This window comes from Crinia signifera, chromosome 1 (assembly GCF_055691185.1).
Source record: "Crinia signifera chromosome 1, ASM5569118v1, whole genome shotgun sequence".
Lineage (NCBI taxonomy): Eukaryota > Metazoa > Chordata > Amphibia > Anura > Myobatrachidae > Crinia > Crinia signifera.
The window spans coordinates 253,723,793-253,854,497 of NC_139217.1; the positions used below are offsets into that span (position 1 = coordinate 253,723,793).

The 130,705-nt window shown below is 44.0% G+C and overlaps 2 protein-coding genes across 2 annotated transcripts; both read left to right on the forward strand.

Moving 5' to 3' along the window:
• Positions 1-3,762: 3,762 nt before the first annotated feature.
• On the forward strand, positions 3,763-60,544 carry SUGP1 (SURP and G-patch domain containing 1). The gene is made up of 14 exons (XM_083180284.1): positions 3,763-3,917; positions 19,073-19,238; positions 31,496-31,593; positions 34,289-34,507; positions 39,334-39,457; positions 41,341-41,444; positions 42,695-42,812; positions 46,586-46,899; positions 48,290-48,396; positions 48,662-48,839; positions 49,849-49,955; positions 50,249-50,394; positions 54,895-55,024; positions 60,286-60,544. Exons 1-14 carry the CDS (start codon positions 3,896-3,898, stop codon positions 60,310-60,312), a joined length of 1,860 nt encoding a protein of 619 aa, XP_083036410.1. The 5' UTR covers positions 3,763-3,895; the 3' UTR covers positions 60,313-60,544.
• A 23,574-nt stretch (positions 60,545-84,118) lies between these two features.
• TM6SF2 (transmembrane 6 superfamily member 2) lies at positions 84,119-107,381 on the forward strand. Its single transcript, XM_083180295.1, has 10 exons — positions 84,119-84,436; positions 90,599-90,702; positions 95,559-95,656; positions 98,526-98,629; positions 98,993-99,075; positions 101,339-101,463; positions 101,554-101,655; positions 104,930-105,022; positions 105,433-105,552; positions 106,909-107,381. Exons 1-10 carry the CDS (start codon positions 84,345-84,347, stop codon positions 107,113-107,115), a joined length of 1,128 nt encoding a protein of 375 aa, XP_083036421.1. The 5' UTR covers positions 84,119-84,344; the 3' UTR covers positions 107,116-107,381.
• Positions 107,382-130,705: the final 23,324 nt, after the last annotated feature.

Consider the following 130,705-nt stretch of genomic DNA (forward strand, 5'->3'; position numbering starts at 1 on the left):
CATTCCATATTATGCCACATTGCTACATGTAATCAACCCAGTAGTCCTGCCTATAAACTTATTGTCACCATTAGTGCACCTGACGTTACACAATGCCCCCAAAAGAGCCACTGACACTTACATTTTTGCTGCTGTGTTGTTGGGGATCCGGGGGGGAGGGGGAGCGCTTCCCCGCTCCACGCTGCTGCCAGTAAGGCACCTTCTTCTCTCGGCTGAGGGGGGGGGGGGGGTGTAGTGGTGGTCTGTGTGACCGTTTCCTAGCGCTGGCAGGTCGGCGAAGGGCGGGATGGGGAGGAGAGACAGCTAGCTTCCGCCTCGAGAGTGAGGGGGTAGGCCCAGCTGCCCACTAGTAAGAGTTCCCTCCTGCCTGGCCGCCGCAGCATGTGTCCGCACACAGTCAGTGCAGCGGCAGCGGCTCCCTCCTGTCCGACCGCCCACAGGTCGGATCACTCCAGCCTGGCCGCCGCAGCATGTGGGCTGCAAAATTCGGCCCACTAGGCCATCGGCTCTTCTGGCATTTGCCAGAAGTGCCAGATGGCCAGTCCATCCCTGCCTACAGTGAAGGACAAGAGGCAACCCCAAGGGTACAAGCAGCCCTCCAATCATTACAGTTTGTTATAGCTTTAAAAGAGTTTAAAAAGGACTGCATTGGTTGATTTAACTTACTACTGAGAAGTATTATAGACAATATTATGAGTGAGGCATCAGTAATGCCCCCCACCACCACAAACACAATTTTATTATTTTATTTTCATGGACTGGTTATAAACCCTCATATGAGCTAGACAACAACAAAACTTATGATGCAACCCTATTCGTGCTCAAAACAATACAAACGTGTGGAAATAATTACGTATTCTTACGCAAGTGTACATTCATAATAGTAGTGGTAAACATATCAATAAAAAAATATTCCAACGCGTTTCAACAGTGTCTGTCTTTCTCAAAGATCGACACTGTTGAAACGCATTGGAGTTTTTTTAATTCAAGAGAAGGCTATATGGACTGTACTTGTAAACATATATGCCTCTTCTTTTAGTATTCATTTTACCATGTTTACCACTGCTATTATGAATGTAAGCTTATTGTAAGCACCGTTTATTATTGCCGCACGAAGGGTGAACCTATTAGGAATAGAACCACTATTCTATACAAGAAGACCATACATATTATCCATGGGAAGATAGTTCCCATAAGAACTTTTTGTTGAAATACTACACTATGAATTTGTTGATCACTTGTTTTTTATGTATGGACTATCCACGAGAAACTTGATGCAGGGCCGGTGCAAGTTTTTTCCACAGGTACCACCCCCCCTCCCCCCGGCACCGGGGCGCCCCCACCCCGACTCGTCTGGGGCGCTCCGGTGCCGGGGGGAGGGGGGGTGGTACCTGTGGAAAAAACTTGCGCCCCGGCGTCCCTGCAGTGCTGGGGCGGTCAGGGGTGTCCGTGCCGTAGGGGTACCTGCGGCGCCTTCATGTGTATAAAGCTGGCTGCGGCCGGCGGGGTCCCTGCAGTGAATAGAAAATAACTAGCGCTTCCCGCGCCGCCGCGCGCATAGCGCTAGTTATTTTCTATTCACTACAGGGACCCCGCCGGCCGCCGCCAGCTTTATACACATGACGGCGCCGCAGGTACCCCTACGGCACGGACACCCCTGACCGCCCCAGCACTGCAGGGACGCCGGCGCCGCAAGTTTTTTACACAGTTCGCTGGGGGTGAGGGGCGAACTGCCGCCCTCCAGGTGCTGGCGCCCTAGGCAAATGCCTAGAGCTGCCTAGTGGTGGCGCTGGCCCTGACTTGATGTGATACACTCTTGGACCACATACAACAGAGGATACGTAATTATTTCCACACGTTTGTATTGTTTTGAGCGCGAATAGGATTGCATCATAAGTTTTGTTGTTGTCTAGAGTTTATGTGGAGGGGCTGAACTACCCCTCATTTGTTGTGATCCCAATTGCTGCTCAAGGCGCAGTGAATACAGTAGAAAGAAACCCCTTTTTTCGTTGCCTCATATGTGCTAATTTAATATAATAATAAAAAAAAACACTAACTGTGACATTGTTTTATTTTTAAATATGCATATACAATTACTAAGTAGAACGGTTTACAATGGCAGTATATGCTCCCTCTCTCTGTGCTCCCTCTCTTTCACTGCACTACCGATCTCCCCTCTCCTTTACTCTCTCCCTCTACTTTTCTCTCCCTCCCATTCTCTACCATTTCTCCCTCCCTCCCTTTATCTGTCTCTCACTCCCTCTCCCTATCTCTCTCTTTCTCTCCCTCCTTTTCTCTCACTGGGCGGGATGTTCTAACATCCGCCGGCTACCGCATTCATACGCATATGTACTAACATATGCAATTAGTAACACAAAGGACAGCTGTGGATCGCAAAGGATGCCTCGGACCGCGCTGCGGAGAGAAGCTGGCAATTCCCTCCACAGCAGTGCTCCGACGGAGGGGCTTTACTGTTTACAAAAATGCGATAAATACTCAGATAATGGGGTTTTTACCACATTTTTTGTTTACAGCTCTCTCTCCCTGTGCGGGATTCTCTAAACGAAAAATGCAGTAATAACCCCGATAACACATAAGTTAAGGGCAACTTAGGTCTTTTAATGTAATATTGTGTTTTGTTTTTAAATCCATAGACAAAAATGTGGTGTCTAGGGGCGGCCTGACACATAATTCCAGCACTGATGGTAGCTGCAGTAGTGATGACCAGTAAAGGTCCATACACACTGGGCGACTATGCCCAGCGTGTATGGACAGCAATGATCACGTTCATCGCTGGAGTAACTTTCCCCCTGCCCAGCACCATCAGCAGGGGGGGGGGGGGGGGGGGGGGGGGGGAGGACAGCTTTGCATAGCGGAGCGCTATGCAAAGCCATCCTCAAAGCTGCTCATCTGCTGGTATTACCAGCAGATGAACGGCTATCCCGGAGAAGATAATCGGGACAGACCTTCCTTCTGTCCAGGACCTGTACCTGTCCAGAGCAAAAAAAGCGGGCAAAGAAGATAGCCAAGGACCAACTACATCCTGGCCATGGCTTGGTTAACCTGCTGCCATCAGGCAGACGCTACAGGGCTATTCCCACCAGATCCACCAGAAGCCTAAAAAGTTTCTTCCCTCAAGCGGTTCACCTGTTGACACGTGTACTCATGAACACCTCACTTTCTAGTCGCGCCAAAACCCTTTGCACATAATCTAACATGGTGTCCACCCGGAATATCTTTCTATATGACTGTACATGTTCCCCCACCTGTTTATATTGTTTATACTGTATGCTGTTTACTTGTTACCCACCTGGCTGCTGCACAGCAAAGCGAAAACACCTGGCCAATAAAGCTGATTATGATTCTGATGATGCCAGAGCACGCAGCAGCGCTCACCGTTCATCACTGGGGCATACACTCTGGGCGGCTTTGAGCTGAAAGACGCACATACATGCTGTTTTCAGCGGCTTTCAGCTCAAATTTGCCCAGTGTTTATGGGCCTTAAGATGGAGGTTTTCTGGGTGACACAAGGCAGTTCTTAACACTGTTTGTATATTGATAAGAATGGTAATTATGTAATAGTAAATACAAGTCACTTTTACAACATAGAACTTTCTTAATGAAGGAACCCTTCATTATTAGGAACAGAGTGCGTGTTTCTGTGTAAGCAGGCAGTGCTGCTTATCCATAGCACATGCACACACAAACACAATGTACCAGAGTCAGACAATGACACACCGTCAGCGTGAGAGCAGAAAGTGTCCTCATAGCAGAGACTACACTTCCCAGCCTGCCCGGCGCCGGAACAGGCTTAGCAGCTGCTGGTGGGGCAACGTGAAAGGCTGCGGAGAGAGAGAGAGGGAGGGAGGGGCAGCTACCGGGGAGAGAGCGCAAGATGGAGAGCTGGAAGTCTGCAGGTACCATAGGCTGCTCGACCCGCCACCAGCCCCGCTGTGTAAACAGGAAAGCGGCGGCCCCGGCCTGGCTCTGTGTGTGACCCCTGTAATGACCCGCAGCGCGCATAGGCTGCGTAGTATGCGTGTTGGGTACACGCATAATAAGGCAGCTCAGTGTGACCGGGATGGGGCAGTACGTTATCTTGTTGGGGTCTGTGCTTGAATATGTATGTCTGCACATAGCCTATGGCGGAGTGCTTACAGAGAGTTACTATCAGTGCAATACACTACACATAGCACACTGGCCACAGGTGCCCATGTATGTGGGTAGTGGCCCTTATAGCACTTTGACTAGTTATGACTTGTTTTTTACACTTTAGGCTACCATGGGGTCCATGTACTAAGCTGTGGAATGCTCCTAACTGCCCCATACCGGCTGTTGGATATATGTATGACCTGGTTATATGAGGTGGTGGAATTGGCGCACATTAGCTCCCACCCCCATGTATTATAATTGCAGTGTGTGGTGCTACAATCTTTAAGATTGTGCTCTGATCTGCAGTGTATAAATGGGCCATTTCAACGGGTGCCGGACGGCTCCCCGACAGTCGGGATTCCGACAGTCATTACGCCGACGTCAGAATCCCGACTGCTCCCTCGTGGGGGTCCACGACCCCCATAGAGGAAGAATTAAATAGGTGGCGAGCGCAGCGAGCCCGTAAGGGGCTTCATTGCGCTCCCCCGCTGTGCAGTCGGGATTCCGACGTCGGAGAAATGACTGTTGGAATCCGGACTGTCGGTGTATCATACCACAGCCATTTCAACATCTGCAGAAATCAATTTTGACAGCTGCAGATGTTGCACCACCACCACCACAGCAGGAACAGGACTGACCCTTACTGCTTCAGTTGCTGGGTCTTGGCTGCATAGGAGATCTTGTGATAAAGGCAAGGTCTCCTACTTGCCCAGTGGAGCCGGAGGTGAGAGATAGCGCTCCAGCCCTGAGCTGATGCACTGAGAGGCTGTGACGGATCACCAGAGGGGGGAGTTTTCACTCTCCCACATTGGCATCCTAGATGCATTTTTAATTTTATGGTGCCCATATGGAGCGAAGTGGCCCATGCATTTTGGACTAGATTGTATTGCATCTAGTTCAGAACACATGCAATGTGCTAAAACAGCATGCGTTTCTAGTCCAAAAAGTATGTGCAGCATCAGGGGCAAACGCAATTTTATTGGGGGTTTCAGTTATATATACTGGTTTGTAGGCGGTCCGGCACTCTCCCCTATGTGCAATTACCTTGGTGCCTTCCACGGGAATTTGGTAGATCACTGAGAAGAACAGGCGGCACTCGATTTAAAAAAAAAAGTATATTCCAATGTGAACAGGACACCAACATTTCGGGGCCCGAACGCCCCTTTGTCAAGGTGAAATACTGGAGTGCCGCCTGTTCTTCTCAGTGATATATATATTTTGCCCAGCAAAGTAAATACTTTAATTAGGCGTCTCACCAGCTACCTGTCTGACCACTCCATCCTAGATCCCCTTCAATCTGGCTTTCGCCCACTTCATTCCACTGAGACTGCCCTAGTGAAAGTCACCAATGACCTGCTGTCAGCCAAATCCAAGGGTCACTTCTCCCTGCTTATCCTTTTGGACCTATCTGCTGCCTTTGACACTGTGGATCACCCTCTCCTCCACACACTCCAAAACATTGGCCTCTCTGGCACAGTCTTCAACTGGTTTTCCTCTTACCTCTTCAACCGTTCCTTCTCAGTCTCTGCCTCTGGCTCTACCTCACCACCTTCTATCCTTCCTGTCGGGGTCCCTCAGGGTTCCGTCCTTGGCCCCATTCTGTTCTCTCTGTACACCTCCTCTGGGTGCACTCATTAACTCCTTTGGCTTCCAATATCACCTCTATGCAGATGACACCCAAATCTACCTCTCCTCTCCTGATCTGTCCCCCACTGTTTTCTGTCAAGTTTCCAACTGCCTCGCTGCCATCTCTACCTGGATGTCTGAGCGATTTCTGAAGCTGAATATGGACAAAACCGAACTTATTATCTTTCCCCCACCCAGAGCTATGCCCCCTACTAATATCTCTATCACTGTTAACAACACCATCATCTCCCCTGTTCCCCAACTCCGCTGCCTGGGTGTCACTCTTGACTCCTCCCTCTCCTTTGCACCCCACATCCAAGCCCTGGCCCATTCTTGCCGGTTCCAGTTACGCAACATTGCTCGCATCAGGCCCTTTCTCTCACAGAGTGCAACTAAGCTGATCATCCACTCATTAGTCATCTCACGGCTTGACTACTGTAATGCTCTTCACACCGACCTCGCTCAATCCCAACTAGCTCCTCTCCAATCTGTCCTCAATGCTGCAGCCAGGCTTATCTTCCTCTCCGGCCGCTCTAATTCTGCTACTCCCCTTCAACAAAATCTGCACTGGCTTCCATTCCCCTACAGCAGTGATTTTCAACCTTTTTACCTTGCGGCACACTAAATAAGACTTTAAAATTGCCAAGGCACACCCTAAGATCCCCACAGGGCAAAACACATTGCCCCCCACAGGGAAAAAAAAACCTATTGGCCCCCACATTAAAAACAATCACACTGGTCCCCACAGGTAACAAAAATAAAATACATTGGCCCTTTACATGAAAAGAAGAGACCAGTAAATAACATTTGAACTGGTGGTGGCTGTAAATGGGTTTGGGCATTTCTTGATGTGGGGGCACACTTGAGAACAGCTCAAGGCACACTAGTGTGCCACGGCACACTGGTTGAAAAACACTGCCCTACAGAATCCTCTTCAAACACCTCACACTCACATACAGGGCCATCTCTAATTCCATTGCTCCATATATCTCTAACCTCATCTCCATTCATACACCCTCCCGCCCTCTACGGTCAGCTGACGACTGTCATCTCTCCTCCACCCTGATCACTGCTTCCCATGCTAGAGTACAGGACTTTGCCCGTGCTGCACCCCTTCAGTGGAACGCACTCCCTCGCTCCATTAGACTCTCCCCGACCTTGCAAAGCTTCAAATGGGCACTGAAAACTCACCTATTCATCAAAGCGTACCCTTCCACTGCATAAACCAGCTGGTTCTCCGACCCCTTGCCTGTTTACATCCTGCTATCTAACCCCCCCCCCCCCCCCCGCTTGCACCTCTTGTAATCTGTCTGTTCTCCCCTTCCTACTAGATTGTAAGCTCCTCCGAGTAGGGCCCTCTTCCCTCTTGTTGTCAAAGCCCACTTCTCTTCACATTTCACTCACAGCTCTCCTTTACTCCAACACTCAGTGACCATCTTCATACTCATCTCCATCATTGGCCTCAAGCCTCTAGTTGTATGTTGATTGGGTCCTCACTACTTACATTTAAGCTGTAAAGTGTATTGAACTGTGGTGCTCCTTTATTTGTACTGTATTTTTGTTATTTATTCAATGTTATGCCAAGTTTTGTCTCCCTGTATTGTTCCTTTGTACGGCGCTGCGAAACACTTGTGGCGCCTTATAAATAAAATTATAATAATAATAATAATAATAATTATAGATTTTTACCTGGATGGCAGCTTCTTTATTTGCTGTGTCCTACAGCCGCGCTGAGGCGGCTCTCATCTTCCACGGCACAGTGCAGGAAGAAGGCAGCTGGAGGGCAATGAGACCTATTGATCTTATAGTGCGCCACTGGTAAGCTGCAGACATGCAGCGCTGACCCACTTCACAGGACGCACGGTCCCCTCCCTAACTATAGGCGGCACTTCCTGCTACTTCCTGTACTGCTGCCAGCGCTACTCATCAGGTGATATTGTAACCACCTGATGCGGAATCGGCAGTGGATGGATGGGCAGCCGGGACCTGCGGCCTTTGATGAGAGAAGTCTCTCTCAGCAGTGGGGTTTCTGAATACTCGGACCCCCCCCCCCCCCTCCTGCGTGCGCTACTGAGCATATACATTTTGTGCTATGTGATGTGCGAGGAAGCGTGAATTGCGTCAGATCGCATGGAGGACGTCTGTGGGCATGTACATGGCAGTTTATTATATTGGCCCCCGATATAATCATACATGTTAAGCATGTTTCCCCTTAAACGTCTCTTTTCTAGCATAAACAATCCCAAATTGTCCAATCTGTCTTCATAATTCAATTTCTTGGGACTTTTTCCAGTTCTATGATGTCTTCTTTTGTAGTGAGGAGACCAGAATTGTACTCTGTATTCTAGGTGCGGTCTGACCAATGCTTTATAAAGCTGCATAATTACCTTTGCGTCCCTAGACACCATACCTCTTTTTATACAGGTTAGTATCCTGTTAGCCTTTTTAGTAGCTATGTGACACTGAGCACTACACCCCAGTTTTCTATTCCAAATAGATCCTTTCCAACCAGTTACCAATGCCACTCCGTTTATTTTAGAACTAGTACACTTATTCTGCCACAGATGCACGTGAAGTCTCTGATAGTTGTGAGTGGCAACCCTTATGCAAACAATGGAAGATAGTGAACTCGCTATGCTCATTCCCTTAGCAACAACAGTTGCATGTAAAGATCCAGTGAGGAAGATAAAATGGAAATGCTTGAGGTAGTTTATTGCTGTACCTTGAGATAATGCACAGATATACCTTGGGAGATGACACATAGAAGTCAAAGCAAAAGCCTTTTTGCAGCTCGGGAACTTGTCTGCTACACAGGATAGACACAGGAACTGGAAGTGAGCTCACAGAAAATAATACCGGTAATTCACTTTCTTTAATGTATGGTTTTCAGGATCATTTGGACATTGGATACTCAACCTGTACCAAAGCAAGCTGAGAAATTAGCCTGCAGAGTAATATAAAGAATTAATTGCATGGATAAAAGAAGCTTATGCTACTAATGAAGTATTTTGTGTTTGACAAGGGATTAAAAGAACAAGATCTCTTACAAGTTTGGAATCAGGCAGTACTGTTTTACGTTTAGAAAGGGATATCCTTAGGGATATTAGAAGATGCTGAACCTAGTGAAATTTAAGAGACTTTGTCTGTTGTTCAGAAAGATATACTCATTTAAGCTGAGTGAAATGCCTGAATTAATATAATGCACATTAGCATTAAGATCTCTTTTGGATCAGATCAGTACATAATTAGAGTGTTCTAGCACATCAGGCTGTAATGGGGCCTACACACATACTGATTTAGGGGTATTTTCTAAGCGATCTGGTTATCCCCTGGCATTATATATCCAGCATGCTGGATATTATTCCTTCAGGGCCAGTGTTCTCACCAGATTGCAAAACATTTCATTCAAAAATACTGGGAATGTACGCCGTGGACAAGTCAACCAGAATTAGGCCATCTGTCCCATCATTAAAAAACTAAGCATCGGAGGGGCGTGGCCTGGCAGGCAATGGTGGAAGACGCACTTGCTGCGAGCTCCCAACTCCCACAGCCTTGCACCTACAAAAGCCACTAAATATCCCCAACAATCCTCTCCCCACTACATCGGGGGAGCCCCAGGCACATTCCGTCCCCACACAGGGCAGAGCCGGCGGAATCGGGGGAGACATTAGGTCTCCCTGCGGGTTGCGGCCTGTCCCTGACTACAAGCCGGGACCTGGATTAGCGGCCCCGGCCTCACAGCGGCGCGGTACCTTCCGAGTCGCGGCACGACTGGCACTCTGCCCCGGCGGCTTCCCACTGGGGGGGGGGGCGTCTGTAGCGCTTCCGAGCGGCAGCTCGGCGCTGGAGGACGGACTACCCGGTCGCCGGTCAGTCAGCGGCGCCCGCCATCTTGCCTCCTCCGGGGTCCTGGAGAAAAACTGCAGCATTGGAGCCAGCGGGGAGACTGGAGCCAGCCGATGCGCACGGAAAACCCTGTAAGTACCTCCGCACACCAGACACAGGGTTCCCCCGGCCACAGTGTCTCCCCCCCTGAGTAGCCTGGAACCTGCTGGGTATCGTGTGAGCCCTTGGGGAGAGCTGAGTGGACTGCCTGCGTGCTGCACTGTCTCATCACAGAGGGTGCACAGCTTTAACAGCCCTCTAAAGATTTACTGCTCTCAGTGGACTTGCCTCAGCTACTTGGATCTCTGAGGCAGCCATAATATTAGTGGAACTATCTTATCTAATAAATACCAGCCAGGCTGCCCTACAGCTGACTATCCAGGGCTGTTGTGAATTTGAAACTATATTTCCAGCCCCCTGTTACTCACTACTACATCAGACCAGACTCAAAGTAGTCTTACATGCCTATAAACCATTACTGTGCCTGTGGCGCCATCTTGTGGTCTCTAACCATATAACCTCTCCATATATCTGCAAATGCTAAAGGAGGTGATCTGACACACTCCACGCTATTCACCTGGACATGTAACCAGCGCAGACTGACACTTATCAAAAAAAAAAAAGTACCCTCATTTGTTTCAGCCGCATAATTATTTACCTGCACTTAGATATTGGCGAGGCTCCTGTCCGAATTATGCCTACTAAACGCACCAAAACTCCCAAACCTGTCCCCCAGGTATCCTTTTTTAAACCTTCCCCGGCAAGATCCAAACCATTGGACGAGGTTGGTGAACAGCCACCCAAGAAAAACCTGCCTAACCCCTCGAGGATGGATGCATCGCCATCTAACAGCTCTGCACAAGCCGCCAATATGTTGGAGGATAGTCAAGCTCTTACTGTAGGCTCTATGAAACTACTTCTGTCTCAATTTAAACAGGATGTTTCCGAAGAGTTTAAAGCAACACTTAGAGACTGCCAGAAGTCAATTGATGATCTAGGCGAGCGAACCGTCCATATTGAATCCAAGATGGGGGAGGTTGTATCCTCCCAAAACTATCTAATCTCCAGACCTGGAGGACAGATCGAGGCGGAACAACATTAAAATGCGGGGAATTCCAGAATCGGTCTCAAATAGTAGCCTAAACGATTTTGCTGTGAATATCTTCCAAAAGCTTCTTCCTAACAGACCCTCTGCAGACTTCCTGATAGACAGGATCCATAGATTGCCCAAGGCTAAAGGTGCCCCCACGGATGCCCCGCGAGATGTACTAATGCGGATACATTTCTTCCATGTGAAAGAGGCGATCCTCAAAGCTGCCAGACCGTCCGAAGATACATCAAGAATTTTAGATCAGCTCCAAATATACAGTGACCTATCTCAAGCTACCTTGGCCAAGAGACGCTCCTTTTACCCTATAACTGCGGCCCTACGTAAAGAAAATATTCTGTACAGATGGGGGTTCCCCACAAAGTTGTTAATCAATCGAGAGGGTTCTACGATTGTTGTGTCTTCAGTCGACGAAGGAAAACGCTTCCTATCCACACTAACTCCAGCGAGCTCTTCAACTGCTCCGTCACCTGAGCGCGGACTCCAGCTGGACTGGTCTGCATCAGGGTCGAACCAGTGATCCGGTTACGCTTAGAAAACTTTTATTTCTCTTCACACTGCTTGTCTACAGTTTAAATGATATTGTTTAGATTTAAATCGACATATTTAGCGGTCTAGAGAACCGTTTCTATTGCCTTCACTATTGAAGTTGCTCAATTGCTCTACTTTTGTTGTTATCTATAGGAATATATCCCTAATAGGTTGCTATCCTAAAATTTTGTCAGTCTTGCTAATGTTCGTTCAGTGGGTATGTTATCTTTGTATGTACTCTCGGGCCTAGAAAATTTATCTTCAGCTTTCTGGGTTCTGTCCCCCCGGGCTAGCGTGGGGGTTGATAGGACAAACTATTGGGAGTAATGGCCATCGATAATATTTACCCAGAGTTTTAGTTAAGTTTGGTTACTGTTCCGGGTGTGAGTAAGTTACCACTACCCCCACGCCGCCTTCGTGTGCCGTCATGGTACGGCGCCCAACTTTACCCCCATACGGGGGTCCACTCATTTCCTCCTTCGCCCCTTCCCCTCCTTTCCCCTTCTCATTTTCTTGTTTTTCCCCCAGATCCTAATTGGATACTCACACGCACTGTCTCTAATACAATTTTTTTTTGTCTGTCTCTGATGTGTCAAGCTGTCTTTCAAATAGACGATAATGGTTAATGTCATTTCCATAAACGCCAAAGGTCTCAACTCTCCCAACAAGAGGAGGTTGGCCCTTAGATATTTCCATAAACATAAAATTCAAATTGCTGCTGTTCAAGAAACACACTTTTTAGACTCAGCTCCCCCGTTATTCTCTGATAGGAACTACCCGCACTGCTACATGGCTAACGGTCCATCTAAAAAAGCCGGAGTAGCGATTCTCATATCACGGCACTGCGCTTTCTCTCTCTCATCCCAATACTCAGACCCTGAAGGTAGATACCTGGTTTTAACTGGGTCTCTTGAAAATCGAGAAGTGACAATAGTGTCGTGCTATGCCCCTAATACTAAGCAACTCCAATTTTGTAGAAAACTTTGTGCCAAAATTCAGCAATTAGCCAGGAGCCCTGCTGCTCTTAGGTGACTTCAACTTGGTCCCAGACCCATCTTTGGACAGCTCACGCAAATTGTCTCGGTCTTCCAGTCAGCCCTGTGGCCCCTCTAAAGGTCTTCGCCAGCTCCTAGCGGAATATGACCTTTTTGATGTATGGCGGGTCAGACACCCTTCAGTACGGGATTATACCTTTTACTCCCATGTGCACGGCACTTACTCAAGAATCGATCTAGCCTTGTCCGATAGATGGTCCCTGGATTCCTTTAAGAAAATCAGTATTCTTCCCAGATCATGGTCAGATCACTCCCCTATTTATATTAAGTGGGAAATAATGGGTAGGACAACTGCCCCGGGGCGCCTGGGTCGTCAGTGTCTCGTTCAGCCGGAGGCTCGACAGGCTATATGCTCGTCAATAGATTACTATTTACAGGAGAACTCCCCCGAGGACACTACAACCTTCACTCACTGGTGTGCCCTTAAGGCGGTAGCTAGAGGCTCTGCCATACAAATAGCAGCCAAGCTGAAAAGAGAGTATGCAAAATCCTTAGCACAAGCCGAATCTGAGCTTTTCACTCTAGAGGCCGCGCACAAGTCCAACCCAGCAGATAAAGCCCTATGTAAGCTATTGAATGCAGCAAGAGATAAGGTGAACAGCTTTTATCTGGCAGAAGTCCAGCGCAATGTAAACAAACTTAACCAGAAATTCTACCAACTTGGAAATAGGGCAGGTAGGCTATTGGCGAGGAAACTGAGAGGAAAGAGAGCTAAGGAAAAAATCCACATGATCCATTCGGATCGGGGATTAAAAATATATGATCCAAAACGAGATAGCCAACACCTTTTCTGAATACTATTCTAAACTCTATAACTTGAAAGATGACCCATACACCTGCCAGCCCCAACATGAGAAGATAGTTAACTTTCTGGATAAAATCAACCTTCCTAGCTTATCCCCAGAGTCCTATCTGTCCCTTAACGCCCCCTGGACGCTGAAAGAGGTCCAATCCAGTATCGATACCCTCCCATCTGATAAAGACCCTGGGCCAGATGGGTTCCCCTCCAACTTCTATAAGACCTTCAAAGCCCAATTATCTCCGGTGCTACTCCAAGTCTTTAACGAGGCCTCTTTAGCCAAAAGCTTCCCCCCTGAAATGTTAGAATCCCGTATCATTACTATCCCTAAACCGGGAAAACCTCCAACTTCAGTTCAGAATTACAGACCTATTGCACTTCTTAACTCTGACCTGAAACTATACGCCAAATTAGTATGACCAGGTTGGCTTTGTCATGGATAGACAAGCCCCAGATAATACTCGCAGAGAGCTGGGGGTGATTGAATACTGCTCCTCAAAGAACATTCCCCTCTTAGTCCTATCGTTGGATGCCGAAAAGGCATTCAATAGACTCCACTGGGGGTACATGAAAGCTACCTTGGAAAAATTTGGCTTTTATGGCCGGATACTTGTCTCCATCCTGGCCCTCCTATTCCTCCCCATCAGCTAGGGTGTTTGCAAATGGTTGTTCTTCTGCAGGGTTCAAGATATCTAACGGTACCCGACAAGGATGCCCGCTTTCTCCTTTAATCTTTGCACTGGCGGTCGAGCCTCTGGCTGAACATATTAGGCGCAATGAAGGTATCAGGGGCCCGATAATAGGCAACTCATCTCATAAAATCAGCCTCTTCGCTGATGATATTCTTGTGAATATTTTAGATCCTGACGTTTCCCTGCCAGCTCTTCATTGAGTGCTACAGGAATATTCTGAAATTTCATTTTATAAGTTAAATACCAGTAAGACAGAAGCCCTCCCTCTGGGTTTTTCCTCTGAGGCCATTGACAGATTAAAAGCAGAATACAACTACTCTTGGCAAACTCGGTCACTTAAGTATCTGGGCATAAACTTAGCAACAGAACGACACCTGTTTGATTGTAACTACGGCCCCCTGTTGAGGGCATTCGCAGGGCTGACTGGAGACTGGAGGATGCAGGATGTGTCTTGGCTGGGGAGAGTTGCTGCGGCCAAGATGGTCCTCTTGCCGAAATTAATGTATTTATTTCGCATCCCGAGAGCCCCCCCCAAAACAGTGGTTTAATAAATTCAATCAACTCTTAGCAAAATATATTTGGAGAGGGACTAAACCTAGAATAGCAAAGAAAATATTAGCTCGGTCTAAAACAGAAGGGGGTGTGGCGTATCCAGGCATTGAACTTTATTACGCCTCATGTGTGTTAAACCAGGCTAGGGATTGGTTCAATCTTAAAGAGCCCAAACCCTGGGTTCTTCTGGAGAGCACACTCGCCCACCCTACCCCTGTTGCGGAAATAATATGGCTCCCACCAAGTGAGTCTAGGAAACCCTCAGGCTTATGGAAATCCATCAAAGCAACCTTAGATGTTTGGTATAAAATGACAGCCTCCATAGCTAATATAGCCCTTCCTGCTCCCTTTTCTATTTTTTAAAGCTCTGAAATCCCTAATTCCCAATCTACCGCTACAGAGGTGGATTAACCAAGGAGTTAAATCAGTGGGAGACCTGTATGTCGAGGATAATCTCGTTCCCTTTAGTTACCTACAACAGAAATTTAATATCCCCAAACAGGATTTTTTCCATTATCTTCAAATCCGAAGCTGGTTACACTCACACCTAGGTACACCTTCCAGGAAGCCAAACTTTCCAGCCTTTCTTAAAACAAAGACCTGTGACTACTCACATAAAGGTGGCATATCATGGTGGTACTCATACTTAATCTCCTTGGATAGTAAGACCAAATTGAAACCTCAATCCCTATGGGAGAGCGATTTGAACAAATCTTTTAATGAAGAGGACTGGGAGAATATTTTCAGAACCTGTTTTAAGATCTCCCGCTGCATTAACCACTCCGAAATGTTCTTTAAACTCATTCATAGGGCTTACTTTACCCCAGCCAGACTACACAAGATCTGGCCTACGTCCTCTAACCTATGCTGGAGAAAATGCGGTAATATTGGGGACATTTTCCACATATTTTGGGCATGCCCACTGCTGAGGTCTCTCTGGGGGGAAGTATTCCATCTTATGAGCTCAATCTCGAACCGACCCATTCTTCCTGACCCATCCATAGCGCTTCTTCATGTTTTCCCAGTACAACTCTCTGTTGCAGACAGATATATCCTGGGACACGTCCTAATAGCCACCAAGGCCTGTATAGCTAAAGGGTGGAAATCAGAGGCTGTACCATCCATAGAATGTATACAAAACAAGGTGCACAAACATTTTATTTGTGAAACTACCAACGCCAAATACTCCTCATCTACAAACTCGCTATGCATGAAGTGGCTCGGATGGTCTGTCTTCTTGGAAAGGACGGATCACCCGAACATACACAGCAGCACCCCAGACCTATCAGCACTAAACCCCCAGTAGCTCCCTGTTATCTTGTCTAGTGATGTTTCCCAACCATAATAGATGCAGACTATAACATTGGTGTAGTATTCTGACTTGCTGATCTAAATGAGACAATGACATTTACTATGTATTACCTCTTTTGTGCCCCCCCCCTTTCTTTTGTTTTGTTTCTTTCTGTACCCCCCTGCTATATTGTATATGTTTCTGAAAAATTTACAATAAAAACTTAATATAAAAAAAAAAAACTAAGCATCTAATGTGCTGGCAAGATTTAAGATGGGTACACACAGATTTATCTGTCCTATCTGTCTGGTGGAATCTGGCAATATATGGGAGAAAATTACAATTGAACAATTGCTCCCAATTACTGGTAAATGGGGGGGAAAAGGGATTGTTTTGTTTAAGTTGATAAAAAAAAAAACTTTAACCAATTTATCTGTATTTCTATTGTTTGTTTTCCAGCATTTGGGAGCAAATGGTTGAGTTTCATATGTTCCCATACATTGTCAGATTTTTGTTACCACCAGATAGATTGGACAGATAAATCTATAGTGTACCCAGCATTAGCATTGCAGATCCAGGGCACGTTCCTCTCAAACCTAAAATTGATAATACTGATGGCAGATTCTAGTGCTACAGGCTGAGGAGCTCACCTTTCCCAAAAGTTAATACAGTGGACTTATTCTCAAAACTAAATGAGACTCCATCGGCCAAATGTAATAGCCTCAGAATTCGTCGGCTGTGTGGAATGCCGGCTGAATGCAGACTTTTATTTTTTAAAGTAACAATCGTTTATAAAGCATGGTTTTGTGTTGTGTAAGTGAGTGCCACGTTAAAAAAACCTCAAAGTTCGTCCAGCATCCTACACAGCCACCGAACGCGAGGGCTATTACAGTTGGCCTCATATGTACAGTACTGGAGGTATCCTCTCTTTTTTTTTTTTTCTTGTGTGTGTGTGGAGGAAAAATTTAAATTTTCGCCCGAAAATACACAGAATCCACTTAGTCACATACCTTTGTATTTATTTTGAAAAAATACATAGTTTTTGCCTTGGTTTCGCCTGTTTGAGGCAGATTAAAAAAACCCTAATAAGTGCTGGCTTTGGGGGCTAATAGGATATCACCTGGCGAACCCATTAACCACAGTAAAATTACTGCTTTAATTGGAGATCCCCTGAAGTTGGAGCTACATCAATAGAAGTTTTAGTAGTTTGAACAATAATATGTGTGGAAGTAACTCCTATATTATTCTCCGATAAGGAGACAATGCTTTTTGAACAAATAAAATATATTTGTGTGGTTGATGTGTTTATTCAACATAAATGCAAGATACATAATTGAAATATTAAAATATTCCGAAAATAAAGAATTATCCGTTATCCAAACTTCTCCTGGTACTGAGCATTTTGGATAAGGGATACTCAACCTGTAACACTAATAATGTGGGCAGAATGGAACTTAGTCACTTTAAACCTTGTATGTTCAATATAGTGCTGGATGCTCCATGTGAACAGATTCCTATTGTGATGGATGACCCTGAAGATATTAATTTTAACAGAAATTCGTTTTGAAAGATAAGCTGGTGCCTATATATATATATATATATATATATATATATATATATATATATATATATATATATATATATATATATATATATATATATATATATATATATTATAATAGATGGTACCACACGACATCCAATAGTGGGCCGTCCACTGCCCCTCCTGAAAAGCTTCCACAGTGGCCATAAAAGCTTCTCAGTGGTGGCGGTCTCCGACCCACATTGTGCGATCTCGCATGCTGGTCAACCGCATGATGGAGTTAATGCTGGACGATATTTAGCGCTCTCCTCCTGTGCAAATATTTGCGTCGAGATCTATCGCTCTATGCCAAGAATTGCACCCTCCTCTTCCAACTCTGCAGTATATAGCATGGCATCAGAAGCTGCACCATGCTCTCTGTCGCATGATAATACAGCAGAAAGGTGAAACTTGTAAGGAACTCTGGGATAGACACAGCAACTTCGTTGGCCATCATTGCTGCAATGCTTGATGCAATGAAGTCCCAAGCAGCCCCACCCCCTCATCCTTTTCAGCCCTTAAAAAGGGCCATTTCTAATGACATCCATAGGAAAAAGGAGGGCATACCTGGGTTCAGTGTTATGGCAATATCCCAGGTCAAAGTGCAGTGGTAAGAGGGGGACCTTGGGCCTGTCTGGCTGGACCACTCCAGGGCATCGCTACTTTACACATAGACTCACATAAACATATCATCGTTTTTCTGTGTATGTATTTTTTTCACAATTTGTTTTCTTACTTTTGACACACCCTTCATCACTATTAGTTGCTTACACATACCCTACATTCTATGACACTTTACACGCTACTACACTACATGGCTATATTTTATTTATGTGATGCCCTGGGGTGGTTTTGCTGGACTTGTTTGGGGCATGGCATGAACCCCATAGTGCTAGGGACCTGCTCTAAAGAGGTGACCTTAACGTGGTGGGCAGGTACATATCTTTGGCCAAATGTATGCTAACAACCTCATAAATGTATTATAAAAGGAATATATGTTAGCAGTAATGAGTGCATAGTGCACCTGCAAACCCCCTCTGTCTTGCAAAGTGCAGTGGTAATGTGTTTAAATCCAGGTCCCATCCATTATCAAATTCCCTGCTCTAACCCAGGATTTTAGTAGAAAAGCAGAATAACATGCACTGTAGTACATGTAACTTTTCTTTGGGTGACAGTTGCTTCATCCTCAGTGCTAGAAGTTTGCAGGGCACCAGGCTTATGTAATCATTATCACATTTATATTTTGCCTTCTGCTGACCCTTTGGGAGACCTGTACTCCACACAACCACTGATAATTTAAGCCATCTTTGCTGCATAATTATTCTCGTGGCCCTTTCTTTTGTATGCCTTTGGAGCATGCCATTATAGGTTGCAATGTACTTTATTTAGAAAATTGCAAGTTATATACCTGATTACTCCTTTTCTTCAAACTATTCTATGGCATCCCAGTGTTCCTCTCCATTGTTGTTTCAGATGTTACATATTTTTCAGAGACTTTGTTTAGGAAGTTGTATACATGGTAAGAAGCTGTAACAGAATTGCTGCCCGCACTGTGGAGAAATTCCTGAGATTTGGAGTATTGGCAGGCTAATACATGTCCTATATTATTGATTCCTATGTAAAAAAAAGCTACTTGACATATAAAAGTCCTTCAAGCATGTATGAAAGGAAAATTGAGGAACCTTTGCAAATGGGCACATTTGACACTTGAAAATGAACAAATGTTTATCCTGTTAGCATCTGTACTTGTCTGATCATTTCAAAAGAGGTTACATTTTAGTCTGCTCTTTCTGTTTCAGGGGTTGGTGGCAGGCGATTTTCATCTCTTCCTCCAAAACCTGCAAAACCAAGTGCATATATCCTATATCAAGAGGAACTTATAGAGAAGAAAAAAAGGGAGATTGAGGCTAAAATAAAACACCAAGCTAAGCAGCCTCACCAGAGCATCCCACTTCAAGGCGCAAAGTGAGTACATTACATGCAGCTTTTGTGTAGTTGTAAGGTACTGTATATGTTCTTTTTCATAGTACAATAAAAAAAACACTGAAACCCTTTTATATATTCAGTGTCCTAAATTTTAACCGATTGAAGTGCATTGTGCTAGACGTCTGTAGATGTATTGCAGTAAATGATCATTTTTGGTTTGATGACATTAACCCCTTCCTGACAGAGCCAGTTTTTGCGTTCCTGACAGAGCCCTTTTTTTCAAATCTGACATGTCTCACTTAAGTGGGGATAACTTTTTTTTGCTTTTACTTATCCCAGTGATTTTGAGATTGTTTTTTCGTGACACATTGTACTTCAAATTAGTGGTAAATTTGGGTCGATACAGTCTGTGTTTTTTTGTGAAAAATACCAAAATGTCGTAAAAAAATGGAAAATTTTGCAATTTGCAAAATGTTAAATTTTCTGCTTGTGAGACAAATAATCATACCACTCAAAATAGTTAATAACTAACATAGACCATATGTCTACTTTATGTTTCCATCATTATTTCAACTTCCTTTTAATTTTTTTGGACACTAGGAGGCTTACAATATGAATAGCAAATTCTCAAATTTTCAAGAAAATTTCAAACACTGATTTTTTTAGGGACCAGTTCAGTTCTGATGTGACTTTGAGGGACTTGTATGTGAGACACCCCCATAAATGATACCATTTCAAAAACTGCACCCCTCACAGTATTCAAAACAGCATTTTGGAAGTTTGTTAACCCTTTAGGTGTTTCACAGGAATTAAAACAAAGTGTAGGTGAAATTTCATTTTTTTTGCAATTTTAATACATTTTTCTAAGGAACACAGTACATTTTACTAGAGAAATGTGACTAAAAATTGATTCCCCCAATTCTTTTGTTTTCATAAATATCCTATATGTGGCCCTAGTGTGCACGTTGACCAAACCACAGGCTTCATAATAGAAGGAGAACCTACTTGATTTTGGAGCCTCCTTTTTATGAGATTATTTTTTAGGCACCATGTAGGTTTCTAGGCACCATAAGATGCTAAAAGTTAGGAACCCCCCCACAAGTGACCCCATTTTGCAAACTACACCCCTCAGGGAATTCATCTAGGGGTATAGTGTACATTTCAAACCCCCAGGGGTTTCACCAATTGTGGTACAACTGGGCAGTGAAAATGAAAAATTATTTTTTTTACACAAAAATGCAGTTCTGGCTCCAAATTTGTCATTTTCAGAAGGTATGAAGGAGACAAAGCACCCCAAAATCTGTGCCCCAATTTCTCCCGAGTACGGCAATGCCTCACATGTGACCAAAAAATACCATTTGGGTGCATGGCAGGACTCAGAAGGGAAGGAGTGATTTTTGGATTTTGCAGCTCAGATTCTGGTGGAATTTTGGTGGGTGCTATGTCGCATTAGCAAGACCCCCCAAGCACCAATACAGTGGAACCCCCCCACAAGTGACCCCATTTTGCAAACTACACCCCTCAGGGAATTCATCTAGGGGTATAGTGTACATTTCAAACCCCCAGGGGTTTCACCAATTTTGATACAAGTGGGCAGTGAAAATGAAAAATTACATTTTTTTACACAAAAATGCAGTTCTGGCTCAAAATTTTTCATTTTCACAAGGAATGAAGGAGAAAAAGCACCCCAAAATCTGTGCCCCAATTTCTCCCGAGTACGGCAATGCCTCATGTGTGACCAAAAAATACCAGTTGGGTGCATGGCAGGACTCAGAAGGGAAGGAGTGATTTTTGGATTTTGCAGCACAGATTTTGGTGGAATGAATGGTGGGTGCTATGTTGCACCAATACAGTGGAACCCCCCCACAAGTCACCCCATTTTGCAAAGTACACCCCTCAGGGAATTCATCTAGGGGTATAGTGTACATTTCAAACCCCCAGGGGTTTCACCAATTTTGATACAAGTGGGCAGTGAAAATGAAAAATTACATTTTTTTACACAAAAATGCAGTTCTGGCTCAAAATTTTTCATTTTCAGAAGGTATGAAGGAGAAAAAGCACCCCAAAATATGTGCCCCAATTTCTCCCGAGTACGGCAATGCCTCACATGTGACCAAAAAATACCAGTTGGGTGCATGGCAGGACTCAGAAGGGAAGGAGTGATTTTTGGATTTTGCAGCTCAGATTCTGGTGGAATTTTGGTGGGTGCTATGTCGCATTAGCAAGACCCCCCAAGCACCAATACAGTGGAACCCCCCCACAAGTGACCCCATTTTGCAAACTACACCCCTCAGGGAATTCATCTAGGGGTATAGTGTACATTTCAAACCCCCAGGGGTTTCACCAATTTTGATACAAGTGGGCAGTGAAAATGAAAAATTACATTTTTTTACACAAAAATGCAGTTCTGGCTCAAAATTTTTCATTTTCAGAAGGTATGAAGGAGAAAAAGCACCCCAAAATCTGTGCCCCAATTTCTCCCGAGTACGGCAATGCCTCACATGTGACCAAAAAATACCAGTTGGGTGCATGGCAGGACTCAGAAGGGAAGGAGTGATTTTTGGATTTTGCAGCACAGATTTTGGTGGAATGAATGGTGGGTGCTATGTTGCACCAATACAGTGGAACCCCCCCACAAGTCACCCCATTTTGCAAAGTACACCCCTCAGGGAATTCATCTAGGGGTATAGTGTACATTTCAAACCCCCAGGGGTTTCACCAATTTTGATACAAGTGGGCAGTGAAAATGAAAAATTACATTTTTTTACACAAAAATGCAGTTCTGGCTCAAAATTTTTCATTTTCAGAAGGTATGAAGGAGAAAAAGCACCCCAAAATCTGTGCCCCAATTTATCCCGAGTACGGCAATGCCTCACATGTGACCAAAAAATACCAGTTGGGTGCATGGCAGGACTCAGAAGGGAAGGAGTGATTTTTGGATTTTGCAGCTCAGATTCTGGTGGAATTTTGGTGGGTGCTATGTCGCATTAGCAAGACCCCCCAAGCACCAATACAGTGGAACCCCCCCACAAGTGACCCCATTTTGCAAACTACACCCCTCAGGGAATTCATCTAGGGGTATAGTGTACATTTCAAACCCCCAGGGGTTTCACCAATTTTGATACAAGTGGGCAGTGAAAATGAAAAATTACATTTTTTACACAAAAATGCAGTTCTGGCTCAAAATTTTTCATTTTCAGAAGGAATGAAGGAGACAAAGCACCCCAAAATCTGTGCCCCAATTTCTCCCGAGTACGGCAATGCCTCATGTGTGACCAAAAAGTGGCAGGACTCAGAAGGGAAGGAGTGATATTTGGATTTTGCAGCACAAATTCTGGTGGAATGATGGTGGGTGCTATGTCGCATTAGCAAGACCCCCAAAGCACCAATACAGTGGAACCCCCCCACAAGTGACCCCATTTTGCAAACTACACCCCTCAGGGAATTCATCTAGGGCAGTGATTCCCAACCTTTTTTCTCTCCCGTACCCCTTGATTAGGCTTTTCATTGATGAGTACCCCTCCTCTCAATTTAAAATATAGACAGTACTTATGAGTGGAGTGAAAGTGAGCGGTATGTGTATCCTTATGCATGTCCTTATATTAAGGAGTAGCGGACAGGAATCGTGCCCTTCCGTGTCTGGCCGCTGGCTGTGTACTGTCTCCAGGGTTCCCACTTACACCTGTAGGATTAATGCCACTGCTTCTTCCACTCATGTCAGTGCAGGGCAGATGATCGCTGATGTCTGAGGGCAGCACGGGTAGCTCCTATTGGATTGCTGGTCAGGCAAAAGCACACAAGACGCTGATGACAGAACCATAAGTGACACAACATGGTTCTTCTCCATAGCAATGGGTCTTCTTTTGCCATCAAAAGACTTTTTTTCATATTCCGCCATTACCAATATTATTTTCAAGTACCCCCAACTGGTCTGCAGAGTACCCCCAGGGGTACTAGTACCTCAGGTTGGGAACCACTGATCTAGGGGTATAGTGTACATTTCAAACCCCCAGGGGTTTCACCAATTTTGATACAAGTGGGCAGTGAAAATGAAAAATTACATTTTTTTAAACAAAAATGCAGTTCTGGCTCAAAATTTTTCATTTTCAGAAGGAATGAAGGAGACAAAGCACCCCAAAATCTGTGCCCCAATTTCTCCCGAGTACGGCAATGCCTCATGTGTGACCAAAAAGTGGCAGGACTCAGAAGGGAAGGAGTGATATTTGGATTTTGCAGCACAAATTCTGGTGGAATGATGGTGGGTGCTATGTCGCATTAGCAAGACCCCCAAAGCACCAATACAGTGGAACCCCCCCACAAGTGACCCCATTTTGCAAACTACACCCCTCAGGGAATTCATCTAGGGGTATAGTGTACATTTCAAACCCCCAGGGGTTTCACCAATTTTGATACAAGTGGGCAGTGAAAATGAAAAATTACATTTTTTACACAAAAATGCAGTTCTGGCTCAAAATTTTTCATTTTCAGAAGGTATGAAGGAGAAAAAGCACCCCAAAATCTGTGCCCCAATTTCTCCCGAGTACGGCAATGCCTCACATGTGACCAAAAAATACCATTTGGGTGCATGGCAGGACTTAGAAGGGAAGGAGTGATTTTTGGATTTTGCGGCTCAGATTCTGGTGGAATGAATGGTGGGTGCTATGTGGCATTAGCAAGACCCCCGAAGCACGGTGAAATTATGAACCTAAAAATCCATAGATGTGTGGTATATTTTAAAACACTCCTTTTATACATAGGCCGGGTTTGTCGGGGCAAGTGTCACACTGGAAAATAGTTTGCTTTCTTATTCCCTTTTTATACTGGTACATGCACGGTGACCGGTATATGGGTGGGGAAGATGGCGGCGCGTGCACACGCAGCGGCTACAAGCTCCTGTGCATATGGAGTGTTTAGGGCAATATCCAGACTTAAGCCCAAACCTGAGCCCAAACCAAAGCCCAAAGAACGGCAATATTTGTGCAGCTTACCTGGCCTGGTTGTCTGGCTGCTTCTGCTGTCGTGGGTCGGCTGTGGGACTGCCCGGATCGTGTACCCGCGAGAGACGCTGCTGGAGCTGAGATGCGGCGGTGCTGAGCAGCGGGGACGAGTCTGGGAGGTCGGGGCCGCGCAGCGGGGGTGAGCGGGGGAGGCTGGAGCGAGTGGATGTGCTCCCTCCGCTGGACACGCTCCCCCTGCGAATTCGGCCGGAGACGCCGGCGAGCAGGTGATTGGAGGGCGGCTTGGTGAGCGGGGTGATGCGCTCGCTGCTGTTAGGAGTAGGGTGCATGAGCCCTTTGCCAACACCATGTCCACAGAGCCCCTGGAAGCACCTGTATTACCTGCATCATGCAGTGGAGGTGAAGGACAGCAAAGGCAGGAGCAGGCACAGAAGGGTTGGGGAAATGGATGGAGGCATGGTGGTGGATATAAACGGCATGGGAAATCTGCTGACCAGCAATATAGAGAACTTTGCAGGGTTGTAAATCTTGCTGGTTGCTGGAAGCGATGCCCACGGAGAGAGAGGCGGCAGAAGCGTGGAAAGAGGTCTCTGGAGTGAGATGTAGACTTCAGTTGTGCCAAGATCCCCCCTGCCTAGCCTGTTTATGGCAAATGTTCAATCACTGCCAAGTAAATTGGATGATATTGAAATGGAGGTGGCTAGCAAGTCACACCTGAGGAACTGCTCTATTACAGTTTTTACCGAGACATGGTTAAATAATAATATTCCCGATACGGCGCTGGACTTTATGGACAGAGCATTGTTTAGGGCTGATCGAACCCGCGAGTCGGGGAAAAGTAAGGGAGGGGGTGTTTGCATCTATGTTAATAAAAAATGGTGCTCAGACTCTGTTGCTATTGGATCCTATTGTTCGGTGGATGTGGAATATTTAATAGTCAAATGTAGACCCTATTATCTGCCTAGGGAATTTTCGGTGGTAATAGTTATGGCCGTTTATATATGTCCTCAAGCAGGCGTAGCATGTGCACTTGGCACCCTATATGAGACCCTGGCCGATATGCAGGCTAAATATGTGGATGCTGTTTTTATTGTTGCTGGCGACTTTAACCAGTGTGATTTAAAATCGGTGCTTAGGAAATTTTCCAAGAATGTCTTTGTCCCAACAAGGGGCGGGAATATCTTGGACCAAGTTTATACGAATGTGGAGCATGCATACGAGGCCGTTGTTTGCCCACATATTGGAAGATCAGATCATGTTTCCCTATTTATGTTACCTAAGTACAAACCACTGGTTAAACGAGTCAGACCAAGTAGGAAAGATGTTACTATATGGCCAGAAAATGCAATGGAAAGGTTACAGGATACTCTAACCTTTACTGATTGGGAGTTGTTTATCGGGGAGTCCACGATAGGCAAGGATATTGATGTGGATCTACTAGCAACTATGGTTCTGGGCTACATAAATTGCAGCATAGAGAGCGTCACTGTCAAACGCAGGATTAGAACTTTTGCCAATAACAAGCCTTGGTGGAATCCTACGATACGCTCACTAATAAAAATTAGAGATAACGCCTTTAAAATGGGTGATAGTGAGGCTTATAAATCAGCTAGGACCAATTTAAGGATAGGGATCAGGCAGGCTAAGAGAGAATTTTCGGGTAGGATGGAAGCCAAATTCAGAGAATGCCACGATTCTAAAGATATGTGGCAGGGATTGCAGGAGATTACAAACTATAAACCGAAAAAAACAGAGCCCCTAGACGCAAATAGAATCCTGGTGGAAGATCTAAATGATTTTTATACTAGATTCGATAAAAATAACATGTCCACTGCAAGCATGATTATAAATAGACCAGATGAAGTACAAATTGTACTAGACGAGCTGGAAGTTAGGAAGTGCCTACAGGGTGTTGCCCTGGGGAAGGCAGCTGGCCCGGATGGGATACCAGGGAAGGTCCTTAGAGGGTGTAGTGAGCAGCTGGCATGGATCTTTACATTGCTGTTTAATTGTTCGCTACAGACTTGTGTTGTCCCGAAATGTCTCAAGGCTATGACGATTATCCCAATACCAAAGAAAAATCCCCCGAAGGGTCTAGATCAGGGATAGCCAACTCCAGTCCTCGAGAGCTACCAACAGTTAACATTTTCCAGGTCTCCTCACAGATCACAAGTGAAGTAATTATCTCTACCTGTGGGTCTTTAGTAATTTGTCATTGAGTGAAGAGTGCACCTGCTAGGTGGTCTGGAAAACATGAACTGTTGGTAGCTCTTGAGGACTGGAGTTGGCTACCCCTGGTCTAGATGATTATCGTCCCATCGCCTTAACATCATTGGTGATGAAATGCTTTGAGCGTTTGGTTTTGGGACACATAAAGTCTCATTTTGCTGCAAATTTTGACCCATTCCAGTTTGCCTATAGAGAAAATAGGTCTACGGATGATGCGATTCTGCTGGTTCTGCACCAAACGTTGGGCCATCTTGAAAAAAGGGACTCCTATGTTAGAATTTTATTTGTGGATTTTAGTTCTGCTTTTAATACCATTATTCCTACTTCGTTGGTTTCCAAACTTTTTAATTTGGGGTTAAACGGGCATTTGTGTAATTGGATCCTACAATTTTTAGTGAATAGACCACAGGTAGTAAAGCTCGGAAATCATATCTCCGGCGAGGTCATGGTTAGTACAGGCGTACCACAGGGCTGTGTCCTGAGCCCGTTGTTATATTCTTTGTTCACGCATGATTGCGTGTCAACTTCAGAATCCGTGCAGATGGTGAAGTTTGCGGACGACACCGCTGTGGTTGGCCTGATAACAAATGACGACGAGGCAGCGTATAGGTCTGAGGTTTGCAGACTGTTTGAATGGAGTAGGCAAAATTGTCTGCACCTTAACACAAATAAGACCAAGGAGATGAGAATAGATTTTAGGCGAGGCTGTGGTAGGCCAATACTTCCCATTTTTATTGAGAATAAGCCTATTGAGGAGGTGCAGGTTTTTAAATTTTTGGGGCTACTCATTTCAAATGATCTTACGTGGTCTCTAAACTCTACCACGGTGGTTAAGAAAGCTCAGCAACGGCTTTTCTTTTTGAGAAAACTTAAAGCTGTATGCTCCGACATCAACACACTAGCTAGATTCTATAGAGGCATTGTGGAGAGTGTCTTAACTTACGGAATCATAGTTTGGTTCGGGAGCTGCACCATGGCTGAGAGGACCGCGTTAGATCGTGTGATTAAAATTGCAGGCAGAATTATAGGGGTGTCTTTACCATGCGCCCATGACTTATATACAAATAGATTGCTAAAGAAGGCAAACTGTATTTTAGCAGATCCCAGCCATCCAGAATACAAGGCTTTTGAAGTTATGCCATCGCAAAAACGATATCGCAGTATTTCGGCACGCACAAAGCGAATGACAAATAGTTTCTTTCCCACTGCTGTTCGTATGCTAAATGCTGTTAAGTGACATGAGAAATTGCCCTAAATGTTTTTCCTTTGTGTAGGTTTTTGTATTTAAGTTTTGTTGACGGTGCATTGTTGTGATGTATTGTTAATAACAATAAAGTATTCTTATCTTATCTTATCTTATAGCAAACTTTGCACCTTTTTTGTGTCCTGCCCTTTTTTCCAGTGGAGGGGATTTCATCAGGAAAATGCTGCCCTGGTACAATACGGGGGCCAGTACTAGAAGTACTGGGGCCCTCTGCCTGCTGGTTCCCAAATATTAGGCCCTTTATGACTTCCTCTTGAAAGTGCATAAATGTCCCCCTCTGGCCGGTAGAACGGAATAGCACGTAAGCGTTATACAGTGCCATCTGGATGATATACACGGCCAGCTTCTTGTACCAGATTTTTGTTTTCCGCAGGGCACTGTACGGCTTCAGTACCTGATCTGAAAGATCCACTCCGCCCATGTACCTATTGTAATCCAGGATACAATTAGGTTTTGAGGTGTGGGTACTGGTACCTCGTACAGGGACGGAGGTGGTACTGTCTCCGTGAATTGTTGTCAGTATAAGGACATCCCTCTTGTCCTTATATTTGACCAACAACATATTTTCGGTGCATATTCCCCTGCTTTCACCCCTTCTCATTACTTGGGCAATGTGCGTTTTTGGGAGGCCTCTTTGGTTCTTGCGCACAGTACCGCAAGCTGCTGTACCTCTTGAACCAAGGGCCTTAAACAGGGGGATGCTGGTGTAAAAGTTATCCACATATAGGTGATAACCTTTATCCAGGAAGGGGTGCACTAAATCCCAGACAATTTTTCCACTAACACCTACGAGGGAGGGGGGGCATTCTGGCGGTTCAATTCTTGAATCCTTCCCTTCATATACCCTAAACCTGTGAGTGTACCCTGAGGTGCTTTCACACAGCTTATACATTTTTATGCCATACCTTGCCCTCTTACTGGGAAGGTACTGGCGGAATTTAACCCTTCCTTTAAAATGTATAAGGGACTCGTCTATGCAAATGAATTTATCTGGGATGTACATGTCTTCAAATTTGGCACTGAAATGATCAATGACCGGCCTGACTTTGAATAGCCGGTCAAAGGTGGGATCATCTCTGGGTGGGCACTGTGCATTATCGTTGTAATGCAAAAATTTAAGGATCGTCTCAAATCGAGCCCGGGGCATGGCCATACGGTAAAATGGGGTGCTGTACAGAACATCTGTACTCCAATATTGCCTAATTTCTGGCTTTTTTACTATGCCCATATGAAACACCAGACCCCAAAACGTCATCATCTCTACTGCATCTACAGGGGTCCACCTAGCAAATGATGACGTGGGGTTTTGAGCAATAAACTGCTGGGCATATAAATTAGTTTAGTCCACCATTAAATTTATAAAATCATCAGAGAAAAATAATTTGAAAAAGTCAATTTCTCTGAGACCTGTGGAATCAAATTGGATTCCTGGCATGGCCAAAAACTCAGGAACCTGGGGCTCAAAATTGTCTGGTGGTGGGGTCCATACGAGATCAATTATTGGGGGGGGGGGTCTCAGCTGCTCTACGGGGGCGTCTTTGAGGGGGACCCTCATCACCAGAGGAGGAAGAGGAGCTTAAGGCGAATCCTTCAAATTCCCCGCTTGCATCACTGGCTGTGTCAGAGTCAGAAGCAAGCATGGCATATGCCTCCTCCGCTGAATAAATTCTTCTGGATGACTGGGATGACATTTGGGATGACATTTGGGATGCCATTTTTATTTTTGTGTTACTGGTAGTGAAATGTTTCAACACGTGTATAGTGTAGGGGGGGGTACAAACTTTATTTCAACCCGGGGGGTATGTAGTGTGTAGTGTGTATGTAGTGCAGAAAAAAAAAATACTTTATACAAAAAAAAAAAATTGAAGGGGTTAAAAAAAAAAAAAATTGAAGGGGTTAAAAAAAAAAAAAAAAGGTCCTGCGCCAAAAATTGAGCACAGATGTTGGTCAGTAACGTCCGTCACTGAACAGCGCTCAAAGGCAACAGGAATTTGATCAAAAAAAAAAAAAAAATAGATCAACCCTGTGCCGAAAAAGATGATCAGTGATGTACGTCACTGATCAGCGCACAGCGGCCACAGGACACCCACAAAATCACAGTGTGTGTAAAAAAAAAAATTAAAAAAAGACCCCACAGCACACACAAAAAAAAAAAAGGTGATCAGTGATGCGACACTGATTACCAGTGAGGGGCAGCAGGTGCACAACCTTTGGTGCAACTGACAGTGCAACTGGCAGGTATATATATAAAAAAAAAAAAACCTCTGCACCCCCAAAAAGTTGCTGATCACCTCAGATATAGTGATCAGCACAAAAGGCGGGGGCAGCAGACACAAAATTTAGCACTCTCTATCACTCTCTGTCACTATCTCTCTCTATCTCTCACTATCTAACACTCTATGACACTGCAGCAGCAGCAGTGACAGGTATATATATATATATATATATAAAAAAAACCTGCGCCCCCAAAAAGTTGCTGATCAGTTAATTTATACTGATCAGCACAAAAGGGGGGGCAGCAGTCAGTTATATAAAAAATATATAGCACAATCTGTCACTATCTCTATCTCTCTCTCTCTATCTCTCTCTATCTCTCTCTATCTCTCTATCTATAACTATCACACTGCAGCAGCACAAAATATAGCACTCTCTGTCACTAGGCCTCTATCTCTCTCTCTCTCTATCTCTCTCTATCTCTCTCTCTATAACTATATCACACTGCAGCAGCACAAAATATAGCACTCTCTGACACTATCTCTCTCTATCTAACTAACGCTATTACACTGCAGCAGCACAAGTTCACAACACAGGAAGTCACAAGTAACAGGATCCAGGAAGCATCCAGCACACTACAAGCAGTGATGAAGCAGGCAAGATATTTGCAAGGATCAGGTAAGTATTTTGCAAGGTTCTGGTCAGTATATCGCGGCAGCTAGGCACGGTGACCGCACTGCACGCAATTCCAGACCGGAATGGCGTCTGCAGTGCAGTCACCGTTAGTTTAAACCCCCCTCCATGGCTGTGATTGGTCCGTCGGTCCGACGGACCAATCACGGCCTTTGGGGGCGGGCGGGGTGAGGTGGGGTGACACCAGTGTCACCCTTACACCCCGCGGTGATTGGTGCTGTACTTTACAGCACCAATCACCTCCGATCGCGTGTCACCGGCGAACGTTATTCGCCGGTGACACAGAAAACGCTGTAATTGGCTGTTCACACTGAACAGCCAATCACAGCGATCGCCGACGGGGGGGCGGCATCGCAGCCCCCCCTGGGCATGCACGGACATGTCTGCTGTCAGGGACAGCAGACATGTTGAAACTGTCACCGCGTCTATAGACGCGGTGACAGTTAAATGCCATGACGTACATTTACGCCATGTGTCGGGAAGTACTTCCCGACCATGACGTAAATGTACGTCAATTGTCGGGAAGGGGTTAAGGTGCTTTAAATAAATGAAATAGCCTGTCATTAAATCGTAGATGCCTACTAATATGTAAATACATTTAGCTGAATCTGTGCAAATTTATAGAAATGGTACTAAGGTAATCCGAGCTGGAACATGGAGAGAACACTGGATATTTTACTTGCCTGTGGTTTATGAATAAATTAATAAACCCCAGGATGTAATATATAGATATTCACAATAAAAGTGAGCAATAATAAATAATGTGAGGTTTTATGTGTGGGTTGGTGTGGTTTTTCTTTTGTTTGTTTTAAAAGTGAAGTTTTAGTAATGTTTTATTTTAAAAATAATGTTTTTGGTTGGGACGAGTAAGGTGGTTTTATATCAATCGGACACATAGATATGCAATAACGCAGGTTTTTTTTGTTTTTACGTTGTAGCTCTACAGTTGCATCCTCTTCCACATCAAATAAATTTGCAAACGATGGCAGCTTCTTGCAGCAGTTTCTAAAGTTACAGAAAGAAAAGTCAGGGACAGGTGAGTTGTATATGCCCTTTTTATTTTTGCAATGCATTTATGGTTTTGTAAGATTCCTATAAATAAATTGGCATCTTGACTGAAATGATTGACACTGTTGCATTATGTACTTAACTTATCCCACAATAAGGGGGGACTCTGCAAGCTTATGTTCTCACCATGAATGAAGGGTATGGGTCATAGGGTTGACAGTATTTCTGTCCACTATTAGAGCAGAATTCAATGTGAAAAATTCGCCGTGCATGGCGAGAGATTTTTTCACTCGCCCTGTTCCGGAGGGCTCGCTGCCACTCCTGCTCCCTCTATTCAATGTGGTTAAGACTCGCCGCCACTCGCAGCGAGTCTTAACCCCTGCAGCGGACGAGTGTCCGTGGCAGGGAGCTGGCAGGGAGCCGTGGGACGGTGGCAGCCAGGGAGATTAAAGTCTCCCTGGCTGCCCCAGAACATATGTGGAGGGGAGGGGGCTCCCCGGGACCCAGGCAGCACAAGCTGCCCCCCCCTATAGCCAGCGGGGGACCCAGTATTCACTGCACACGATCGTGCATATGTAATGATAGGATGCAGTGAATATATGAATATCTAATGAGCAGCTCGAGTGCTCCGGCCCCCTGCTGGCTGCTCTGTGTAAAAAAAAAAAAAATATATATATATATATATATATATATATATATATATATATATATATATATATATATATATATATATATATATATATATATATATATATATATATATATATATATATATATTTTTTTTGTTTTTTTTTTAAATTAAATATATATTCATGTGCTATAAGCACATGAATAAAAATAACATGCCCCTTCACAGAAAAAAAATTCTGATTTTTTTTGACACCAAAATTAAAAAAAAAAAACCTTTTAGTTTAAAAGTTCACATTCCAGCTCTCCATGAAAAGATGGAGAATTGCTACACGGAGAGAGACGGCGAAAATCACTTAGAAAGACGGCGAATATTTCACATTGAATAGGGTTGCTCGCTTTTGGAGAGCAAAATGCTCCGTCCAAGGCGAAAAAAAAACAAATTCGCCATAAAACAGGGCGAATTTTTCTCATTGAATACTGCCCTTAGTCGAAAGTACACACTATTATAATATCACGCTATGCTCACATGGATAGTAAATTATGAAAAGCCACCTTTAAAAAAAAAACACCAAAAAACTCATGTCAACCTTTTCCAGGTCGACCTATTGCTTGTGTAGACCTTTGATCATGTATAATTAATGCATGTCAACCTTTTTCATGTGTGGGCCTTTTGACTGTCAACCAATAATGGTGACCTATTGACTGTCGGCCTATCGACCACATCCAGATAGAAAACACCCCCCCCCCCCCCCAGGCCTGCTACTACTGCAGCCAGAGCTCTTTCCGCTGAACTCCCCGTTCTCGGACTGGACGGCGCAAATATAGATCAGTCCAGATTGACTTATATTTGCGAACGAGTGAAAATGGTCGGCAACCCTTCGAATGGATATTTATGCAAAACATCCATTTGCAAAGTGGCGGTGATGTCCGGACCGTGGCAGGGGGCGGGCATGCGCTCACCCTGTGGACGGTGTTAGATGGCTTGCTAAGAAGTGATTTGTTTTCACTGCTTAGTAAGTCAACCATAATAAAAGTACATTTTATTCTTTATCACAGATATAATTAAAAGTTAAATTTTAAAAGAATTTCTGAAAAAGTTGTGGCCCCAAAACCAGAGAGTACTGTTCCTGTCTATTTCTGTACCAACCATATTCACCCCCTGAATTCAGATAGCCTGATATCATACAAGACAAGATGAACCATGTGTGTAACTACAGCTGCTGTGATGGGAGAGTGTAAAACTCTATATATGTATATATGTATGTGTGTAAAAAGAGGGGGATTTTCTTAAAAATATATGCATATAATATGTAAAAAAATATATGTAAAAATATATACAGTAGATAAGTTCCAGCTTTAACAGAGAGGCTCCATGAAGATGGTAAGTAATATTTCTATGATGCCAATGTTGTATAATTACCAGACTTGAAAGTTTTTAAAGTATTGTGGTCTCCTTTGAGCTGGAGTTGTAGCAGATACTGTAAGTCCTGGATTATTGCCAAGTAGTGATCCTTACTTGACTCAAAAGTTGTGGTAGAAAGGCATTCTTATGGTATAAAATACCTGGCTTGGTGTCTGCTGGTGTGCTGGGGGTATAGAATCCAAAGTAAGAGTGGTGATAACTGGTCCGGATATACGGTCTGGTGAGTATATGATGTAAGCTGGAACGCCTTCATCAGGAGCTGGTCACCAGCCTGCTATCCTACACTAGCTTCTGCAGCGTTCATGAGCACCCAGCAAGTGGAAGGGTTTTCCGATTTTGCCTTGTTTCTGTCCCTCACACTAGTGGCCACCTGCTGTAGCATTCATGTAAACACTTTAAAAGAGGAAATTATGAAAACATAGACTTTGCACTGCTAAGTCAATGGGAAACTCTGCAACAGGACTTGTCCTTATACATGTGGAAAACACTTTGAGCAGAGATTTATATAATATATAAAAAATTGATATATATTTTTTTTACAAAGGAAGCAATGCAGCACCCTGCCTCCTAGACAACTCACTGTCTGAGTTCTGAATTTTGTATATGTTTAGTGCACTGTACTTCTACAGAGTAGAAAGGTGAAATCAGACACTACTACTTTATTTCACAGAAAACTCTGGAACAAGTTCAAGTGGGAGCTCTCGGACTGCTCAGAAGAAGCCTCTCCTAATAGGGAAGCGGCATGGGCCTTCTGTTGAAAGTATGCTAAACCAAATGAAGACCCCGAAATTAAAGCAGACCCCTAAAATAAACCGTGACAGTGTTTTTAAGTCCCCAGACGATGATGATGATGACGAAGAGGACTATGAACAGTGGTTGGAAATAAAAAGTAAGTTGCTGAAGGTGAGAGGGTCACATAAGGCAAGAAATGTGGGGGTATACTGTTGTCAGTCCATTTACAAAATACTACAACTTTTGGACTTGGTGTGGTATGGATATGATTTGATTCTGTGCAAATATATATATTCTATTATAGCAAAAGCAACAGATTACTTTCCTTTTGAACCCCACGGCAATATTCTGGGAATACAAAAGCCACTTTTGTCAAATCTAAACTGGGAAATTTTCCCACATATATGGTCCAAATAGCTTGCAGACTATGATCAGTAAATCACGTTACATTCTGATATCTCATAGTGCTTACTTAGAATTTTATTAGATGGATATACATATTTATATTTTAGAACCATTTAATGTTTTCTAGTATAATGGTTTTTAGTTCATTTTAAAATGTAACACTTGTCTGTAATTACTAAAATCGAAATATAGATTGCAGCAAAGTATATTGGAGGAAAATGTAGCAATGTAGACAATATGGGGGAAATTTACTAAGATGGGAGTTGTATTTCACATGGGGCGTTGCTATGGCAAACCAATCAGATCCTGTCTATTATCTTGTAGAGCAGGGGTGGGGAACCTCCGGCCCGCGGGCCGGATACGGCCCCCGTACCCTGTTTGTACGGGCCGCCCGCCCTGCCGCCTATATATTACTGAAGGGGGTCTAGTATCTAAAGAGCCTGCCACTGGCGACTGGAGGGGAGCGCATCGTGCATCTCTCCTTCCCCTCCCTGTGTCACTGTGACTGGGCTCTCAGCCAATCATAGCTCGCGGGCCGGCAGCCAATCGGAAGCCAGCCAGCGAGGTATGATTGGCTGGCAGCCCGGACACAGTGAAGCCGGGGAAGGAGAGTCGAGATGCGCTCCCCGGAAGAAGAAGCACTGCAGCGGGAGAGGAGAGGGTGAGTTACTTGTGCTGCTGCTGCAGGCTTCTGGCACTGTGGGCTGTGGGGGCATTGTGTGGGCATAACTAGCACTGTGGGGGGCATATATGTGGCACTGTGGGGGGTATATATGGGGCAAATCTGGCACTGGGGGCATAACTAGCACTGTGGGGGGCATATTTGTGGCTCTGTGGGGGCATATCTGGCACTGTGGGGCATACCTAGCACTGTGGGGGGCATATCTGACACTGGGGGCATAAAGTTTTGTCATGTACCCACTCCCCCTTGTGTCATATGACCACGCCACAGTACCACTAAGACATTTTTTCTACTTGTACCCCTGTTAATGAATAAGCAGTAATATAGGCGGGCAGGTGGCTGATGCATTAATTAGCCAGCCCTGGTGTCTCTGCCCACGTGTATATGCCGCTGCCCGTGTGTATAATGCCCACATGTATATGCCGCTGCCCGTGTGTAATTTTTGAGTTGATAATTTTTATATGGCCCCCGAAGGGTTTTAAAATTTTCCAAATGGCCCTTGGTAGAAAAAAGGTTCCCCACCCCTGTTGTAGAGGATGCTAAATAAATAAGAAGTAGATTCTAATTGGTTTCCCATAGCAACATCCCATGTGAAATACAACTTCCATCTTAGTAAATTTCCCCCTAGATAGTTGCTTGTACTAGTTCTGCATAGCCTGCACCGCATTTCTTTCCATTTTCACATTAAGGCCGCCATCCTCTGGGATTTAAGTGACACAGCTCATGTAATTTTCTTGCGATGCACGTCGCAGATCCTATAGGCTGCCATGAATAGTCATTGCAGCCCATAGCCCTTGCTGTATGGTATGCAATCCTGCAGCCTTTCAGCTGCCGGGTAAATTGGCGGGGTATCGCATGCAAGGTACCGCATGCGATAGTTTGCCCTAGTGCATGGGTCCTCAAACTGCGGCCCTGCAGATGTTGTGAAACTACAAATACCAGCATGCCTTGCCACAGTTTTGCTATAAGGGAGTGTTAAAACTGTGGCAAGGCATGCTGGGATTTGTAGTTTCACAACATCTGGAGGGCCGCAGTTTGAGGACCCATGCCCTAGTGGATGGGCCTTCATTTTTGGCTATTTCTCCCTAAAACACCTGTTTTCCTGTTTTTCCTGTAAATGTTAATTAGAACACAAAGGTATTTTTATTTTTGTAAACTATTTGAATTATGTAACAGTCTGCATTGGGAGAATTCATACTTTTATCAGAAAGAGAGCTCCAAATAGAATTATTTTAGCATTTTGTATATTCCTTCTCTTTGGACTCACAACCCATCCACCTGCCTTCAGTTGGTTTTAATTAGTGTATAGTCCTTGTATAGTAGTCTGTTGAAGGGCTATACACTATGTAGAATAGGCGCTATGAAAGGTTCTTCCTGGATAAATTTATATAATGTGTTCGTATTAGGCATGTAGGGACCCACCTGAAAAAGGTTCACCTTGACGTGGTAGGTGGGCTCGCATTTTTGGCCAAACATGTGCTAAGAAACCTTATTAATTATTTTGTATTTATTTATTAAAACAGTTTGTTATATGGCGCAGCAAATTCCATTGCGCTTTTAAATTGAGAACCGTGATTACATAAAACAAAATAATTGTTAAAATAGTGAAAAAAACATGCCTGGGAAATAGCAGACAGAGGTAGGAATGCCCTGCTCACAAGCTTCCAATCTATAGGGAAGTAGTCATTCATTCACAAGGCTAAGTGTTATCTATTGCATAAAGGTTGACCAGATTCCAAAAGCTCTTAGTGGTATTTATGGTCTGGTCACACAGCAATATTGGGCTGGAGTCAGATAGATGGGAAAGGTGAAGAACGGGACAACATGTGCGTTTGAGTGGGCTCTACAGTAGGGAAGTAATCGGAAATGTTTATTAAGGTTATCTGGGAGGTTCTGTAGTTTGACGAGCTTGTCTAGAGCGGTTTGTTTTCAGGAATCGCTTGACGGTTTGGAGACTAGATGAGCATTTATTGTGCATGGAAAGACATTAATTATTAGTGGTATCATATATAAGGATAGGGTCAAATGGGCAGCATCTGAAGTAGGAGAGAGAACATTGAAACAATTGGTTTTAATATGGAACCCAATATGACATTTATACTTTTACCCAGTGTTTAGATATTCTTGGGGAGTATTTTTGATCAATATACCATCTACTTTACAGCCAAGGTGTTCTCTGGTCACATTCAGTGCATATAGGTGGATCACAGACATTGTGGCATTATAGAGCATGCATAGACATATTGCATAGGCCGTTTATTTATTAAAGCACACACATTCTAGGTCACTTTACAATATTTAGTCATTCATTTAAGTCCCTATCCCAAAAGGCGTATGGGACATGGGGTCAACAGTTAATGCGACACATAAAAAAGGTCAACATGCATTAGGAAGACATGTTCAAAAGATCAACACGAGCTTACACACCATGGGGCAGATGTATTAAGCCTTAACAAGAGATAAATGAAGCTATTTCTTCAGAGAGGCTAGCTGACTTTCTGAATTTGACATCCTATTGGCTTTCAGAATAATTAGAAGATATCTAATAGCAGCCAATCAGCTCCTAACTGCCCTGTTGCAGGCTGTTTTAAAAATAACAGCTGGTTGGTAGTTTCTCTCTCCGCTTTAACAAAGCCTTAAGAGTGAATGGAAATGATGTGCATTAAGGTGCATGTCTCACATACCTTTGCAAAAAAAATTGTTACAAATTTTTGATGTTTAAAAGAAATCCTTGTTAGCGTTACTTTGGGCTCCTCTATTGGCTAGTTTATAGAAAAAATATTATCCCCACCCTCTGCTCAAACTAAAGAATCTTATTTCTGATTATCTTCAGTCCTAATTTTGTCAACCCTTTAGCATATACTTTTTTTTAAAGTTTTTGGTAGTTCTTGTGCAAACCAATGTTAATCGCAGGTTTTTTAAGTCTTGTACTAGAAACTTTTATTAATAATAATAATAATAATGTGAATGTTTGTTCCAATATTCCAATATTATTATTATTTTTATTAATATTCTTGTTTGATTATTTTGTTTTAAATGTTTTATGTTCGTTTTTTTTTTTGGTACTTGTGAGTTATCCGGACGCCCGATTTCAAAATCGGGTCGGATCGGGCACATCGCATCGCATCGCATGCGACCATCGGATGCGATGCGATGCGATGCGATGACCCGATTTTTCCATAGGAATCAATGTTAAAATGGACTGAGTCCATTTTAACATGGAATTCAATGGGAAAAAGGGGTCCTTTTCATACCCCTACTATCCAAGTGGGCATGGAGTTGGATATAAACCTGTGGCGAGCGTAGCGAGCCACCGAGCCCGAAGCGTGGCGAGCGTAGCGAGCCCCGCGAGGGGACACGGAATACCGTCCCCTCGCGGGGCTCGCTTCGCTCGCCACGCTTCGGGCTCGGTGGCTCGCTACGCTCGCCACAGGTTTATATCCAACTCCATGCCCACTTGGATAGTAGGGGTATGAAAAGGACCCCTTTTTCCATAGGAATCATTTTAACATTGATTCCTATGGAAAAATCGGGTCATCGCATCCGATGGTCGCATGCGATGCGATGCGATGCGATATCGCATCGCATCGTATCTGATTGTATGCCTTAACTTAAGGCATACAATCAAAAAATCGGGCGTCCAGATAACTCACAAGTACCTTTTTTTTTTTTATTTAGTTTTACCATTCCCCATTTAAAATAATTTGTTGACTAGAGAGCTCCCTGCACATACAGGATTGCTGGCCATAACAGCTGACAATCTAAGCATGTGTTGCTGTCTCATTCCTCCTTTTGTTCCCTTCTACTCCTTTGCTTTGACACTCTTCCTAGCAGTTAAATGCCTGTTGATTGTTTGCTGTGTGAATTGAATCCCAGTACTGACAGCCTGCTTAAAGTTTCACCCCCAGAGGACTCTGAAACCCGCAAGGTGGTGGAGCAGTTGGCTCGTTTTGTAGCTGAAGGGGGCAGAGAGCTGGAAAAAATGGCAGCTGAAGATTACAAGGATAACCCAGCTTTTGGGTGAGTATAGGAGTTGGTTTGGGACTATTAATTTTAGAAGAAAAAAAAAAAAGGTCAAGCTCACTTACTGATTATTAAGGCAACATCACAAATTGTAGATGACTAGTTATTGTTTTATTGCTATTACAGTTAGTAGCTTACATTTATATTTATATTACAGAAAAGGAAACCTTTTTAACTTTTAGCTGTTCTAGAACTAGTTGAGAAGTTTCTAGCATTTTGTCATGATGCTATTATCTGTTGAACGGTCAGTGACGGTCAGCCTTATGCCCAGACATTGTTTGATTTTTGTATTAGTGATCTTTTACTCGACAATCCGTGTATATTGTGCTACATGTGTTAGGATTAGATTGCTATTACAGGGCATTTAGAAACACTGCAATGCTTTGGAAACCTGAATCTGTGTACTAAACCGCTCACATAATTTCCTGCATGGCACAATTCACAGTCTGAAAAGTTTGCCTCACCCACTGGGTGTCGGTATTATAGACTTGCACATATATGATACAATTCTGCATGTCATACAGCTGCACAAATTTCCAGCTAGGTGATGGATCAAGTATTTCTCATTCTGAAATGTTTTGGAGGTTTCTTTGGCCCTATCTTTGTGTTCAAGGTTTTTACATTTTGCATACCTGTAAATAAATATTTTATATTAAGTATATTATTTGTACTCTATAGACAGAATTGTTCCTTGATCACATTGTCATCTTGCTTTATACATTTCCACATGTATTGCTAAAATATTTATTTTAAATCTCACAATGTTTCAAAATGTATATTTAGAAAAAAATACTAGCCCAGAAAGCTGTTAAATGAGCTCACTTCTAAATAACAAAGAAACCTGTGTCTATACATAGGTTCACATTGACATAATGTTGATAATGCTGTTTTGAGGTACGATTAATGCTTATGTTAACCTTTTCACTATGTCAACTTATTTCCAGATGTCAACACATTAATATTCCATATTGTACAAAAGTGTACTTTGGAAGGGGGGGGGGGCCTTTGGTTATCTCGCTAGTGGGTTAGTGCAGTGGTTCTCAACCTCGGTCCTCAGGACCCCCCAACAATGCACGTTTTCCAGGTCACCCGGCAGGTGCACAGATTATTCAGGCACATTTGAAAAGATCCACAGGTGGAGCTAATTATAGCACTTGTGATTCTGTGTGGAGACCTGAAAAACATGCACTGTTGGGGGGTCCTGAGGACCGACGTTGATAACCACTGCGTTCACTAGTTCTCACTCTATCCTTGCCTGGTTTGGGACAAGCCTTGTACAATCATTAAATAGATTGGATTGAGGGCTCACTCTTCCTCCCCTCATATATGCTTATATTGGCCACAACATTTCATCTTTTGCCCACAGTGTGAGCCAAATGGTGGAGGGGGGGCATGCATCCGCTCCTTTTGGGGTCTCCGCAAATGCCATCCTAAAATGATTATATAGATTTGAACAATAAATAACAATTAACAATAAGGTAGATAAGTTAGGTGTTTATTTTATTACATAACTGATGCTTTATAAAGGCATTCATCTAAAATAAAAAAAATCTGGTTTCTTCTGAATGACGTGCAAAAGCTAAAAATATACATACACTCTCCACTTTCTTTTTTTATCTGCTTAATAAAACGCATATGAGATACTAAACAATAATATTAGATACTCCACTCTGTAACAATATCTGGAGCCTAGCAGACTGTAGATAGGTAATATTCGCAAGACTATTCTTATACAGTTGTTTTAGTTCACTTTCTCCCTGAACTATATTATATTATACTATACTATTATGCTAATATGGACATTTGTACCTAAAATGCAAAAGTGTGTTTCTGCGTTGGTTGTTTACAATATAAAGTATAATAATCCCCTTTTCGTGCAGGTTTCTACATGATCAGAGCAGCCCAGAGTTCCTCTATTACAGGAAGAAGCTAGCGGAGCATAAGCAGAAATGTCAGGACCTAGAGAAAGTGGTTCAGACTAAAGGTGAGTGTAGGTATATATAAGCATGAAGACCTGGGACTTTGTGTTGGGGTGTGGGTAGTGCTTTAAAGAGAATACCGGTACTTGTGTACTAGCACGGCGCCCATCGCACCGCAGACCATAAGGCATGCGATGGTATACAATTTTAAATTGTATACCATCGAATTGTATGCCATTCTATCGCATATACAATGGTATGCGATTTAAAATTGTATAAGCACCCTAATGGGTTTTCCCATGTTAAGTGGCCCCTATATGTTATTTAAATGTGTTGGGTGCTTAATATGTTAAAAGCACCCCCACTATCAACGCCAACCCGAAGCGCAGCGAGCCACTGAGCCCGAAGCGTGGCGAGCGGACGCGGAATACATGTAAAGTAATACGCATGCGCTCGCCTCACTATATAAAATCAACTCCATGCCGACGTGGATAGTGGGGGGTATGAAAAGGTCGTAGGACGTGTACCACCGCCCCTTGCGGGCTCGCTGCGCTCGCCGCGCTTCGGGTTCACGTTCATAGTGGGGGTGCATTTAACATTGTAAGCCCTCATTAGGGTGCTTATACAATTTTAAATCGCATCGCAGTGCATCGGGTGTATGCCATGCGATGTGATGCGATTATATGTCGTGCGACCAAATATCGTGGGCGCCATGCTAGTACACAAGTACCAGAATACCTAATAATTCACATCAGCAATAGAAAACGTTATGCGTTGTGGGAGCTGCAATGGGCAATCTCCCAATCTTAAAGGTCTGCACATTAATATATATTTCTATAGTAAGGTAAATTAGACACCTGTCTGAAGTAATATATTTAAAGATGTGGTAAACAAGCATTTTAAGCTATAAACAAATATTACAACAAAGGAGAACGGATCTGGGGAAGTAAAAGAGATCTATTTCTAATGGGCTCTAAGAAAGGAGCAATTTTCAGGCATGTTCTGAGCGATTTTACATTTCACAAATTCGCTCAGAAAATGCCTGAAACTTGCGGTGTGTGTAGACCACACAGCAATTTAAATGTGCCGGCCTGTGCACGCTGGTTGTTAATTGGTCAGTGCCAGTATTCTCAACAGAGAACACTGCCCCTAACATCTTGCTGAGCACACAGTGCTGTGCGATGAGAGACCTGAGGGAAGCAGCATCGCTCAGAACGCTCTCCCTACACACGTCATTACGTGTGTAGGGCCCATAATGCATATGCTGTCTATTAGTGTTTGAATTCTTTATTTGCCATTTCTCAACTTTTTCTAGTCCCAGAGGATGAAGAAACAAAAATGTTTGCAGAAAAGTTGGCTAGATATGTAGCAGATGGAGGTCCAGAGGTAGAAGCCATAGCTCTGCAGAATAATAGGGAGAATCCTGCTTTCAGGTAAATTATGATATATGTATATAATCTCCCAGCGATGTTGATGCACATTTGGCATATACCAACTATGCAAATATATTTGCAGTGTTTTAGTTATTGAAGATGACTGTTGTTAAAAATCATTCCCAAGTCTTGATGATGGCCTCTCACTCCCAATCCCCTTGTTTTAATAATTGGTAGAAACTGCAAATACATCTGCAAGTCTCTTTGGGTTTCTTTTAGATATTTGGCTGTAATTAAATTAAAATACACAACTTCTATAAAGGGATGTAGCAAATAGATCATACACTCTAACCAAGGTTGTGCTTGATGGACGGACATCTTTATTCAGCATTAACTACTATGTAACTATGTTGCCCACAGCAACCAATCGGATTCGGTCTATCATATTTTAGGATACAATAGAGAAATCTTATTGGTTGCTATGGGCAACATCTCTTCTTTTTTATTTTTAGAAGCTTTAGTAAATTTACCCCGAAGAGTGCAGGTTTTGGAGATATGCAGGCTACAGCATAAATGGTTAAATAAAATAACAGAAATACTAATTGTCACCTATGCTAAAGCATGGATCACTAAAACCTGGACTATAAAATGAGAGTTCTATTGAAGATAGGATCTGATTGGTTGCCTAGAGCAACTTCCCATTTTCAAAAGAACTCCCATCTTAGTAAATAAACCCGTAAGTGTGCTTTGAGGCCAGAGGTTGGGAATGCCTGATCTAGCAGGTGATTTCAGATTTTCATGAATGCTGATTTTTGGAGGATTACAAATCCGAAACCATTTCACACTTAGGGGGGTATTCAATCACCCGCAGCCATCTCCCGACGGGGGAGATGGCTGCGGGGCCCTATTCAATACTGACATAGACAAACAGAGAGTACTGGTCGCACCAGGGAGTAATGTATAATATTTGTAGAGGCCCCTCCTAATGAGTTGTTTTCACAGTAGTATAAACATATGATTTTTATTTATTATTTCAAGTGAGGGGGTGCTACCACAGGACACGAATGGGAAACAATTTGGTAAGGAAGAAAAAGAGTATCACTGTGTGGTGCACAGAGGAAAAAAGGATTTAAAATGTAACTTTTAATTGAAATAACTATTAAAAGAAATTGCAGGGTGCGGGCAATGTTTTGGGCATAAATGCCCAACGGTGAGCAGCAGTTTGGAGCCTGAGTCTTAGAACACCGAACGCATACTCACTTGGACTGACTGAAACCCACCAAGCCGGCCGGGCGCCACATGCGGACATAGGTACCAACACCGGATCGCCCAGACGCTCTGGGAACCAGGTCCTAACGAAGCTTACCTGCGAAGCGGATGCAGACCGACTGCGCCCGCAGTGTTTACCCCTCCCCACTTGAATGTATTTTGATTTATGTTCGATTAATCTTGCTACGCTACTGACTGACGCCAGTTCTCATTGGGTCCGTGAAGCCTCAGAAGCGGTGTAGTGGCGCCACTCACCATAGCTCCCCTTCAGGGCACCCTGCCACTTACTGAATACCCAAAATCTCTGTCACAGTTTCCATCCACTGCTAGCAGCCCTGATTGTATAGGGAGGATGTCCCATGTAGGGATGCCAATCCCGGGGCATTTTTTCGATCCCGGGATTCGGGATTGAAAAATGCTCAATCCCGGGATCCCGGGATTGGCCTCCATGGTTAAAAAAAAAAAAAAAAAAACACGTCCCTCCTCCCCAAACTGGCCAACCCGCACATTAACACGGCAGACTAATCCCCACTATCCCTCCTGCCCTGCACTGCGCTGTCACTTACATGATGGTGGTGACAGGCAGTAGCAGGACCATCTCCAGCGGGCATGTGGGTGGGAGCTACTCAGCGTGACTGGGAGCTGCTCAGCGGGCGGCTAAGTGCTGCGCAGCGGGCGGGCGGCTTGGAGCTCCTTAGCGGGCGGGCGGCTGGGAGCTCCTCAGCGGGCGGGCGGCCAGGTGAACAAGTTCAGAACAGTGTCTGTGTGTGCTGCAGCGGCATGACGGCGGCCGGGCTGTGCAGCGTTATGTGATGTCAGGGGTCACGCTGCGTAGCCCGGCCACCGTCATGCTGCTACAGCACACACAGACACTGTTCCAAACAGCCGTCTGCTGGATTTTTACAAACAGGTACTAATCCCGCAATCCCGGGATTGGAAGGCTCAATCCCGGGATTGAAATCCCGCCGTTTTTAGGCTAAAATCCCGGGATCCCGCCAATCCCGATCCCGGGATTGGCCTCCCTAGTCCCATGGTCAGAATTAATGGATTACTTAGAGACTGTGAAATATAATATCATCTGATTTCAGTATACTGTATGTACAACTGTTCAGTAACACTTACTACAAAGTGCATTAGGGAGGGCGATACAGTGGGGTTTCACTGCGCGAGGACTTAGCGTCCTTTTAAAAAAAACACTGTCTGTGTCTTAAATGTATGATTTTATGTCAATATTTCGCAATTTCTTTTTAATAGTTATTTCAATTAAAAGTTACATTTGAAATCCTTCTTTTTTCCTCTGTGCACCACACAGTGATACTCTTTTTCTTCCTTATTAAATTGTTCCCTATTCAATGCTGTCTTCCCCGACAGCATTGAACAGGGTATCTCGGCAGAATGAGCCTGACTTCACAAGTAGTCATGCTCGTTCTGCCAAGAATGGCCGGGAAGTGAGGAGCTCCCGGCCGCAGCTCGTGGCCATGCCCCCTTCTCATCCCGCTGTAGACAGTACATTTAATCTCGCCTGCTTTTTCTTGGTCGAGCAGACCGAGAACGGGACAGGGTCACGGCTGTCGGGCAAGCTCGTCAGCCGTGGCCCATGATTGAATACCCCCTTAGATGGAAATACTGTTTTTTTATTTATTTTTTTCTGCCTGAAACCTCTTTAATTGGCCATTTTACTTATTGAAAAATAAGTACTCTGCAGTCAAATAGATGTTTGAAAATCAATAAAAAATGGCAAATGCTGTCCTTTTCCTATTGGTTGAAGGCATCATATACAACTATCACCACAAAACCCTTAGAAAATCACCCTCAAACTGTCCATGTGCACTTGTGTAGATTCAGGTATATGGATCAGCGACATTTCTGCAGCTTAGTCACCTTTTATTTACATCATGATGAAGCCTGGATGAATTGGGGTGCATCACAAAACCTGCTATTCATTTGCTATTTATTTTGGCTAATGTGTTATGATTTTTAAGCTGTTTGTATCTGTTTTACACAATAGTACGTCTGGGATTTATATTACTGCCTATGAAAAGTATTAGGTCTTTGGTCCAATGGTCTAACTCCATCTAAAGTCAGGTTTTTCAAGCGAGTTGTTATCTAATGTGCCATTTAATAAATATCTGATTGGCAAAGTCTTTAGAAAACTCCCAAATCGAAACTGAAGGCCCATACGCACTGGGCGATTTTGAGCTGAAAGCAGCTCCATTTTGTTGTTTGAGCTGCTTTCAGCTCCAAAGCAGCCCAGTGTGCGAGGCCCAGCGATTTAGTGGTGAGGCCTGGCCCGGCCGCTCACCTGCTGGTATTACCAGCAGATGAGCAACGGGGTGGATGGCTTTCCATAGCGTTCTGCTTAGAAAACTGTCCACCCCTGGGAAAATCGCTTAGACAGGCAAAAATCGTCCAGTGTGTATGCACCTTTTAGTCAATTTCTTCTGACCGATTCTCTTCATATTCATCCCTTGATTGCCTCAAAACTCGGTGTTGCAAATAAATTGTCTGAAATGCATGATGACAATCGTTTATAATAAGTTTTTTATTTATCCTGTTGCTTTAAGGTTTCTGTATGAACCATACGGCAAAGGTTACCAGTATTATAAGCTAAAAGTGGAAGAGTTCAGACGTGCCAAAATGTCCTCGGCTGACAATCTGTTGGCATCTGGACTTAAGCGAAGGTTGGCGCCAGAGCCCAGTACTTATGTGCCCGAATCCCCCACGTCGTCCTTTGCCGCTAATCCACCAATACAACAATCCACAGATCAAGCCACTTCAAAAAAGAAAAGAAAGAGTCGATGGGGACCAGAGGAGGAAAAAGTGGAGCTGCCTCTTGCTGATGTGAAAACTGAACCCCCGGATACAACGCAATTAACAGGTGATCTATATGCCCAGCCGAGGATGTACATGCATTCTTTAATTAAAAGATGCTCTTATTTCAAAATATCTGGGTATAACTAAAAACATACCTAGGTATGTGTAACAACAGATTTAATTTGTCTGCTTACAAAGTTACACAATGTATTGAGATCTTGGGTGAGATTTAATAGGATGAGAGATTCAGAAATTGAGAGATTTTGTAAGAAATCTCCAGTTTTTTAAAGCGCCAATCATTTACACTGCAAAACCAGTCTGGTTTTGCACTGTAAATGATTGCTGCTTTCAAAAAATGAGAGATTTGGTGAGAAATCTCCAGTTTTTTTTTAATATCTCATCCTATTAAATCTCACCCCTTGTCTTGTGACCAAGTGGGCTGTAAATTAAGCTTACAGGAGTCTATAAGTGGAAAAAAAAAAGGTGGAGCGCTAATTGGATCAATTGGATATTACAATTTTAATGTATATAAAATATTTTTTAAAAAACAAGCAAAATAAAGAAAGACAATAACATTAATGTCAATGACAGTAACAATAAAAAAATATATAATATATATAAATAGGACAAGGAAGCTTCCAGGAGAGTACCAGATATGGGTAGGGGGGCAGTAGGCAGAGTCAGAGATTCTTCCCAGTCCTTGTTTAGTAAAAGCAAGTGCTGCCTAACATGTTTCGTCATCACGACTTGCCAACCACCATTTCGGTAGTGCACTACCCGGAGAGTAAAAAGCCCCCTTATTCCAAGGGATACAAAGGCAGCTACGCAGAGAAATAAGTATTGTCTTCCTTGTCCTATTTATATATATATATATATATTATATATGTTTTTATTGTTACTGTCATTGACATCAATGTTATTGTCTTTCTTTATTTTGCTTGTTTTTTAAAAAATATTTTATATACATTAAAATTGTAATATCCAATTGATCCAATTAGCGCTCCACCTTTTTTTCCCACTTTTGTATCCACAAGAGGGTTTTACACCCCTCAAGTAGGAGCAGCTTAGCGACACACCCCACAGGGCGCCTATTTCTACTCTGAGTTTCCAATCTCGAGTATATCCCCCATTCTAAGGAGTCTATAAGTGCCCGGTAATTCCTAACTGTGTGCAGATTTGGTCATATGGCATGTTCATTCTATTGTTACATTGGCCCCAATCAGTGTGGTTTGCAAATGACCATATAAATAAAATGATTTTGTTTTGGGGATTTACTAGATCATTCTCCATCCTGCATTGTTGTTTTTTGCCCCATACTAATTTAAATAGCTGTTGGAGCAATTCTTCAGTTTTTCTGCAAACAGTTGACCAAAATGTATTTTCAGATAACAGTATTTTTACTCCCCTCAATTTATGGAGCACATATAATCCATTTCTCCATTTCTTGTGAATAGTCCAGGATCTGAAAGGTCTGGGTTACGAGAAGGGAAAACCCGTGGGATTGGTGGGAGTTACAGAGTTGTCTGATGCCCAGAAGAAGCAGCTGAAGGAGCAGCAGGAGGTAAGAGGAAATCTATCTTTTGCTCGAGCCCAATTAGGATGTTGGCCAAATGTACCATGTCCCTGCAGCTAGTCTTAGTAAACCCCGTAGAGATGTGTTGAAGTAACAGGGCTAATGTGATATTCCATGATGGTTTCAGTCTGACCATATTGAATAATAATTCTCTTGTGGATGATAATTAATACTAATGAGCATATTCTACGTTACTGCTAGAGATCTGTCTCTATCACAACCAGGGAGATTAACCTGCTTTTCACTCTCTCAGATGCAACAGATGTATGACATGATAATGAAACACAAAGTAGCCATGCAGGATATGCAGATGATGTGGGAGAAGGCCCTGAAACAGCATCAGCATGAATATGACAGCGATGAAGAGGTTGACAACGATACGGGGACCTGGGAGCATCAGTTGCGACGGATGGAAATGGATAAGACAAGGGGTAAATTAAATGTTTTTTTTTTTTTTTTTATGTTTTGTATTGACTTTACACAAAATATACTTTTATCTTGATGTGCTCGTCATGCCTGTAAAGAAAGTGGTGTCTTGCAAGTGACTTTTGCACTCTTAAGGAACAGAAATGGGCATTCCCTTTTACATCACATTTACTTCTCAGAAATCTCATCACTGTAGCAACTCTCTACTGCAAAATAGCAGTAGATATGGGGATGGAATAAAAGCCCGAGGCAGGAGGGCTTCCTGGAAAATATAAGTGGGGCATAACTGACAGACAGATCCCCCCATCGTCACATTTCCACATCTCAGTGCCCCTCCCCCCCTCCCATTCCTTGTCTTTTAGTGACACCTCCGCATTCTCCCCTTTTTAGAGACTCTGCCCTTCCCCCATTTTCCTCTGTCTCTGTGAAACCCCCACATTTGCACCTCTCTCGGTAATCTCAGTGGTAACATTATTACCTCCTCACTAGTGAAGAGATGCTCCTGTCATCAGCTCTTCTCTGTCCCTTGTTGGAGGGGTCTGTTTTGTTCCCCAACAACAGCGAGATGCTCAGGAAGGTCTGGCTGTTTGGGCTGTCTTGAGCTGTGCATTGGTGCAGACATCGGTACATGAGCATATGAGTGCCAGACACTGTCTTGGTATAGTCTCAAGAACCCAGCACAGATAACTACTTCACATGAAGGGCCACAGTATGTGCTAGGAGCAGAAGAGAGGGTGATCTCCGGCAGTGCCTGAGATAAGATGGAGCTCCGAGCAACCTAGGGCAGCACCTTCTGTAGGAGCCAGAACCTTGGACTCCATTGCTGACAATCCCCTTTTTGAGGTCAGCCCTGCCAGCCTTCGCTTATTTCTGTTAGCTTTTTCTTGTGTCGACCACAGCCTCTGTAGATGTGCGCTGTTATACTTATTAACCACTATTTTATATCCATAAACTATTGGTCAGAAAAGCTTGGGTTTGTTGATTTTGTATCAATATATTCTCTTCTCCCAACAGAATGGGCAGAGCAGCTTACTGAAATGGGACGTGGGAAGCATTTCATTGGTGATTTCTTACCTCCAGATGAGCTGGACAAATTTATGGAAACATTCAAAGCTCTAAAGGTAGGAAAATGCAGTATTTCTGTTGCACGTTACTACAGCTAGGTGTACCTGCAATAATAATTGCATCAGCTTAACCTGCTATAGAGTCAGGGACCCTTTGTGAGAAGTTTTGTAATAGAAATGGTATGGTAATGATCCCAGGTATTTGGTTTTGTCTCCTGTATGGTTCTAAACCTTTTTTTTTTGCTCTGCAATTAAATTGGGTTCTTGTTTAAAAAAAACACAAAACAAGGAGTCGGCACTGCATTTCTATCTACAACTGACAGATGTAATGTGACCTCTCTACCCTGCAGGAAGGACGTGAGCCAGACTACTCAGAATATAAAGAGTTCAAGCTGACTGTGGAGAATTTAGGATACCAAATGCTAATGAAGATGGGTTGGAAGGAAGGTGATGGACTGGGTTCCGACGGACAGGGAATAAAGAACCCAGTGAACAAGTGAGTTATTTATTCTTTACAGGAATTAGTAAACAAAGATAAATACTCATTAAGTGAAATTGTTGTATCAGTTACTATGTGTCCATACGTTAGGGCGATTCCATAGCAATTTTTTCCCCCCAATTTTCATCCTATTTCGATGATAAATCAGATGAAATGTGTCCAATTTGCATGTGTTTGACATCCGGTTTGATGCAATGCGTGGTCCTGTGAGCATGGTATCGGAGTCTGAAGATCGCACAGGCTGCAAGATAGATGAATCACATCGTCAAGCCTTTCGGCAGGCTTGGCTGGCATTGCATATGGTATAATCGTGGTGAATGTAAAAAGAACTGCACAGACAGCTATAAAGTAGCCTCTAATCGATGATATTAATGAATGAACCAATGTAATAAACTACTCCCAGTAATTCCTGTAGTTGTATATTGGTGGTGCGCCCAGCATTCAGTATGATAACTGAGGAAAAAAGGGGTGTTGCCTGCAAGAAGGCAGGCTAAAGAAAAAAACGCTTTTTGGGCGGCGCACTCTTGAAATCTTAATTAATGTGGATCGCGATTGTTTTAAAATATAACTTTTATTACGACTTCTAAAATATATAGGCAGAATAAAAAAAAATACAAAAATAATTTATTTACATATACAGTGTGTTCAAGCTCAAATGGCCTACTTCATGGTTTATCACACTTCAAACTTGATCATAATGACGCAACAATTAGTATTAAAGAATAAAGGATGAAAACAGCTCCTGCAGAAGGCGGCTCCTGAGCTTCTGCTGTTTGATTGTCGCTTACCTTATACCACACCAGGGTTTCCCCAGAGGTTCTCCCTCCTGAGTACAATTCTGACCCTACCTGTCAACTTGTATACGGGATTCGGATAACTTGGTCAGGTATAGTGGTATGTTATTGGCTGGATATCAAATGAGAGAGAGAGAGTGCCCGGTTACCTGCTTAGTGAAGCTGTACACAATCCTGAAAAATACGGTGATCATCAAATACACTGCTATGATGCCTTGTTTTAGTGTTTCTGTACCCCACACAATACTTTGCTGTTACTTGAACTCTCACACTTAGCTAAAAGGGTTCATCAACGTGTCTCTCCTCCTTTATTCTATGTCTTTCTTCTTTCTATTATTCTGGTAAGGATTATGACTAGAGGAGTGGCCGGTGAGGTAACGAGTCCCACAATTAATTGAAGGTCAAATCATAACCAAGAACAAACAGATTCCCTTGGGACAATGGGTTAAAAAAATATTCGCCTTCTACAAAACATGGTAGAAATGAATACTAATTGTTGCATCATTATGATCACGTTTAATAAACCATGAAGTAGGCCATTTGAGGCTAAACACACTGTATATGTAAATACATTCTTTTTGTATTTTTCTTTGTTCTGCCTATATATATTTTAGAAGTCGTAATAAAAGTTATATTGTAAAACAATCGCTATCAACATTGTTGCACCCAAAAAGCGTTTTTTCTTTAGCCTGCCTTCTTGCAGGCAACACCCCTTTTTTCCTCATTACATATGGTATATCATATGCAAAAGGACAGCATGCAGTGTATCATAAGCAGTCCTGCCACCTGGGAGTTTCCTGGGAAGTTTAAGGGGGATCGCAGGCGACTTCTCCCCTAGGAGAAGTATGGGCACCTTAAATGTAAACAAATGGTGCATTGTATTCAACAACACCTAATGGGCCCCATACATCAGCAATCACAATTTATGGATTTCCAGATACAGGGATTTTTTGGCCAGATAAATGGATTTTACAATCTATTTGACTTGCCCACACATTACAGATTTATTTCAGTGATCTGCAGATTTTTCCATCTAAAGATTGCATCTTCATATCTGGAAATTGCCCAATCGATTGTCATTTCAGCTGTTCATAATGTAAATAGATGAAGAAGACGAACTGGGAATGCCCACACATATGTAAAAGATCCGCAGATAATACCAGATTATTAAACATGTTTAAAAACCTGATTAAGCAATCCATTGGCGATTTTGATTGGGATTGCCAAAAGGGGGAGCCCACACATCTAAAATTAATTGTGGCAATCATCTCCATATCTGAAAATTGTCACAATTAATTGCTGATGTATGGGGCCCTTTATATTGGTAAAAATGTTCTTTATGATTTTTTTGATTTTTTTTTAGAATTGTATTTTTGCAACAATATCATGGAATGAGTTTTATCCTCTTGAATTATAACTATATGAAACCATGCCTTTAACAATTGTGTCGTAATACAGAATTCTTCCAAAAGAGGGTGCTGCTTCCAAACTGACATCTATTTATTGTATATCCTCTGCTTTATAGATTTGAACTACTTTGGCCTGAGTAGACCGGAAGCCTTTTAGTTTATTTTTCTTAGGAAACTTTTATCTACTTTATGTATGTTTCTTTGAAGGATAAACTTTAAACTTGAGAGACATCACATTGGTAATCCTTATGACTGAAATGAAATGTTTTATTTGATCACATTGCTGACTCTTGGTGTCGTTGCATTTCTGTACTATGTTGCACAGCCACATTCTTGCATATATGTAATTCTCTTGATATATGACCTCCTTACATATCTCTGGAATTGCTACATGCTTTGACACTGAAGTATATTTGGCTAGCTTCCTCATTCCTACTTAATGATTGAGTTCTAATAAGAAAACACAATTGTCCCCCCCCCCCCCCCCAGCACACTGTGAATAGGGCAGTAAAGAGGTTTATGCATCATATGTAATAGAAAATGCAGAGATTTCAGTTATGTACATTTGCAAACATAAGGGGCCAGATTCTCTAAGCTTTAAAAGTGATAAAATGGAGAGTGATAAACAGCCAGCCAATAAGCTCCCACCTGCCATGTCACAGACTGTATTTGAAAAATGTCAGACAAGAGCTGATTGGCTGGCTGTTCATCACTCTCCATTTTTTCACTTTTGAAACTTAGAGAATCTGGCCCAAGGTGTGCTACCAGCCATGCCAAGGCTCCCTGCATTATATTATATGTTTGTGTTTCTAAATGGAGAGCTAACTTTCCTGGAGGCCTCCAAGATCATCCATTATGGAACTACAAGGGTCAGCATACCCATGTCTCTCAGAACAATAATACAAAGAATAGTACGGCATGCTGGGGTATATATTACAACAGATTGGCTGGGCCTGATCGGGACTGATGTTTAAATCTTTGTGCCTTGAAAGTTCAGTCATCAGCCCTTTTCGGGTTTCTTTCAGAGCATTGTTTTTTTTTTAAGTGTTTTTTTTTTTTTTTTTACCTGGAGTACAGACCATCTTACAAAGAGTGTTGTATATTCAACTCTGTGGGACTCTCCTTTCAAACCAATGAGTTCTGTGGAATTGAAGTTTATCACATGGTAGACTCCCTTCCCACTGGCTATCTCCACATTTATCAGGATTTCAGTGTTGGAGACTTTTTCTTGTGGTTCTTCTTTTCTCAACTTCCATGAGACAGCGCTCACCTCCTACAGTGGCAATACATTTTTCAGTGGCTTTAACACACAGCCCCGTGTTCACAGGTTCCTATTGAATGATAATCCCCCACCCCTTTACCTCTACTCCTGCAGTTGCAATAAACGTTTTCCTAGAAATCCAACCCTTCACTACACCTCACAGTGGCAAAAATGTCACCACCAGTGGCCAGAGATCCCTTTCCAGTTCACTCAAATTCCCTCTATAATTAACCACCCCTTCTTGCCATTCATGATTATCAGTCTGCAGAGATAAGTACAAAGGGGTGTGTTAGTTCCCCACTTTGCTTTTAAATGTAATGGGGCCTACACACGGGGGATTTCAGGGCATTTTCTAAGTGATCTCACTAGTTCACATCGCTCCATGTGCTGGGATCATAGAGATAGCTAGTGTCCGGTGATTAATATCCAGAATGCTGGATAAATCTATAATTGCCTGTGTCAAGGTCCGTATTCTCCTGGTGAAAACTGACCCTGACACACATTGCTGTGTGCTGAGCGATCTTGTTGAAGCGTTCTGAGCAATCTAGCATCGCTCAGAACGCTTCAACATCTTCCCGTTTGTAGGCCCCTTAATGTAACTGAAGGGCAATGTGCTGTAGAATGCTGTTTGCATAGCAATCTAGGGCGTAAATTCAGCAGTGACTGACCACTGCATCACAGCCAGAGGGTGGAAGGAAGGGATCTGTTCTACAGCAGATTGGATGTTCCTTGAACATTTTGCAGTAAGGAGCAACAAACTGAGCAAAAAACTGTACCAGGTTTGTGGATAAGTTCTACCTGAAACGTGCAATTATGATCCCTGTTTTAGACTGGGATATTTTTGCTCTCTTCGTTCTCTGGATGTGGCCATGGCATTGATAAATATGTTCATAGGTCTATGGAGTTATGTGGGATGAACGATTTTTGGGGTTAAGAAGTCCACAAAAGAGAGGGGCTGCCATTCAAACAGACTATTGCAAGGTAAATTACTTTGATAATTTTCCATTCTTACCTTTTTGGGCTCTGATTTCAGAGGATCAACCGCAGTTGATGGCGCAGGTTTTGGCATAGACCGCCCAGCAGAGTTATCAAAAAGTGATGATGAATATGAAGCTTTCAGGAAAAGAATGATGCTGGCATACCGCTTCCGGCCTAATCCACTGGTATGTTCACAGAAAAATTTTTTGGTTATTTTCTACTATAGAAATGTTTGGTTTCATCACCACCATACATCCTGAGGGGATTCCCCAACCCAGCCAAAAACTCTGCCACTGATCAGTGGATCGGGTCAGCAGATCAATTGATGATAGGCGTTCCGTAAAGGTGCCCATACACGGTACAATTGTTGGGTGCGATGAGATGTGCGCTCCTGCGCACATCTCAGAAAGTACGTGCTGCACATACTTTTAGTACTAGATTGCATCTCATTGCATTGCACAATGCATGCAATGCAATCTAGTCCAAATTGCATATCATAATTGCACTGTGTATAGGCACCTTTAGGCAAGCGAGGAAATCAACCATGTTAATAATGCCTATTTTTCAGTTGATTAGCGAATTGCCATTTTTTTTTAAGCATGTTTAATATTCCCAATCCCAAAAATTGAGGGAAGAGGGCATTGTCCCAATTATTAAATGTGCTGTATGTGGGCCATTAGTTTTGATTATGGTTTTGTGCAGCTCTAGTTTTTATAAATGTAACACTTTTTTTTTTTTTTTTCCATATACTACTTTTACACTATCTAGATTCTTTGAAAAGGGAATGGCCGACATAAATGTGTCAAATTCATTTTTAAACCTATAAATGTTGGCTTTAGTATGGGTTGTCTTTCAAAAATTTATATGTAGCATTGTTTGGAACCACACCAGGCTGTGAGTTATCTGACCTGGCCGGTCAGTAACACATAGTGGGTGGCTACCGAAAGATCATCTTTCAGCCACCAATCACAGAGGTTCCTCTGCATCCCTGCACCTTGCAGAGTATTTTCCATCCTGCCAATCAGTACTGAAAGGTGAGCATGTGCAGGTATAATATGAAAGCTACATGAAGACTTTCATGTAACATTTTAGGATAAGAAGAGGTGCACTCTAGATATAAGGAAAATGCCTTGCCAAAATCCCTTTCTGAAGCCTTTTTGTGTGCATCCATAGAGATTTAAGAGCGATTTATAGGTCTAGAAGACAGTCAAGATTATGAATGGAAATTACTTATCTGTAAATATTAAAAAAAACAAAAAAAAACATTTGGCTGAAGCGAAAACAGTTTGAGAGAATAGTCTACCTTGGCCAGATGTGGGTACCTACAAGGAGGGTTTATTGAATAAGCACAGCATCTGCTCCCTCTCTTCAGCAAGCTCAAGAGGCCCTAGGTACTCTTCTTTGGGGATTTTAGGCCATTTATGTTCATAGGCAAAAACTTTGAGGATAGAAAAGACCACCAATCATCAAACAAAGCAGAAAAGGAATAACGAGTATTCTACTGTATTCACTACACAGGGTTCTTTGATCTGTTAGGAAGGGTTAGTCAATCTCTTGAAATGACCAATCAAAGTAAAACATATCAATGACAAACCATATTAAAATTAACAAATTCTTATTGCAAATACATTATATTTGTTAATAGATTATTAGCTTCCTCAGAAAAATGCTGTTTCTATTTGATTTATTTTCTATAGCAAACAAAGCAGAGTTAGTGAGTGGGAAGGTAGGGACAGCCCATTAGAGGGTAAGGTGGTGACAGTGGCCTCAAAGAGAAGGACAGCACAGATGTTGCCACAAACATTAGAGAAGAAAGGAAGAAAAAATAGCCTAGAGGATGAAATCTTTGAAGGTGAAATAAGGATTTACCATAATGAAACACATCAATATAAAGATCATTATTATTATTATCAGTAACTTATATAAAATGCAACATATTCTGCAGCTCTACATGGACTATGTGGCCATTTACATCAGTCCATAAGTCAGTGGTGCTTAAAAAACAATACACTTGTCCGATTTGAGCCCGATTTTACCCGATTCTGATGGATAGGGCCTAATCGGATGAAGCGGACATCTGATCCAATGCATGGTCCCGTGTGCATTGGATCAGACCCGGAGATCATACATGACGCACGTATGATCTCCATGTCAGGCCCTCTCCTGGCAGCAGAGAGCGGGGATTGCATGCAATCCTGCCACCCAGGAGGGTCCCCTAAACTGCAGTGGTCGGAGTGAGTACAGTGGATGGGAGGGAAAGGGGAGGAAGAAAAAGAGGCAAGGGGAATCTGTAAGAGAAAGGTGTGAGAATCGAAGCTGGAGTAAGTAAGGATAGGGAATAGGAGAGAAGCAGAGGACAGTGGGGAGGGCGTAACTGTACAGCCTATCATTGTCATTAAAATATATGTAGAAATTGAGTTGAAACAAAATTGGATGAATCTGGTCAAAGGTGGATTGAGTATTTGAAAGTGGATTCATGTAGGTGGGACCAAATCACAGTTCTCCCAAAAGCAAAGAGAGCTAGCACACTGATAATCCTAGCCACAATATAGGCAAGCTAGTCAAGGCATCAAAAAATAGTCACAGTAGTTGGAGATCACACATAGGTGAGCATTGAATTGATAGCTAGAGCAAACACAATTAGACAATGGTAGCACACCAGTGGGAGAAGTACAGGCATTGGTTAGGTCTCTCTCGTCAGATCATTCTTGCCTCATCCACTGCCAGCAGAGGCTTTTTGTGTTTTGAATATATTCTCTATACAAAGTGTATTGTGAGACAAAAATGGCATTATTCTGTTTTGTGTATTCATTTGTGCAGTGCTGGTGATGGATATACAATACAGAGCATACTAATGTTCACCATGTGGTACAGTGAATGCACTATAATGTTTGATATACATTACAGGTAGCATCCTTACAACTGCCATAGCATACAAATGCTTCCTAGGGACTGAAGACTGCCAAACAGTGCAGAGAGCGGCCCTATACAATACAGAGAGAGAAAAAAAATCGGCGCTATATACCAACAATAAAGTGTCACTTCTTGAATAGTATTGGGGTGTGGACCATATATACAACTGAGCACAAAACTATACATATAAGTACAAACCACTTTGGAGACGTTTAGTAGTGTACAGAAGGTTCTAGCAGCGTTGATATAGGGAAATACCCATTCCCATAAAGATCAAAAGTACAAAAAGAAAAACATAGAATGCGCTAGAAACAATATATTATGATAAAACATGAAATATTTATTATACTAAAACACACTGGCCAGTGGACATATCAGCACAAGACATACATAAAAAATACACAAATAAAAAAACTAATTTGATTAGTTTAAAGGAAAATTATGTTAATCATAACCTCATTAGTGAACTGATGGGGTTAATCCTGTATGGTTAATAGGGTTAGTCCAATATAATTAATATAAATGGATTTGTTGGATCCAAAGGTAGTTGGTTCAACCTTGCTTTGATGTTTAATAGCGTTCCAATGAAATATGTCCACTGATGAGGAGTAAAGGCCAATGCACTCTATCCTCTTGTCTGGCCAGACAGAAAAAATATAAAATAAGACGGGAGCATTCTCCCGGTACCTGCTGTGTTGTTAGTCACCCCAATTGGATAGGTTTTTGTAGTCCTTATTGGCAGTGCAGACTCTGGATCTCAGGGCTTCTTTGTAAAGCTGTAGTGGTAGCACCCCGGATCGGCCAATCACTGGGGGGTGATGGTATCAGCAGGTAGACTGGGGGGATCCCGTGTGGTCACCAGAAAGATGGACGCTCAGCAAAGTACAAAATGTGTTATGAGGAGTTTCTCCGCCTCCCTTGGGTCTTAGCGGCTTCTTCTAATGTTCACCATGTGGTACAGTGAATGCACTATAGTGTTTGATATACATTACAGGTAGCATCCTTACAACTGCCATAGCATACAAATGCTTCCAAGGGACTGAGGACTGCCAAACCGTGCAGAGAGCAGCCCTATACAATAACTAGAGTGGGAACCCCAACCTCCTTGCCATGCATTGTGCTGCTGCAACATGTCTGTCATTAACCCTATCATGGACCCCTACTGGTTCTTCCCTAAATAATTCCCTTTCCTTTCTATCCTAACTTGAACTCCCCCATCCCACCCCTACTGTATATTCATGTTCCCTTATAACATGGCTTGCTGAATTTATTTACCGGTACTTATGTAGTATCTGGGCGTCCGATTTTTTGATTGTATGCCTTAAGTTAAGGCATACAATCAGATGCGATGCGATATCGCATCGCATGCGACCATCGGATGCGATGCGATGACCCGATTTTTCCATAGGAATCAATGTTAAAATGGACTGAGTCCATTTTAACATTGAATTCAATGGGAAAAAGGGGTCCTTTTCATACCCCTACTATCCAAGTGGGCATGGAGTTGGATATAAACCTGTGGCGAGCGTAGCGAGCCACCGAGCCCGAAGCGTGGCGAGCGGACGGTATTCTGTGTCCCCTAGCGGGGCTCGCTGCGCTCGCCACGCTTCGGGCTCGGTGGCTCGCTACGCTCGCCACAGGTTTATATCCAACTCCATGCCCACTTGGATAGTAGGGGTATGAAAAGGACCCCTTTTTCCCATTGAATTCCAAGTTAAAATGGACTCAGTCCATTTTAACATTGATTTCTATGGAAAAATCGGGTCATCGCATTGCATCCGATGGTCGCATGCGATGCGATGTGCCCGATCCGACCCGATTTCTAAATCGGACGCCCAGATACTACATAAGTACCCATTTACCAAATACTTAGCAACCCTATATACATACCAACCCTATACCTGTCCTGTATCATTGGCTGATCCTCCATATAGCATACTGTATATACTCCACCCAAAAAATCCCGTGCCTCATTTATGAGCCCATGTGTTCCCAGCCAAAGTTGTGAACTGTCACAATATGGTAGAAAATAAGATTGCATTTCCCTCATTCCTGCTGTTGTCACTTATTGGTCAAGTGGCTTTAAAACCTAGATTGCTCAGGGCAGCCTAGTCCCCAGAAACAAACATTCAATAATCTGAACACATTCAAATACCAATCCAGGTATAGTCTATGGTTGCAATGTGCAGACATACAATGCAGTCCTCAGACAAATTTATATCCAGGTAAATGGGATTACATGCGCTACATCATATGCAAAAATGACAGCAAACGATGTATCGCATGCGATCCAGCTGCCGGGTCATTTCAAGAGGTATCACATGCTATACCTTGCTGTAGTGTATGGGGGCATTTACAATCACCAAATTGGATGTCTATATGAATAGAAGTGTGTAGGTAGCCTGTGAATAGTGGTAGAAATTGGTGCCAAGTAACAGGCATTACCTGACTGTCCAGTGAACATGTTGGTAATCTATAAATGACAAGAACATATGTGTACTGTTTTCTGATCTAATTCTCATTTCATTTGCAGAATAACCCCAGACGCCCATACTACTAATTGGTTGGTGAAATCGATCTCCTTGTTATCTCCCGAGAACACTGGGCTACATCTGACGTTTGTAATGTGTTTATCTAGTTTGCAGGCTGCAATCCCCTATTTATCCCATTCTACACATGAGACCTCCAGCCGTAATTTTAACCATTAACTGGCACACACTTGTACCCTAGGTTACCAACTCACTGCTGACTCGCTCAGTGGAAAAGATTTAATAAATCAGTTTTTAACTCAAGATGATCAACCTATTCTTTCTAATCGAATGGGGAAGTGTGGTGTATGTTGATGTGCTGCAGTAAGTGTGCAAGAGCGGCATAGGGGAGGAGCTTATTGGTGTTTCCACTGTAGTTTAAGGTAGGAAAGAGACAGGACAGCGATTTAGCACATATTTTACTTCGGTAAATATTAAGCTACCAATAGCTTCCCCGATTTATTATGCAAGTAACACCACTAGTGGGTGGAAACGGGAGGGTAAAATAAACTCTTGTATAGCAACTGGAAAAGTACAGTACTGTTTATAATCAATTGTATTTATTACTTTGCTCTTTTGGTTGTTTCATGTTATACTTTGAATTCACACACATGGGTGTGTTATAGTAGGTTGACATTGTCTAGGTCAATCCCTAAATGTAGACCGGCACAAGGTCCATACAGGTTGAGTATCCCGTATCCAAAATGCTCGGGACCAGGAGAATTTTGGATAACGGATTATTCCGTATTTCGGAATATTTTAATATTTCAATGATGTATTTTGAAGTATCTTGCATTTATGCTGTATAAACACATAATATACACACAAATATATTTTATTACCACATAAAATACACACAAACATATTTTAATTGTTCAAAAAACAAGGTTTCAAAACGTGAAACAAAATGTGTGTACTATCTCAGCACTGAATTTGAATGCCAAGCAATCATTGTCTTGCACATATATAGTGCCAGTTACATATCATGTCCCCAGTGATGCTGTTACATATGTCCCCAGTGAGTTTTTAGCAAAAAAAAATAATTTTTTTTCACTTTCTGGAATGTCCGTATTTCGGAATAATTCGGATAACGGATATTCGGATACGGGATACTCGACCTGTATTGACAAAATAGTTGACATGGAAATGCTGGACACATGAAAATGAGTGTACCCTCACTTGGATCCCAGGCTTCAGGATTTTACTGTTCCCAGTTCAGTCCACATGCCAGAGGTTCTTCCCAGTCAGATGAGAGAGCCTCCAGGTTATAGGACGCAAAGCTCTAAGATTGTAAAAAAAAACAAAAAGCACACATGGAGGAAGAGAAGGCAGCAGGATAATGAAAAGAACTAGATCTTGAGATGGAAAAGAAGGCAAGATTCTATTTGCTGTTAAAGGCACTGAGGAACTAGATGGATACTAGTGGTATAATAGAGGCGCAATCTATTCAGGTGGTGGGTAAGAAACAAGGGAAGCAGTTTATTTCCTGTACAAAGAGCCCTCCACATATCAAATATCAAAGAAAAGCTGTTAATGCTCAAGTCTTTGAGACCTTCATTTTGAAAGGAGACGGCAAAACCATGTCCTAGTGGCAAATATTTTAAATATCTTGAAGTTGTCTTGCCTAGCTTTTTGCTTATATTGAATCTTTTAAAAACTAATGGATTTTGTTTTAAAGGCAGTGCTTATACAGAGAGGGTAAATGGCTTCCACGGCTGTAGCAGTGTTCCTGAAAAATGTGCTGATTTAATTAGTTATCTGACAATTTAACCTCTAGGAGGCTACTCTACAGTCCTTGGAAAGACAGTATATTATATTTGCAATATTTTTACAGCACCATTATAAATTGTGTTGAAATTAGCAGCCCACTCAAAAATGTTAGAATTGCTCCACGGCTTAAATCCTGGTTTAATGTAGGATCACTACCACTGTGTCACACTATGAAGCTGAAAACTCATGTTGTTGAGATGAAAGACAATGGGTGAAATTTTAATAAGATGAGAGATTCATAAAGTGAGAGATTTGGTAAGAAATCTCCAGGTTTTTTTTTTTTAAAGCGGCAATCATTTACACTGCAAAACCAGTTTGATTTTGAAATGTAAATGATTGCCTCTTTTTAAAAAAACTGGAGATTTCTTACCAAATCTCTCACTTTCTGAATCTCTCATCCTATTAAACTTCACCCAATATATTGGAATAGGAAGCAGATGAGAAGAGGCTTCACGGAGCCTGCAAAAGGCATAACAGCTGGCACTTACTGGTAGGTTTAGTTATAGTGTTTTTTTTAGTTAACAAAACTAAAGACAGGCTCAATTTACTGAATCCTAAAGATGTTACCGAAGCAGTGGCACAAGAGAAGACCTATCCCTTTCATATGCCTAGCCTTTTTATATTATTCCAACTGATTTAAGGAATGAAGTGCAATATATATTATAGAAAATAAGGGTCTTTCTTATACATTTAACTGTTATAACCGGAATACAATGACCTATTAGGTCTGTATGGCAAGTAAAAAGTTTTTCCCTCAATTAAATCTAAAATAATTTGTTAATACTGTACTCTTAAAGTGTGCACACGGTGTGACTTTGCTTTCAGTTTTGTCAAAATCGTATAGCAAATTAGACAAAAGCTCACCATGTTGATGGAGCTCGCGATACTGCTGCCACGGCCCCAGACATTCTGTAGCGCAAGTAGAAATACTGTGCAGCACAGCCTATTTGTACTTTATCATAGATTAAGGGCCAGATGTATCAAGCTTCAAAAAGTGATAAAGTGGGGAGCGATAATCAACCAGCCAATCAGCTCCCACCACATTTTTTAAACCCAGCCTGTCTCCACTTTATCACTTTTTGAAGCTTGGCATCCGGCCCATAGTATCACAATGCAACCCAAACCCCGCCCCCCCACTCGGCCATCACTACTCGCCTGCCTGCACCCTTGGTCCATGCGGCAGTCGATTTATACCACAATGGCCTTTATTCCGATCTGATCACCCGTACAAATTTGTTTGGAAAATGGGCAAAACCATGTGCACTGCAGGTGGCACTAGGCAACAAAGGAGGACAGGTGACGGGGGACCGGGAGCTGCTGCAGGCGGGCAGATTTGCGGGTGGACGAGCGTCTCTCCCCCCCCCTGCTCCGTCTCCGTGCGGCGGTACAGTGGGCTGAAAGTGGACAATCTTTCAGCCTGTGCTGCGTACACACACAGCGATGATGGATAAAAAAAACATCCATTATCGCTGGTATGCTGGTAAAACCAGTCAACGAGGGACCTCGCTAGCGATGATGCGGGAGCGCGCATCATCGCTAGTCGGCAATCTGGGGGGCATAAACAGGTGAAAATCGTCAAGCGTGTATGGGCCTATAGATAAATAAGCTGAGGTGTGTGTGTGTGTTCATCCATCATCTAATTATATGACTAGTTTTTTAGTCTGAAGTACTGTAGGCTGTGATGAATGTGAAGAGCTGCCTTTCTTTGGGTAGCTTGTTCATTCCCAGAAGGCAAATCGCTAATGGCCATTAGACCTATTTCTCAATCTCACTGATTTATAGTTCCCTTTTTTAGTTCTTTGTTCTAATGCATTCAACAGACATTCTGGGATTTGGGTCTGTAATTGGAAAATCCAAAATGACTCCCTACTGCACAGTTCAAAACGGCCACACATACTACATGCAGTAACCCTTGCAATTGGGGTCATATTTAGACACTCCGAACGTTTTATCATTAAATAAATCACTGTCTAGCAAGGCTGGGTTTAGAAAACCATTTTTACCATTGTATTTGCTTTTTGACACTCTTGTATTATTTTTTACATTGCAGCCAATGCTGGAGACTACTGTATGTTCTACACATCTGATAGTCCCTGAATGTTTTCATTTGATAGGCATTATTGCCTGGAGAGATGTTTCCTCCATAAACACAGAATATATTAGCATAACTCAGTAAAGATTCAGCCTGAGGGTGTCCCTTCTAGCTGTGTGAGGGTTTAGTAGAATTTCTGTTTTCAATAATAAATTGAACTTTATTTGGCGTGTAATAGTTTGCTGCCTTTTTATTTGCTGATGGGTATATTTTCCCATAATCGTTTTACATGTTGTATTCAGTTACAATGCAATTTACAGTTAAACCTGGATGTGAAGGGTCCAACAGGGGATACAGTCATTGGGGCCTACTAAAGGGTGTGACCAGTGGACAACCAAACCGATGCCTATTTTAGAGTGTGCCGTGTAGGTACTGTAAATTCTCTGGAAGTGCATTATGTGGCAGGCAGTATACCACCAGTGTAACAAACAGCTCTCAACGAGTTTCAGCTTGCTCTCTGAAAGGACCTGCTGTGCTTTGTAGTCACTATGGTGGAATTAGCTGAGGAGTGGGGTGTTTCTGGGTATGGCTAGGGTCCAAGACACTTCCTCTTCCTTCTCCACTCTCCTTCCCAGCAGTCCCAACAGCAACTAGCGCAGCATATGATCTCCGCAGCACTGCTGTATCTCAACTGGCAGTCCAGAGCTCTGTATTGGTATGTAAAGGCTGTGGGGCATATGGGTAACCAGGCCCCTTACTGCCTGGCCAGCTGTGTTGAGACTACCTGGTCTGCTGGGACTTCTAGTGCTATCACAGCTGGAGAGGTACTAAAAAGTTTTTTTTATTCGATGACATCATTAAGTGGAGTTAAAATTACGCAAAAAGTCATTTTTGCCACTCCCACTTCCTGCTGGCACACGAATGCTGGTGATCATCTCTCCATCCTACCTGCTTCACTACGGTATGATGTGGGAGATCTGCCTGCTCTTCCAGGGGCATACCTGAAAAATTGTGAGCATTCTGCAAATTCCGGGAGAGTATGGTTTTTGTGTGTCCTGAGAGTCCCTGACCTCAGCCACCCTGTAACTTCCCACTCAGTGTCCCTGACTTCACCCTGTAAAAGTGTTTATACACGTTACAATTATTGTATACAATATTGTATACAGTATCTCATCTCTGTTTTACATGAGATGAGATCTAGTACAAAAGGTATGTGCAGCAAAAACGGAGATGCGATGAGGTGCGATATTGTATACAATAATTGTAAAGTGTATGGGCACCTTAACTCCCCACTCAATGTCCCACAGGGCACCAGTCATCGCTAGAAATAGCCAGAGACTTACTTGGTAGCTTTCATGAATACAGGCACACCCTCCCCTAAAATGCTTGGGCACGCCTGCATTTTCATGAACACACATAGCGTTTTTTCTGTCATGCCAGCGTTTTTCTTAGCATTCTCACTAAACGGCCAGTCACCAGCCCCAGATGCCTACTTCCTGTAAATCACATTGTAAACTGCTAGCGAAGGAAACCAGTTACAAGATTTCTTCACTGGCAGGCATCGGCATGCGTACTATTGGGCATATGCATGTAGAGTGTATTGATAATCGGCCGCAGTGCAAATTCGCACAGCAGCAATCAGGTCACCCTTGGTCACAATGTTGATGGAATATACCATAGTTTTAGTCCGTTCCTAGAATGCCTTGTGAATGATGACCTCCAAAGTTTAACCGGCAATACAAATGTCTCGGGTACCTCCTACTGATGGCTACAGGGGGTGGCGTACCACAATTTCTCGGATGAGATGTCTTTCATTTCCAGAGAATTTTCAGGCAAGCCAATGATGAATAACTAGATTATAGTCATTGAAGGGAAGGGTTTGGCATACCCTTGAGCCAAAATGGATGGTCCATGGCTGGTTCGGTCACTGTACTACTTTAAAGTTCTCCTTCCAGAGAGAAGCACCTTGAAAGGTTAGCGGTGCCGGACCACTGACATCTTGGAGCTTTGCCACCACTGGAGGGGGGAAAAAGTGTCAGATAAACGTGCTCTTGCGGGTTTTGGGGGAGCTCCATGAAAAATTGGGTGCCTTTCACAACTTCGGGGAGAGTAAGCAAGTATGGGAAACATGCATTTGCATTTTTGCAAACCTGCATGTATCGAACATTGGGGCAGATGTATTAAGCTTTAACAAGAGATAAATGCAAGGGTGATAAGGAGAGATAAACATCCAGCCAATCACCTGCTAACTGCCATGTTACAGGCTGTGTTTGAAAAAAGTCAGTAAGGAGCTGATTGGCTGGACGTTTATCTCTCCTTATCACCCTTGCATTTATCTCTTGTTAAGGCTTAATACATCTGCCCCAATAAGAGAAGCAGAATACTGCAGTTGATGATCTTGGGCGAGATGTACTAAGCCTTGAAAAGTAATAAAATAGAGCTTGATAAACCCATAACCAATCGGCTCCTAAATGTCATTTTGTAAACACAGCATGTGACTTGGCAGCTAGATGCTGATAGGCTGGCAATTTATCGCTCTCCATTTTATCACTTTTTAAGCTTAGTACATCTGGCCCTGGGTCACATTACCAAAGTTCAATGAGGGTGCATTCATGCAAATGTGGCACAAGTAAGTACATATATGAAGTTAGAAGGCCCCTGGTGTACTGTAGGTCAGGAGTATGAGAATGATGATGATGATAACATTTAGCAATATAAGTGCATAGGCTGCCAATGTAGAGGCATCCATATCATGAGAACCTACAGCTGTGTATGTTTGTGGAAACTTAATGGTTTGCTGTCAATTTTATTATTATAATAATAATTTCATTTATATAGCGCATTTGCATTCTACTTTTACTGGAACTTTATATCAGACCCTCAATAATTATTTCAGACAAATTAGGTATTGCACATTAGTATATGTTTTGCAGTTTATAGTTATTTCCTAATGCAATAAGCTTCTGTATAACCTGTGTACATATCTGCATTGCATTTAAGCATTCTCAGACTGAGAGACCAGGCCAGACCCTACAGGATACCATACAAGAGAGGATAACCATAGCAACATACAGAATCGGCTTCCCCACAGAAATATCATTGGTGCAGAGAAGTGAATTACTGGAAAATAATATCTTATGTCCAAGTTATAGATTGTGTTATGTAATAAGTAGGTGAAGCAGGAGTGAACATCAACAGTGATACTGATCATGGACAAATATTAATGAATAAAGGCATACTTATCAGCTATACTGTATACAGTACCGGCAGTCATTTATTTTAGTGGATGCAGTTATTTATCCCATATAAAAAGAAACCTATTAATAACAAAATGATGGGAAGTGACATGTTAACCATTATAAGTACAGTGCACCTTATACAAAGGTATGCTTATGCTTCAAAGTCAAAGGGATACATTTACTAAAATGGGAGTTCTATTGAAGATGGGATGTTAGCCATAGCATACTTATTATTTATTTAGCACCCTCTAAAAGATAATATAATCTGATTGGTTTCTATGGGCAATGGGCCTAATTCAAAACTATTTGGAAAGAGGTGAATTTGGCTCTGTTCCGATGGCGGTGGTGGGGGTTACACGCATGTAATTGTGCATGTGCAGACTCTGGCAATGAATGGCTTCGGGAGGTTACACACTCGCTGGTCAATTTGTTGCGGGGAGGGAGGGATGGGGGAGGAAGGTGGCAGGAATGGGTCTAGCCCATGGGAACGACCAGCATTTTCTGGGTGCCCCCTTAAAATGGTGGGCTTTCCCATGGGAACGCAGTTGGAACGATGCCTGCTGGGGGTGGGTGGCTGACATCACAGGACGTCAGCCGCCATCTGCGTCTTCAGCCTGGCACTCATGAATTACAGTTGGTTCAGACTAACATTTATTTGCAATGGCAGGAGAAATCATTCGATGGACAGCGACTATCGAATGATTTCTCCTGATAGTGAAGGCATGCAAGGGGATGTGTTAGTAAACACATCTCCTCGCATGGTACGGAGGAGATTAGGCAGCATTAAGCGGTGTTGAATCACCCCCTATAGCACGGATGGTGTAATGTTAGCATTACTGCCTCGCAGCACTGAGGTCATGGGTTCAATTCCCACCATGGCTCTAACTGTGTGGAGTTTGTATATTCTCCCCGTGCTTGTGTGCATTTACTCCGGTTTCCTCCCACAACTCAGAAATATACAGGTGGGTTAATTGGCTTCCAACTAAATTAACCCTAGAATGTCTGTGTGCATGTACATGTGGTAGGGAATATTGATTGTAAGCCCCACTGGGGCAGGGACTGATGTGAATGTTCAAATATTCTCTGTAAAGCTCTGCAAAATATGTGTGCGCTATATAAGAAACTGTTAATAAATAAATATCTCATCTTCAACAGAACTCCCATATAATACCCCTTTCACATTGCCTATTTTCCCGGGTTGGCCCTGGGAACGACCCAGGTCTAGGGCTGGTGTGAAAGGGGCCAAAATCCCGGGGTCCATGCCCTGGTATTTCAACCCTGCAGGTTGTTCCCGTGATCTTCCCTGAATATAGGCTAGTGTGAAAGCTACTCACCTAGGTTCCCGGCTTGCCTGTCCCTGGCCGTAGTGCTGGAAGAGAGCAGCGCATGATATCCATTGCTGGGGGAAGCCTCCAGGTGACTGCTGGGGATGTAGCTGCTGTGTGCACCCCCCCTCCCGCCACAGCCATTGGTGCCTGAGACACGAGCTGCTGAGATACGGCGGGTAGGAAGAGAGACAGAGGCAGCAGCAGAGGTTGTCCGGCTGGTGTGCCCCTGTGTCTGCCTGGCGGTGTGCGAGCCTGATGGTCCACGCAGGAGGAGGGATCCCCCAAATCTGCTGTCAGGTAATGCCGCAATGATTTCTCTTTCAATGGTCCTGGTGACACAGCTCAACACTGGGATGTAGGAGGGTCCGAAGGAGCCAGGCACCTATCCTAAAGCTTTAGAGGGTAGGCTCCTCCCCTACTGCATCCCTGGACTCTTCAGTTCGTGTTAGGTGCCCACTGGAGTGGGTGCTATTCTAAAGGGCTGCAGGAGCAGCCGAAGAATTAGAGTAGTTAGGGGATTTTTATTGTTTTATTAACTTTTACCCTAGCTAGGTAGGCACAGTGTGAGGATTCTCATAGTGAATCCTCACACTGCTAGCGCAGCAGGAGCTGACAGAAGCGCGTCCTGTCAGCTCACTGTGCACAGGGGAGACACTGTCTGGTCTCCCTGTGCAGCGCTTATAGCCTTTTCTAAAAGGCTGCCTGGGCTCCGGAGTATCCTGAAACCGGCTCCACATTTAGGTGGGGATCATGGGGGACAGGCGCTCCGTGATGGCGGCGGCCATTTTATGCGGAGCTTACACGCTGAGCTCCTAGATGAGGACAGCAGCGTTGTGACAGGCATGTTCCAAGTGATCCCCAGTTGAGGGGGAGACACTGGAACTAGGAAATCCTACCTGAGGAGCGGCTGGCTGGGGGTGGTTGGCGCCAAAAGGTCACGGACCCCGCAGCAGCAGGGACCTGTGGTCTCTTCCTTCACTCTGACTTTGGCGCCTTTCAGAACGCTTGCAGCGGAGCTGAGCTGGCTTACTGATCCTGGCAGAGTGACTTGGATTTCCTGGGCATCGCTTCCCCGCAGTTGAAACCAACAGACAGATAAGTGATTGGGTGCATTGCCTCTGTATAAACGCTTGTACATTGTTTGCACTGTGTATACTGATATATATACATTTATCACTTGCATCATGTCTGAGCATCAGGCTGTGGTTTTGGGGGAGGGAGCCCTTAGTGCACTGAGCGCGTGCAATGTTTGCACACAAAAGTTTGTCCCTGAGCAGATGGCCAAGGGGGGCTTATGTATTACTTGCGCTGATGTGAGACCCATGGGCAGTGAACCCCATAGGGCAGAGCATATGGAACCTGCGTGGGCCAGGGCCCTAGGCAGGTCAGTTAACGCTTTGGTGCAGCTTTTGGACAGGCAGAGTGATGGGCTGGTAGAATCACAGAGACCTATGCCATCATCTCAGCAGTCGTCTGGCTCCTTGCCTCTTACCCAGGCAGATCCTGCGCTGATTCAGGTGATGCAGGATACTGCTAAAGGGATCAACAGGTTCAGTGAAATGCTGGACAAAATGGATGATGTGGCAGGGACCCCTAGAAGGTCTTATGCTTTAACTACTGTGGTAGATGAGGAGGAAGGAGAGTATACTGACATCCCCTGGGATCAGGGTGATGATGTGGAAGAGAACTCTGCTGCTGGTATAGAGGATCTCATTGTAGCTGTGAAGCAGGCTTTAAAGCTGTCTGTGGAGGATAAGACTCCTGTTAAAGGTGTTTTTAAGCGACAGCGGAAGGAGGCTGTTACTTTTCCTTCAGATGAGGGGTTACAGGAATTGTTAGAAGGGGCTTGGAAAACTCCTGATAAGAGGCTACAGATGCCTAAGGGATTCCTTAGTCTGTACCCCATGCCAGAGTCTCATGCGGAGCTCTGGGAAAAGGTCCCAATTGTGGACGCTTCAGTGGCACGTTTGTCCAAGGCTACTGTATTACCAGTACAGGGCGGTGCAGCTTTCAAAGATTCTGTGGATAAAAAGCTGGAGGGTAACCTCAAGGCTATCTTTGAAGGGGTGGGGTTTACCTTACGGCCCCTTATTGCTTCAGCCTGGGTCTCTAAGGCCATGATAGAGTGGGCTGGTGAATTATGCACCATGCTGCAGGCTGACCCTGGTGCGTTACTGCTTGCAGAAAAGATTAAGGCAGCTGCAGAATATGCAGTGGAAGCAGAGGAGGAAGCTATTAAAATGGCAACCAGAGTGTCCACAGTCTCCATTAATGCCAGGAGAGTGCTTTGGCTTAAAGCCTGGGAAGCAGACAATGAGTCCAAGAAGGCTCTGGAAACATTAGCCTTCAAAGGAAAGGTACTTTTTGGTACCGAATTAGAGGAGATTATAAAGCAGGCCACGGGCGGCAAAAGTACATTCCTGCCGGCCTCCTCAGCAAAGCAGACGTCCAGATTTTCTGCTTTTAAGCCGTCCTTTCGGCCCTCCCCTAGAGGTGGTGCGTCCTTTCGAGGACAGTCTTTCAGGGGAAGGTTTCAGTCCTCTAGAGGCAAGACACAAAAGTCAAAATTTGGCTCTTTTCACAAGAAGCCTGCCACAAAGGGAGAGGATAAACCCTCTGCATGACTGTCAGGGGCTTCGCCCGACAGTGACAAAAGTGGGGGGCGTCTCACACTCTTCAGGGACGCTTGGGCTTCTCTAGGCCAGGATGCCTGGGTGTTAGATATTATAACACAGGGTTACAAAATCCCTTGCAGAGGGCCGCCTCCGAAGAGGTTCATCTCCACATCCTTACCAAAGGAGGCACGGCTTCGTACAGCTCTTGTGAGAGCAGCTCACTCCCTTTTGGAAAAAGGGGTGGTTACACCAGTCCCCAGGGCAGAGTGGAAGAAAGGCTTTTACGCCACGCTGTTCCTGGTGCCCAAACCAGACGGGTCTTTCAGACCAATACTAAATTTGAAGTCCCTAAATGTTCATTTATGGGTAGACCATTTCAAAATGGAGTCCCTACGGTCAGTACTCCTGAGTCTGGACCAGGGAGAATTTTTGGCGTCCATGGATGTCCAGGACGCATATTTGCACGTTCCTATACACCCGGAGCATCAGACCTTGTTGAGGTTTGCCATAAGAGACCTGCATTTACAATTCCGGGCGTTACCCTTTGGGCTAGCAACCGCGCCAAGGGTATTCACAAAGATAATGTCAGTAATGGCGGCGGTGCTGAGGCTCAGGGGAATCACAGTAATACCCTATTTGGACGATCTCCTGTTCAAAGCAGAGTCAGCAGCCATGCTGCAGAGTCACTTGGCAGAGGCCATCAGTTTTTTGCAGGCTCACGGCTGGATTTTAAATTTGCAAAAATCTCAGTTGGTACCGTCACAAAGGCTCCAATTCTTGGGAGTCATACTGGACACCCATCTTCATCGGGTATTCCTCCCGGAGGTAAAGGCCAGGGATCTGGTCACCCTAGTCCAGGAGATTCTCAGGGCTCAGAGCATTTCAGTATGGAGGTGCCTCAAGCTCCTGGGGAAGATGGTGGCGTCATTCGAGACGCTTCAATTTGCCAGGTTCCACTCTCGGAGGTTCCAATGGAACATTTTGTCAGCCTGGTCAGGAAACACTTTGACCATGAAATCCGAGATGATAGTGCTGTCTTCGGACACCCGAGAATCCTTGAAATGGTGGACAGAAGTAGATTCCCTTCAGTGGGGTCGGTCATTACAGACCTGGGACTGGTTGATAGTAACTACCGACGCCAGTCTCAGGGGCTGGGGGGCAATAGTCCTGGATCTCAGGCTTCAGGGCCTGTGGACGGCAGAGGAATCAGCGTTACCAATCAACATCTTGGAGCTGAGAGCTGTCTGGAAAGTGATTTCCTTGGCGGGAGACAGGTTACAGAACCTCCCTTTGAGGATTCAGACCGACAATGCCACAGCTGTGGCGTATCTGAATCACCAGGGAGGTACACGCAGCAGATTGGCCATGTGGGAGGTGTCCAGAATCTTCCTATGGGCGGAACAGAATGTTCCAGCTGTATCGGCTATATTCATTCCAGGAATAGAGAATATAGAAGCCGACTTCCTGAGCAGGGAGGAGCTCAAGGAAGGGGAATGGAGCTTACACCCTCAGGTGTTTCACCAAATCACTTCGATGTGGGGAACTCCGGATGTGGACCTGATGGCATCCAGGGTCAACCGTCAAGTGCCCAGGTTCTATGCCAGAACAAGGGATCCACTAGCGGAGGCAGTGGATGCCATGACTGTTCACTGGCAGGGAAATCTCCTTTATGCATTCCCACCAGTACGAATGTTACCGAGACTTCTGAAGAAAATACAGGGGCAGAAGGTTCCAGTGATCTTAGTGGCCCCAGATTGGCCAAGGAGGTCCTGGTACTCGAGGCTTCAGAGGTTGTCTGTGGACTCATGGCGTCTACCTCTGAGACCAGACCTTCTAAGACAAGGCCCATTCAATCACCTGGATTCAGATCGATTGATTTTGACGGCCTGGCTATTGAAACCATCATTTTGAAAAGAAAAGGGTTTTCTGAGGCAGTAGTAAAGACGATGATAAAAGCCAGAAAAGCTGTATCTTCGGCAAATTATTATAGAGTCTGGAAGACTTACATTCGATGGTGTGAGAGAAGAAAGGCTCATACATCTCATTTTAAGCTATCAAGAATGATGGAATTCTTACAAGATGGTTTTTCATCGGGCCTAAGCCTTCAGTCACTGAAGGTGCAGATTTCGGCCTTGTCCATCTATTTCCAGAAAAAGATAGCCATTTTGCCGGAAATTCAAACCTTTTTACAAGGAGTATCCAGGTTGAAACCTCCATACAAGCAACCAGTAGCACCTTGGGATCTATCACTGGTTTTGGAATGCCTTCAAAAGGCACCTTTTGAACCTTTAAGGTCGGCTGACTTTAAGTTTCTCACGTGGAAGCTAGTGTTTTTGTTAGCAGTAGCATCTGCTAAAAGAGTTTCAGAATTGGGAGCTTTGTCATGTAAATCTCCCTTCTTAATTTTTCATGATGACAGGGCTGTTTTAAGAACAGTGCCTCAGTTTTTACCGAAGGTGGTATCTACCTTCCATTTAAATCAGGAGATAGTTCTACCTGTGTTTCAACCCCCAGAGGGTTCTAAGAAAAGGGACAAGTTGAGAACTTTGGATGTTGTGCGTGCCTTACGCATATATGTGGACAGAGTGAAGAGTGTCAGGAAGACTGACACATTGTTGGTATTGTATGACGTACACAAAATTGGTTGGCCTGCATCTAAGCAGACTATTGCTAGGTGGTTGCGGTCTGTGATAGCCTTTGCATACACCAAAGTGGGTAGACCAGTACCGGCCAAAATAAATGCGCATACCACCAGGTCAGTTGCCACCTCTTGGGCGGTTCGACATGGGGCCACAGCTGAGCAGGTTTGCAGAGCTGCCACTTGGTCATCTGTTCACACATTTGCCAAATTCTATAGATTCCATGAGTTCGCGTCGGAGGACGCATCATTCGGGCGAGCAGTGCTGAGAGCTGCAGACCTGAGCGTACCCTCCCAAAGGACCGGCTCTGGAACGTCCCAGTGTTGAGCTGTGTCACCAGGACCATTGAAAGAGAAAAAGGGATTTTTGTAAGAACTTACCGTTCGAATCCCTTTCTCTGATATGGTCCTGGTGACACAGCGATCCCTCCCTTACGCTCAGTAAGTATGCCAGAAGTTTCATGATGTTCATGTTAAAATGGTTAAAAGTTAACAGTTTTCTGTTATAAAATGTGCATATAATATGTGCAGGCGTTTGTACTGAGTTAATGTATTCCAGTGGCTTTGAAAGTTTGAACTGAAGAGTCCAGGGATGCAGTAGGGGAGGAGCCTACCCTCTAAAGCTTTAGGATAGGTGCCTGGCTCCTTCGGACCCTCTTACATCCCAGTGTTGAGCTGTGTCACCAGGACCATATCAGAGAAAGGGATTCGAACGGTAAGTTCTTACAAAAATCCCTTTATAGTGTGAAAGGAGTATTAGTAAATTTACCCCACAATGCACAGGACAAAGGGCCTAATTTAGACCTGATTGCAGGGAAAATTTGTTCTCAAAATGGGCAAAACCATGTGCACTGCAGGTGGGGCAAATGTAGCATATGCAGAGAGAGTTAGATTTGGGTGTGTTATTTTGTTTCCGTGCTGGGTAAATACTGGCTGCTTTGTTTTTACACTGCAATTTAGATTTAAGTTTGAACACACCCCACCCAAATCTAATGCTCTCTGCACATGTTACATTTGCCCCACCTGCAGTGCACATAGGGCCTTATTTTGGTTCATTCTTTCTGACAAAATCCTTCTTAGATGGACAAAACCATATTCACTGCAGGGGGGGCAGATGTAACATTTGCAGAGAGAAATAGATTTGGGTGAGTAATTTTGTTTCTGTGCAGGGAAAATACTGACTGCTTTTTTTTTACACTGCAATATAGATCTCACTTTGAAGTAAAACCCCACCCAAATCTAATTCTCTCTGCACAAGTAACACCTGCCCCACCTGCAGTGCTCATGGTTTTGCCCATCTAAGAAGGATTTTGTCAGAAAGAATGAACCAAAATAAGGCCCATAGTTTTGCCTAATTTGAGAACAAATTTGTCCTGCAATCAGGTCTGAATTAGGCCCTTTGTCCTGTTGATTGTAAGGTAAATTTACTAAAATGGCAGACTTCCACAGAGACTTTAGAATGAGCCCAAACAGTTCAGGCATTCACCGATTACTATATGTTCAAGGAAAGCTTCCTGCCTATGAAATGTGGGGCATTCCATTGACAGAACATGAACAATCCAAATCAAGGGTTGACTGGGTGGCGGAACATCAGAAACAAATGGAGGAAGCACACGTCAAGTATGAAAGAGATCCATCGCTGCTGCCAAGAAAATTACTATAACACCTACCCTCTTTAGGTTGAAGACTTTCTACCTTCATTTTCTCCATCCACTATGTCAAGATATCTGAGGTTTTCCTTTCCTGTTTTGCTTCTCTTCCTCCAAACCCCATTTACATGGTGTTGAAAAATCTGGTGTATTTATATGGGATGCGGTCATCTATTAGAATGAACTTAGGTCTACAGTCATTAGGTTGACCCCCACTAGGTCGACTGGCAGGAAGGTCGACCTGACTTAAGGTCGACATGAGCCAAGGTCGACATGACTTAAGGTCAAATTTGCATAAAGGTCGACATGAGGAAGGTTGACTGGTCATAAGGTCGACATGGGGTTTTCCACTGTTTTTTGAGCCGACGTGCCGACAGGCGGTATTTCATGCCCTACCATCCACTAGGGCGTGGAGGAGGTTAATAAAGCTGTGGCGAGCGAAGCGAGCCACCGTGCCCGAAGCATTGCGAGCGAAGCGAGGGTCCGATTCTCATTGCCTACTGTGTCCATGTCGACTGTGTCGACATTCGGAGCAAAAAAAAGTAAAAAACCCATGTCGACCTTATGACCAGTCGACCTTTCTCATGTCGACCTTTATGCAAATTCGACCTTAAGTCATGTCGACCTTGGCCCATGTCGACCTTAAGTCAGGTCGACCTTCCTGCCAGTCGACCTAAGTTCATTCTGACAGATGTACCGATTCCGTAGACACAGCAATGGATCCCCATGTGAACATTGGTCATCTGAGTACCCCCCCCCCCCCTTCCGTTCATATGCATAGTCTCCTTTCGTGTACAGTACACACAATCAGCTTCTTTAGCACTTTCCCTGATACTTTATTGCACTGCACACTTCAACCTTAATTCGCTCAGCTCTGGGTCGTCATCAGATAACATGCAAACATCCGTCTTCACATGTCTTTTCAATGAGACCCATCAGAGCTGGGATGCTTCCCTTAATACAGTGGTTCCCAACCCTGGTCCTCAAGCACCCCCAACAGTGCACGTTTTCCAGGTCAACCAGCAGGTGCACTCATTATTCAGACACATTTTAAAATATCCACAGGTGGAGCTAATTATTTTGCCGGTGATTCTGTGTGGAGACCTGGAAAACGTGCACTGTTGGGGGTACTTAAGGACCAGGGTTGGGAACCACTGCCTTAATAGATGGCCAAGACAATCAGAGATTTTACAGATCCACTGCTTATCACTGGACCTGATAACAAAGGGAGAGAGGCCACAAACTGTTATTTGAGTGCATGGTCTGGAACCTGACCCATAAGGGAAGAGGGGCCCTCAAAGTGTTGGGTCCACTTTGGATTTTCCTTATACCCTGGCGGGTCAGTTGGCCCTGCTACAAATAATCTAGAGATTGTGGGGGAAATTTACCAAGATGTGTATTCTACTTCACATGTGATGTTTCTATGGGCAACCAATCAGATCCTGTCTACTATCTTCTAGAGGGTGCTAAATAAATAAGAAGTAGCTTCTGATTGGTTGCCCATAGCAACATCACGTGAAGTAGAATACACATATTAGCAAATCTCCCTGTGTCTTTTCATGCACACCCATACACTGCCAGAAGTACATTGGGTCTGATTCAGATTGCATCAATTTAATGTTAACTCACATTTATTAATTTATTTACAGTTTCTTATATAGCGCAGCAGATTCCGTTGCGTTTACAATAGTAGACAGTGATAAAACAAACTGGGTAACAGACAGACAGACTTGGAGGTAGGAGGGCCCTACTGCAAGCTTACAATCTATAGGCTCAAATGTTTTAAGATCTGCATGTATGCAGAAGCCGTACTGCACATCTAGGTCGCTTGAAGTATCACGGGCAAGTCAGGCAAAGAAATTGGATGACCATCATTAGGGAGAATTATCATCCATTACATGTTTGTATTCCATCGATGATCATTTGTACCATCACCATTGATGGAAACCATCGATGGCAATAGCAACAACGACCATCCCTTAATGTTATCAACAATAAATGAGGCCCTTTAGTCCCTTTATAAGCATAATGATAAATACATGTATTGCATTCTAATTCAATTAGTGATACAGTATTTCACCCAGTTTCAATGGGGCAGATGTATTAAGCTTGGCAAAGAGATAAACTGGAGTTAACGTGGAAGGAGATAAAGCACCAGCCAATCAGCTGTGTTTGAAATATGACAGTTGGGAGTTAATTGGCTGGTGCGTTATCTCCTTCCACTTTATCTCCAGTTTATCTCTTCACCAGGCTTAATACATCTGCCCCAATGTGAGATGAGAATGCCATCCCATACGAATTCCCCCCATCTAGAAAATGTGTAAAGTTGTGTGTGCAGTCTACAGGTATTTTAGGGTTAGAACAGCAATACAAATGTGATTCATTCAACACACAATCTCCCAATTAGGATTTGGGTCAGGTCAAGAGTCCTATGTGAGTCTGCCGGATGTGTGATAAGAAAGAGGTTAGAGTCCAAGCACAACTCATCAAAAAAGCACCAGTCTCCCACAGTAGTATGACCTATTCTTTTCATTGCTGTCTAAAGTCCCACATGAGGAAGGGCTGTCTACAAGGGGAATGATAGTTTGTTTTCTTACTTGCTTTTCTTATCCCAGCATTTGATGACATCATCATTACACGTACTGCTGAGTTCCTAGTCTCCTTTTTTTCCTTTTATACAATAATAAGAGTTAGTTTTACCACAATAACATCTGGAAAATAATAGTAATAATAATAATTATTGTATTTATATAGCGCTCCTTCTCTAGGATAACCAGTCTGCTTTGTCTATACCGAGGTTATAAAGGACTGCTGAAACAAAATTGTTGCATTACATTTAATAGCTATTAGTATCATTTGAGCAAATAATAATTGACTGGGATAAACATACTGTAATATAGTTATTAAAGTTTTATAGTAAGATATTGATAGAATACCTACATATAATCATTCAAATCAACTGATATCAATGTATCTGACCATTCACAGTTCAAATCAGTAAATATCTGGACAGTTTCAGTAGCTTTTTAATAAAATGAATACAGCCAGGGATTGGCGAGAACATTGAACAACATATACCAGTGGTAGCCAACTCCAGTCCTCGAGAGCTGCCCACAGTTCACGTTTTCCAGACAACCTAGCTGCTGCACAGGTGCACTCATTACTCACTAACACATTTTTAAAGATTCACAGGTGGAGCTAATTACTTCACTTGTGATTCTGTGAGGAGACCTGGAAAACATTAACTGTTAGCTCTCCGTTAGTGGTAGCTCTTGAGGACTGGAGTTGGCTACCCCAGACATATACAATGAACGCTATTATTTGTGGTCAGGGCCATAGAACTGTACAATGCATGGCCTAATTACAGGTGTGTCCATGCCTCCATATACCTACCAAAATAGGAAAAAATGGTATGCATGGCACCACCTTGGACCCCTTAAGACAGGAGCAGACTAGGTCATGAGTACAATAACTCCCTGAATATCATGTTTCCCTGGACTCACCACAGCCCTGCAGATGTTAGGGCTAGGGAGAGTGTCTGATGACGCTGACTTGTAAGTGGTAAGGAGGGACGTTGGACCCAGGCCCCTCCAGCAAACTCGTCCCCGGTAATTAGTACCACCGCTGACTATTTGACAGTCATGTTAGAATAGAAAGGGCCTTTCCACACAAAGTTGGAAGCATAATATAGGGCAAGATTTAATGCTGCCCGAGTTCAGCTGTGTGAGATGTCTGCCAAACTCGGATGTTTTTTTTAAAAGGGAATTAACTTACATGGTTTTGCCTTGTAAGTTAATTCCCCTTTAAAAAGCCGTTCGAGTTTGGCAGACATCTCACACTGCCGCTGAAATCCGGCAGCATTAAATCACGCCCATTGTTCAAAATGTCTTGGTATGCTGAAGTATTAAGATTGCCCTCCACTGGAGATAAGGGGCCTAGCCTAAAAGGCCCCCATATATTAGGCAGACTTGTCCTAAGGATTATACGATTTCCCTCTGAGCTTCCCTGGAAGCTCCCTAGGAAAGCTCACTAGATTTAGCACTTGTGATGTTCCCTTTTTACATGTGATAAATCGCATGTGATTTATCACATGTAAGCCTGGGGAGCTGCAGTCAGGGGCGGCAGAATTGCAAAATCCTATTCAAAAGACCGGACGTCCGCTCATTGGCTGAAAGAGCTATGTTAGCCAATCAGCAGCCTCCTATTTGGGTGGCCGCTGATTAGCTGAGAGAGCTCTCTTAGCCAATCAGCGTCCACCCAGTCTTTTGAATAGAATTTTTGAATGCTATCAGCCGCAGCCCGCTCGCTGCATGCCGCAACCCGTCCAAACTCAGGGGCCATGCACGTAGTGTATGGGGGCCTAAACCCTGAAAAAAAGAGCAACATATCATTATTATTCCTCCACCAAACTTCACAGATGGCATAATGCAGTCAGACTGATAATGTTCTCCTGGCATCTGCCAAACTCAGACTCACACATCAGAGTGCCAAACAGAAGCGTAATTTGTCACTCTGCAGAACACGTTTCCACTGCTCCAGTGTCAGCGTGCTGTACACCACTCCATCCGACGCTTGGCATTTGACTTGATGATGTGAGGATTGCACTAAGCTCTGGCTGCACAGTTATTGTGATTACATTAATGCTAGTGGAATTTCAGAACTCTTCAGCTATAGAATCAGCAGATCGTTGGGGTCTTTTTTTGCATGATGCATTGTTACATGGTGTTCTGCTTCATGTTGCTGTTCCTAAACACTCCCACTTTCTAATACTATCACTTGCAGTTGACTGTGGAATATCCAGGTTGGATGAAATTTCACAAACCATCTTATTGGAACGGTGGCATCCTATCGCAGCACAGGTTGAGGATCCCTTATCCAAAATGCTCTGGTCCTGAAGAATTTTGGGTACTTGTTTCTTAGCACGGCGCCCACATTTTCAACGTACGCGAATATAGTGAAATTGCATGCCGCAATATAGTGTAATACGATGCGATTTCAGTTACTCCCGTTTCCGTTCACTGTCTCCCGCTCCCTGGCAATCCCGCCCCGTCACATCCTCACAGAAATCACTCTGAGGTGATTTTGTGAGAGAAGCAGACGTGCATTTGTGAGCTAGTGATTGATTCTTGGTGATTTGCTTATTTCAACTGAAATGGCTGCTGCGCAGAATTTATTTTCATTGCCGCAGACAGAGGCGGCACATGTTGCAATCGTATTTGGAAGAATTCATATGGTGGAAAAGTTTGGGTGGGGATGATCCTTTTGGACGTATCCTCCACGCCCTGACACTGCTACCGAAGGACAATTAAATTATTTAATCTTGATTACATGGTATTAATTAATGTTTCCTGTTTTAATTCAGTTGTTTGTATTACCTGTTATTTTATGGTTTATTATTTTTCCCAGTAAATTATACTTAGTCAACACATGTCGTCATTACTGTGTCATTTGCATGATTTTGCAGGGGTGAATGAGATAATAAAACACCACCACTATCCACGCCACCCCGAAGCGTGGCGAGAGGCGGCAGAATGCGTCCTCAGACCTTTTCATACACGTCGATGTGGAGTTGATTATATATATATATGGTGGCGATCGCAGCTAACCACCGAGTCCGAAGCATGGCGAGCGCACGCGGATTACTTCACATGTATTCCGCGTCCGCTCACCACGCTTCGGGCTTGATGACTCGCTGCGCTCGCCACACTATATAAAATCAACTCCATGCCGACGTGGATAGTGGGGGTATGAAAAGGTCGGAGGACGCGTTCTGCCACCACTCGCCACGCTTCGTGATGGCGTGGATACTGGGGGTGACGCCAAAAATGCCAGAGGTGCTTACAATTGTAAGCATCTCTGGCAATTGTAAGCACCCATCACATGCTATACTATGCACAAATAACATCAGAGCTCTCAGCCAATCAGAGAACGGCCAGTCATTTGACAGGTATTTTAAAAATCTAACACCCACCACTGTGACTGCACTGCCCGTCCCCCCTGCTGATGTCTGTGATCACACACCGGCCGGCCAGGTCAGCACTCGCCGCCGCCGCCAGCTAGTTAAAGTGTCAGGACCCGCTGCCTGCTCTGGCGTCCCACTGCTGAGTATCGCCGCCCGCCCCACTGCTGAGTATCGCCGCCCGTCCCCGCTGCTGATGTCTGTGATCACACACCGGCCGGCCAGGTCAGCACTCGCCAGCTATTTAAAACATCAAGACCCGCTGCCCGCTCCGGCATCCCCCTTATGAGAGCTGCTGATCCCACTGCTCCCCCGGTCAGTCATGAGGTCGGACGTGATCTTATGTGCAGACCGTCCGACCTCTCTGATCCGATCCGATGCGCACGTGACCGCGCATCGGATCAGATGTCACACATCTGCGATTTTGGGAGACGATTTCACCCGGTTATCGGCCCAAAGTGCTGAAATCGGATGAAATCGTCCCAAAATCGCATAGTGTATGGGGGCCTTTACAGATGTACCCAGTAGGTTTTTCGCAAAAAATAAGATAAGGGATACACTCAACCTGTACCACACTTGAGCTCACAAATGTTTGCAAATGGAGACTGCATGAATAGGCGCTTGATTTTATACACTTGCGCAATGGGTCAGAGTGAAACATCTGAGATCAATACTTTTATCCACATAGTGTGTGATGGTTGCAGGGTATGGAGCACACATGGGCCCATGTGTCCAGTGGAGTCTACACTCTAAATCCATTTAGGGACTAAAGGTGCATACAACTGGGCATGGCAGCATGCATGATTGACTTGAAGAGTAATGGGGCCCATACACCTGCGGTGTATTGGAGCAATCCCCCTCACCGTGGCGCTGGAGTATCGAGTATATTAAACATACCTAAGAATTTAAATTCCTCCCTCCCGGCAGGAATCAGTAATTTTTTTTACACGCGCATCCGGTCGGTGGAATGGTGGTGCAGGCTGGTTGGGGGATTGGGCCCGCTGATATATGGGCTCCATATTTAGATGCACGTCTGAGGAAGTGTACTAGAAATGTGTAGAACATTCCTGTGCGGTTATAGTGGTTTGTCCACTCAGATGCAGATGTAATGTAGTATGAGTATGTATGTATGGGGGTGTTAAAATAAGAGCTATTGCCCTAGGTACTGCAACCCACACACAGCCAGGCTGCTTTCAGCACATGTGGGAACATTAGAGATCAGCTGCTCACATCAGCTGTCATCAGAAGCTACCTAGGTTTTCTATGGAGTGATGGGCACACTCCCAGATTGATGAACATGAGCACATATAAATATATATCTATCATCCAGCCTACCCATATCTGCCACCCTTCCCTCACAGCCTAACGCCTAACCCTAACCGCCCCCATCCTAATCCTACCCATCATACTTATAATTGGGGTGCTGACAGTTGGGATTCCAGCTCCACCATTGTCAGCGATGTCGGGATCATGATGCCAGTCTTTTGACCAGTGTCGGTATTCCATAGGGCCAACCCGGGACAGGGGGTCGCGGGATCGACAACCCCCCCCCCTCCCCCTCACAGAGTGACTCACCCGGCCGCATATACAGGCAGGGGGCACACTCAGCAGCACACCGTCGCAGACGCAGAGCAGACTGACAGTCTCAGAGAGTCGCAGAGTCGACTCCCAGGCTCCAGCAGCCGTCGGGTCACCGCCTTCACCTTCCTCCTTCAGTCACGCCAGGGGCTCACCAGCACAGGCAGCAGCAGGTCAGTAACGCTGCACCCCTCCCAGTATTGCTCCCTGACCGCAGGATTCGGCATGAAAAGCCGGCGGTCGGGATCCCGGCGGTCAAAAGCCAGACGCCGGAATCCGGAACGCCGAAATCCCGACAAGGGGGGTTGACGTGGATGGACCCCCCTTGCGGGCTCGCTGCGCTCGCCACGCGGCGGGCCCGGTGCCTCGCTACACTAATTTATTCTCCCTCCGAGGGTGTCGTGGACACCCACGGGGGGAGAAAGTGTCGGGATTTCGGCGTTCGTGATTCCGGCGTCAGGATTTTGAACGCCGGAATCCCGCCCGCCGGGATTTAAACTGCATACCCTGAACGCACCCGCCCTGGCTGGCTGCACAGCATTACTGGGAGAGTGGGAGGGGACGCGGTCACGCAGCAGCCGAACTAACCAATGATGGGGAGGCGGCGGCGCACACCGTGTAACAGCTTCCCCTCACACACTCCAAGTCTAATGCTGTGCGGCCGGATAGAGCAGTGAGCTGCCCGTCACGTCACCAGGCAACAACACCAACAATTTAGTTAAAACGGGACTTTCTGCGTCCCGGGATGGGTTTGGCCGGGACGCGGGATTTAGGAGGTCTAAATCAGGACAGTCCCGGGCAAACCGGGACGGTTGGTCACTGTCCACCGGTATATTAATAATAATAGTAATTTGTCTCAATTCCTTTTAATATTAAAATGAGAGGGTATGATTGACATGTGTGATATATTTTTCTACACTTATATGAAGATAGCAGATGTGGTGTTTGCTGTGTAGGTACACACAGTCACCAGACCACAATGAAAGCTGAATACCTCTATGGCCAACCTGTGGTTAATCCAGGCGCTACCCTGCTATCAACAACATCACAAATATGTTGCAATACCAGTCAGCAAGTAAAGAAAGTGAGTGAACTTTGTCTGGGCAGAGAACGTGCTGAGCTCAGTGTCCCCTCTCCCGCACTACTACTACTGTCGCAGCAGCACTCCCGCCGCCCGTGCCGGGCTCCAGCAGCACACTATATGCCGGGTCACGCCGTCTGCAGGAACGGGAAAATAGGAAGTCGTAGTAATAAGCATGGGTCTCCCGGAGCCTGCTGGGCCTCTGCTGCTCTCCCTCACTGCAATCCCAGTCTCCTATGTGGTGAATACCTTATCTGCCGCGTCTGAGTGAGTAACCTGCAGTATTACCTGACAGTTTTAGGACTTTTGCAGACTAAGCATATAATATTCCAGCTACTGTAAATAACATTATAAATAGTGGCTTGTATTAACTAACCAATGTTACTTTTACTTTGGACTGTTAATTGTTCTGAGATCTGTGTCTATTTGATACAGAGGTCAGATTCCTATTGCACTATGGAACCCTCACCCAATCAATGGCTGCTGTAAATGAGGCAAGTGGGTAGGATCTCATCTGATCCTATCATAGATGTATGAAATGGACATGGATCATAGAGTCAAAACTGGAAAAAGTTAGGCACAAGCAAAAGGTCCATACCTCCCCACACGACCCTCTTCAGGAGGGACACATTGCTCTGTTTCTGGACTACTTCCTTAATTAATGATTGCCATTACCTGTGTTAAAGCACCTTTCTAATCAATTAACCTGTGTGAAACAGGTGATGGCAATTATACATTATGTGGGAAGTCCAGAAACAGAGCAATGTGTCCCTCCTGAAGAGGGTCATGTTGGGAGTTATGAAGGTCAACACATGAAATAGTTAACATGAGTTTTTCACATTTTTGTGGCAATGCTGACACCTGAGCACGTTACACCCAATAAGTGTACCTCATACATAACTTAACTCACCATGCTTCAGGCCAGGTGCCTCGCTCCTCTACTGCTGCATTCAGTATGTGTGGTATAAAAGATCTACAGTAATTAGATATTATCGACGTGTATTAGGTTGACGCGGGCAAAAGTTGTCCGTGTCGACTTACGTCAAGATTTGTGACAAATAAAACCTGAAAAACATGTCAACCTTTTGACTGTCAACCACTGTCGACCTAATGCTTGTGTTGACTTTCCAACCCGGTCAACCTATTACATGTGTCAATCTAACCCTGTCGACCAACATTCATAGTGTCGACCCTATGACCCATACTAGTCCAGACACGGTCTACTTATCACCTGGATACCGAATTGGACAGACTCTCCTGCCAGCAAATCATTCTTGCTAGAGTTGACAGCTGATCGCTCTCTGATGCTGATGTAATAGAACTAAAAGGTTTTGCTAGCTAGGGGCTTTCCGCCAACTGTGTTGGTATTTATATGTGACAAATTCTTTACTCCTTTATTATACAGTGATGCAGAAAGTGTCGGTGATGTATGTGTCACTTCTGCAGACCGGTGCACTCAATCTGACTCTAGGCTCCAGATTATTAAGCGACAGGACCTAGTAATGCAAACACCTCCAGCGGGATTTTATTGAAGAAAGACTGCTTATCAGCAGGGCAGGATTAAGGTCTATGGGGGCCCTGGACAACGAACTTGTGGGGGCCCCTATCCATGAAAATTATATAATGGTGGTTGGAAAAATAAAGTATAATTTATAAATCAGCAGAACTGCGCAAAATGAAAGAAAATATACTGATGGTACCGTTAGTAATTTAATCAGAACATTACACTTATTGCATAACAAATTAGATCATATTGCAATGCAAATTGAATCAAGGTACCTTTCTAAAGGTACGTACACGGGATGCGGTCAGATTCCCGACGCCGAAATCCCAGCACTTTGCCCCTCTGTGAGTGTCCACGACACCCATTGAGGGAGAATAAATTAGACCAATAGCTAAATCTATTGATGGTTTTTCATCACATAGTTTGATATGCCACCGATGGCAACCATCGATGGTGACTGCACCAATGCCCGTCTCTAGCTAGCCGTTCAAGTGCGTTGCTTACTTCAGTGTTCGACAGTGTCTCCAGGTGATCCTTGGAGCTGACAGGCAATGTTGGATGCTGGGACAGCAAGGCAGCAGATAGCGTGTGGGGGCCTCGGGATGACCGCCCCTGTCACCCACTCCTCTGATCCGGCCATGCTAATCAGTAATGAAATTTCGGTACTTGTGAGTTATCTGGGCGCCCGATTTTTTTATTGTATGCCTTAAGTTAAGGCATACAATCAGATGCGATGCGATGCGATATCGCATCGCATCGCATGCGACCATCGGATGCGATGACCCGATTTTTCCATAGGAATCAATGTTAAAATGGACTGAGTCCATTTTAACATGGAATTCAATGGGAAAAAGGGGTCCTTTTCATACCCCTACTATCCAAGTGGGCATGGAGTTGGATATAAACCTGTGGCGAGCGTAGCGAGCCACCGAGCCCGAAGCGTGGCGAGCGAACGGTATTCCGTGTCCCCTCGCGGGGCTCGCTACGCTCGCCACGCTTCGGGCTCGGTGGCTCGCTACGCTCGCCATGCGATGCGATGTCCCGATCCGACCCGATTTAGAAATCGGGCGCCCGGATAACTCACAAGTACCGAAATTTCTATACTCTAATACAGAGGTTCCCAAACTTTTTTGAATCACGGCACCCTAGAGTTTCAGAGTATTTGTCAGGGCACCCCAAGGTCAAAGTTTGTTACCAAGAATAAATTAAAATTAAATGAAATAAGTTCTGCTTAAATGTCTTCCTTAGGTCCAGTTATGTGGTGAGGAACACGATTCACTTCTGTTTCCTCACATATTTTATAATTGAATGCCCCAAGCACTGATTTTGCCTGTTTCATTGTCCATAAATAATTTGAATCGGTTCTGGACCACCAACCTGAGGCACCCCTGCAAGTGCTCCGAGGCACCCCAGGGAGCCTAGGCGCACAGTTTGGGAACCACTGCTCTAATAGATTACTGGTCTATTTTACTGTAGCCATGCACAGCTGTTAAGAGATGATACGTGTGTCTGTGGAAACATGTACCGTCTCGTGCTCGCTTGGCTTGCCAAAGGTTACTGATCTGAGTAGTCGTCCTCATGGATAGTAAATCAAACAAAAGATTGGAAAACCCCAAAAACTTTTGTTGACCTTGCTTGTCGATTATCGTCATTCTGACCTATTGACCATCTAATTTGTGTGTGTGTGTGTGTGTGTGCTTGCTTGTTTGTTGAGGATTTTAGACAGGCAGGGATTATGTGAATCACATTAGCGCTGCATAAATTGGTGTTAAATGGGATGCGGTCATTAGGTGTACAAGCATTAGGTTGACAGTCACTAGATCAACATGAAAAAGTTTGACAGGAGTTTTTCATGTGTTTTAAAAAAAAAAAATAGAATAGTGTGCCTAAAGCATGGCGAGCGCAGAGAGCCAAGCAAGGGGATGCGGTACGCTTATACTGTGTCCATGTCGACTAAGGTAGACAGACACATTTTTTTTAAACTCATGTTGACCTAATGCTTTTGTCGACCTAATGACCATGTCAACCTAATGCGTGTTGACCTATTTCATGTGTCAACCTAATGATCGTTGACCTATAGTGGTCGACCGAATGACTGTTGACCTAAGTTCTGTTGACCCTATGACCCATACCCATTGTTATATTAACAAATAAATTAATAACAATGATAATAATAATAATAATAATAATAAACCATAGTTGCCCACCCTCCTGCATTCTGCAGGAGCCTCCCTGAAATAGCAGCAATCTCCCTCTCTCCCTCATTAGTCTAGCAATCTCCCTCATGTCACCCAGCCCACATTACACTGTTACATTTTGGGGGAAAAAAGGAATGAGAGACAGATACATTTACAATGAATTTATAGCACCATTTCCCAGCACTGTACCAAGTATAGTAGCTCTTACTAACTGCTCTGGGGCTCATCTACATTTGGATATGAGTAATTTTAAAAGATTTCTCTCAGATGTAGCAGTACACACCCACACTTCTAGGTGCCATGTTCACAATCTCTTTTCACAGTCTCTCCACATATGGAACTAGACACACCCTTTGGGAGGAGCATGACACGCCCCCTCAATGGGGCGCTTTGCAATATTCTACTACCAACTATAATGTCCCTGAACATAATTTTCAAAAGTAGGCAGGTATGTAATAAACTCTTGCTTGACCTGCATTGCTGAGACCAAGTACTACAGACAATGATATAAATCAGTTTTTTTATGAGAGAAAAAGTTAAATGTGGAATAAAAAAACTATGATATAGTTGCACTAACTGTAAGTGCTTGTGGGTAAAGGTGTTTTGATGCTGTGTAAAATCCATGTGGAGATAGGCATTATGGGCCAGATGCACTAAGCTTCAAAAGTGATAAAATGGAGAGTGATAAACAGCCAGCCAATCAGCTCCTGCCTGACATTTTTCAAACACAGCCTGTGGCATGGCAGGTAGGAGCTGATTGGCTGGTTGTTTATCACTCTCCATTTTATCACTTTTGAAGTTTTAGTCCATCTGGCCCATAATAGGCATGTTGGAGGTTTCAAAACATTTTATGGCTGGCCACCTACATCTTTCACTGTAAATGCACTTTCATTCTAACATATTCTGGATGGCTCTAGGGTATTTTTCCATTCTCGCTTCCTTATTACAAAGGCAAGGTATGCCACTGGTTGAAATCATTTTGAGGGGTGTGCGTTTCCCCTAGTGAAAGCAGTTTTGGGCAATGTATCATGTGCCTGAAAAAGACCAAACTATGGCATCACTGATTACTATACTAGTGGTTTAACACAACAGTTAAATATACAATAAGATAAGGTAAGCATAGACCAGTCTTTCCCAAACTGTGTGCCTAGGGGACTCGCAGGGGTGCCTTGGGTTGGTGAACCAAGATCAATTCATATTATTTATGGCCAATGTACCAGGCAAAACCAGTGCTTGTGGCTGCCAATCATAATATATGTGGACAAACAGAGGCTAATCCTGTCCCTCACCAGATAACTGTGACCTATAAACACAATGCACTTAATTTAATATTTTTTTTCTGAATTTCTCGATAAGAAGCATTTGGCCTAGGGGTGCCTTGAAAATATTTTGATGCTCTAGAGCAGTAGTTCCCAACCCTGGTCCTCAAGTACCCCCAGGTACTCCACACAGAATCACAGTGACATAATTAGCTCCACCTGTGGATCTTTTCAGGATATTTTCTGAATAATGAGTGCACCTGCCAGGTGACCTGGATAATGTGCACTGTTGGGGATACTTGAGGACCAGGGTTGGGAACCACTGCTCTAGGGTGCCGTGATTCAAAAATGCCAGTTTTTGGTTTGGGAACCACTGGCATAGACATTGATCAGGAAGTCATTCAGAATTAAACAGCTCCCAGCCCTTCTTATTTTACTAGAACTAATACTAAAATGTGCCTCCTTTCCCATCTATGAAAGTTGAGAGTTGTAATCTGCAGTGATTGATGACACTTTGAACTGGTACTAAATATGTGGCATAATCTATATTCATCCACAAACCTGATAGTTTGTGTGAAAATACCATGTTTTGGAGTCTGCGCAGGCACAAGACCCGTTCTGTGCATGTGTTGAACAAGTCTTACAATGTCGCATCCAGACCCCTGTCAACCGCAGCATGATTGACATGCTGTGGCGTTTAGTGGGGAGCAGTGAGGGCAGCATCTGATACAATCTTCAGAACAGTGGCATGAAAGCATGACCGGTTCAGGGTCTACATCAGGGGTAGCCAACTCCAGTCCTCGAGCGCTACCAACAGTGCACGTTTTCCAGGTCTCCTCACAGAATCACAAGTGAAGTATTTAGCTCCACCTGTGGGTCTTTTAAAATGTGTTACTCAGTAATGAGTGCACCTGTGTACCTGCCTGGTTAGTTGGAAACTGTGAACTGTTAGTAGCTCTCGAGGACTGGAGTTGGCTACCCCTGGTCTACATGGTTAGATGCAGACTACGTGGACCAGGGTGGCCGGAGCCTGCATACGCTTCATATTTAGGCCCCTATTCAGATCTGATCGCAGTACAAATTTGTTCTCATAATGGGCAAAACCATGTGCACTGCAGGTGGGGCAGATATAACATGTGCAGAAAGTTAAATTTGGGTGGGGTGTGTTGAAACTGAAATCTAAATTGCAGTGTAAAAATAATGCAGCCAGTATTTACTCTGCACAGAAACATAACTCACACAAATCTACCTCTCTCTATACATGTTACATCTGCCCCACCTGCAGTGCACATGCTTTTGCCCATTTTGAGAACAAATTTGTACTGCGATCAGATCGCAGTACAAATTTGTGATGTGATAAAACATAATTGAACAATAACATCTGCAGAGAAATAAATTGTCAGATGGAGACTGATGCAGTACTGCCTTTTTATTACAGTACTAAATGCTTGTCTGTTTATCTTTTCAGTCCACTTTTTGTAGCGGGAATTGGAGTTGTGGTGCTGCTGGCTTTACTGGTTGTGTTATTTTACTTTGCACAAGGAAACCCTCCACAAGACCCTCTGTTTTATGGTAAGCGTAGATCTCTATTGAATTTTGTAGTCAATAATTATGGGCGGTACTGAATGTCTCCAAGCTATACTCTATCCTTTAATTTTTAGTCCACAAACTTTAATTGATTCCATTGTATTTTTCTATCTCCATGTACAGTCAGTGAACCAACAGCCATAAAATGATGTTAGTTGTGTAATTCACAATAAAGCATAAATGGCTATAACAATACAAAATGATAATATACAAGTTAGACATATACAAAAAGTGCTTTATATTTTTAGTTAACTTTTATGTGATAGAAAATATGATTTAGATTTATTGATAACCTCCTTTTGAAGACAGTTGTATCTACTGCAGTTTAAATAGCGGCCATTGATTTTTTTCATTGAATGTAGTGTCAGCATACACTGATGATCAATTATGCACATGCACATGTGCAACCACAGTTCCAGTGGCGTAAATATAAATTTTGCTCTCATAGTCAGAAAAGTCTCTGGCGCCCTTCCCCCGTAATCCCACTTACACTATACGCCACACACTGTATTGCCACTTACACTATACGCCACACACCGTATTGCCACTTACACTATACGCCACACACTGTAATACCCCTTACATTATACGTCACACACCATAATGCACCTTACACTATACACCACACACTGTAATGCCCATTATACATTATACATATATTATATACATGTAGCATCGGAGTTCCGATACAGGAGTATATATACTGTATACACAAACACACAGAGACATAAAAGGATATGAGGCTTCTCTGTATATTTAAGGCCCCCATACACTCGACTGATTTGGGCCCGATTTTGATGGATCGGACCCAGAGATCATATGTGCTGCAGCAGGGAGCAGGGATCGAAAGTAATACATTGCATGCAGAAGTGCCACCTTTCCTGTGGGCAGAAGCTTCAGGGGTACAAATGCATGCATTTCTGCCCTTACCATTGAAAGCCTACCTCTTTCAGCACAATCAACAGCAGCGATTCTACCATTAGCTCTTCATTGTCTGTGGGTGCGGAGCTTATCTTTTAGGACTGACTAACTGCAGTAAGTGGACGTGAAAGGGCAGGGGAGTAGGGGGAAATTATATGCATGAAGGGCTGCTGCATTCACCCCACAGACAGCCTCTCACCTCCCCACTCCTTGTTCAGATCCCGCTAAGCCCTGGCCCAGATTCAGCTAAGCCACGCCCCCTCACTGCACCCCTGCTGCCGCATCCTAGATGCCTGCTGAGGTCCCGCAGCAGCCTCATACTGTAATGTCGTTGTGAGTTGCAACCACAGTCCACAGCCCTGATAATTAACCAATAGTGCAAAAAAAACATGAAAAAATGTGCACTATATGAATCAAAGGTGCACACAAAACAGAGAGGATACTTCCCTCATGTGTATCCAATCAGAGGAAAGGGTAAATCCTTCAATTCATTTTTTGAATGGAGAACAGGTTTCCTCAAAGTGCGAAGTCCGGTGTTTTCAGTGAAAGTTCCAGACTGCATAAAAAAATGTGAAAAAACACAATGTATAATAAAGTGAATTCCAAACAAACGGTTTTCTGTTTCTTTAAGCTGAACACAAAGGCGTACCCCACTCACACAAATCGGATGCAAATATATCAAAAAGTTGTTTTTTTTTTAAATTGTGAATCGGTCTGATTCAGAGGGGCATACCTGTACTCACATCAATATTATATAGTATGGGCCCATAAAGGTTTATTTTAGCTTCTCTCTTCCCAATAATCTTTAGAATTGTAGGCGTACCCCAACTCACTGTCTGATGGATTAGTAGACTCCCATAAAGGTATCTTTATTGGCTCGTTGTAGGTGATATATTTAGGATGAATTTCACTGTATGTATCCCTGTTATATGATAACTGATGTATTGGTGCACCCCTACTCACATCAAAATGGGCAGGAGGACACTTATAAAGGTATCTTTATATTAGGGAATCAAGAGGAACTCCCATAAAAGAAGCGTACCACACTCACAATGTTTTAGGGCTGGAACCAAACACATCAAGGTATCTTTGTATCCCAATCTTCCTGTATCGCAGCAGGCTTGGATGTCCCAGTGGAAGTATATGAAGAATCAAAAAAAATAATTTTTGTGTAGAAAAAGTTTATTCACAAAAAGTCCATAGTTGGACTTTTGCAAAATTCCATAAAAACTGAATATGATAAAAAGTAAAAAAATAAAAATTGCTAAATTAACCCCAAGCCCAGAGGCAACATGAAACAATGACACAGTCACCCATGATCAAACTACTGAATCTTAGTGGTTTTTCCCTGCCATTTATAATGGCAATAATTTTAAGTGCAAAACACACCTGGTTTTGCATTTGATATTATTGCTATTTTTAATTTGGAGGTCAAAACTGCACAGAATCTGCTGCTTAGTTCATTTAGCAAAATCTGTTTTGTGCACTATGCCATCATATTCCTTTATCACCTCCATCATATTCCTATATAATCTCTGGCATGATGAGACCTGCAGCTATTTGGCAGCCATGCTTGTTTGCCCACCAGAGAGGCATTGAAAAGGTGATAATGACTTATAAGAACATAGGACCTGATTCAGAGATAATCGCTGATGTGCGAATTCGCAATAAACATGCATGTGGAATCATAGTGCGCATACTTAAGCCAAAATAGCACCAAAAATAGAGAAAGGATCTAGTCGCAATCCACTCACAAGTTGACTGACAGGAAGTCAGCATTTGGGGGTGGTAACCTGCCATCTTTTGGGAGTGCTGTAAAGAAATGCATTCGCATCAGTCCCTGCCCCAGTGAGCTTACAATCTATATTCCCTACCACATGTACACGCACACACGGACATTCTAGGGTTAATTATGTTGGGAGACAATTAACCTACCAGTATATTTTTGAATTGTGGGAGAAACCACATGCATGCACGGGGAGAATATACAAACTCCGCACAGTGAGGGCCATGGTGGGAATCGAACCCATGACCTCAGTGCTGTGAGGCAGTAACGCTAACCATGACACCACATTTGCACAGGCTGGGAAAACATTTGATGTTGAGTAAATTGAATATAAATGTGCGAAAGGATAGTGAATAGTGATCTTTTTCCAAGTCTCTCGCAGAATTGCACATGGTGGGTTTTCATTCCAACTGGGCGGTGGCTAACTCGCAGTCAGCCGCAACTTTGCAGATGAGCGATCAGGTCTGAATCAGGCCCATACAGATGTATATGTTTGTTTGTATATAGATATGGCGGGCGGGATGCAGTTTAAATCCCGGCGGTCGGGATCCCGGCGTTCAGAATCCCGATGCTGGAATCCTGACCGCCGAAATCCCGGCACTTTCTCCCTCCGTGGGTGACCACGACACCCCTGGAGGGAGAATAAATTAGCGTGCCGAGCGTAGCGAGGCACCGGGCCCGCTTTGTGGCGAGCGCAGCGAGCCCGCAAGGGGGGGCGATCCACGTCCCCCCCTTGTCGGGATTCCGGCGTCGGGATTTTGAACACCGGGATCCCGACCGCTGGGATTTCATACTGAATCCTGGCGGGCTGACCGAGAGCAGCTCCATCTGTAGTTAGATCATCAAAAGTTGTTTCGGTACTTGTGTAGTCAGTCAGCAGTAGTACGCAGTTAGCGGAGTAAGTCAGCAGGTGCATTGTACATTGTTAATTTGCTTTATTCTTCTTCTTCTTATTATGAACTAAAATCCAGTAAACACATGTCGTCATTGCTGTCTCAGATGTATGATATGGCAGGTGTGAATGTGTTCCTGAAACACCCTCACTATCCACGCCAGCCCAAAGCGTGGCAAGCGGACGCATTAAGCGTCCTCCCGACCTGTTCATACACCCACTATCCACATCGGCGTGGAGTTGATTTTATAAAGTGTGGCAAACGCAACGAGCCACTGAGCCCGAAGCATGGCGATCGCAGCGAGCCTCGTTGAACACGTGAAGTAATCCACGTCCCCTCGCGGGGCTCGCTCCGGGCTGGCGTGGATGGTTGAATAAACAAGGTCGACAGCTGTTACGTCCACAATTGTCATTGTAGACAGGTAAATAGAATTTTTTACGCTGCACCCCTATGTACCCCCATACCCGACTAAATCTAGACCCCCCAAGCCTCCCCATAGCACTCCGCATACTGTTTAGTGGTTTGCCAGTCTGTGTATTTTTGACTAATGCTGCACCCCTATACCCGAATAAATTTAGACGCTAGAGTGTCTAAATTTAGATGCACCCTTGTTAGCGGTTTGCCGTCACTGCATATTTAGGCTCCCCATAGTCACCTGGGAGACCGTCTAAATTTAGACCCCCTTTGGTAGCGGTTTGGAGACTGCCTAAATTTAGACGCCCCCTTTGTTAGCAGTTTGCCGGGGTGTATTTTTAGGCTCCCCATAGTCACCCCGGAGACCGTCTACATTTATACACCCCCTATGTTAGTGGTTTGCCAGGCTGTCTATTTTAGACGCTCCTTTTGTTAGCGGTTTGCCGGGCTGTCTATTTTTCTGTGGAACTACAAGTGCCACAATGACCTGTCACCGCAGGGCTTCCGCAGAGTCACTATGCTGACAACGTAGTTTTAGCTGCCGCCGTGAAACTACAGAAGTAAGGCAGCCTTTGGGCTACACTGATAACGTAGCTTCAAATGAACTACAGAAGTAAGGCAGCCGTTGGGCTACACTGATAACGTTGCTTCAAACTTAGCGTACTTCTGCCGCCGTGAAACTACACAAGGACCGTTGTTTCAGATTTGTTTTTTGTGCACCTGAATCGTAGGTCGTTGGTTGTAACTCTTACCTTTTGAAATTGTAATTAACACCTCATACCTACATATTAATACTCCTTTTTCTTCCTTTCACCAATAATTTTTAGTTTTTGCGATCTTCTCCTTTACAAGCGTCATTGATTTAATAATATATCTGGAAGAAGATGGCTACATCAGTGGGTTTATGGAGTTCTACATGAAAGAGGTAAGTCTTATTCAGCAGTTTTGTGATCTCAGTTTTTTTTTTTACCTATTTATTTAATGGTTTCCATCAGTATGAGAAGTACAGAGACATGAGTATACAGTTACTATTAAAAATGTAATGCAGCCCACACACGCATCGATTTTAGAACGCGTTTTGTACTTTTAAAGTACAAAACGCATCGTGCGTACAATTATCGGGGTGTATTTGTGCGGCGTGTGCGACGCGATGCTGTGCTATGCGCGTTCCCGGGGGCCGATTTTAGATGTCCAAAAAAGTATGTGCAGCAGGTACTTTTTTGGACATTATCGCATAGCATCGGGCTCAGCATTATACAGGCATACGAGCCGATGCTATACGATGGTTTTTTTTAATTACATACAAATTGGTATCAACAACTTTGTTGCAGGTTTAAAACATGTGAACTCGAACAAAATAAAGGACAGAAAAAGCCAGTGAAAAAATGTGCTTAAATCGCACAGCATCGCATCGCAGACAGCAAAATAACCATCACATCGGGTCATGCTTAATTCTGGCAGAAAAATTGTAAAGAACCATTGTACAGCCAAAAACGCATAGCACTGAAATCGGTGCGTGTGTGGGCACCATTAGATGTAAAATTGCATAAAGACATAAAAGAACAGTGTTGGTGAGAGCACATCTGGAGTGAGTGTGGGGAGAGAACAGACATTCAACACTAGGGCATGTAGTTGAAAGAGCCATATATAATATTATAAAGCATAATATGGAAGCAGAAGAGGAACATAAATCAAGAGAGAGGTTAAGAGAAAAAGTGAAGGATGGGCAAGAAGAACGGATGGTGTAATAGTCATGGGTTCGATTCCCACCATGGCCCTAACTTTGTGTTTGTATATTCTCTACGTGCTTGCATGGGTTTCCTCCGGGTACTCCGGTTTCCTCCCACAGTCCACAAATATATGGGGTATGGATCATTAGGTCTCCAGCAGTTAGGTCGACATGCACTGGGTTGACACCATTAGGTCGACATGCAGAAAGGTTGACACAAATATTAGGTTGGCATGGGCAAGGTCGACAGTCAAAAGGTCGACATGGTGTTTTTTACCCGAATGTCGACATGGACACTGAAACGTAGCACCATGCACTTGGCACACTATTTTATTCTCCCACCACACCCTAATGGATGGTAGGGCATGAAATACAGCCTGTCTGCACATGTCGGCTCAAAAAACAGTGAAAACCCCATGTCAACCTAATGCTCGTGTCGACCTATACACATGTCGACCTTTCTGCATGTCGACCTAATGGTGTCGACCCAATGCTTGTCGACTTAATGAGCGTATCCAACTGTAAGCTCTACTGGGGCAGGGAACTATTCTCTGTAAAGCGCCGCAGAATATGTGTGCGCAATAACTGTTTATAAATAATAAATAAGAAGTGGGGAAAGGAGGAGGAAAACAAAGAAAGAGGTATAACTCATGTCTACATTTTGAACTAGGGGGAATTAAATTTCCCTTTAATAGGAATAGGTAAAAATAAAACATGTTACAATGTTGTCGAATCGCACCAAACCATGAGAAATTTATGGGAGTTGTTATGTAGATAAGCGGATATCTTCTCCATGCAAAGTACCAGGTTTATTCACAAGTTTTGCATATGGACAAAAGGTACATAGAGAGTTAGAGTTGGGTGGGGTGTTTTCAAACTGAAATCTAAATTGCAGTGTAAAAATAAAGCAGCCAGTATTTACCCTGCACAGAAACAAAATAACTCACCCAAATCTAACACACTCTCTGCACATGTTACATCTGCCCCACCTGCAGTGCAGCATGTTTTTTCCCAGGTGCACGTTTACTTTTTTTCTTTTTTTTGTGCTTTACTTCCAAATCACAATTATATCCATAATGAAAAAGAGTGCAAGTAGAACATTAGAGGGTATTTTTATTTATATTTATTAACAGTTTCTTATATAGCGCACACATGTTCCGCAGCTCTTTACAGAGTATAGTTGAACATTCACATCAGTCCCTGCCCCAGTGGAGCTTACAATCTATATTCCCTACCACATGCACTCGCACACACAGACATTATAGGGTTAATTTTGCTGGGAGCCAATTAACCTACCAGTATATTTTTGGATTGTGGGAGGAAACTGATGCAAGCACGGGGAGAATATACAAACTCCGCACAGTTAGAGCCATGGTGGGAATTGAACCCATGACCTCAGTGCTGTGAGGCAGTAATTCTAACCATTACACCTTCCGTACTGCACTTATTCACATGCACTTTACTAGTAAATGCATCGAGTTTTAGCAATGGCTATACCATTGTATTGAAAATTGCCATGGATCTGTGTAAGGACAATGTTTTTGTGCTACCGATTCCAATATTACAGTGATTTACCAGTTTCTGTTTATTGCCCTCTACCTCTAAACAGCTACAAGTCACTGTGTCTGTTCTCGCAGTACACGGAGCCATTCCTTGCTTTTCTGAGACAGATTATATTGGTGGATTCACTCAGTCTTATCAGCATGCAAACAATTTTGCAAACCTGAGGAAAAAGCTATATCGTTTCTAGCCGCAATTCCTCAGTGAGGATTAAATCTTTATTCCCTGAGTTCTGCGGGATAATCATTGCTGTTAAAATGCTTGCTAGTAGCCTGCAAATACATTCTCCTTTTTATTTTATATTTTTTGTAGTGTACATAACTGCTAGATCAGATTAATTTACATAAGACATAGATACACATTGCATTCAAAGAAGTAGCTTAAATTTAATCTCCGGGACATGATATCATAAGCCTTTTTTCTATGTATATAGTAAGAGATTACTATACCCTATAATGTGGCTGTGCTGACAATCAGGGTTGTAGCTTCTGTTTATTTCCTGTAGGGGGAGCCATACCTCCGTACTGCTCATGGAATGCTCATTTGCCTGTGGGATGGAACTGTGCATTACTTACTCTACTTGATTATGTTAGCAACAATGGCTAATGGGTGAGTAAAACAACGATAGTGTGCTATAGATGTGCTTTTGGTTTGAGGTTAGTGCAGTCGATTGTAATGTATTTGTTTTTGTATTAATTCCACTCCTAAAACATGCATATGCAAAAGTCACCACACAGATAAATAATTAATTAATTAACCTAACTGATTACATTGATCTCTATTTACAGTATTATGCTGTTTCTCCAACTCTTCAGAGACATTAACTTTGCAATGTCCCAATTGATACTACAGGGACAAATTGTGACCAAGTCAGGCCACGAGTGATTGTAGATGCCATGCAGCCCCACTAAATATGTAAAGCATCACATTGTTTCTGTAAGTCTGATGTTTCTGATTTCCTCTCATCTCCAGGAAGAACTACAAAGCAGTGGGTCTGTTCTGGCTGGGCTCCCTCCTTATGAGCATGCTGGTGTTTCTCCCTGGAAATGTCATTGGTAAGAAGAGATCAATGTCTGTCACCTGTCAGACCTTTCTGCAATATTGTTCAAATATCTAGGGGACCTTTGTCATAGAACTACTGTACAGTATCTGTCATGACAAATAGCGCCTCTTTCCTATTACATAGTTGTCAGTCTCCTGTCAATGAATCAACAAAAGAATAGCACCTTTTGGGGCAGATTTATTAAGCTTGGAGAAGAGATAAACTGGATATAAAGCGGAGAAAAGGTAAAAGGAGATAAAGCACCAGCCAATCAGCTGTGTTTGAAAAAGACAGTTGGGAGTTGATTGGCTGGTGCTTTATCTCCTTTTACCTTTTCTCCGCTTTATCTCCAGTTTATCTCTTCTCCAAGCTTAATAAATCTTGATACCGCAGACCATACTACTCTGGGTTTTCTTGTACCTTGACATCCACCCTTGCTACAGATTTGATTTGCCTTGTTTAACTTTAAGAGATGGTCTTAGAGCTAATACTGTGTTTCTATTGGGATGTACAGTAGTTAATATTCTGGCGTTAAGCATTCCAATGGTCAAAATGGCCACATTGACATCCCAATGGTCAGAATCAACGGTAAGTACAGGGAATTGGGTTTAAGGTTAGCATTAGCAATAGGGGTAAGGTTAGGCTGAGTGAGGTGGACAGTTAAGGGGAGGCTAGATTTAGTTTGCTGTAGGGGAGGGTTGTCGTTAAGCTCAAGGGAGCAGAAATATATATACAGTACCTAATATAGTTTTGGAGTATCCCCTTGGGGATGAGGCAAATTATAAAGCTGGACCGGGATCTCATACTGTACAGTTTTGTTTCATCTTACATGACCTGCTAATGGTTGTGTTCTAGATGCAGAGATGCTGCTCTTGTCAGTTTATTCTTCATACTGCATGGATCTAACATTATATCTTGCAAGACCTGTTAAGGTGCATTTCTGTTCTGTTCACCATATATGCACATTTGCCTCTTTGCTACATAAAAATACGGTACTTATATGTTAGTTGGGCACCCACTAAGCTATTTGCTTCGTTTTACGCGTCCCCTCGCAGGGCTCGCCACGCTTCGGGCTCCGTGGCTCGCTGCGCTCGCCACTCTATATAAAATCAGCTCCATGCCGACATAGATAGTGGGGGTATGAGCATACTAACTATAGTGGGCACCCAACTAACATATAAGTACCAAAAATGCATATCATCTTCGGCTGCACTAGTGTAGACTAGCAGCCTGAGTCAGAGTTGGATGCTATTCCAATGATTTTGCAGTTGGGTGGGTTCTTTTTGTACTGTGCATGCATCTGAGTCACACTGTGCATCCATCGCGGTTGGTTACCGCCGGCAGTCGCAGAGAAAATTTGGATACAGAATTATTCAGAGGATGCGTTTATGGCTGGCAGAAGTGTTCTCATACATCTTTTCTGCAGCCACGCCAAACAGCCCCTCTTCCCACAACAGGTCACCTGGGGGGGGGGGGGGCAAGAAACCCTGTCACTGGCCCTGGTTCTGTCTAATGGGGGGAGAGAAGGGTGGAATTAGGTGGCAGAGGGAAAATAGTTCAACCACCTTAAACCCTGGCTATGATCTATGACACCATGTTGAATCATGTCTAATTCCGCATGAATACTATCTATGTAGATGTCAAGCTGACAGAGGTATACTAACTTTCTGTAGTCTAGCTGATACATTACACCAGATACTATTCAATTATATGATAATGCTTAAAAGTATTTGTTTATGGTATTTACGGCACATAAATAGCAAATTAAAATGTAACCGATACTAGCGTCCTAATCACTGTAAAGTTGTTCCATCTCCATTGGACAGGATGGAGTTAGAATAAATGTTGATACAGATAGTGATGGATTGAATCACTTCCCATTTTTCAGCCTTTCTAGAATTTACTGTTTTATCCCCGTCAGTTGCTCATAGTTCAGAACAAACTGTAAAAGCCAAGGTTTGATTTGATTAGGCTGGGAATGAAACTAGTCTTGATGTATTGCAGGCGCAGTGTTATGAGACTAAATGATATGTCCTACCGGCCTGGGAGACGTTAATCACGGGCTCTTAGCAGATAAGAGATAGGAGGAGGTCTGTGGGGTGACTATTTCTTATTGTATGCTAATCAAGTCTCACAGGAGACTCACGACTCCATAAGTGCTACTCTAATTTTATAATGTCACACAGAGGTTATTTGGTCATGTTTATTTGTGATGGAATTCATGTCTCCCTGCTGCAATAAATTGTTATATGGCGTGATGGTTGTTTCTATTTCAGGAAAGTATGGGACTGAAGTACGACCTGCCTTCATCCTTAATATTCCCTACCTGTTTCTCCCTATCTGGGCAGGGATGAGGATATTCCGAGGAAAGCATTCATATACCAAGGTCCCATGTGAAAAGGTAAGGGGATGTCTGCATTGTTACACCACTAAACCATGGTGTCCTGCAGAGTAAGTGCTGTTCATTGTTTCTGTTTTTTTCTTCCGTCAGGTAGAGGTGGCACACAATGCAGACATCTTTCAACGCCCTATAGATATCGCACTGATTTTATACCTGTTAGGTGCTATTGTATTTACAGTCTTCAGGGGCCTGGTAAGTGCGAGAAGAATACATTGGTGACAGTCTATAACAGGTAGACCATCAGCTACCGCCTGCCCATATCATGCTGTACTCTGGAATATATGTGCCCACTTTTACCATCCTTTCTGTAGATTGAGCACATTATGATGGGGCACTTGGTGTAGAGGTTTAGAAGGTCTCTCAGCACTAAGCCCGGTTACCTTAATAAGTGACAAAGATTTAACATAAGCCGGAGTCCCACTGTTCTCATCTCCGCAGGGGCCAGGTGAGTATAGTTACTGTACAATAAGGAAATACTCATCATGTTTTGGACTTAGCCCTTTATTATGTAGGTGGCTAAGTGATCCAATCAGTCTTAGCTTTAAGTATATATTCTCCATTGAGAACTGTATAATGCAGCCCCTGCAGGGTCCGGATGGTGCATGTTCCTACTGCTACTAAAGTAACTGGAATATAATGGACTTCTATACAGGGGTTAAAGCTTCATCATGAGGAAACTCGCATTTCTGTTCATTTCCTTCATTTCTTTACCTTCTACCAATGTGTGATGTCAAACTAGGACATGAATGAATATTCATTAATAAATCTAGTAAGTGAGGCCTGATACTGAGTCACCATTAATACATATTTTATGGCATACACAGAATACAGGGTAGTATGAGATGAAGACAGGATCTTCTAATATTCATACATTACAAAACTAATTTTTTGGTTTGGGTCTGACATGTTAACCACAAGAGATAAGAAACGTGACACACGTAGCGTCAAGCAGCATGCCTGTGCATCTAGAAATGTGGGCGCCTTCTGTTCTTGTGGCATCGGCATGATCTGTGGTGACTTCCACATGTGTGGCTTCAGTTGCCGCAGTAGATGCTCCTTTGACAGGTGTAATTAACAAAACATTTGAGCAACATAATGGGCCAGATGTAATAAGGCTCAAGGTTTTTGTGCACTTCTTTGCACATTAAAAGGTGTAAGTTTGTGCCAAATCCTGTGAGTTCTTCTGTTTAATGAGAGTGTTCACTCAACTGTAAAATTTGCAACTGCATCATTTTGGAGGCGTATCTTTTGCACCTGCTATAGGGCAGACACAAGTGCACAGATATGATGGCTTGGTAACACATTCTGTTTACGCCTATGCAAAGGCGTCTTGTATTTTATTTTAGAAAACAGGGATTTGTTTTTGCGTGAATGTTTCTTTTCAGTCATTTTTTTTACAACTCTGCATAAGCCCACATAATCTAAGCACTACAAGCTAGAAAGTGTTTCCTGTTGTTTCCTGTTGTTGAAAGGTAATAACCCAAAGCTGTACAAACTTTCCAAAAAGTAAATAAAGGTACAGCACTAATTCCCCAATTTTTAATGAGACGAAGCAATGCTATTTTTTAAAAAGCTTTTATATTTTATTCATAGGAGAGGTTTCTTTCCATCTGCTGTGCACATGCTGAATAGCGACAATGTACCCCTTAGCTGCTAAATATGTCTGTATCCTCAGATTTGCTGTTTTATTGTACCGGTGTGATGTTGTACAGAGAAATATAATTTGTCAAATTCCTTGTGCTTTTGATGATGATAACGAATGATATTTTCCCAGCAGGATGTTATTCACCACCAATTATCATGTAGCGCTAATATTCACAAGCACGGAGGGCTTAACAGTTTGCGGTTTGGATGATTTGTCTACTCCTCTTCTTACTTCATCTTGTTCTTGGTCATTTCATTGCATTTGCAACTTTTTCTGCCTTCTTAAGCCAGTTCTCATCATTCACAAACCAAATATGTAGCATCTTAGACACTTTCATGAACTAATACATTGGATCTCTGCATGTCTGGGCCCATTTACATTTCTATGATATAAATAAAATATTTCCCAAGCTGTAAAATGAAAAGCTTCTTGGATTAGGAAAAATATAATGCATTCTCTATTGGGTGGCTATGTGCCTGATATATATGATTCTATTCTCACAAGTAATGGCATTGCCATGAAAGTTTACTAGGTATAACAAATATAGGGTAAGGTCCATACATACTGGGTGACTTTGAGCTGAAAGAAGCTCAGTTTTGTCTTTTGAGCTGCTTTCCGCTCAAAAGCTGCCCAGTGTGTGTGGCCCGGCTATGAGCAGAGAACACTGATGCACGCTACCGCATCATCACTGTCCCCGCCGCTCATCTGATGGTATTACCAGCAGATGAGCAATGGGGTGGACGGTTTTCCATAGCGCCATGATATGGAAAGTCATCCACCCCCGGGGAAAATCGCTAAAACGGGTGAAAATCGCTCAGTGTGTATGCACTAAGCGATTTTCCCCATCATTGTTGTCCATACACGCTAGACAAAAATATTGCCCAGTGGGTATGGACCTTTACTGACTTTTTCTGGGGAGAATAATGGCAAATGTCTCTGGTGTAAGGTGGAGATGGGAAACTTTTGTGCTCATCATAGAACTTCCGGCCAATATTTTGGAGAATAGTAGTGAACTGCATCAGTGCTGCCAGAGTGGTTGGAGGTGCATTCGATCAATGCATGTATCTTTGAGTTGGGTTATATATGTAAATAAACCATCATTGAGTGTATTAAAAATGTTCCGGCACCGGCTAGAGTTGCCATAGCAGACAGTGCAGAAGCTGTTAGAGTTTGGTCAGGGAGTCCTTAATAACTGACATCCTGGAGTGGAAAGCTTTGTGTAGATTTTCCTCCCATTTAAATGCAAATACGGGTCTAGGCTATGACAGAATGCAGTGTTACAGCTTAATTATAACCCCGGAGTGGCAATTGGGAATACATTTGCATTGCATACAACTCTGCATCACTCAAAGTTGTATATGCATGGTTCCAGAACATACACAGAGTGAAAACACTCAACATATGCTCCACAATGCATTTGAAAATGTTTCTTTATTATATGTTTTATCCGTGGGGCTTTAATAAAAAATATTGAAAAAAAAAACACACAAAACATTTGTTACACAAGTAGACATGCATTTAACACTGCATCAGCCCCAATATGTTGATATGTGCATCTTCTAATACTAGCATATACCATGGCAATGTTCATAAATACACCGTTAGGGCCATATTCAGTTAATGGCGGTGTCCAGCTGCACACATAAGTAGCCCAACATTGCAGAGTTCTGAGGCACCTTTATGGATGCGATTCTAATGGCCAGGAGATGCTGGAAAAATAGTCAGAAGTTGTCACCTTGTGCCCATTGCTGCTAATTGAATAATACTGTTAGAGTCCATTTAAAGAAATGCTTATATAAATGTCTTCTTTTGCCTGTACAGTTGGTTTTGGACTGCCCTTCAGATACCTGTTTCACTTACATCTACCAGTATGAACCGTACTTGAGGGACCCAGTGGCTTATCCCAAAGTCCAGGCAAGTGCACTTGTGTCTGTTGTATGGTGCAGGTTTGTATATTTGGTGTTTGCATTTATAAGTTGTACATACAGTCTCTTTACTTATGCAAAGTGAAAAGTCCTCCATTTTAAATTGGCTGGAAAACTAAAACATATTAACTGAGTAAGTTGATCTTTTTGTCTTTAGCTTGTGTATGGAGTGTATCTGATCCTGTGTAATCAGTAAACGTTGTTATTTATTGCTGCAGTTGTAATAAAGATCTGTATTATTGCCAATAGCAAGTCCAATATACAGTTTCATAGTATAGTATAAACCGAGCCTACTTTTTGTGAGTTTGTGAATGTGGTTTGCACCAACAATAAGGGCCTGATTCAGATCCATACTTTGAATGAATAGAAATAGACATGACAGATATTTATTCCTTTCAGATGTTAGTGTATATGTTCTACCTACTTCCATTTCTGTGTGCATTCATCTATGGTCTGCTGGTTCCCGGCTGTTCCTGGATGTTGGACTGGACAATTGTGGGTGCCGGTGCAGTGGCACAGGTAAGTAATACAAGTACTAGTAAAGGTACCCGGCTTATGTCGGATCACTTCAGTCTGCCCCCTCCTGCACTCTCTGACCCAAAACATTGTTTCCTTTTCTGCGTCCCCTCACCTCGCTCTAAGTACTTACACACACTTCATCTTGTTCCTGCACTCATGCATACCTCTTTACCTGGTGGCCTTATGGATCCTCCTCTTCTGCAGTGTTCCATCCAGGGCTATTTTTGGGCCGGAACGGCCCGGAGCGCCGTTCCTAAAGCTCTTTTGCAAAATTACGTCAGCAGGAACGGCGTTCCGGGACCTCTGCGGCCTGCCCTGCTCTGATGCGCCGCTGCTCTGAGAGGTGTCCCTGCTGTCATCAGTGTCTCTCCTTCCCTTCCTAAACGGTGTGTCCCTGTGACATTAGCCAATGATAGCTCGCGTGCCGGCTACTGATTGGCTGCCGGCTCGTGAGCCAATCGGAGCTCACGTGCCAGCAGCCAATCAGGAGCCAGCCCGTGAGCTTTGATTGGCTGATGTCACGGGGACACACAGTGAAGGTAGGGAAGGAGAGACGCTGATGGGGCATCGATGTAACCCGACGTCAGGCGAGATGTTCTGCTATTTCAAAGCCAGCCACTGCGGGGTTATGAGCTACGGTGGCTGTTTTGCACTTCTGCTGCAGTACAGGTGCTGGACGGTGGCTAGGAGAGGTATCCAGAGCCTGTTTAATGTGAGGCGAGTCTGCTCTGCACAGCAGCGCATGGAGGCGCCGGACTCCCTACCTCTTCAGTGTCCACTGCTGCTGCACACTGACAGGCAGAAGGAGAGTAGCAGTGTGAGGGTGACACAGCACAGTACCAGCGGTATGACCGTGACGGTGTGGGGGGAGGGAGGGGGGCTAACCTACAGGTGATTTAGATGGGAGCTTGCAGGGAAGCATCACCTTGGACAGTGTGGGGAGGGGTCTGAGTGTTTGCACATTGTGGTCATTGTGTATCGGGCATTACTGTGGGTATTGGGGGCATTGTGTAACTGGCACTGCTGATGGAATATGTATAGGCATGTGTATATTTGCATTACTGTGGAATTATGTCTCTATATGGAACTGCTGAGGGCATTATGTGTTAAAAAAGTTTATGCAACAATTGATGCCCCGCCCCTTTAGTTGCTCCACCCACATCACCGCCCACATCTGCCACACCCACAGTTCCTGAACCTATTTTCCGACAAAAATAGCACCATCTAACTAGTAGTGGTAGCCTTAATATGTTATATGATATTTATTAGGCAGTTTTAATAACCCAATGTATATTTATGCTAAATGCTATATTCATCGGCTCAGATATTTTTTTCATTGAATATTGTTCTTCCTAGGCCCAGTTTGCTCACATTGGATCCTCGATCTATCAACGAACGCCATATACTTACCGTGTTCCTCGAGAAACGTGGTGGGAGTTTATGATATTGAATGTTGTGTTTACCCTGGGAATGCAACTGCTGGCCTACCGATGTCTGCAGAACCCAGCTTACTTTCTGAGTGAAACAAAACAGAATGTAGAGGAAGGCAAGAAAAAGGATTAGTGAGGGGAATAATTAAGACTGCAGTGCCTAAGTTGTCTTTAATAAGGCCTTAGATGTTGAAAGTGAACTGGGCTCCTTATGGTGCATAGGGTTCCAGACTGTGACTTGGATCTCCTTGAACTATTGCAGAAGAAACACAAAAGGACATGTTCAACCGAGAAGAGATCCTACCATAAAATTAGGTAATAAGAAGAAAAAAATTCTCTGTGGTTGTGTTTTTTTACTTGATGGCTAGTAACATATTAAATGTATACAATTCAGTTCTACTATTTTGTACATATCGTGTCCTTATTGAGTTGAGGTGAAAATCTAATTTTGGCCAGCAATCCTGCTCTCCGAATAACTGATAGCAGAAAAGGGTCATATGTGCTTACTGCTGCTGTCGTTGTAGAAGCTATGTGATCTCTAACAGCATGAATAGAATAGATGCATTTGATGGAGGAGACATCATTTTCCTACCTGACGTGTCTGTTCTACTACCACCCTTCCGGTGCAATGACTGCTGGAGCAGGCATGGGTGATCGGTGTGACTTGCAGAGAAGGGAGAGTAGTTACCTAGAAATGAGGTAGTTATTTTCATTTCTTTCTGTGAGTTTGGGGGAGGTCTTTGAGTGGCTCATTAAGTTCTGCTAACATACTCAAAGGATCACAATTGCACAATCATGTCCCACATACTGTATGTATCATAAACTGGAGGAGTATATCTGAGACTGCCTCACAAAATGGTGTACTAAGATGGGAGTTCTCTTGTATGCAGTGGCAGTTTTTATCAGTTGGAACAATAAAAACTGTGTGTTATATTAGCAGAATATTGCACAGCATTATTATACTGACACAAACACTTACCTGCACACACTGCCAGAAGTACCGCCCCTGCATCAGGAACTTCTACTCAAGAAGAACAGACAAGATGCAGCAATCAGAACATCTGGGTGAGTTACTTCTATTAATTTACCCAATTATCTCGCCATAACCTGACACGGCACTCATTCTTAGTACCTGAGGTGATGGAAACAACACGAGGTGTTTGGAATCAGATGAGAGTTGATGGCAAAATAAGTCTGCACAAGGACTCCATCCCCACTGTCGGGGGGGGGGGGGGGGGGGGGGGGGGGGGCGGAATCCATTCTATATGACAAGGCACCCATACTGCAGATTATCAGTTAATTAAGAATGGACAGAGACTTTCCAATCTATCATCCTAGCACCTACCCTTGAGCTTACCAATTGTCCATATGTATGTGTTATTTGCACCAGATTTTCACCATTTATATTGAGATTATTGTATATTATACAGAAACCATTGCTTTTATTACATTATATGGTATCCATTCAGCCACATTGCACATCGCTTTATAATATGAAGCGCAGTTTTTTTTTTTTGAGCATGATAATTCACCCTGCCACACATGACTTGTCCCCCAGATCTCAATCTGATCGAGCATCTGTGGGGTGGGGAAAAAAAGCGCAAGCCATGGAGGCCTCACCTTGAACCTTACAGGACTTTAATGATTTACTGTTAATGAGTGAGATGTACTAAGCCTTGAAAAGTGATACAATGTATAGTGATAAACCACCAGCCAATCAGCTTCTAACTGTCATATCACAGGCTGTGACGAAATGACAGGTAGGAGCTGATTGGCTGGTTCATTATCTCTCTCCAATTTTCACTTTTCAAGCTTAGAACATGTGACCCAATGTCTTAGTGACAGATTCCACAGGATACCTTCAGAGGTCCTGTGGAGTCCATGCCTCCAGAGTTCAGAACTGTTTTGATGGCACGACTTGGGGCACTTCTAGACTGTACAATATTTCTGTACGTTTTAAACTAGATTTGCGTGGAGCAGGAGCTCGCATTGCACCTTTAGTATTAGGCAGATGGTTTTAATTTTATGGCCAATGGGTATGCCAATGGATATTTGTGTCAGTATTAAAAAATATTAAATAAATGATATAGAACAATAGCAAATGAACACGTATGTATTATTTTAGGCAATGTATTTGGATATCTTGCACTTGTGGTTTGTGCAGCCCTGTTTCCATGGTGATGCCACTATTGTGTCAGAATACAGCTACACACATGCAGTATCACAGTCATTCACATATTTGTTAATAGTTGAAGGGTCCACATTTGCAATTGAGCATCCGCTGGCAGGTACACAAACTGGTTATCGAATAAATCTACCTATGCAGTTTGAGAAATGACGTGTTATGCAACTGTGACAATTGTTAGCCTTTGGGGACTGGATCGGGAATTAGTGATGCATAGAGCTGCAAGGTGCTTGTACGTAGTCCTGCTTTAATATTGCTACCACTCTTCGTTTCTCCGGAGGGGTGAGGAGAGGCACATCTATTCTGCTGAGGTCTGAACCGCTACAAAGAGAATTTATTTTTCTGTTAATGAGATCTAGCAGGGAAACAGCTGTGATGCGCTCTGCAGCTTAATGAAAGCTCTGTGCTCACACAGGGTGGAACAGCAGATAAATTAGATAGTGACCCTATAATTGATAGATACATATATAAAATGCTAATGACTATAGTTGAACATTTTACATTTATTTTTTCCCCCTTAAACTCAGGAGATCTAATTTGTTCAATAGGGGGACAAGTTGTAAGTCCGTCACTAATGTCTGGCTGTCTGTGATGACCATGGTGATACAGATCTTCTATGTCTGCATCCCTGTGAAACAACACAGTGCTTTTAAATAGAGAAACATAGAATTTGACGGCAGATAAGAACCACTTGGCCCATCTAGTCAGCCCCTTTTTTAAACATGTTACCTCAAACCATATTTGATCCTTATTTCTTTGTAAGGATATCAATATGCCTATCCTAATCATGTTTAAATTGTTCTACTGTATTTGCCTCTACCACCTTTGATGGTAGGCTATTCCACTTATCTACTACTACTGTTTCTGTAAAGTAATTCTTCCTCACATTTCCCCTGAATCTTCCTCCCTCTAGTTTCAGTGCATGTCCTCGTGTTCTGTTGCTCCTCTTCCTGTGAAGAATGTCTCCCATCTGTACCTTGTTAAAACCCTCGATCTATTTGAAAGTTTCTATCATGTCCCCCCTTTCCCTTCTCTGCTCTATACTATACATTCTTTTAATTATTTTCTTTTAAGGTCCATACACACTGGGCGATTATGCTGGACAGCTGGGGGGAAAGCCGCTCAGTGCATACACACTGAGCGGCTTTCCCCTTGCCCGGCGCCATCAGCGGCAGGGTGGACAGCTTCGCATAGCGCTGCACTTCGCAAAGCCGTCCTGAAAGTCGCTCTCTGCTGGTATTACCAGCAGATGAGTGGCTTTCCCAGTGATGATGTGGGAGCGCGCATCACCGCCCACCGCCGGGACATACACAATGGGCGGCTTTGAGCTGAAAGCCACCCAAACTTGCTGTTTTGATCGGCTTTCAGCTCAAAGTCGCCCAGTGTGTATGGGCCTTTGGTCTTTCTGGGTAAGTTTGTATTGTAGGCCATGCACCATTTTAGTTGCCCTTCTTTGTACATATTTTGATATCCTTCTGGAGATATGGCCTCCAAACCTTAACACAGTACTCTAGATGAGGTTGTACCAATGACCTATACAGTGGCATTATTGTATAAGTTATTGGTACGACCTCATTTAGAGTACTAGAAGCCTACTCTTCTATGTTGCTACTGAAATGGCCCAATACATGAATTATTATGTCATTTTTATACAGTTGTGTTCATAAGTTTACATACCCTAGCAGAATTTGTGATTTTCTGGCCATTTGTCACAGAATATAAATGATAACTCACATACTTTTCTTTCACTCATGGTTAGTGGTTGAGTGAAGCAATAGTTTACATTCCCCATTTCTTAATACCATGTATTGCCCCTTTAACATCAATGACAGCTTGAAGACTTTTGTGGTAGTTGTGGATGAGACTTTTTATTTTCTCAGATGGTAAAGCTGCCCATTCTTCTTGGCAAAAAGCCTCCAGTTCCTGTAAATTCTTGGGCTGTCTTGCATGAACTCCACATTTGAGATCTCCCCAGAGTGGCTCAATGATATTGAGGTGAGGTCAGGAGACTGAGATGGCCACTCCAAAACCTTCACTTTATTCTGCCGTAGCCAATGACAGGTTAACTTGGCCTTTTCTTTTGCTTCATTATCATGTTGGAACATCCAAGTACGTCCCACGCGCAGCTTCCGGGCTGATGAGTGCAAATTTTCCTCCAGTATTTTCTGATAACATGCTGCATTCATCTTGTCATCAATTTTGACCAAGTTTCCAGTGCCTTTGTAGCTCACACATCCTTAAAACATCAGCGATCCACCTCCGTGTTTCACAGTAGGAATGGTGTACAGTACCTTTCATCATAGGCCTTGTTGACTCCTCTCCAAATATAACGTTTATGGTTGTGGCCAAAAAGTAAAATTTTGGTCTCATCACTCCAAATGAGTCACTCACTCCAAATGTTCCAGAAGTTTTGAGGCTTGTCTCTGTGCTGTTTGGAGGATTCTATGCGGGATGCTTGTTGACACTTGCATAGTAATGGCTTTCTTCTGGCGACACGACCATGCCCATTTTTCTTCAAATGCCTCCTTATTGTGCATCTTGAAACAACCACACCACTTTTTTCAGTTATTTGTTGATTTTTCTTTGTATCCCGAACTATTTTCCTGGCAGTTGTGGCTGAAATTTTTGTTAGTCTACCTGACAGTGATTAGGTTTCCACAAAATCCCTAATTTTCCACTTCTTAATTAGAGTATGAACACTGCTGATTGGCATTCTCAATTGCTTGGATATCTTTTTATATCCCTTTCCTGTTTTATACAGTTCAATTACCTTTTCCCACAGATCCTTTGACAATTCTTTTGCTTTCCCCATGACTTTCCAGACAAGTTAGTGCAGCACTGGATGAAAGATGCATGGGTCTTTCAGGAGACCAGAAACTCACTGACCTTTTATACACACACACACACACACACACACACACACACACACACACACACACACACACGGATTACAAGCAAACAGATCCCAGGTGTGGATGGTTACCTTTAGTAGCCATTCAAACCCGTTTGTGTCAACTTGTGTGCATGTTATCAGACCAAAATCTCCAGGGTATGTAAACTTTTGATCAGGATCATTTGGGTAGTTTCTGTTGACATTATGATTTAAAAAGAATAAACACAGTTGTTTAACAATACATGGCTTCACCAAACCTCTAACCATGAGTGAAAGAAAAGTTTGTGAGTTATCATTCATATTCTCTGACAAATGGCCAGAAAATCACAAATTCTGCTAGGGTATGTGAACTTATGAGCACAACTGTATAACCAGATAGATCCTTATGGTCACATTCAAGTTGTACATTGTTGTCTGAACAATCCATTGAATTTTTTGTGTGTTTGAATGGCCATTTTATGCTGCCATATCTGTGAAAAAAAGACAGATGCACATTGAACAGGATTTATCTATGATTCACTAACATTAAAAACAAAACAAAAAACACATTTTTGAAGAAAAACTTTTACGTTGTCATGGTAACTGCTTTCATCGTTCAGGCAGTGCAATGACGCACACTGTGAAATAATTATTTAAAACAGCGGGTCTGTGAATATATACTGCACATTTCTAGATATTTCAATTTATTGTTCTTGATGTGTTTTATTTTGACTTCTTTTTAAATATGAGATTGTACTTTCTGTTTTGTAGCATGATTTGTAGCAGGATTTACTTTAACCAAAGCACAATACTCTAGTTAACACATTGTCTTTTCTCTGATATTTTTATTTCAATAAACTTTAAAACATTATTATTCTGAACAATACAGATGTTTTAATATTTCTATGGCAACCTTAAATATTTAACAATAAATGGAGCAAGCATATTAGGGTTCTAAAACACAATGGCTACTCTGTATATTACAATAGCTCCATGGTTAAGGTTTGTCAAATAGGTTGAAGACATTTTCAATCTTCCATGTACCATCTTCAGTGTTTACTTAAATGCTTTGAATTCAATTGTCCTGTGGTTCTAACCTTTTAATTTTGCAGTTAGGCAAATTCATTTATTTGTCCTAGGATACATTTGCCTTGTCCTAGGATACATTTGCCTTTTGTATGAAATGTTCCTTACACCTCTTGAATGTAAGCTTATGTGGACAGTGTCATCGTTACCTTAGCTGTGTCATGTCTACAGTAGTACCTCCATTTAGTGTAACCCAAGCAAATTGCATAAGAAAGGGGTTAAAATCAATCAGCACCACCTCCTCCAGCCTTGAGAATCCTCCTGTGTCCGTCCGTTTCCTTTCCATCCGGCGGACTGTGCACGTCCCAGAGCGTTAGCAGCTTACTTCACGCCCAATGCCATCAGCCGGCTTGGATGCCGAGACGAGCGAACAGCCAGGCAAATGGCAGTGATAGCAGCACTTGCTGGGACTATCACACACCTGCACTCAACTGTGTAGAGGAGATTGCAGCTCCGCACCCCTCTGTTGGAGGTGGAGGTAACTCTGCAGCTTGATCACTGTTGCCCAGTCCATTAACGCAGATCACAGCTCCCTGCAACTGTGATAGAGCCCATCCATCCAAGGGCTCCCTCCATAGGTGCTGATTTATGTTTTTGCTGGTGGGTGCTCAAGCCAAAAATTTAGAGGATTGGCTTCATGGGGAAGGGGTGTGGCCACAAAATAATACCAATTTATATTCTGGAGCACAGTTGTCTCCAATATTCAAATTACAGCAACAGAGTTCCACATACATAAATGCCCCCACAGTGCAGGTACTCCGCGGACAGAATACTTCCCGGCATACTGTTTCCCAGGTGGCAGGTCCGGCAATGTTGGTTCTGCAGCCGCAAATTAGCAAGTTAATATGGCGGCCCTAGCAGCAGGATTCGGGTCCGTGGGTGCTCATCAAATTCCGTGGGTGCTCAGGCCCTTGAGCAGCCACAGAATCGGCACCTATGGCTCCCTCCAGCATTGAAGGTGCAGTGGGGAATTACAAATATCTTTGGGACATTTACCAACATTTGGCAACACCATTTATTCAAGGAGGACCAGGACTGACCCGTAAATATATAAAACATGGATGGTAACTATTTCAATACAAATACTTTTCATGTAAAGTGCAATTACCTTTAAAGGATCATTACATAAAAAAATGCCTCAATTTGGGCTATATATAGAAGTGTGGCTATGATGGTTAAAATATACATAATGAAATTATATACAATTTTTTTATTATAATTATTAACTGTTGATTTTTATTGTTATTTTCTGTGTATAATAAATACTTTTTCAAAGTAATTAAAATTGTTTTTGCGCTCTCTTCCATGAGAAACCAAATTGCATTTGGACCTGTTGGGCAAAGGGACAGATTTTCAATTGCACCTCTTAATTGAGGATAAACATGCAGATAATATGCCTGTCAGACTAAAGGGACCAACACACAGCAGGGAGATGTTGAAGCATTCTGAGCAATGCTATATCACTCACAACGCTTCAGCAAGATCGCTCAGCACACAGCGATCTGTCAGCGCTGTGTTCTGAGTAGAGATGTGCAGGTTTGGATTTACTCGGATTAACCCGGATTTACTTATTGGCTATCGGCTGTCACATGTTTTGTCTCCAAATCATGTGACAGCTGATGGCCAATGTGATCCTGTTTTGAGTTCCGAGTAAATCTGAACCTGCACATCTCTAGTTCTGAGTGATCTGTCAGGGCCAGTGTTCTCCAGTGAGAACATTGGCCGTGGCTAATTAATATCTAGCATGCGGGGCCGCGCATCGCTATGGCCCCTACACACGGTGCAATGTAGGGGCATTTTCTAAGCAATCTAGTCAGATCGCTTAGAAAATGCTCTCAAATCGCCCCATGTGTAGGCCCCATAACAGATATTTTATCTGGCGGCCTCACACCCTTCAAATATTGCCACACACTATGAGATCTCTCACAGGGGCCCATTTATCAAGTCACATTTGCAGTGTAATATGGCTGTAATATTCACTGAAAGCCATGTTATTACTGCAAATTGTAGTTTATGGACTACAGCAGCACAATACCGTATTCAGATGGTGATAGCTGCAAGGGACAAACTACAGAATGGTTTGCATTCTGGAGCTTGGCAAAACTGAGAGGCTATGGAGGCTGTGACTGCTGTCACAAATGGAGGGACCGGGGCAGATATTGAAGATATCTTCTGCAGACCCTCCAGCATACAATTGGGTGATACTAAAAATGTGGCTATTCCCTAAAAATGGGTGTTTTCAAGAAATATGAGGCAAATAATTAATAAGCGGGCCCTGTAGTGTATGACACCCAATTTCTGCGCTTCTACCCCTGGGTGGAGACATTTCCTTGTTCCATTCCTGTGAATGAAGAGGGTCAATGTCTGTCAGTGGGCCACCACAGTGCATGCATTGCCCAAAGAGGCTAAAGGCCCCCATACACTATGAGATTTATCTGACCTGTAAAATTGCATCTGATTTTTCTTGAATTTCCCTGGCAGCTTCCCAGGAGGCTTCATACAATTTGACACTTGATGTGCTATTTTTTACATGCAATTTGCATCAGATAAATCACATGTGATTTATCTGACGCAAATTTGGATGTGTCACTGAGACAATGCAGGCTGGCACCTAGCACACTGGCTAAAGTGTACCTGGGCCAATGCAGGTTGGCACCTAGCGCTAGAGATGGCCATCGACCATCGATGATTTGAAATCATTGATGGTTTATGGCCGATGCCGAATACTTTTGCCATCGATGTCAGAGCACCAGATGTGGTACTTGTCTATTATAGCGGCGCCCATCGCATCGCATACCATAAGGCATGCGATGCGACGCGATATCGCGCAATATCATACAATTTTAAAATTTTATGACATTGTGTGTGGCATACAATGCCATACAATGTGATGTGATTAAAAATTGTATAAGCATCCTAATGGGTGCTTACAATGTGAATGCACCCCCACGCCCCCCGCCCCCCCCCCCCCCACTATAAACGTGAACCCGAAGCATGGCGAGCTCAGCGAGCCCGCGAGGGGCGGCGGTACGCGTCCTGCGACTTTTTCATACTCCCACTATCCACATCGGCGTGGAGTTGAGAATAGAAAGTGTGGCGAGCGTAGCGAGCCACCGAGCCCGAAGCGTGGCGAGGGGATGCGGAGACCTTCACAGGTATCGGCGTCCCCTCGCGGGCTTCACAGGTATCCGCGTCCCCTCGCGGGGCTCGCCACGCTTCGGGCTCGGTGCGCTCACCACACTTTCTATTCTCACCTCCATGCCGACGTGGATAGTGGGGGTATGAAAAGGTCGGAGGACACGTACCGCCGCCCCTCGCGGGCTCGCTGTGCTCGCCACGCTTCGGGTTCACGTTTATAGTGGGGGGGTGGCGTGGGGGTGCATTTAACATTGTAAGCACCCATTTGGGTGCTTAAAAGCACCCTTTAGGGTGCTTATACAATGTTTCATCGCATAGGGGGCAAAAATCGCGTCGCATCGCATGCCATCGGGTGCATGGCATGCGATGCGATAAAACATTGCGCGATGTACATCGGGGGCGCCGCTATAATACACAAGTACCCCAGGTGTTACCCTACATCGATCGCAAAGGAGAACCGATGATTTCTGGGTACTTGTTTAGTTTCACAGTGGCAGTTACTTCGTTTACGTAGTGCTGTATTGAGAAAACCAATACAGCACTATGCTGCCTATGTAAACTACGTAACTGCTTCTGTACCCTGAAACTAAACAATGGTTAATATCCCCACTATCCACATCATACCCCCAGTATCCACGTTGGCGTGGAGTTGATGTTATAAAGTGTGGCAAGCCACCGTGCCCAAAGCGTGGCGAGTACATGCGGATACGTGTCCCCTCGCGGGGCTCGCTGCGCTTGCCACGCTTTTGGCTCGGTGGTTTGCTGTGCTCGCCACACTTTATAACATCAGCTCCACGCCGACGTGGATACTGGGGGTATCACGTGGATAGTGGCGATATGACGTGGATAGTGGGGGAAATGTGTGTGTGTTGTGCGTTAAACTTATCCTCCTCTGGCCCGGCCACCGCATCCACTGGGTCCCCGTGATCCACCGATGGGTCCCCTTCCTCCAGCAGTCACTCCCCGGCGCCATCGTTCAGTCCCCCTCCTCCGGCACTGCCAATGTACGCAATTAGTGTAGTGCCGCTAGTGTAGTGTAACGGCAATGTGCTGAATTACGTACATTGCTGGCGCCGGAGGAGGGGGACTGAAAGCTGCCGCCCATGACCGTTGCCCTCGGGGATCTTTAAGTATAACCCCCCCCCCAGTGTAGTTTCACAGTGGCGCCTGCTACATTATCAGCGTAGTGTAGAGCTGCCGCTGTGAAACTAAACAAGTACCGATTTTTTTTTTAAAGGTGTCGGGACATGGTGCATAGCTCCGCCCCCGACACCCAGAAGTCCCACCCCCTAGTTCTGATTGTCCCACAGGCCGTTCAGTCACATATAATGGATGACCATCGATTATACTATCAATGGTTATCCATAAAAATGTTTACTACTATCGATGGCTGGGTGCAGAATCACCATTGATGGCAATCATCGATGGTGTCTGCACTATTGGCCATCCCTACCTAACACACTGAGTACAAAGACACTGACACAGGGTCACCAGGACTCCTTGCTGCCGTCTGTCAGGCAGATAATGGCTATGCCTGTGTAATTACAGCAGGGGAGAGTGGGGGTGGTCGGGCTCTGCTGCCCGCACGAACCTGACCTCCAGCAGCAGGGGAGGGGGGGGGGGTCGGGCTCTGCTGCCAGTGGCGTAACTATACCTCCGCAGCCCCCGCGGTGGCGGGGGGGCGCAGAGAAATTGGGGGCGGTATAGTTACCTGTGGTCTTCGTCTCGCCCGGCTCTCTGCCGGGACCTGCCTGACGTCACGGTCCCGGCCGGCTCCTGCTGCAATGAAAACTGACTATTATAAAATGGCTGCCCCCATACTGCAGACAGTTTTCTGTCTGCAGTATGGGGGCAGCCATTTTCTAAGAGTCAGTTTTCATTGCAGCAGCAGGAGCCGGCCGGGACCGTGACGTCAGGCAGGTCCCGGCAGAGAGCCGGGCGAGATGCAGACTGCGGGGACAGGTAAGTGTAAGAAGGGGGGGTCAGGTTAGGTGGGGGGGTGGCGGGCGGGCGGCGGCGGCGGGGGGTGGGGGTGTTCGAGGGGGGAGGGGGGCGCCGAAAAACCATCCGGCGGGGGGGCGCTAAAAACTTAGTTACGCCCCTGTCTGCTGCCCGTACTTTAGCTGTCCTTCAGCAGCAGGGGAGAGGGGGTGTCCCGTTCTGCCCACAAGCATATTCTGCTGCTTCCTCCCTCCTACCTACTCATATTGCCGGGCTGTCTGTCGGACAGGGAAGATTTAGCTCAGGCTCTAGAGAAAGATGTACTGTGTGTGACTGTTGTTGATGAGATTTTGGTGCTGCAGCTGCTCTGTCTGAATCTTGTTGCGCCTGCCCCTTCCAGTGACGTCACCTGTGTTTCTGCTGCTGCGCCGGGGTTGGAGGACGGTCGCACGGGAAGGAGTTAACAGCACAGCAGGAGGTACGCATGATATATTGGATCTGAAACGTGGTTGCTAAAAAGCACCCATGATGGGTCAGATGCCAATATATCTTATGTTCAGCTGGTCCAACGCCCTGATCCGATCTGATGCGCACGGGACCGCACATCAGATCAGATGTCAAACACATGTGATTTTCGTCCGATTTCACCCGATTTATCGGCCCAAAAGGGTGAAATCGGGTGAAATCGGACGAAAATCACATAGTGTATGGGGGCCTTAACATTCAACAAAGATATTTTCAAATGCATCGGCCACATACACTGTACAATCATCTGGCTTCTCCAGCGATATGGGCCATATTGGACATATAATTGTATAGTGTATTCCCAGATTTAGTGGAAACTTGTTACCATAATAGATAGTAAAGCACACAGCTGGACTTTCTGGAGATGTTTTATGGAACATCATACTCATTTGATTTTTCCATTTGTATGTAATTTATTTGTGTCCTGACACCCTCAGCATTTCACTTTCTTGACAAACTTATTATTGAGCCCAACAGAGACCCTTGAGAATTTTGACCGACTGCAAGCTGCTTTAATTGAGGAAGCATCATCCTGAACTACTGGGTTTGAGTGTTTTGCAGAATAACAGTGCAGGAGATGGTCCTTGAAAGTCCAGGATGTAGCAGCCGACCTGTTTCTGCCATCAACGAGTACAACTTTGCTGCCATGTGGGGTATAGTTGAGGTGGACAAACAAGTTCCCAGCATGCCGGGTGCTTCATTTGAGAGCAGAAGGAGACTCTGGTGACTTGGTGCCTCAACATGCTTGCCGGTTTCGTCCCTGAAACCAAACAGTTGGCCCAGTTGACCCCAATTGGAGGTGCCACACCACATAAGAAAATTGATCGCATGCGATTTGATCGCATGCGATTTTTCACTGAAAAGCATCCAAATGCATTGGAATTAGTATGAAACCTGTTCAATGGCCCCCAAATGGCATTTTTGAGGCTGTACCACCCTCACGATCAACGCGAACCCAAAGCGTGGCGAGCGCAGCGAGCCCCCGAGGGGCGGCGGTACGCGTCCTACAACCTTTTCATACCCCCACTATCCACGTCGGCGTGGAGTTGAGAATAGAAAGTGTGGCGAGCGCAGCGAGCCACCGAGCCCGAAGCGTGGCGAGCGCAGCGCGCCCCTCGAGGGGACGCGGATACCTTCACAGGTATTCGCGTCCCCTCACGGGCTTCACAGGTGTCCGCGTCCCCTCGCCACGCTTCGGTCGCGCTGCGCTTGCCACACTTTCTGTTCTCAACTCCGCGCCGACGTGGATAGTGGGGGTATGAAAAGGTCGTAGGACGCGTACCGTCGCCCCTCGCGGGCTCGCCACGCTTTGGGTTTGCGTTGATAGTGGGGGTGGTACAGCCTCAAAAATGCCATTTGGGGCCATTTAACATGTTTCATACTAATTCCAATGCATTTGGATGCTTTTCAGTGAAAAATCGCATGCGATGCGATCACATGCGATTGCATGCGATTTTGGAAAAAAAAGGCAAAAATCGCATCGCATGCCATCGCATGCCACTATATATGGCATGCGATGGGAGCCGTGATAATCCACAAGTACCTAAATAACAACCTGGCCTGGACTAATTTCCATTACCAAGTACATTGTGTCATGCTCGGGGTAATTTGTGGACCCGGTACTGGCACAGGGGCTTCTGGAGTGTCTGAACCTCGGTATAACAAACGTGCCGGACGAATGACTGGCTGTTGCATGAAGAGGTTTATTAACGGAGGAATAGCAACAGAAGGAGAGAGTCCACCCGCTGAGTTGTCGACGTCACTGGCGTGAGGGTTGACGCTTGACGGCAGGGTTTAACCAGAGGCAGTACTGGAGGAACCAACGGGAGTGTGGTGAAAAAGCAGGCAGGAATATGCTGGCAGGCAGAACCTCGGCAGGAACTTTAGTGCAGCACAGGTATACTGCTGGAATGCACAGGTTTATGCAGATTGCAAGGGAGCACATGAACTATGGCCACAGTACTAGACTGTGGAGACGTTGCACTGGCAACTTCCTGAACCAGGTCTCTTCCTTAAATACCCTTTTTGGGCGGTTCCCACCAATTTGGGACTTCCTAGAGGGAAGTAAGGGCAAAACTCGGTATTTGCCCATATCCAAGATGGTGCCGCGGGACTCCGGTGCTCAGGGAACATACTCCCGGCTCCAGCTCTCCTCTGAAGCCGACCAGCCACACATGCTCCACACCAGCACCCTGCACCCCCGCCAGTGGGTCCCCTCCACAGAGGCCAACCAGGTACCCCCTGCTGCGCGGACGTCCCCCTGCAGGCCGTGACAGTACCCCCCTATTTAGGGTGGCCTCAGGACACTTCCCAGGTTTTCCCGGATATTCTTTGTGGAATTTATGGATTAATGCTGGAGCATGGATGCCTGAAGCGTATTCCCAAGACCTCTCTTCAGGACCATATCCTTTCCAATCTAAGAGGTATTGAAGACGTCCATAACAAAAACGAGAGTCCAATATTTTCTTGACTTCAAATTCTTCTCCTCTTTCTGTAAGAACTCTTGGAGGGCGTGGAAGAACTTTCTGGAACCGATTCAGGACTAAAGGTTTTAGTAGGGAAATGTGGAATGAGGACGGAACCTTGAGATAGGAGGGCAATTTGAGCCGATAGGCTACCGGATTGATGACTTCTACAACAGGAAATGGCCCAATGAAGCGAGGAGCGAATTTCATGGATGGTACTCGTAGTCGGAGGTTCCGTGTAGACAGCCATACTTGGTCTCCTACGGATAGCTTGGGAACTGCTCTGCGCTTCTTATCAGCCCACTTTTTATAACGAGAAGAAGTTTTTCGTAAATTAGACAGTACCTTGTTCCAAATTCCTGAAAAATGTCTTAGAGATTTTGTAACTGCAGGAAGATCCGGAGTAGGAAGTTCTGGGAATTCTGGAACTTTAGGGTGACTTCCGTAAACAATAAGAAATGGCGAGAACCCAGTGGATAAATGATAAGTGTTCTTATGAACAAACTCAGCCCATGGTAAATGTTCTACCCAATCATCTTGAGAGGAGGATACATGAATACGCAGAAAAGTCTCTAGATCTTGATTCACACGTTCTGTAGAGCCATTGGACTGTGGATGATAGGCCGTAGAATACTGTAACTTTATTCGAAGCGTTGAACAAAGTGCCTTCCAGAATCTTGCAACGACCTGGACACCTCGATCTGAAACTATCTCAGAAGGAAGATGTCTGCTTTCTGGTTATGGGATCTGGGTCGGAAGGTCAGAATGAAGTTGAAACGAGTGAAGAATATGGCCCATCGTGCCAGACGAGGGTTGAGACCTTGGATGTTCTTCAGGAAGATCAAATTCCGATGGTCGGTGTAGATAGTGATTGGGTGACTAGCCCCCTCTAGTAAATACCCCCATTCTTCCAAGGCTAATTTTACAGCGAGAAGCTCTTGTTCCCCGATGGTATAATTTTTCTCGGCTGGAGAATTTTTTTTCGAAAAGAACCCACAAGGATGCATCTTGAGGTCCTCACTTCTCTGGGAAACCACAGCTCCTACCACTTCTGAGGATGCGACTACCTCCAGGAAAAAAGGTTTACTGGTATCCGGTTGCCTCAGAATGGGTGCAGAGGTGAACGCTTGCTTTAAAGAATTAAAGGCAGACTCAGCTTCTGGGGTCCATTGGCTTGGATTTGCCCCTTTTCGAGTGAGGGCCGTGAGGGGTGCCACTAAAGTAGAGAATCCTTTAATACATTTTCTGTAATAATTAGAGAATCAGAGATGCCTTGACGTACGGCCTGGGGGCTTAGCCCTATATCTGCAGATTTACGCAACCAAAATCTCTGTGTTATCTGATTATTATGTAGTTATGTTTCACTCAGTGTGCAATTGGGATACCAAATGTTTTTTCCTAGACAGAATTACCCCTCCCTTTTGGCACCTGAGTGACACACCCCTGATTGAGCAGCTTACCAACAAAAGTGTTGTGCAGTTGAGAGGCATAGATGGGTCAGTATTAGGAGGGATTGCTGACACCTGAGTGCCATTGGAGAAGCCAGGGGTAGCTCCAGGTAAGCTGGCTCTCAGATGTAGTAAGCCATTATCATGTGGCCTTACACTGGGCTATTAAGCCCAGACATATATGTTACTGCTAATGGGATGGGTTTGGGAGTGTGGTGCCCCCTGTGTTGGTAGGGCTGGTCTGCTCCAGGTTAGCACACCTTAACACTTTATTAACACTTATTTTTTCCTATCACATTGTATATATTTTGTATTTTAATCACACCTTCACTTCCCTACATAGCACTTATGTGCTTCTTATTAACCCCTACTAATTTTCATTTGTGTGCTGCCCTGGAGTACTCAGCCGGTGTCGGCATGTTGGGGGCCCACACCCCAGACCCATACCCAGTATTAGGAACCCCCCAGTGACAGAGATGCCTTGACGTACGGCCTGGGGGCTTAGCCCTATATCTGCAGATATACGCAACCAAAATCTCTGTGTTATCTGATTATTATGTAGTTATGTTTCACTCAGTGTGCAATTGGGATACCAAATAATTAGAGAAGCCCAGGAACCACTGAATGGCTTTTAGAGTTGTAGGTCGGGATCAATTCAGAACGGCTTCTACTTTCTCGGGATCCATCTTTAACCCCTGTCCAGAGATGATATATCCTAGAAAGGGCATAGAAGACTGTTCAAAGGAGCATTTCTCTAATTTACAGTACAAATGGTTTTCTCGTAATCTTTGAAGGACCTCCTGGACATCACGCCGGTGACTCTTGAGGTTTGGGGAGAAGATCAGAATATCGTCTAAATAGACTACGACAGAGGTATACAGCAGATCTCTAAAAATTTCATTCACGAAGTTCTGGAACACAGCAGGAGCGTTGCTGAGTCTGAATGGCATGACTAGATATTCGAAGTGTCCATCTCGGGTATTAAAGGCGGTCTTTCACTCGTCTCCGTCCCGGATCCAAATCAAATTATAAGCACCACGCAGGTCTAATTTGGTGAAGAATGTTGCTCCTCCAGTTCAGTAATAAGAGGGAGAGGATAGCGATTCTTCACTATAATTGCATTCAGACCAGCCACACATGCTCCACGCCAGCACACTGCACCCCTGCCAGTGGTTCTCCACAGAGGCCAACCAGGTACCCCCTGCTGCGCGGACGACCCCCTGCAGGCTGTGACACATTGATTGAACACAGTATAACCGAATAAACTACATATTCCAAATATAACAGATAACAAGTTTACAATGTTATAATAATACATTCCCAATACAATATTCCCAGGCATATAAATAACAACATATAGTTAATTAGTAGAGTCCATAAATAGGACTAGGAAAGTAACGTGCATGTCTTTTACACTGTGTGACACAAGGGGTGACAATTATTAGGATGCAATTTTATTGCATTTCCGAAATCGAACCATATCACACTTTTTAAAATTGCATTTTTTGCAGATATTCACATATTTAGTGAGATGTGAATCTGCAGCAAAAAGTGCGGTATGGCGCAAATTTAAGTCATGAAAATGTGTGATTTTAATTCATGAAAATGTGCACATTTTTGGACATGTGCGATTTTATGTAAAAAAAGAACTGGTCCTGGTTTCATAAAATCACGGGGCAAAACAAATAGTGATCCCATGAATTTTATAAAACCAGCACCAGGCTCAAAAGCCGGGCCTGCTTCCCAAAATATGGGGGACAAAATGAGTCTGGGCCCCCCATATTCCAAGAACCAGCACTGGGCCCAACCAGCCAGTAGGGTAATGCCACAGTCAGGGGGAAACTTTTTATACAAGTCCCTCTGGCCAAAGCATCATCCCCCCCGACCGGTCAGCATGGGCAGTTTCCTGGGGAAGTGGGGACCCCCCAAAGAAGGGATCCCCCCTCCAGGACTTACTTGCCCATGCTGAAGCCTGGGGCTGTCCCCGATGCCCATGGGCATCGTGCTGATGAAAAGTAAAAAAATAGAACCTATTGTGTATTGCTGTGGAACTACAAGTCCCAGCAAGCCTGCACCGCATGCAGGGACCTGGAACTTGTAGTACTACAGTAGTACAATTAGTTAAATAAATACATACACACACCTGAAAATTATATAGATACTTACCTATGTTGATAGTAGATCGGTCCCGTTGTCCAGTAGTATCCATGTGTGGACCCTGTTGAAGGAAAACATACTCATGAGTCGCCTTTGGGACTTCTCCAGGACCCCTGCACCCTTATAGCTACGAGATGGTCTTCTGGAGCTCCGCCCCCAGACCGGGAGTTAGGCCCACTCACCAGTCAATCGTGGTCTGGGAAATACAGATGGCGGACCATGATTGGCTGGTGGGCCTAACTCCCGGTGTCGGGGCAGAGCCCCAGAAGTAACCACAAGACTGGCTCCTGGCTACAGCTGTGCAGGGGACCCGGAGAAGTCTCAAAGGCGACTCGTGAGTATGTTTTCCTTCAACAGGGTCCACATATGGAAACTACTGGGCAATTTGCATGGGAACCCTGGGCGTTCCTATTTGGAAATCGCCTGGCCCGCCAACGCACACATGCAAATAACCCCCCGCCCCCACCACCACCTGTAATCGTGGATGCATGCGCTTGGCAAACACCTGTTCACAGTGGCCGCACGCACCCTGCATCTGCACATGCGCAGAAATGCGTGTGCACATGCGCAGATGCAAAACTTCGCTCGGGTGAGTGAATGAACTAGAACAACCCCCACAGTCGCTCTGGATAAAAATGAAAAATCCAATTTCCAATCATTCAGAATGTTCTCTTTATATGTAATAGTTATCTCTGCAATATTTGTATCAAGCAGTGAAAATCACTGTCAAAGTGCCGTCTGACAAATATATTGCAGCTGTAATAGATGATATTGCTGTTTTGCACATCTCATAAAAGCAGAGTAAGCTATATAATGTTCGCGTCAATGCAGCCAGCAAAGTTGAATATGAAAACTACTGTGTACAATGAAATGGATTTGTTTTGTTCCTAATACTGTTCCTAATACTCCAGTAAATCCTCTTATGTTTCCCACTTATGTTTTAACCCTTTGAGTGACAAGTGAATTTGTCAAGATAGGTGTGAAAATTTCCAAGCAAACATTTTTGATCCTCATAATGACCTGTAATGTCACTGGCAAACGCAGGATTTTTAGAAGGGGTTTCCAAATGTAATCCAAACTCTCCCAATCTGCAGCTAATACAGAGTAAGTACGGGAGTCTGAAATGCGCCACCAGAAAGTCTCTCCTACACGGAGTCAAGAAAAAGCTGGTGGTAATTGGAACAATTATGTGACAGATGTCAGTCCAAATTGGATAGATCCATTGTATATGGATATTGGGTTAAAGAAAAGAAAACCAACACACTGTACATTATCTTTGCTGTGGAGGCTTCTTAGTCAGAACATTTCTAATTATTAGCCAACAGTATCTATTGTAACTAGGCAGCAGAATAAGAGTGATATACACACAAAAAAGTGTGTTGCTGGTTGTTTCCGTGAACACACTGTGAATCTGACAATTGGGCACACCAATACACACCCAAGTAGGACCTAAGGATAAGCCAATTGAAGATAAAAATGAAATTGATGATGTAGGTTATGTTTCACCAGAAAAAGAGGGGAAAGAAAAGAACAGTGCTGCAATGCCGGGATCAATCACTGCCGTCCCGTCTTCAATGAGCGGACGGGAGGTGAGAGTGATGAAGCCGGCACACTGTGGGAGAGACGGATAGGAGAGGTGTGTGGGGACAACAGCTGAGCGCGGTGTTAGGTCTGTCCTGATGCCGAGGTAGTGCCGGACAGAGATGCGTCGCCAGTGTGTCTGTCACACACGGAGAAGGAAGAGGGGACGTGGAGGATACCTGCGGCGGCAGCGAGTGGCTGGAGCAGTGTCAAGGCTATCAGTTCCCCATTGAATCAAGGAGCTGCTGTAGCCTGTTCAGCGTCAGAACGCGTTTCACCACATGGGCTTGATCACCTGGAAGCCTGGAAACTTTAAGTACTTGTTGTTATTCAACTCTTCATGGCAAATTATGCATCATATGTAAACATAGAGTTATCACTATTTTAGATAAAATGAAATTAAAAGTTAAGTTTTATCTCATTCATTAAACATTATCTCTTATCATTTAAAACTTTGCCTCCAAAAAAGGAATCCTTTCTATGAACGGCTGCCCACCTCCTGTGGACCACTGTTTCCTTTCTCTAAGTATACTAGTACTTGATTCCTGGGGGCACCTCCAACAGTATATAATTATTGTATGTTATCAATAATATTACTCCTCAAGTTGGTTCTCTGAAATGTATTAAATAAATTATTTGTCCTGTGCATGATACCACCCCCATTCGCTACCGTGGAATTACACATCCCAGTATGCCTTGTTACAGTAATGCTATGTGGCCATGATACAACTGTTGCAGGGCATGCTGGGATGCGTTGTTCAACAGCTGGAGTGCCAAAGGTTCCCCATCCCAGCCTTACAGGAAAGACCAGACAAGATGTTCAACCTCCTCCTTTCCCCTCCCAACAGGCAGAGGAAACTGCTGCTGCTGGTAAACTGGGGAGATAGGTGGTTGCTACTGAAGAGAGACATGCTTCTTGATAAAGGCACCGCAGCATGCCGAAACGCGTTGAAACAAGTGTCTATTTTATTTTAATGCTCGGTGGTGCAGGATCACATTTTGTGCAGTATTGTGTTACCCATACTCTACCCGGGTTCCAACTAGTGTGGTAATTTCTGCTGTAAGGATTGTGGCCCTATACCGTGTTTTATTAGAATAAAAAACCTTTTAAATCAGAAGAAAGTGGTGAGACTCCACATTTTAAAAGATACCCTTTATATGAGTACTCTAAACCCTTACATGTAAGCATACATGTAAGCATTTGCTTATATTTACACGAGTTAGGTGACCCTATATGACCCTCGGACTATTTGGGAATTTTGGGAAATCTGTAATTATTATATTTTATTAGGTGTAGTAATTAATGTACTTTTTAGTCCGTCGGTACCCTCTTGTTCTCCATATATGTCTATATTCCCCATAGCTGCGTGTATTTTCAGATCAGATCGCTCTTGCCCAAATATGGTCTGACAGGAAATACCCAGGGAAGAATTCACCAAAAGGTTATGTCCAATTACCATACTTTTGTTCCTGCTATCACAGGAGGGTGGTAGCTGAGGGACAATCTTCACAGGGGGTGATCCAATTCCCCTGCTATCAACAGGAAATGTTCACAGGGGGTAATCAGGACATAATGTAATCAGACTGTGTTTTGTATCTTGTGTTGACACTGCTCTGCATATCTCTGGCCCCTTCCAGACTTTCTGGGGCCTGACCCAGCAGGGGGGGGGGGGGGGCAGCAGCAGTACCTGGGAGGGGGGATAAACCTGACTTGAATCCACCAATAGAGATTGAGTGCAAGCCCACTGATGGTATGGAGACGCGTGGGAATTTAGAAGTTTTTAAAATGACTAGCACACAAGCCAGGAGGGAGATTTGATGGACTGTCCTGGACTAAGAGGTTATGCTCTGTCTAGGTATCGTGTGGATTTATCTGCTATCACTGCTGTGTGGAATAAGTGATAGTTTCGTTATTTGGACTGTGATGCTACAAAGACTTTGCTACCCGGATGTTTTTATGCTACCATTTGAATCTTTTTCCTGTCTTTATCTACATGTGTGTGCTGTGATAAAAATAAACCACATTTTGGTTTCATCTGCTCGGTGTCTGAGTGATTGAAGAACTCGTATCCTCACAGCACCATCTTCTAACAAATCCCCCCACATGTTTGGAGAAGGATCTCTCTATATCAGTGGTCTCCAACCTTTTTTGGGGCGTGAGCTACTCGCGGCAAAATAAGCCACCCGAAGAGCTACTAAAATAAAAAAAAGAAAGAAATCTGCCTAATGACCAAATAATGCCCTTTACACATTATGGCACACACTGTAATGCCCCTGACACATTATGCCACATACCACAATGCCCCAGACACGATATGCCACACACTGCAATGTCCAATATGCCGAATACATACCTCCCAACGCTGGAGGCAGAGGATAAGGGACATCTGCACATGCCGAAGGCCATGTCCCCAGCCTCTCTGAACAGATGCTGTGCCATATATACACATGCCACCAGCAGTGGCAGTTACACAATGCCACAATACCCGCACTAATGCCATAAACACAATGCCCCCCCAGCAGTGCCAGATAAACAATGGCTGCCTAATTTTGGTACCATTGTAAATAAATACTCTGGCGGTACTGTGTGTGCGTGCCATAGGCACGCGCCAAAAAATAGGTGTAGCCACATGCCATGCGGCCAATGAAAGTGGGGGTGTGATACACATATGCCCCCAATAGTGCAGTGCCAGATTTACATATATGCCCCCAATTGTGCTAGGTATGCCCCCAATAGTGCCAGATACACACATGCCTCCAATATAGTGCCAGGTATGCCACAATAGTGCAGGTATGCCCCCAATAGTACCAGGTATGCCCCCCAATAGTGCCAGGTGTGCTTCCAATAGCGGCAGATACACATATGCCCCCAATATGGTGCCAGGTATGCCCCCAATAGTGGCAGATACACAAGCCCCCAATAGTGCCAGGTATGCCCCCAATATTGCCAGGTGTGTTCCCAATAGTGGCAGATACACATATGCCCCCAATACAGTGCCAGTTATGCCCCCAATAGTGCCAGGTATGCCCCTAATAGTGGCATATATAGGTATGCTCCCAATAGTGCCAGGTACAGGTATGCCCCCAATAGTGCCAGGTACAGGTATGCCCCCAATAGTGCCAGGTACAGGTATGCCCCCAATAGTGGCAGATACACATATGCCCCCAAAAGTGCCAGGTATGCCCCCAATAGTGCCAGGTGTGTTCCCAATAGTGGCAGATACACATATGCCCCCAATACAGTGCCAGTTATGCCCCCAATAATGCCAGGTATGCCCCTAATAGTGGCAGATATGGCAGATATAGGTATGCCCCCAATAGTGCCAGGTACAGGTATGCCCCCAATAGTGCCAGGTACAGGTATGCCCCCAATAGTGCCAGGTACAGGTATGCCCCCAAAAGATTTTAATTAGGTTGGAGTACCAACATTCAAGACTGCACACCTCAGCTTGGCACTATGAGGGTAAGTCCTACTGTACATATATGCTGAGTGTTGGTCTGTGGGACTGTGTTTGGGGTGCTGGGCTCTTTGGGCTGCTGTTGCTGGGCTGCTCCATGGCATCATATCGTACACTTTCAATCACCCCTTTAGTTTGTTTAATATATATGTAGCACCCTTCACATTTATTATTACTTCTTACCTAGGTAAGTCCTATTACATATAATTTCCCCTATCCCTTTTACTATCACTTTAATTTCACACTAATGTGATGCCATGGGGTGGTTCTGCTGGGCTGGCCTGGGGGGCCCTGTGCCCTGGACCTGTCCCAGAGTAGTGTTAGGGACTTGTCCTATTGAGGTAACCTGGATGCGGTGGACAAGCCCATACTAATGGCCATTACTATGCTAATAACCTCAAATGCAATATAGCAAGATATTAAAAGGTCTAGCATATATATTTAGTGTGCACCTGCAAACTCCTCCTCCTGCTTGCTGCACTACAAGTCTCAGCAGGTAGCACCTCATATGTCCAGGGTGTGCAGTTTAGGGCCCCTCCCCCTATGCCCCCAATAGTGCCAGGTACAGGTATGCCCCCAATAGTGGCAGATACACATATGCCCCCAAAAGTGCCAGGTATGCCCCCAATAGTGCCACAATACCAGCAATACATATGCCCCAGTGCCAGAAACACATTTGCCCCAATGAATTTCCGAGCAGCAGAACAACTCACCATTGTTGTTCCTGCTGCTGCCGGGGAGAGGAGGTAGTGAATGAGGCCCTGGGAGCTGCCCCGCGGTCCAGTGAAGCAGCGCCGACGACGGAGTGCAGCACCAGCATGTGTCCTACGTCTATGCAGAAGGCGCGCCGCGGCCAGTGATCTCACG

Excerpts from the sequence above, each read along its gene's own strand:
- TM6SF2 (XM_083180295.1), top strand. The coding sequence starts at position 84,345 with ATGGGTCTCCCGGAGCCTGCTGGGCCTCTGCTGCTCTCCCTCACTGCA. Across the intron at positions 84,437-90,598 it reads ACCTTATCTGCCGCGTCTGA|TCCACTTTTTGTAGCGGGAA; the intron begins GTGAGTAACCTG and ends TTATCTTTTCAG. Across the intron at positions 105,023-105,432 it reads TGGCTTATCCCAAAGTCCAG|ATGTTAGTGTATATGTTCTA; the intron begins GCAAGTGCACTT and ends TATTCCTTTCAG.
- SUGP1 (XM_083180284.1), top strand. The coding sequence starts at position 3,896 with ATGGAGAGCTGGAAGTCTGCAG. Across the intron at positions 34,508-39,333 it reads ACAGTGGTTGGAAATAAAAA|TTTCACCCCCAGAGGACTCT; the intron begins GTAAGTTGCTGA and ends GCCTGCTTAAAG. Across the intron at positions 39,458-41,340 it reads AAGGATAACCCAGCTTTTGG|GTTTCTACATGATCAGAGCA; the intron begins GTGAGTATAGGA and ends CTTTTCGTGCAG.